The sequence below is a fragment of the Vanellus vanellus genome (assembly GCF_965231255.1).
Source record: "Vanellus vanellus genome assembly, chromosome: 9".
Taxonomy (NCBI): Eukaryota; Metazoa; Chordata; class Aves; order Charadriiformes; family Charadriidae; genus Vanellus; species Vanellus vanellus.
Genome location: NC_138914.1, coordinates 20624542 through 20746437, shown reverse-complemented (window position 1 = coordinate 20746437; position 121896 = coordinate 20624542). Strand labels below are relative to the sequence as shown.

Sequence of the window (121896 nt, the reverse complement as noted above, 5' to 3'; positions counted from 1 at the left end):
CTGACCCACAGCAGCAACCCGCGCCGTCGGTAAAACAGCGCTGGCCCAAGGAAATAACACCGTGGAAAAAAGCTTCCCGAGAGCAATGGGCAGCCGAGAGGTCACACACCTTCCACACCGACCTCCAGCGCTCACGTCCTGCCGTGTGTGCTCAAGGTCCTGCTGCTGCAGCTCCAGGCCACCCTGGGCGTGACGTTGTGCACCAACTCGTGGTTGTTCCCTGCCTGGCGCCTGCTTCCCTCCTCCCTTGGGGACCCACACGCGCTGCTGGAAGGAGAGTAAGTTGTGCCGGTTACTCCCCGCAGAGGAAAGAAGGCAGAAGCAGTTGGTAGGACAAGGGGTGATGGCTTCAAACTAAAAGAGGGAAGATTTACGTTAGATAGAGGGAAGAAATTTTTTACCCTGAGGGTGGTGAGACCCTGGCTCAGGTTGCCCAGGGAGGTGGGAGATGCCCCATCCCTGGAAACATTCAAGGTCAGGTTGGACGGGGCTCTGAGCAACCTGATCTAGTTGAAGATGTCCATCCTCATTGCAGGGGGGGTTGGACTACATGACTGTTATGGTTTGAGGAACCCACGACAGCTTATTGTCAGTTAGACAGTTATTCTCTCACCCGATGACCCCTCCCCACCCGGGAAGGGGAATTGGGAATAAACAAGGAAATCTGAGGGTTTGAAATATAAATAGATTTAATAGAATAAGACTAGATAATTAACATTAATAACACTAAAGAAACAATATTGATCCTGATATAGAATATACAACGATTATACTCAGCCTATTCCACCCGTAGGAAGCTGTGCACTCCCAGCAGGGGACAGCAAATACGGGACACTGCGAGCGCTGCGGCTTCGGGGTGAAGGGAAGGGCTCAGGGCTCCGGCAACGGGGCAAGGAGTTCTCAGGCTGGGAGCCATCACGGGAGAGAGAGAGAACTCCTCAGCAAACTTTCTAATTTATATTGAAGGTGACATTCATGGTCTGAAATAATCCTGTTGGGCAGCTTGGGTCAAGTGCTCAGGTCTCGCTCCTCCTCATCCCCACACCTGGTGAGATCAGAAACACTGAGACCTTGAAACCAACACACCGTAGCTGGCTACAAAGTAAATATAGTCTCACAAATTCAGACACTAGAGTCTTCTAAAAGCACAGTTTTCCCAAGCACTAGAAGATATTTAACTGAAAAGTAGGATTGAAAAGTAAAATTACTGACAGAGAAATCAATCCTGTGTCGCTCCAACCAGCACAATGACCTTTAAAGGTCCCTTCCAACCCAAACTATTCCATGATTCTATAGCATTTCCAGTCACGGAGGGGGGATCCGCGGCTTGCCGCGGTTGTGCTGGCACATATCCAATGTCTGCTTCTTGCCCTGGGGCACGGAGGGCTGCTGCGTCCCTAAGAAACAGAAGTGGATGGGCAGCACAAAGGACATCCCAGCGGCACGCAGTGCTGTCGCAAACGCTTCTCAGCACCTCCAGGAGCACGGTTCTGCTCCGTGCATGTGTTGCTCAGCCAATTTGTGGCCTGGAGGAGGCCAGCCCACCTCCCTTCCCTGTGGAGCGCTGGGTGTGCTGCAAGGAGAGTGTTACCCCCCCAGGGGACAGCCCCAGTCCCACACAATGGAAGGATGGGCTGGTCCAGAGATGGTGGAGAGCGGGCTAACAGCTCACAGCTCACCCCCTGGAGCCACCTCCAGTCGTCACCTTACAAACACCGCTGTTATGGACGACCCCGGTGAGCAGCTCCTGTGCTGTCTTCGTACCCCACGACTTCACATTGCATCACGCTGGGCTTGATCTGGAGGGAAGGAGAGGGTGAGCCTGAAGAGTTGGGGTGGTTTGGGTTCCCATCCAGCAGGAGCAGCAAGAGCAGGGTGACCCCGGCACAGGCAGTGCCCTTGCCCACTGGGGTGCAGTCCCACTGCACAGGGCCAACATGGTGACAGTGACAGGTCCCACCAGGACGCTGGTGACAAAGCTGCCTGTAACGTTGGTCCGAGATCCATCTGGGAAATGAAGCTGCCTACTTCAGGCTGAAGTCCACACAGGAGAGCAGGCTGGACCCAGCATGGACCTACCTGCTGTACAATTTGGGAGGGGGCTTATGGCCCACAGCTCGAATGGAACCCTCAGCCCAGCGGGTAGCGGGTGGGGGTCCAGGTGAGGCCAGTTAGTGTCCCCAGGGCCCCAACACCGTCCCTGGTCCCACTGGGATCCCAGGCAGCTCCCTTGGGCCCTTCCTATTGCTGGGGGCAGAAGAAGGACCGAGCAGCTCTCCGGTTGGAGAGCGGTTAGGCAGCAACGTCCCTTTTCTCTGAAGCCCTGATGGGGTGTGCCTGCTCCAGCACGTTAACTGGGCTCAGGGGTGCACTTCTGAAACCGATCTCCTGCCTTTCCCCACTTTACTGCGCTTTGGACGTTGTCCTGGAGCAGTTCTGGAGAGCTCAGCCTTGGGAGAGCGTCAGCTGGATTCCTTTCAGACGAAACCAAATCTAATGTGCTCCAGGAACACACCTCACGCTCCCCAGCCGCTGATGGGCGTTCAGAGCAGACCAGAGCTCATCTGGAGTGAAAAAACCCTTGTAAATGTATAGTACATACATTGGATCCTCGGCTGTACTGGTCCACTCCTGTGTTCCCACGTTAGCGCGCAGCCCCTGGAGCCCAAATCCTCCCAGATTTTTCTCTCTGTAACGTTTTGCTCGAGTCACTTGTGGACCAGAGCTTTCCTTTTGAATTTCCCCCCTGCCAAGCAGCAGTGGGATGGTGCCCGTGCGCCTCTGGTCCCTACCCACCCCGCTGCGGGCTGGTGTCCCAATTCACAAGAAGAAGAAAAAAAAAAAAAAATAAAAATTTTTAAAAATAGGAGCGATGCGCCCGATGGGCTGCTTCCCTATCCCTATCCCACCCCCCCTCACACACACTTAGGTGTGCCCTGAGCTGCAGGAACGAAATATTCCGGGGTAAAAAAGCCCTTCTTCCCTATGATTTCATGCAAACCTGGCAGCCCCGTGGCCCGCTAGGTGGCAACTGCGGCCCGCGGATCGCTGGTCCAGCGCACCGGGAGCGGCGGGTTCGCCGGCAGCCCGGGCCGTTTGATGAATGAAGGGGCTGCCCCCGGCTGCCTCCCCCCGCTTTTTTCCCCCCTCCCTTCCTCCCTCCCTCCCGGCTCCTCCCCGCAGCCTCCAGGTGCCCGGGGCTCGGCGGGGCTGCGGGGCCGGCAGCAGGACGGGCGCCTCGCCGCTGGGATCCCGCGGGCTGGTGAGTAGCCGAGAGGTGGTTTCTAATTGTTCATCAGCTCGGTAGCCTCTGGGCTGGGCTCCTCTGCCTTGGTCCTCCTCGCCCCGGGAGAGCCGGGCTGGGTCAGCGTTCCCACCGGGAGCAGCTCGGCCCCGGCAGTGGAACCGGCTCTGACCCGCTCTCAGTTTGGGTGTTTTTGCCGTCCGTTTCGCCGCGTTTTAGATCGATGTGCAGAACCCCCCGTGGGTGACTTGGGCTTTTCCCGGCCTCCACAGAGAGAGCGGAACTTGTGCTGCCGCTCAGTTTGCCGGAGTACGCGATGAAAAGTTTGCGGTAATAATCTTTTTACGGTTATATCTATTAATGCCTTAACTTGGATTCCGGGAGGGATTATTATTTTATTACTATGGTAAAACTCTCCGTCTCCAAAGCTGCTTTTTCTGGGGCTTCTCAACGTTGATGCTTTGCTTTAGTGCTAAGGTTTAACAGCCCGAAATCCCATATTGGACAGATCGTCACTAAATGCCTAGCCTATCCTGGGGACTTTTCCACCGCTCAAAGACAGCTTTGTCGGGTTTCCCTCACTCCCCCAAATGAAAATCGATCATTTCCCTCCAAGCAGTTGTGACAGCCTTGGTCCAAGGAGAAAAAAATAGCCTCCCCGGTCCCTGGGGGGAATCGTGCCCTGCTCGGGCTTCATAAAATCTGCCGGGACAGGACAATTGTGCTTCTTCAACCTCCCTCTCTGCAATGCCTCAGCTCTTGGAGACCTTGGGACATACAATATAGCAGGCAGAAAAGAAACAGAGCCTGAGAAATGCCGGGTGCTCTCCTAGCGTCCTTTAACTAATGATCCTTCTGCCTGGAAGCATTGTAGAGCCCGGGGACGGATGGCCAGGAGTCGGGAGCCTTCCACGCCTCCAGCATCTTGGAAGTGATGGGTGGATGTTTCAGTGCGACGGGGTTGCGATACTCAGGGTGAGGGTGGGAAGGAGAAGGCTGAATGTCTGTTTATGTCTAGAAACAAACAACAAAGCAGTAGACGAACTTCAATGAAGACAAAGAGGGTTATTTCTTCCTATCCTTGAAGTAGGACCGCCTCTGGTGTGAATTATGGCCCCTGAAAGCGTGCGGCAGCCTGGCCGAGGGATGCGCTCCCGGCTGGAGATCCTCAGGAGGCACCTAACAAGCGGGGGGTAGCTGGGCTGCCGTAAGCCCCGAGCCTCAGCCTGCTGCCGCGGCTGTGTTTAATTAAGCAGTGCGTTGCCCATAAGGAACCGCTGCATTAATCCGGCCGCTGAGCACCGGCATGAAATTTTTAAGTTGGAAACCAGCGTTTTTCAATGCAGCCTCGCGCCCGGGGGCAGAGGGGAAGTGCTGTAGGAGAACTGCTCACAGAATTGCTGCTATCCCGCACACATGGCAGCCACGCGACCCGCACGCAAGCTGCGGGGAGCTGTCTCTTTGCCAAGCGGAGCGTGTCCCAGCTTTCCGCTGGCCGGGCCTCGCTCAGCCTTCAAAGGGAGGGGGGTCTGGCAGCCCCGATGGGTCACTGACTCGACACGACGGGTTGCTGTCACGTATAGATTTCTCCTGCAGAGTTAATGGTATCGAAAACGACAGAGGCACTGTGATTTATGAGCCGGGGATGGGGAAGTCAATCGGAAAGCCAGGGCAGAGATATCAGCTCTATAAGAAATATGGGAAGAATTCATCTCTAATCTAATCTCGCCGAATTCCACAAGGATGCAAGACAGGCATCGCTTGCTCCGGTTCCTTAGATTGAGATTTAAACAGGAAACCCCCAAGGGTGTTGAGTTGCTCTCCCGAATACCAATGCGCTCATGTGCGGAGGCCGGAGAGGGGGTGCCATGGTCGGAGCCATCTCGCCTGGCTGGATGAGAGGCGATGCCAGGCTGCGGGGCTGCCGAGCAGCCGCATCCAGCAGCACCGAGCTCAAGCAGAGGGAGCGGGAGCCGAGCCCAGGGTCCTCGGCAGGACTCGCTGCTAATGATGCTCTTTGCCAAAGCAAGCCCTCGAGCCAGCAGGGCTGGCAGATGTTATCGCCGGCGAGGGTTTCTGGCTGCCTCACTCCCCGCTGTGCTCCGTGACACCCTCTCAGGGGCTGTTTATGGCAAGGATGAAGATTTATTGTAAACCTTGGCTCCTGGACTCTTGGAGCTGCCTCTTCCTCCAAGTTTGGTCTATCCCCGCTCCAGCTGGAATCCCAGCGAGAGGCAGCTTCGAGAGCGCGGGGTAATTAGGGCTTTACAGGCACTCTCTCGTGCAGTTACAAACCTGGTGTTGAAAGCAAAGACGCAGAGATCAGTCAGCTGAGTAACCTCCCGGCCCTGGGGGCAGCTGGGAACGATTTTTGGATGGGGAATGGGGGGACACTGCTGGCCTCACCTGCCCTCTTCGAGGAGCCCTCCTCTGCTCGGGGTGGCAAGGAGCTCCTGCAGAGGACTAGCTGCAACGGGAAAGAGGGTGGAAACAGCACTACTTGTTCTGGACCGGGTTTCCAGCTTTGGTTCTCTCTGGTCGCTGCGAGCCACCCATCGCCTCCCCACCTGCTTCCCGCTTCTGTCCCGCTCGCAGGAGCCGGCTGTTCCGTCTCTGGCTCTTTTTGCCCGGGGAAACACAGAGTGGCAAAATGACCAGTGTAGGGCTGCAGAGCTGGGCTCCTGGAGCAGGGGACCGAGTCATTCTGCCTCCCTAGAGACTAGATTATCCCAAATCACAGCTGTAAAAGCCTACCTACATATACAGCTGGATGCCAAGGAGTGACAGTGATTTTGTGGTACCCAAGAGGGAGCACCCCATAATCCCGGCAGAGATAAGCCTTTATTATCCCCTAATGTGGGCGCTGTGGGATATTCGGGCTTTGCCATCTCCACACTCAGTGACCCCATATACCCTTCCCTCCGCCCCGATCCACCCATAGCTCCTCTGTGCCCGCAGACACGCCACGCGCCTGCTCCGGGCCGGCACAACCCGGCTCTGCCAGCAGGATGGCACGGCACGGAGCGCAATTGTTGGCAACGTCGCCCCTAGTTGACTTGGGAGCCTGCCCAGGATATGATTTTTCCCCCAAAACAATGCCGTTCACAAGCCATGTGGGGTTATTGTTCTTGTCTCGTGCACTGGCGAGCTGCCATTTATTGTGCGCAGGAACCACTCTGCTTCTCCCACCGCCGAGTCCAGGTTTATTTCCCCGTTTTCCAGGAGGAGAGCACTGATGTCAGCTAATTTAGCCAGAGCATTTTGTAGCATGTTAAAAAAAAAAAAAGGCTTTCGGTTTCAATCTGTGCATTGTCCACTGAGAGAAGAGTTGGTCTTCCCACGGTGTGTGCTCCCAGGCAGGCGGCTGGTGACAGCTCTGCCACCGCGTGCTACTACGTGCTTGCTTGTGCGTGGGCAGTGGCGGAGGCAGGCTCAGCGCCGAGCTTTCTCAGAGCTCCGGTCTGTGCTGTGGGAGGATGACCTGCTGTTTGGAGGAAGGTGGGAGGCTCAGGGTCAATCCCTGCCCTGCTGCGGTTCCTGTTTGGCCATGGGCAGGTCACTCGGTCCATCTGCGCCTCAGCTCCACAGTGGAATAATGACAGCCATGGTGGCCTTCCACAGTGAGACGTGGTACAGATGAGTACATGGAGGACTGAGAGGTCTTCACATGAACTAGAGGTTGGACAGGAAGGGTTTGTCCTGGGAGTAGCGCCTTGGGCATGGTATGCGGTGGTGGTTGCTGGCCAGGGAGCAGTGCTGTGAGGAGGTATCTCCACTTGTGACCATCCACTGGGTTGGGTTGTCTCTGTTTTGAGCAGCCGGTTAAATGCTTGCAATGAGGAGAGCTGACTGCCTTAAAGCACGCTGCTGCCAGTGGTCCCCCTGGTTCCCCTTGCACAATAGCTGCGGCAGCCGACCAGGGCCTGACCTGCCCCAACCCCTGGCAGATGTGCCTTCATCCTCAGCTCGGTCTGGAGCTGACCCGGTGTCTCTGGGGGAAGAATGAATGAGCAGGCAGCTGGGGTGAACAGCCCGGCATCCATCCCCAGCGTCTCTGCTGGTCACTGATCCCAGGAAATACCCGGCTGCAGCCGGGCCAGGTCCGGCGCCCCTCGATCCTGACAACTCCCTTCGCCGCAGCAGAGCTGCTGGGGTGGGGGCTGCAAGGCCGCTCAGCCGCTCGGGACCTCACCGCCAGGCGAAGACACATCCCCCTGGCTTCCCGAGCAGCGTGCCGGAGCCAAGGGCAGCCCATTGAGGAGGCTGCCGGAGCGTGGTGCTCCGCGGGGGTCCAAGGCTCGCAAGCCAGAGAGCTTAGCCGGCAATCCAGGCTGTAATTACCGAGGAGCCCGGCCAAGAGGCTCTGAGAAGAAGCAGATAACAGTACAGGCACCCTCCAGCCTCATTAAAATACTTTCTCCGGCAAAGCCCCCCACGCCTGCCCAGCCTGTTCCAATTAGCGCAGCGGGTCAGGGAGAGCAGAGAGCAGGGCTCCCGTTGATGAAAAGAAAACACTGCAGAGCTTTCAAGTGTCGGGGGAGGCGGGCAGCCCCGGCTGGGACAGCCAGAGGCCCTGGGAGCGCGACTGGCCGCCGCGTCGCTGGCTGGCAATGGTCAAGCAGATGAGCCGGGTCACTGAGCAGCCGAGCAGGTGCTTCACGGCCAGCTCCTGCCTGGAATGGCCCTGGGATTATAGCTGGGGAAATGCAGCGGGGCCAACAGCTCTCTGAGCATCCCTGCCCAGTTGGTCTGGAGGTGGGTTTCTTCTGTGAATGAAGAAAATCCACGTTACAAATTGCTCAGGTTTGCTGCAGAACGTCTTAGAAGCTTGAGGTGGCAACCGTCTCTGGCTTGGGAGCACTGGAGAAGACCGCAGCCTGCCTGTCCAAGGAGCAGGGATGCTCCTCTGCTCCCAGGGCTGGTTATCTCATGAGACACCCGCAGGGACGGAGCTGTCTCCAGCCCTTGGCTCTCTGCTGGGGCACTTCAGGAAGGCCTCCTAGGATGTTGGCATGTGCCCACCAGGACCCTGACCAAGCCCACCACCTCTTTTCCAGGCTGCCACCAAAGGACCAGCAGCCCATGACACTAGGTGATGGCTGAGTCTGCCCAGGTTCGAGCTGGTGACCCAGAGCTGGCAAGCTCTGTAGGAAAACCCTGGGTACCACCTGATTCCTCTTCCAGCAGAGGCTTTTCAGGCAGCCCAGGGCAAGAAGCACGAGCAGACCTGTCCCTGGCTAGAGTCCATGCTGACTCCTGGCCCTGGACCCCCCACCAGGTTTTAGCACGTGTGTGATTCAGCCAGACCCAGCCTGGAATGCCTGAAGATCAGAAAATGGCTCCTGGTGGAGGGGGGGCAGAGCCCCCCGAGCCTGCCGAAAGCTGTATTGAATGTCAGGCCATGTGGTGGACAGGTGACAAGGGTGGGTTTCAGCCAGCGGGCAGCATCGTGGTATAAATGGCTCTGAGGAATGCGGCGCTGCCTCTGGGGACTCCCGGGGCTTTGGGGCACTGGGCTGGCAGCACAGAGCCTCTTCACTACCTTATTTGGGGACTTTTTCTCGAACACAACACCAGAGGGTGGCAAGCCCCTTCCCAAACGTGAAAGAATTTTAAACTTCTCAAGAAGTTTAAGAGGCAGGTTGGGAGTTTAATATGTGAAACCAGTCTGGCGTACGATACCCCCAAGTCAGTCCCGGCTGGGCTGAGATGCGCTGTATGGCTGCTGCCCAGCCTGAGACACACTTGCTGCACACTCGTCCCACCTCCCTGACCCTCCACTTTGTCTGGGGAGGAGCCCAACCGTCTTCCTGGGAATTTGCCTCTGCGCCGTCCCGCTGTGGTTTGCCCTCCCCAGGACCCCTGGCCTGGGCAGCATCCCGCAGCCGCTGGGCTGGGGCTTGGCAGCAGGACCGCATCTCCGCCCTGTGCCGGGGATGGGGGCACGGGAGCCATGAACGGAGGTGGGGAAATGCGGTGCTGGTATGGTGAGGAAAGAGACGAATGGGTGCACAGAGTCCCAAGAAGTCCCTGCCTGCCTGGCTTTTCCCCGAGGTGTATTTGCCCAGACTCAGCACTCCGGCGGCACTGGAAGCCGCCTGCACTCCGGCAGCGTTTTAGGTGAGAGGAGACCTGCAAGGTGCAACTGCACTGCGTCTCTTTCTGGCTTTTTCTGCACATCAGACTTGCTACCTCTCTTATGCTGGATGCCCTTGAGGTGAATTAGAAGGATGAACAGTGGAGGTTACTCCTCTGGCACCGCCTGGCTCAAGCAGCGCATTCAGGAACACCAAAAAGCCCGGCAGAAATCACTTGCGGAAAGCACGGGCTGATCCGGCCCGTCACCGTGCCCATGGCCATGCTCATGGCCATGCAGTGAGACCAGCCCGGCTGCTGGGCCACCGTCCCAGCCTGACAGCCGAGAGCCAAGCCAGGGCAGGCTTCACCTCTTGGTAGCAAGGGAAAGGTAGGGGCTGAGCCAGCGGCCTCCTGAGAAAGGGATTAACAGGATGTTAAGTGAAGCCAGCTCCTTATCCCTTCGTAAACAGTTATTCATACCCTGGCCAGCCTTGGGCCATGTAATTCCCCATTCGCTTTTGGAGGATGTGGTCCCAACCGGAGCGTGCCTTAAGCTACCAATACTTCAGGGAGATGAACACCGCTAGAGGAGATGCTGTGTTTGCCCTTCCAAACATCAAAGTTGACTCCCCTAAAGATAAGGAGCTGAGCTCAGCTCCCACCTACTAATGTCCCAGGCAGACAGAAGTGCTCCTGTCGGCACAGAAGGGCAGCCGGGCTCTGCCGGGCTCTGCTGGGGTCCGGGGCAGCACTGATAGATGGGTTCACAGCCCGGGATGGCCACCGCTTTGTCCGTGCAGCAGGGGAGGGAGAAATCCAGCTGTAGAGCCTAAGGTCTTGCGTTCATGTGGCGGTTCAGCTGGTGTGCGTTTAATGCGACATGAAAGGTCTCAGGGACCAGGAAAGTTTGCCCATCAGCATGTGTAAGAAGTTAAAAAAAAAGGGGGGAAACTTCAGGCTCACACCCTGAAGTGTCACCACAGGCAGCGGAGTCCTCCTGACACCACCCAGACCACAGAGCTCTCCCTTCCCCGTAGCCATTATCACCAGGTCCCCATCAGTGAGGAGCCCTGCTGCCTGGCACAGGCGATGTCCCGACGGGCCGTGGTGTGCCAGCAGCAGCTGGAACTCATTCCTCCTCCCTCTAGCAGCCCTTGGCATGCTTCGGCAGCGGTGGTTGGCAAGAAAGAGTGGTCTGGGGCTAATTGTGATCGTGGGCTTTAATCTCACGAGGCGGGAGTGTAGGAGGCTGTCAGGAGATGTCCCGGCTGGAAGGCAGCCTGCTGGCCAGCCTTGCCCTGCGGTGGCGGAGAAACGCCAATGAAGCTTGAGCAACCTCAGCCGCCTTCTGCTGTTGAACAAGTCCTCCATTCAAACCCTCCGAAATCTGTTCCCCCCCACCTTTGGGGCTCTATGTGGGCCGATCACTGTTGGGTACATGTGACCGAGGGATTCCTTGAACCCTGCCACTTCGTGGGGCACACTGTGGCATCCTGATGCCACCTGAGCTCTGGCGCTGGCTTTTGTGGTCCCGACTCCCGTGTTATGCTGCAGGAGCATGATGTACCTCTGTCCCCGTCCCACAGCTCAGCATCGCAGTCTTCCCCAGCATTGGTCCTGCCCTGGCCGGGCAGCTCTGGGGGCAGGCAGGCAAGGAGCCGAGGGCCCACCTCGGTGGCTTTGTCCTCCCAGTTGGAGAAGGACGACAGCTGCCTCTCCCCACAGCTGCTGGGACATCCATCATCCTGCACGGGATGGAGGGGAACAACCGGCTCCCGGGGCTGAGCAGGGGGGGGTTCTGTGCCTGCGTGGGCAGGAAGGGGGGGACAGCCATTGCCAGGGGCGCACACCACCAACAGCTCCAGCTGTGCACGCTCCCCGCACATCTGGTCCCGCATTCGCGCAGCACAGACCAACGTGCACACAACTGACGTGCGGATGTGCATGCAGGGACGGGGGCACGGGCTGAGCCACGGGATGGGAGGAGGAGACTTCCTGATGGCTGGGCACGGCCGTCCTCTCTACCGGACCTCCTGGTGGGGCTCGGGTCCGGGAGCCAGGGCTCGGCTCCTTGGGAGCCCCGGGCAGCGCCAGCCCCATGGCGGGGCTCCGGTACTGCATTCCCTTCCCTCTGCGGAGGGGGTCACTGCGGCTGAATGCTGACAGCGGGGTGCAGCCCCTCTCCTCCTCCCCCGGCTCCTCTCCCTTGAGGTCCCCCAGCTGCTGGGGGCCAGCGCTTCATCCCCTGCCCATGGCCCGGCCAGCCCCGCCGTGTAACTGAAGAAGGCACCGGCCTGCAAATGGCGTGTGGGGATTAGCCAGGACACAATTGGGGCCTGTGGAAGTGGTGGAGCACATGGTGGGCTGTGCTGGGGCCCGGGTGGGGTGGGGGCTGCTGTTAGTGCCGCCGGATTGCTGGAGAGCTCGAGTTCGGCACGCTCTTCCCGCTCTGTAGACAATGCATAGCCTGATAAATCCACCGCCAGGGCCCTTCCCCCTCTGAAATTTGGGCCGTTTTACACTATTTGTGGCATCGCAGCAAATAGGAGTTGTCAGGAGGAAATTGGTGCTTTCACGGATAAACAATTCCCTCCCATACCCGCATGCCTCAAACAGGAGGGATTTGTCTTTTCCCTGTGCTGCTCAGTCTCCAGCAAGACCTTCCAGGGGACTTTGTCTCCAAAGGAAAAAAATTCCGTGCTGTGCCATGAAACGGTGACTCTAGACGACAGCCCAGAGCCTTAGACCTGTTGGATTTCTGCAGGTCACCAGTGGAACAGGAGGGCATGGGCTGATGGCTGCCACTAGGGCATCGCTGGATCACGGCTGGCACAAAGCCAGCCCAGCCCCGCGGTGCCACCACCGGTGCCACCTACACCGAGGTGACGGCCAGCCCTCCCTCCCGCCCCCCCCCATTCCCCCCGAAACAGCACTGCCATCACCCATGTCCTCCCCCCTCAGGCCCCACCGTGCCTGGGGTATGAAATCTTAACCCCCCAGTCGTCCCCTCGCCCAGCAGCCTGCCCTCATCAGCACTCCCCTCTCCAAACCGAGATAGAAATAGTTGCAGCTCCGGACAGTTGATTATTTAAAGCTGTCGAGAGTGTTTAATTTAACCCTGGATTCATCATCCGCAGCTTGTTTCCATCCACCAGACACCCGCGCTCCCCCTCTCAGTGTAAACTCTGCCTCTGCCCAGCTCTTCACCTCCAGGCAGATTTGGGCAGAGGTTTACAGGCGGGGGCCATGGTCCCGCTGCGTGTTTCCCCCTGGTGTCCCCACTCTGGCTGGCACAGCGAGGGATGCCCCCGGTGCCAGGGGCTGCGGGCACAGCCGGGTCATGGAGCTGCTGCTGGGATTTTAGCTGCGCGTCAGGAGATTGACATGCCGGGTTCCTCGCCGCTGCCCGGGCACGATGGCGGGGAGCGCCCAAGGCTTGGTGAAGGCATGATACATAGGGGAAGCCCTCCTTATTGGAAGTTATCCTCTGGCAATTTTTATTTTCCTTGCCCACTTTGAGCCTCTCCAGCACGATGTCCGCTTTTTCTGACCCTGCACCCAGCTCTGCCGGGGCTCTGGCTTCCTCGTGCGTGGCTGCGGCTCAAACTAGCCTTTCGCATCCCCAGGGCGAGGAGACGGAGCACGGGTACAGCCGAGCCATAGACAGGAGCATGTACGCCTGCCCCACTGCCCCGGCCCCCGCTGCAGACATGCAAAGCATCCCTATGTCTCGCCCCGCGGCCGTGAGGGAGCGTGTCCCGGCAGCAGGAGCGGTGCCCTGCCTGCCATCCGCAGAATCCCGACCCACCCCGGCATCCCCTGGAGCTCTGGGTCAGGAAAGGTTCCTCCCAGGGCCGACTTTGCCCAAACCTAAGCCTAGCACAGGCCCTGCTCCATTAATAGAAAGCTGCAATTAGAGGCCGGCGTTTTCCCGAGCCCTCCAGCAACCCAACGCACGTTGGCAGAGAAAAAAAAAATTCCCTGTCAAATCCCGGGCACGTCCTTGCGATGACCCCCGGGACAGCAGCGCTCGCTCAGGGCACAGCTGCGAGTCGGCAGCGGGACGGCTCTGGGAGACTCCGCGGCGGATGGCTGAGCATGGGGAAGAGCTAAAATTGCTGGAGCATCCCTGGCAGAGGAAAGCCGCTCGTCATCTCTGCCTGCCGGGAAGGTGGTGTAGGGGAAAGCGAGGGCAGCGCCGCCTGTTAGCAGGTCCCCAGCGTAGCTGGTGGGGAACCCTCTCCACAATCAATGTGTCAAGCAATAAGCAATTTGAATTTAACCAAACCCATCGTGTCTGTGGGTTGGTTTTTTTAGGCAGTGGTTGGCCTGTTGAAAAGTCTGCCCGGGAAAGGGGTCACTGGGTTGAGAAAGCAGAAAAGCCTCCACTCCGAGGTCGCATCCTGGTCCCAGGATGGTGGGATGTCTCCTGGGATGGGAGATGGCTCCGCAGCACAGCTGGTTGTGCTGGCCAGAGCGGGATCAAGGCAGCAGTGAGGGCAGGGAAAGAGCAGGAGAGGAGCTGTGCCCAGGGGCTGCACCCCAGCCTGGCCACGGGCAGCTGCCTGCTCCCTGCCTACTGGGAGGGAGAGGAACCCCAGCTCCGCAACCCTGAAACCTCCTACCCAGAGTCGAGTACTCCTTCTTGTGGAAGGCAGAGACCAAGGCGGTAGGAAAGGCCCGGCCGCACCGTCCCTCCTACGCAGCCCTTCACTGGGGCGGCAGAAATCCCCTGCGCCTCGCGCCAAGAGCCTCTGGCCAGGAACGAGCCAAAAAGCTCATTTTACGTCTTCCAGCCATAGGACTGGAAGAACTCAATACGCAGCAAGAGGGGGAGTTAGTCAGAGCTGCCATTTAGGGACTGGGACATTTATAAGCAGGAAAAAAGCATCTAAATTGCCTGAATTAATTGCTGGGAGCTGCCGGGCCAGCCTCGCTGCCCGCCGGAGGTGTGGGAACTGGCGGATGCGGCTGTGGAACCCTCTGAGGGGGATGTAAATGTAAGAGAGTCCTTCCAGCCCACGGCATCCTGGACCCAACAGATGCTGGTGGCCTCGGAAAGGTCTGCGGTGATCAGTCAATTTGCAGAGCTACCGGCCAGAGTGATGTGTCATGTACACGTGCAGCTGCAGCTGATGCTGAAGGGACCACAAAAGTGGCACTTAGGGACAACACTCCAAAACAGTAATTATCCCTTGAGTAAGAGGGACAAGATTTAACCCCAAGCTGAGATGAGATGAATATTAGGGAGCAGCTATTTAGCAGGGGATGCCCAAGCTCTGGGAGCCTGTTGGAGAGCGTACGACTCCCCGAGCACTCCTCGCCTCTTTCCTCACGTCACCTCCAGGATGCTCAGATCTCGGTGCTCCTGGGTACCACATGCCATGGGCACACACACCGTCATCATGCTGCACACCTCCCCTGGGCAGGCTGTAGTAGCTGGTCTTTTGAAGTCCCTGCTGCTCCGAGGTGGCAGCTGGTGAGCGGGTCTCCTGGTCACAGCTGCCTTTCCCAGTACCCAAACTGGCCCTGTGAGCACCAGCTGCTCCACCAGCTCCGGGAGATGGAGGGTGCAGGGTGTCCCAGCTGGGACCAGTGTGGCTCATGGCAATGGAGATGCTCAGGAAATCCTCCTCACCCTACCAGAGCCATCAATGGCTGCTGAGGTTGTGAGGACAGCCCAGCCAGAGAGACGTCCCCCACTTTCCCTCCCAGCTCGGCTGGTTCCGTCTGCGTGAGCTCAAGACAAGACTTGTCTCCTGCCGAGGGAGGGGTGAGCCACAGCCCCCAGCTCCTGGCAGGTGCTCAGCTCAGATAAAAGTTGCTGTGGTGCTGGTGGCGGGTGCTGCAGTGTCCCCAGCCCCGGCCCGGCATGCCGCGCTCGCTGTGGCTCTGACCTTCCCCCGCCCCGGCAGCAGGCTGCATGGTGGCCCCGGATCATTTTGCAGTGCCGTGAGTGTGTGGGGGGCTGGCCACTTGCTCTTGGTGGCTCCTCTCTGCCAGGCAGCTGGCCTGACGTCTTCCGAGGGGGGGGATGAGCTGCCTACAGACCTGCCAAGCCATCACTCGTGGTCCCTCGTGCACCCTCCCCATCCGGGGGCTGGTGGGACGGGGGTCTGGACCCGCACACAGCCCGCAGCAGTGCAACCTTCCCCCTTCTCTGCTTGCAGCTGGCGGTGGAGGTGACGTCTCGGTGCTGGACCATGGTGCTGTGAGGGTGAGCTGCCCCCTCCCCAGCTGCTGAGCGCCAGGATGCGACCTGCCCCCAGCCACCGGCTGCCCCTCGCTGCGCTCCTCCTCTGCCTCCTCCTGCAGCAGCTGGGCAGCAGCAAGGCATGGAAGCAGCACGCCCCGCGCCTTCGCCTCTCCTACAAAGGTAACGGGGCTGCACAGGTGGATTTCCTTGGGGTCTCCACCTTGCTTGGGAGGGCTGGGAGAGCATCTTGCAGCCAGGGAGCAAAGGGGGAGGCCAGGGCTCGGGGGAGGCAGGCAATAGCCCTCCATCACCTCTGAGAAGCTGCTCTTCGGGCAACGGCCACCAGCGATGTGGAAGATGCCCCCAGCTTGTGCCTGGATCTCCCAGGGATGCAGGATATCCCTGCGGGGGGATGGTCCCTGCTGATAGCCCAGCTCAGAAACACCATGCAGGGTCTGCCTTTCCTTGGATCTGGCGGAGGCAGAGCAGGGCTGCTGGGGCAGCAGGGGCGCAGAGGGACTGCTGACTTCAAAGCCCCACAGTGTGCTGGGGCCAGACATGTCAAAAGCCCTCAAGTCTCGGGCAGAGGCAGAAGAGGAAGCTCCCAACATCAGGAGGGCTCAAGGACAATGCGAACAATGGCAGGGGATGTGACTCACAGACAGCACAGGGCAGGTTCAAGGACACAATGCCTTGAGAAGTTTAGGTTTAAAACCCCCTAAAAAAATATATATATAAAAGGAGGCCTTTGAGTGTCCGTCCGCTCCAGGATCAGCCTTGCCCTCAGATCCCAGCATGGGGGAGGCAGGCAGAGCCCTTGGGGAGAGGGGGGCCGGGGAGGAGAAGATGCAAGAGGGCTTGTGAGAAGGAAATGACAGCACCGAAGGCTGGGAGGGCAAAGGAAGGATGGGGCACGGGGCGCGGGGCCAGGAACAACAGCAGTGGCTCCCACCCAGCCGAGGAGGCGAGGAGGAGGTTTATAATAGCAGGCCCGGCAATGGCGGCCGCTCGAAATGCAGCCGCCGGGTCAGGCTGGGTCAGCCCCGCCGCTGCCCGGGGCTGCGCCTCTCCCTTTTCCGAGGCCGTACAGCAGTGCAGCTATGTGGTGCAACCACAGCACGCCTCCCAGCTCCTCTTACTGCAATAATCCGGGGCAGGCACGGCTAGGAGTTGGCGAACGGGTCTTCTGCCAGCCTTTGATGCACAGCCAGCCCAGTCGGGCACGACCCAGAGGCCGTCACTGTGCAACAAGTGCTCAGGAGCTCAGGAGGCTGGTGGGTCTCCGGTTATCGGCACCAAAAGCTGCGCTGGCATGTTCCTTATCAGCTGATGGCAGTGAGGGCCTGGAGCCCCCCCAGTTTAGCACCAAGCTTCCCCTGGGCTTCAGGGATGTCCTCCGTGGTCTGCTCTGCCTGCTGGCTGGGGGAAGGGGAGAGGAGAGTCCCCCAGCACAGCCGGGCTGTGACCCCAGGAAGCCCAGGGTCGCCCTGCACTGAGGATGCTGCGGCTAAGGGGCAGGCGGAGATGATGGATGGGACAAGGCAGTTACAGTGGCCCCGACAATAAAGAAAAACACCGTGGCCTTGGGAGATAATGAACACAAAGGAGAGGATGTTTCTCCGGGCTCAGCCATCGGTTTAGCCACCCCGCAGCTGCAGCGGAGGCCGCCCGGTTCCCTGCCTCGAGGGTCGGGGCTTGCATCAAATGCCTTGTGCATGTAGCTGGGTTTGGGGCAAGAAGAGGCTGGTTTGTGTGCAGCAGTTTCTGCATATGCGGTCTGGATCCACAGCATGCGACATCCCCTTGGTGAGGGAGCAGAACTGTGCTGCAGAGTCAGGCTGAGACCCCCATGGTCATTAACGCTACCAGAGGTCTCATGGTGCAAGTGCAGGGCAGTGAGTCCTTCCTGGGTCCTCCCACACACTATCACAGCACCAGGGAGGGCTCCTCCATCATCCTGCCTCACCTTGTCCTCGGACGGGGACACGGCAGGTCAGAGAGTGACCAGCAGGAGACATTCCCTGGGACCAGTCTTGCCCCACTCCGCTTAATTACAGCCATGTATTGCATGAAACTTTGACCTTCCCTCGCACCCCAACCCGACTCCCCAGCACCCTACCCGACATTTCCCCCCAGATCTGGCCGGTCCCGGGAGCATTGGCAGATGTGGGAGGGTGGGCAATGCACAGCAGCCCACTGGGGACCCAGCGGTGACAATGGCCCGCAGTCAGGGACAGGAATTCAGCTGTTAATCCCATTTAGCTGGTGGGAAATGGCTTGGAAAGCTGCCCCCCCTCCCCCCCGCCCCATCATCCATGGCACCCCTTGGGAAACTCGAGGGACAGCGGGGAGTGAAGTGGGGCTGTGCACAACTTTTGTGGGAGCAGGAGGAGAGCCAGGAGCTCCCCGACACAGCTGGGAGAGGGGGATTTGTGTCCCGCCGTAACAGGAGCTCTGACCCTGGAGGAAGGGGAGAAGGAAACGCTAGCTGGGAGCGGGACTGGCTGCGGCGGCATGGATCCGGGCAGGGACCCCTGCCTGCAGCCCAGCAGGTCCTTCCCCACCGGGACGAGCAGACGTCAGTGGCATTTCCAGCTCACAGGCACTGGCCCCGCTTCCCCTCTGCCCTGGAAACGGGGTGGAAGGAAGAGAGACGCAACCTCCCGGGGCAGCTGGTCCCCTTTGAGCGGAGCCGTGCCCGTCCCCACGTACGCCCCACCTGCGCCCAGGGCCGCACGGCCGCCCACGCTCCCATCCGCCCGGCCGGCACCCGCTCCTCTTGACAGCTTCCCTCCCTCCGTTCCTGGCACACTGCTTCACTTTTGGGTAATTGCTCTACCTGGGTTTCACAGACCACCCCGGGTTTCCAGCCGCACTCCACCTCTCTCCAGTCCCCATCCAGCAGCCCATCTCCATCTCCCCTTCCCGTGGCCCTATTTTTGCACCGTTCCCCACACAACACCAGAGCAAAGAGCGGCCTTGACAGCGCAGCCAGCCTTCACCCTCTCCCTGGCCAGATCCTGCCACTTTTGAAGAGGAAAGTGATGTGTTATGACTTCTGGAAGCTCTAAGGCCCACCTCAGTGCCAGTCTCCCATGCCTTGATCCCTGGGAGCAGGCGTTTGCCGGGGAGGCAGCTGCGGTGATCCTGTGTCCGGTGCAGCGGCCACCCCTGCCATGCTGGGGGATGCTTGTCCTGGCAGCCGGCCCCAAAACCTGGCGCTGCGCGTCACAGACCGACGCAGGCCCCGGGGATGTTGTTTCAGGAGTGGTGAACCAAGAGCCAAGAGCTTATTGTCTCTCTCTCTCACACCCACGTGCCCGCAACTGTGCCGGAGGGGCTCTGCTAATGGCCCCTGGGCTTCTGCACATGGTGGGGTCCATGGCACATTTTCCCCCTTGGTGAGGTGGCTTTTCCCTCCAGCAGTGCCAAAGGGGTGCTCTGAAAAGCCCTTTTCCTGAGCTAGTCTAACGCCGGGTTTAGGCTGTCTCTCAGGATGAGGGAGGTCCAAAATGTGGGGTGGCAGCAGCAGGGTCAGAGCACCACTGGAGACAGCTGGGGACTTCCCTTGCAAGATCCTTGGGCCAGGGACTGGACATCCATCTGTCTGTCTGTCCTCACGCCTGGGGTAAAGCCCAGCAGCCAAGAGACACTTCACAGACGAAAAGGCTCAGGGGTGGACGGAGGAGAGAAGTGCCCAGCCTGGGCTGTGGTGGCCGTGTTTCCACACAGCCTTTACTTGGAGGGATGCTTTGCCCCAGAAAATAGCCAAAATCTTTTTTATATCAACTGAAGCCCAGGGAAAACATTCTGGGAGCCATGGTAAGCGAGTGTCCTGTGCTGTCAGCCTTCTCCCCACAGTGCCAGGCTTTGAGGCTCCAAGAGGTCCCCTGAAAGGCAGGCTGGAAGCTGAGCAACCTTTGCTCCTCAGGCTGGACCGCTGTCCTGCCCCGCACCTCCAAACCAGCCCAGGGCAAGGTCAGGGTAGTTTTCTTCTTTGTAGGAGTGACTTGCTGTTTCCACCAGGTAGGCGGCTTCATGATGAGCCTTGGGGCACCATGGGTGGTGTTTTTCTGTGAAGGCAGTGGCAGGAAAGTTGTGTTGCCTTGGGGCAGGGGTGGGTAGCCAGCACTGTCCCGGAGAAGGGGAGCATGGGGCCTCTGGCTGCTTGTTGTGTTGTTCACAGATGGGTTTCTCTTTCTCTCACCTTGTGCTCCTCAGATCTGCTGAAATCCAACAGCTCTCGCCTGTTGCTGGCCTCAGGGGACGGGCTGGATTTCCAAGCCCTTTTGGTGGATGAAGACAGGGCCTGGCTGATGGTGGGAGCAAAAAACCACATCTTCCTGCTCCACCTGGACCATCCCAGCAGAGAGCCCGAGAAGGTCAGTGCTGGGAGGAGGGTGTGAGTGTGACCCTGGCCAGGCTGGTCCCTTCCTCCCCGGGAGCCGCTCCTCGTTCCCATGCCGGGGCGTGGAGATGGATGTTCTCCCGGCTGGGCTGGTGCAACATCACCAGGGACACATTTACACCAGGATGTCTCAATCAGTGGGGTCAACCCATCCCTGGCGGTGTTGAGCCCTGCGGGGACAGGGCGACGCCAGGGGAGGGACAGGGCGGCTTGGCGAGGAGAGGAGACCTGGGTGGACCCTGGGCGAGGTGGAAGGGCACTGCCCGGAGCCCTGCCATCACACCTAGTCCCTGCTGCTGCTGCAGGAGCTAAAACAACTCCAAGCAGCGGGTCGGCTAATGGCATCCCAAGACATCCTGCTGGCAGGGCGCGCAGCTCTAGCCCGACAAAAGGAAAGCCCATTAAGGCGCCGCCGCCTGGTGTTCCCATGGGCCTGGATCCAGCAGAGCCTGCCCACCGCCGGGGCGTGCCGCGGCCCACCCAGGCTCTGTCCCCGCGCCAGGTTCGCGCTGAGCTTATTTGGCAGGCTGCCCACCAGGCTCGGACAGGCCCTGGGAACCCAAAGGGGGTGTCGGACCCCGTCGCAGAGCAGCCCCGTGTCCTCACGGTGCGCCTGAGCCTGGCGGCAGCTTTTGGCCGAGCCCGTTCCCACCGGTGGCGGGGGGAGCCAGGCAGGGGAAGGAAAGCAGGGGCTGCATCGGTGGGGGTCTCTGTGTTGCAGATTTTCTGGCCAGCCCCCAGGGAGCAGGTTGAGCACTGCCAGCTGGCGGGGAAGAACGTGGAGGTAAGCAGGGCTGGCAGCCCCCCGGCTCACAGCCTTTTGCGGTTTGCCACGGGTATTTTAAACACCCACATCACCCCGAAAGGGAGCATGGGGGTCTGCCTATGAGAAGGGTGTCGAGCCAGCCAGAGTTAAGCTCAGCTTGCCAACTGCTGGGGCAGGATCTGGCCAGGCTCTGGCATCCCGAGCAGCCACGCCATGGGGCTGGGCACAGGCGCCCGGACCTGGGCTCAGCCCACTAACAAACATCTCCCCTCGAGCAGACAGAGTGTGCCAACTTCATCCGCCTCCTCCAGCCCTTCAACAGGACCCACGTGTTCGCCTGCGGGACTGGCTCCTACCAACCTGTTTGTGCCTTCATCCAGCTGGGAGCCAGAGGGAAGGTGAGGGACACCCTGGCCAGCCATGTCCCCACTGCAGAAGGTGGCAAGAGAGACCCATGCAGCAAGTCGGGGGGAGAGGGAACCCCAGAGCCTGGGGAGGGTGTCCAGCCAGCCTGGCGCAGTCCCTGCCACCTGCATGGTTTTGCTGTGTGTGGCGAGTAGTAGCCTCAGCTTGGCAGTGCCAGGGTGCCCCACAGGGACAGGACCAGGCCCTGGTAACCCCCTTGAGCAACCTGCTCACTGCAGAGCCAGGCACACCGGCCTCCGTCCCACTCTTCTCCGCATACCCAGCTTGTTTCCCTGGGCTGACATCTCCCCTTTGGCTCTGGCAGGGTCCTGGGGCTCCCCCTATGCGGTTGGTGACCCACTCCTTGGAATCGGGGCGAGGACGGTGCCCGTACAGCCCCCACGAACCCTTCACAGGGCTCCTCATCGGTAAGAGGGAGCGGGGAGCAGAGGGAACGCTGGAAGGTGGGAGCATTGGGAACGGTCTGTGCTGGCAGCAGTGCCTGCGCCCTGCTGTGCTGTGCGCAGTCGCAGTCCTGGGGTGCTGCCTGAGTGGGTACGTGTGAGAGGAGCCATCCCGCAGACCCCAGTCCTGCCCTGGCTCACCCCGACCTTGTGGTTCCTGCCCAGAATAGCGAATGTGGGGTGTAGATTGAACGGCACACTCGTGGGGGTGTGGGGTGTCACCAGCCTGCTCGCTTCGTATCAGCGCTGTGGAAGTGTGGGTGGGTGTGGGGCCAGAAGCCATGCTTCTGGTCACAGGTCTGGAGGAGGCTCCCAGCCAGGCTGTGCCACCTCCAGCCTTCCCGGGCCTCCGAGGACACAGGGGCATCCTGCCAGGGTACCTCCAGCTGTGACACCCCAACCCACCCACTCTCCGTCTGACCCCGCAGATGGGGAGCTGTATTCGGGCACCTCCAGTGACTTCATGGGCAGCAGTGCTGCCTTCTTCCGCACCTGGGTCCATGGGGCCGAGCAGAGCTACATCCGGACGGAGCAGAACCAGGACCACTGGCTCCACGGTAGGAGCAGGGGGACCCATGGGGTATGAGGGGCTCTCCTGCCTGCTGCGAAGCGGCTGGGGCCAGAGCTCAGTGGTCTGGGCCCCTTCTCCTCTCCAGGGGGAAGCACTGATGAAACCTCTGGTGGGACCCATGATCCACCATGCACTCTGCAGCCTGAGCACCAGTCATGGGGCTCTGCCTTCTGGGTAGCAGGGTCCCCATGGGGCACTCTGCCTACCCTCAGTGTCTCACACTGCTGCTGAGGGCTTCCAAGGGCAGTACGTCAGGGTCAGATCAGGGCACAGGGCCATGTTGTGCTGCTCCTTCCCCCTGCAGAGCCCGCGTTCGTTGGTGCCTACGCCATCCCTGATACCTACAACCCACACGATGACAAGGTCTACATCTTCTTCCGCGAGACGGCCATGGAAGCTGGGCAGTGGGAGAGGCGGCACATCCACGCCAGGGTGGCCCGGGTCTGCAAGGTCAGTCACCAAAGGTCAGCATGCCGTGGCCGGGTGTCCCGCCACGTGGGCTTTCACTTCTTCTGGGCCATGGGGCATCCCAAACAGAGTCCAACACAAGGCATGGGGTTGTCACCACACCCCCACCACAGGTCAGCAGGCTCAGGGCTGGGGGTGTCCCGCTGTGGCTTGGGGGAGGCTTGGAGAGGCTGGGCTGAGCCTGGCTCTTGGTGCCCGGCAGAACGACGTCGGAGGGAAGCGCAGCCTCATCAACCGCTGGAGCACGTTCCTCAAGGCCCGCCTGGTGTGCTCCATCCCCGGGCCCCAGGGCACCGAGACCCACTTCGACCAGCTCGGTGAGTGCACAGCCCAGTCTGCAGCTGGGAGCAACACTGCTCCACCACGCCTGATCCTTCCTGTACGCCCAGGGAGGTGGGCATGGCGTCGAGGATGCCCGCCTGCACCCCCTGGACCTGCGCTCCAGCTCCCCGGTGCCTCACCTCCACCCCTCTCTTTGCAGAGGATGTTTTCCTCCTGCGCACCAGGGACCCCCAGAACCCCCTCGTCTTCGGCCTCTTCACAGTCTCCAGGTGAGTGGGGCTCTGGCCGGTCCCTGCCTGGGGCAGTCCCCCCGCAGCTCCTCACTGCTGCCCCCCAGGGAGCCCTGGGGGGGAGAAGGGCAGGACCAGCACCCAGCTGGGAGAGGAAGGGCCACCGGCCGTGTCACTGCTCTCCCTGCTGCTGGTTCACCAGGTTTGGCATCGGCACAGCCAGCGGTCCCCCAGGCTGGACTGGCTGTGCCAAAGGGATTACTGTCACCTCCTGGGTGCCGTGCATGACTCCTGGGCTGGCAGGGGACAGCGTGGGCTCGGGGGCATGGGTGCGCGTGCGCCTGGTCCCCATGGAGCAGCAGGGACACTGACAGCTTTGCGCTCCCCTCACAGCGGTGTCTTCAGTGGCTCTGCTGTCTGCGTCTACTCCATGGCTGCCGTGAGAGCTGCCTTCAGCGGCCCCTTTGCACACAAGGAGGGATTTGACTACCGCTGGGTAGAATACAAGGGCCGTGTCCCCTATCCCCGTCCCGGCACGGTAAGGGGCTGGGGAGCAGGGTCGGGGGAGAGGGATGGCATGGCCTGGCCTGGCCCTCACACGGTCCCCCGGTGTTGCCACTCAGTGCCCCAGTGAGACGTACGACCCCCTCCTGCGGTCCACTAAGGACTTCCCCGACGAGGTGATCAGCTTCATGCGTGCCCACCAGCTGATGTGGGAGCCCGTGTACCCGCAGGGCCGCCAGCCCGTCCTGGTGAGGGTCAACGTACCTTACCGGCTGCGGCGGCTGCTGGTGCACCGGCTGGAGATGGAGAGCCGGCACTATGATGTGCTCTTCCTCGGCACAGGTGGGAACTCGCCCCAGCTTTGGGAACGCTGTCACCACAGGGCAGCTTGTGTGGCACACCAGTCCTGCCGGCTCAGGTGGCTCCCAGCCCTGACAGCTCCTTGTCCTGCTGTGTTCACAGATGACGGTAAAGTCCTGAAGGTGGGGCTGGCCGGCGGGGTGAGCCGTGGCACTGAGGTGATCAGCCTGGAGGAGATCAGTGTCACTAAGGTATGGGACTCCAGGCAGGGCTGGACAACTCAGTCTCCTATCACCCTGTGGCTCCCTCCTTGCAGGCTCCTGCAGCAAGTCCCTGTCCTCTATCGGGGAGGTCCCTCACCTCACTGCTGGTGGCTTCCACCTGCCCTGACCCACAGGCAATGACATTAGCATGGAGGGGGAGCCAAGGGGATGGCAGCCAAGTCATGTCCCAGCTCCCCATCCAGTCCCTAGGGGGGATGGAGGTGGCACACCACAGCCTGAACTAAAACGGGAGGGCTGAGCCCAGGTGTGACAGCATAGCTGCCGGCCAGGGCTGCCCCGGCTGCTTGCATGGAGCAGGTGGAGCTGGGACCAGGGAGCCGGGCCAGGGCCCTGCTACCCCGCCACCCCGGGGTCCCAGCCCCACGGGCAGGATAGGGCACCCAAGAGGGACGGACACGGCTGCCTTCTCCCCTCCAGGTGCCTTCTCCCGTCCTGGACATGAAGTTATCACCGAAGCGGGTGAGTCCTCCCTCCTGCTTCTTCCCAGAGCAGCTGAGGGACAGGGCACAGAGGGCGGCTGGCCCCAGTCTCTCTGCCTGGGTCCCCAGGGCTTGCTCATTTAGGGAACGGGCTCCTGCCAGGGGGTACTGACTGCCGCCCTTCTGCTTGCCCGAGCAGCAGGAGCTGTTTGTGAGCAGTGCCCACGGGCTGCTCCAGCTCTCCCTGTACCGCTGCGAGCTCTACGGCAAAACCTGCACCGACTGCTGCCTGGCCAGGGACCCCTACTGCACCTGGGACAGCAGGACCTGCGCCCCACACCTACTCACCGAGAAGAGGTGAGCGTCCGCCCGGGCCAGCCCTGCTGTCCCCCTGCAAAGGGATGGCGTTCAGAGCAGGGAAGGGCAAACCGCCAGTCCTGGAGCTTCATCCGTCAGCCCAGACGTACCGGCCGGTCCCCCAGCCCTCCCTTGTCCCCCCAGCCCTCCCCTTCTCCCTGGGTCCTGTGCTGTGGAGGGGTCCCACAGCCCACAGCAAGTGCCACCCCACAGCCCTGTCTGCTGTCCCACAGGCGTGCCCGCTGCCAGGATGTGCTGAAGTCTGACCCGCTCAGCCAGTGCCAGGACACTGCAGAGGGTGAGCACCAGCCCCAGCCCCTCCGAGGAGCCCCAGGGTGGGCAGCCAGCTCAGCCCGGGGGACAGCAATGCCCGGGAGGATGGGTGACATAGCACTGGGACACCAGTGTCCACCAGCACCATCCACCATAGACCCTGTGCTGGATGCGCCATGCTGCCCTCCCTCCCTGCGTGTCACACAGCTCCCACACGGGGTACTCACCCCTTCCCCTGTCCCATCCCCTGCACAGGGACCGCTGCCGTGGAGAAGCTGGTTTTTGGGGTGGAGAAGAACTCAACCTTCCTTGAGTGCCTGGCGCGCTCCCCGCAGACGACCGTCCGGTGGCTGGTGCGGCATGGCGAGGAGACAGGCCTGAGCGAGGTACAGGGGACAGGGGACAGTGGGGATGAGGTGCAGGGGGGGCTCAGTCCTGCGGGACTGACCCACGGTGCTCCGCGCTTTGCCCTAGGTGAGGAACAACGGCCACTTCTCGGTGCTGGAGCAAGGGCTGCTGATCCGCCAGCTGGCGAGGGAGGACGCGGGCACCTACGAGTGCCAGGCAGTGGAGCGCTCCTTCTCCCGTCCCCTCACCCGGTACAGCCTCCGCGTCATCAGGCAGGAGGCCATGGAGGTGCCACCTTACAAAGGGAGCAAGGGGGCTGAGCTGGGAGGGACCCACCAGAGCCCCAGGCCCCGGATTGACCTGCACCCGGGCTACAAGGGCTTCCCACGTGCCCTGGGGGCACCGGGCACCAGCCTGGATGTCTACTGCAACGCCCTGCGGCACCAGGAAAGGCAGCGGCAGAAAGCCTGGCACCAGAAATGGCAGCACCCGTCGCCGGACAGCAAGAGTGGCCGGGTGCGGAGGCACCCCCAGCCCCTGTGAAGGGGCAGAGGGAGTCGGGGCCGCCCGCAGCTCCCTTCTCAGTCTCTCCCAGGGCCCTTCTGGCATGCCGGCAGCAGCTCCGAGACACCTCTCAGCTTCCCATGCAGAAACGCCTCGCTGTTACTACCTCAAACCCCGCCAGTCCTAGCTGCATCTCCATGCGCCCCACGGCGCACGCCGGGGCGAGGGCGCGCAGCCCACACCGGCTCTCCGAGACTTAAAGCTATTGACACCCTGCAGAATATTTATTCTCCTCGTTTTCCCCCGGCCCTTAATGACAATTGTCATCAGCAGGATTAATAAGCAGAGAGAAGGGAAACGGCCAGCTCTCACAAATGGTTCTCTGACACCCAGCAGTGTCCATGGACCTCCGTGCAGCCAGCCTCCCTCCCCTCTGGAGGCGGCAGGCTCCCCACTGCAGCCCCAGCACCATGGTGCCCCGGTGCGGTGCACACCCCGGGCGGCTGCGGAGGTGCCAGTGGCAACCCAAGTGCCGCTGGAGGCAGCGGGACACAGCCGCTTGCTGAGCCCAGGCTCCGGCGATGGGACACCTGGGGTCCGCAGAGATGCCCGTGCCCAGCCCAGCTCCCATCCCCTTCAAACCACACTGCAATTTTAAAATTTTGACCTTCATTTCACAAAAAAAAAAAAAAAAAAGAAAAAAAAGAGAGAGAAAAACAACAGGCAGTTATACCAACTTACAATTTATTATTTTTTTAAAAAATGACATGAAACACAAGTAAAAATAAATACATCATATAAACAACAAATTGTTCAAAGTCTCTGTTCTGGGAGATCAGGCGAGCACATCCCGTTCGACAGAGAGAAGAGGGAAGCACATGATCATGCGTGGGGCCAACCGACCGACCCACCCTGCTAGTGATACTCCTCTTTCCAACCACAAAAAGACAGGCCACAAACTAAGGCGGTAGTAAAAAAGAAAAGAAAAGAAAAAAAAAAAGAAGAAACAAAAACAACAAAAAAAAAGAACCCCAAAACAACAGAAAGGCCCAAATGAGACTCAACGATGGGTTTCTTCAGGCTCCTGCGGATCTGCCAGAGACGCCAGCTCCGAGCCGGGTGCCATGGAGCAGCAGCGCGGCCGCGGGCAGTGGTCAGGAGGCGGCAGAGGTTGCTCTCCCTCACTCGCCCCATCGTCCCTTGGAAGGGAGCGCTTGCTCCGAGTTGCCAGGAGCCATCATCTCACTGGAACCTAGCTGGACTACGATCCCCTTTTAACTTCTGCCCCCCACCCCAACCCTCCCCCCCCCATCCCAGACCTTCCCAGACTGGATTAACAAAATTCATCCCAGAGTGGTGGGAAACACCAGTGGTGAAGGTATTTTGCTGTACTTGTCCCTTTTGGCCTGGAAGCCATCCGCAAACCAACAGCAATTCTCGCGTTCCGCCATTTGCTGACATCATTAAGCCCAAAAATATACATCATTTCTAGCGAAGCCCCGTGGAAATGCTGGAATATTTGCTTTCTGTGAGTACCTGCATCCACCCCATCACCCTCCCAGGTGTCCTGGGGAGGGGTAAACGTGCAGCAGATCCTCCATGAGCCAAGGCTGGGCTGTGTTGCCCCCACCCCACAGCTCCCCCCAAGACCATCGAGACCTGGGCACGCAGCAGCCACGGCCATCCCCGTGCCACCACGTCCCACAGCGGTACCCAGCCTTCGCCTGACTGTCCCCGGGAGCAGAATCCCCCCACCCCCGGGAAGGGGCGAGGGCTGGGTGCCGAGGTGCAGGGCAGCGGGCTCTGCCCCGGCCTCAGGGCTGTGCTCCAAATTATCTTCCTTAGTGTCCAAAAACCTCAGCAGAGAGTCCCGCACTGCTGTCCTCAGTGTCACCCACAGCCCCACCGGCCACCAACTGGCAGCTGCTTCCATCCAGTCATTCGGAGACAGAAATTCAGCAGCAAAATTAAAAAATTAACCCACGCAGGGAAAGCCCCTGTTCCAGGCTCGGAGAACCGAGATGGGACCCTCTGCAGCAGAACCACGTGCTGAAAAGAAGCCTGGGGAGGGCAGATGAGGGGGAGGGGGAGTCCCACGGGAGAGTTTTAGGGCTCTGAGAGGTCCCCTGACTCAGAAAGCCCCCTGGCTAACCCGCATACCCTCGTGGCTTCTGTGGGGTGGAGGAAATCCTTCCCACAGCGCTGTGGAAGAGCAGGTCCTTCCACTCGCCTCAGAGCAGCCCCCGCCGCTGCCAGCCCTCATGGCTGCCGTGTCACGGCACTCTCTGCCCACCACCTCTTAGCTGCGGCTCTGACGGGAACCAGGGGACCCGGTCCCTCGCTAAGGGGGTGCTCAGGGCTGGTACGTGGGGCAGAGAGGTGCCGCACCGCCCCGTGGTGCCCGGGGATGATGGCTGGGGCTCTGCTGAGGTACCTCCTGAGCAGGGACACCGTGCTGTGGTTGCCCCGATCCACAGATGGTTTGCTAGCAAGAGGAAGCCCCTTGCAGTGGGTCGCATCCGGAGGCAGCTGCACCACAGGAGGGCAGCGAGGGGTCTCCAAGCCACTGTGGCCATGCAGGAGCCGGGAGAGCCCTCGCACCTCGCCCTGCTGAGGGGAGGTTAATAGATGGCCCATGTGCCCTGCGGCAGCAGACCACCAGCCACCTCCAGCTCCTACGGCCACAGGGCTTGGGCTACGTCCCGGAGACCCCTGCGAGGACATCAGATGGAAGCCCCAGGTGCTCTCCTGGCAAGGCAAGGCAAGGAGCAGAGAAAACGGTGTGCAGTCACAGGTACTGCATCAGAGCCACAGTGCCAACTGCCCCCAGCCCACTCTTCATGCCTCATCCCAGCACAGAGCCAAAGAAAAACCCTGTTCAGAGAGGACTCGGGAGGCTCCCTGGGATGAGTCCCAGCACCCTGACCACCACCAGCGAGGACAGGGGCTGTGGCAGGGCTCCAGCAAGGGTCTGCTCCCGCTCCGGCCTCCCCCACGCGCCCCCAAGGTCTCAACACTTGCTACTCTCGACAAGGAAAGCCCTTGCCTAGGTCCATTCCCCAAATCCACCGGAAAACTGACAGCCTCACAGGGATGCAACGGACATCTGGGCAAGCTCGTCATACAATCAGTGTCACAGGGTTGTGCATGAGGCAGACACACAGAGCACAGGAGGGCATGACTCACAGACGCAGCACTGTCAAGTCTTTGGAGAAACTTGCATGAACACCATCAGTTAATTTGCTTTGTTACTTTTGTGGGGGGGTTTGATTTTTATTTCCATGGTGCATCCAAAGACAAGTTGTCCAGCAGTTTGCTCAGAACCCCTCGGTTTTCAACTCCTAGGATATGTTAAAGAAGAAAGCACTATTTTAATGTTTGTTTTTTTAAAAAAATAATTAAAATAATTTGCATAGCTAAACTGTTGATCTAAGGCTTCTATGAATGGTGTGGTTATGTTTGACAGACAATGTCCATTAAACAGAGAAAGACACTAGGAAAGCCCCATAACATTTTTTATTATGTTTTTGTAACACACGTGTGCATACACACCCCTCTCTCTCTCTCAGGAAGGGAGGTCCCCATCTTCCAGCACCCCTTTGATGGAGGATGTTAGGACATCCTGCCCTTTCCTACACGCAGTTGGTCCCAGCAAACACCAGCAACTGCAGCTTCCCTGGCCAAGGAAGACCCCTACAGGCTACCACTGCTCCACGGTCCTGGCCACGCTCCAGGGACATCCCACACAGGCGAGCGCACCTCCTGCCTGGTGATACCCAGATGTGACACAGAGGTTGCTGGATTTCAAGTCTCCATCCTAACGCGTTCACACACACACACAGAGTCACACACACCAAGTCCAGCTGCGTTTGGGTAGCCCAGCCTGCCCTTAGGGGCCCTGGCGCCGAGGCGAGCAGCCAGCGCGGTCGCTGTCAGGGCTAGGGCTAGCCCCTGCCAATGCATGGGGCACAGCAGGGCTGGGCTGAGTGCCGCTTCTTGCGTGGGGAAAGGCAATTCCTGGGCAGGAGCTCAGCCTTCCCAGCTCCACACACCTCTAAGCCCTCCTCCTCACTGGGAGTGAGCACAGGAGGCTTCCACACGTGCTCCTCCACCTGCCCCAACATGACAAGAGGACTCCATCCTCCCTCCGGCTGCTGCAGAACACCCGGAGCAGCTCCTCCCTGCTCTGGCACGATCCCCTGATGGGGCACATCCAGCCAACGCGACACAGATCAGCTACAGGCAACCTCCGCAGCTGGCCCTGCTTCTAGGCTATGCTTTTGTCAACCGGCTGCTTCTCCCCACACAGACAACCCAACAAGCGACCACTGCATGATGGAGGCCAGCATTTTATTTTTTTTTTAATATGGAAATTAATTTAAAGGTAGAAAGAAAGAGTCCCCCAAACAATAAATATTACGCCTTCATGAAATAAATTAATGTAGAGATTCTGTGCAGGGGGATGTTGCTCCAATCACAGATACAACAGCAACCGGCACTGGGTCCAGCGTCCCCTCCCAACCTTCTCCACTGCCTGGCGCTGTTCAGAAGGAGCAGCGAGCCCACCTACCCCCAGATCTGGTGGGCCACAGCAGGGTGAGATGTGGCCTTCACACAGCCTGGCAGGGCCATGGAGCCAGGGAAGTCACCATGAATCCCCTCCAATGGCCAACTGAGATGTCTGGGATTGCTCCACTCATCTGGCACACATCAGAACCACAAGACCAACCTACCTTGGACAGGACTCTCCAGAAGTGCCCAGGGGAGCCCCCTGCCAGCACCCTGCCCTCCTCCCCAGGGCAGGAGCCTGCCTGGAGCCCTCACACTAGTTTCATGTGAATTTGAAGAGGATGACAAATTGTTTGTGGGGTGTTTTGTTTCTTTTTTTTCTTTTTTTCTTTTTTTTTTTTTTTTACATCAATTACCCCCCGCCCCCCCAATACACGACGTAGAAGCCCCCCCCACTCCCTCCCCAGTAAAAACGCTTTGTTCCCCAACCCTCTGCTGGAGTCGCTCCCCCGGCCCACACCTCCCGGAGTGAGAGAAGTTCACAGATAAGGCAGTTCATGTGAGAGGGAGCTCGGCCCTGCCAGCGGTCAAGCCCATGCCTCCAGGCCTGAGAAGGGCAGTCACTCGCAGCACCAAGCCTCCCCCTTCCAGACAAGACAGAGAACAGAGACAGACAGACAGACAGAGCATGGGAGGGAGGCACTCCTACGGTTTGCATTGCTGCTTCCCTCTTCCCCTGGGCTCTTGCTCTCCCTGCCCTCACAGGTCCAACTCTATCCCATCTCCCAGCCCCTAATACAATTCAGATCCTTGACAGCTAAAAAACAACAAAAGAAAAAACGAAAAGAACAAAACAACCCCCACGCCACACCCTTTGCATCCTTCTCCACCCGCTGCTGTGGCCCAGAGGGGAAATCCTGACTCCCAAAAAAGGTCCTGCAACTTTTGCCTCCTGGCAGAGCTGAGACCCAGCAGGAGCTGGGCCCATTATTTCCCTGTGATCTCTATAACATCGTCGTCTTTGTCCTCGTCATTAGAGCTGCATCCCACCTCTGGGACCTCCTGGGGTTCAAACTGAGGCACCTGGGACCGAAGGAGGCCCCCGGCCGGGTAGCCCGAGTGAGGGGACATGTAGCCAGGGTAGGCAGATGCCATGCTCCTGGGAAGGCTGCTAGGCAAGACAGGGGCTGGGAAAGGAGCAAACATCCTGGGCTCGGGCAGGAGTGACTGCGTGAAGGGAAGCGAGTAATTGGGCAGCACCCCCGTCAGAGAAGGGTTCAGCATGAATGAGGGGACGCTGGCGGTGGCTGAGGTAGCAGCAGAAGAGCTGGCGGTGCCGGCTGTCAGCAGAGGGTCAGTAGTCACAGGGAACACCAGATGAGGGTCTGGGAGTAAATTGGGCAGCTGGTAATAAGAGGAGCCAGTGCCCATGTACAAGGAGTTTCCTGGTTGGGAGGCAAATGGATGGGTTAGGTTGTGGTTTAAAGAGACAGGAGGCATGGCGAACCCACCAGAGACGGGGTACCCGTGTTCGTACGGCTGCACAGACGATGGCAACTGGCGTTTCTTCTGCTGCCTGCGGGCTTGCTCCTCCGGAGCCGACGGTGAGGTCGACTTGCGCTTGTTACCCCGTAAGTCCAACACCGAGTGGGCATCGACGTGCTGGCTGGTGGCCGGCAGGGCTGAAGACACGGAGGGAGCCATGCAGTGAATCCCCACACGCTGCTCAGCTCCTCGGGCTGCTAAGCCGGGTGCGTTGTCCATGCGAGCAGGGTGGCCTTGTGCTGCGTTGGTGCTGGGAGAGCTGTGCCGGGACTCCCGGGCAGCCGCTGCCTCCGCGTACTGCTGCAGCTCACTGATGATCTCGGGGCTGTCAGGGGATATGGGCCGAGTGAGCTCCTCCGCGCTAGGGAGCTGTGGTGATGAGGCACTGTGTCTGCCATTGCTTGTGGACTCCAGCGAAGAGCTCTGGGAGCCTGGAAACAAGGAGATGGAGCAGGTGAGAAAGACAACCTTGGAGAAAAACCTGGGGACCAAGAAGCAACACTGGAAAGGAAGGTGAGGATATCATGGGAAGATTGTGGGGTCAGCTCTGAACACAGGCGTGATGGAAGGCAGACAGAGAACACCGTCCCAGACACCTGGGTAGGAACCATATGAACAAGCCTCACACAGCACTCACAAGCCCCTACCTGAGGCAGCTGTCCGACGGTCTTCATTGCCCTTTGGCTTCCCAGTGGTCCGGATAGCAAAAATCCGCCCGTCGCTGGTCCGGATATATGTCCCTGGAACGGAGGTAGAACAACTTCATTCATGGCTTCCGTGAGCCTTGAGGCTGCCCAGGCAGGAATAGGACAGCAGTGCTGCATAAGAGCAGCCCACAGATCATGCAGGGAGATCAGTGGGGGGCTTATGCACCCTTCCTCGCTCCTCATTTCAACCCTTTCAGCTTTCCCGGTTTGCTGCTCACCCCCTCCCAATGTGCTGCCAGTGGGAAATGTGGAACTTTGCGCTCGGGACTAAGTTTGCTCTTGGAGCAGCGGGAAATGTTTGGCTGCCCTAGTACGTGCAGTGGGCATTGTGAGAATGAGACACCCAGCCACAAAGTTCAACAGCTCCTCTCAGAGGCAGAGCAGCCACAGCTGCGATGGCCCTAATGCGTCAGCTACAACAGCACACCCAAAGCATGGGCTGCACCAGAGCCACTGCAGAGTCCAGATCTCTTCCCTTTCTTGTTTCTTTTCCTCTCAAGGGACTGATTCATGCTTTTACATCCTTTTCTTTCCTAATTAGCATTGGCCAGGATCCTATCCACAGTCTTATCAAGACAGAGAGACTTACCTTTTGTCCCTCGAATGATGTGGATGCTCTCGCCAGCACTGATTCTCGCCTGTACATCTGTGGATGTGTTTGTACCCGGAATCACAATATCTGGCAGTAGGAGAAGAAACAGAACAGTGTCCATGAAACTACATGCCAGTCACAGTCAGGAGCAGGGAGGTGCACCACCAAACCCCTTTGCTTGCAGTGCAGTTGTCTCTCCTATGCGCTGTGCTAGAAGTAAGCCCTGTGTTTATTTCTGAGCAGCACAGGAAGGCAGCAGAGGCTCCAAGGAAGCAAAAGCCACACAGCTCTGGCACAGCATCTCCCCAGTCTCAAAAAGGACAACTGGCGAGAGTACCGCAGGCCCTCTCGACAGGGATTTCAATCCCAGCAACTCACCAGGCCCATGCCCCTTGCACACCTGCAAGGAAAGTCCTCCAGGTACAAGGGACCCACTCAAATGCAGAGAGGCAGTATCGGTGGCTCTGATGCCCATCTGCCCACAGCCCACGTGGGCATCAACAACTTGTCCTGCTTTCTCAATTCACCATGGGCACCACAGCTCAACTCTGTCAGCATCAGCAACTCACCTGTGGTGGTGACAATCTTCTGCACAAAGACACCGGCTCGCTGTAGATAGTTGATGGGGAAGTTGACAGCAGGGTTGGAACTTGAGGTTGATCCTGCACTACCCATAGGGACATGCCGGGGCATCATAGGAATGGGGGTGGATTGAACTGGGCGGACGCTTGCCACTGGCTTGTCCTCACCCTTGAGGGCTGGTCGCCTAGTGAGAGAGGAGGAAGGAAAGTGCAGTGCCGCCCCGACAGGGCTAAGCATCCTCTGCCCCCTCATTTCATGTCTGCAGCACGGGAAGAAGGGGTGGAGGCAGGTACCCACCAGTTTCTCTGGCTAAAAGCAGGGATGCTTGTCAGACTCTGGTCACTGGCTGGGTAATACTGTGCGTAGGACGGCCGGGTGTAGGGGACGGATGCTCGCTTTTCCTCCTCATAACTCTTCTTGGCTGCTTTCTTCTCTGCCTTGGTCAGCTTGTGCTCCTTCCGGTCGATCAGCAGTGACTCATGCTGAAAAGGCTCCTGCAACCCCACAGCACTGAGGTTTTGACACCGACACACCACAAGAGGGAACCAACATGCCCCAAATGGCAACCACCTGGTCCCTGCATCAGCACCATCTCCATCCCATGCTGGGGCAGGGAAGAGGGAAGTTGGGAGGCAGAGCTGGTCATGGCAAAGCACGTGTGGCCCAACGCTGTGGATGTGACCAAGACTCAGCTTGAAGAGTGAGAGAGTCAGCTAAGCTATTGCTCACCATCGCTAAGCCTGCCTGGCCAAGGCCATTGCTTACCACGAGCACACAGCAAAACCCAGCCTAAGAGTGCAAGCACAGAGCCTGCCAAGATGTCCTACAGCCACCCCATGGTACCCGGCCACAGGCCCACCCTGCAGCACCACCCTACCAGTGAAACTCTTCACAACATGGGCAAGTGCTGGCTATCGCAGCTTTGTTTCAAAGCCACCCAGGAAGGCAGCTGGCAGCAAGCTGGAATATGCCACTGCCACCTTCCCGCGCAGCTCCAAGTTGAAGAAAGGGGTGCCCTACAACCTGCTCCCAAACCTGCCCAGGGCAGACAGGGCTCTAAATGTGTAGAACATACGGCAGGGAAGGGCAGCGTTCTTAGGGCCCTTTCTAGATGATTTTTAACCTGTTTCCACACACAGATGCATCCTTCTTGCCACCATGTCCCCGTCACACAGACTCCTCCAGGCCTCCTGCCTCACAGTGTTGTGCCAGCAAGGAAGCAGGTTGGTCTTACCTTGGTGATGAGGTGAGGATACTTGAGACAGGCTAATTGTAACACAGACTCCTTCATCTTGCTTGGATTGAGGGAGAGCTGAGCAGGGTCGGACTCTTCTTCCACAAAATGCAGCAGATTCTCCACCTCCCGTCGGGTGAAGTTCAGCACTGGGTTCAGATCATCCACCACTCGATCTGAAAAAGAGAAGGAACAGTGTGAGTAGAGAAGGGAAGAGATTGGAACTGCTGCCTGCTGCCCTTCCTACGCTTCTGTCCTAATACAGCTCCCTCCTTGCAATCTGCACGATCCCCAGAAGCCTTCTGTAAATGTCAGGGCAGGGAGAAAAATCACCAGCTATGTTCAGAGATGAACCTGTTTGACCAAGTCAGGCTGACAAGTGCCTCGTGCTCCAGACTGCACAGCAATGCAGTGCAGGTCACTGAGCTCCTGATATACAAAAGCATGAAGCTAATTACAGATGGTGTCCCATCTCACATCACAAAGCAGAAAACATACAGATCCTGGGGGACAGAACTGCAGCCACATCTGCACGTGCCTTCCCACAAATCCCACCAAAAAGGCTCAAGTAAATAACCAGGTGCTGAAATTTACAGAACTCCGTTGAGTCAAAAAGATCAGAAAAGCTGCCACGGTCCCTCTCTCAAGAGCCTGAAAGTTTTCCTTTCCTGCACACAGGGCAAATGGGAGCATATGGAGAAAACATCTATATCCAGGACTCTCCTGGGAGCCAGGCCAGATGCCAGGGGACTCCACCTCAGGTGCAAGACAGCATACTGAGCCGATCACGCTGGGCTGCTGCCTCTGGAGTTGGGTTTTGAGACACAGAAGGAGACAGGCAGCAGAATGCTTTCTGGGTCACCACAACCCTCAGCTGCATGCTCTACAAGAGCAGCTTGACAGCTGGCACAAGCCAGCACAAAAGATACCTTTGGTACAAGGGCAGGTCAGAACTGGATGCATTCATTATTTTTGGCTCTTAAGTAAGCACTGTAAGTCAAAGGTATCAACTTATTTTTTTAATTTGGTTATTTTCCCTCTCTTGCTGCTGAAGAAATTGAGGTAGAGAGCTATTTAAAAAATAATGCCCGGTTTAAGACAAGTAACCCCCAGGCACAGGGGAAAACAGGATGACCGCCCCCGAAGCCCCCGGTCTTCCATAATAACCAGGAGAGTAGCAAGGAAGATAAATGGCTATGCCCTGGTCTGGTAGAACAACCCTGCTGCAGGATTCTAGCTCTACAACCCCTACTGTTCTGCCTTGCATTTCTTACAGGGTCTTATGGCACCATCAATTCATAAATATCAAACATAGCCCTAAGATAACATGTCTGTCACTTCTTCGGCTGTTTGATTTTCAACCTTAAAAGAAAAAAAAGTTACAAAACCCACAGAAATGGGACTTGAAAGAGCCAAAAGAAGCACAAGCCAAGAGCAGAGCACCATATCCACACTTACCTGACATGCCTTGCTTGGAGATCTGACGGTCATAGATCTTCTTCTCAAGGGTGTAATCAGAAACCAGTCGGTAAATGTGGCACGGCTTCTTCTGCCCGTAGCGGTACACTCGGCACACGGCCTGGGCATCATGGCACGGGTTCCAAGAAGCATCAAACACCACCACTCTGTTTGCTCCAATGAGGTTGACACCCAAACACCCAGCACTGGAAATTAAAGGCAAATTTCAAATTGCTGCCTTGGCCAATTTACAAAGTTTCTAGGCAGGGACAGCAACCACAGCTAAGAGTCCATGAGGTGCCTATGGAAAGTTCCCTCCAGCCATACAGGCAACTTCAAACCCATGTTTGGTTTCTAAGACTGTTGTTAAGCTATTGCACAGGACTAAGGCTAAAATCCTACACCCCTGGGGAATTCTGAAGGAGATGGCACTATCATTCCATAGAGTCTTGAGAGCACACTACGAATGAATTTAAGAACTGAAAACCCATATGCATACAGAGCATCAGCCTGAGTCCTCCACTGCAGCCTTCTGCTCCAGCTAACTTACCGTGTGGACAAAAGGAAGAGCCAAACAGAGGTGTTGCTGGGGTCATTGAACTGGTTAATCAGTCGTTCCCTTTCTGAGGCAGAGGTGCTGCCATCCAGTCCTGAGAAGGAAATTAAGGACACATTTTAAAGCTCTATATGTTTGGAGTAATCCCATCAGAACAAAACCACTTCCCAAACACTGAGCTTAGGTGCTGGTTCCCAACCAATTTTATGTTGGGAACCAGCGCCAAGTCACACACTCCAGGACCTCAACTGGACCACTCTGTACCTCTAATTTGCCTAGCCAGGCAGGTGCAATGCAGCTAGCCAGGTTGGGATTTGTTCAACTGAAAGATCAAGCAAAATGTTACACAAGCTTGGCAAGGCCAAGACTGGGAGTGCTAACACATACCTAGCCCATAAGGCCCCAAAATTAGGTAAGACGGATAGCAAGCAAGGGCAGCAGGCCCAAAGGCCTCATGTATGCTTGAGGAACCAAGAGAAAGCAAAACTGTGAAAGCCTTTGGCAAAAACCCATAGACTGGATCTAAGCACAGGGAGTACTGGTGTAAAAGGAGCACAGGGGCGTATCATGTCTCTGTTCCTGGGCAACAGCTTGCTTCTGGCAGCTCTGCAAAAATCAGGAACACCATATCCACCATTCCTCTCAGTCCTGGCCTGTAAAGTAGCCACACAAAGCAACAACCCAAGCCAGAACAAGATTTAAAGCTGGGGAAGAGGGGAGGAGGGATTCACAGCCCCGAGCTAGTGAAAGCATTCCACAGTGATTCTGGTTTGGGAAGCAAGATCTAGAAAATAGCCAAACAGGAAGCAAAAAGTATCTTTTACAACCTAAAAAAAGCACTAGTGTCTAAGTTAAAGACATCTAACATGATGTAATATGAGTAATATGTCAAAAAGAGGATTTAGAAATTATTAGTTAGTTGCTATCAAATTGGCACTGTCTTCCCAAGCAACTGAAGTAAGAACAATCTGAACGAGATGTCATCAGAAGAATGCTTCAGAAGAGCATTTTCACACCCAGAAACAACTACAAGAAGATGACGGGTGACTTTCAGGAACTGGTCCGTCACAGAGGATCAAACACTGTCACACCAAAAGAGAAGAGGATTGGCTGTACTCACTGTAATAGTTGATGTTTCGGACCCAGTTGTGAACTCCTCCATCTGAGCCTGGAGGACTCGGCATTGGTCTCTTTGCCAAAAACTCTTCAATGACAGATAATGTGGACAAGCTCTGGCTGCAAAACCGAGATCTCTGTTCAGGAGAAAGCCCCCATAGCAGCAAAAGTGGAGTATCAGAACTCTTCCCCAACCGTGACAGCGCTGACAGTTGTCAAACCCTGATTTTGGCAGCACACCTCTCACTAGTAAACTTGATAGTGGCAGAAGTATAAAATCTATGGAGGAAAACCAGGATCTAATACAACAAAGGAGAAAAGGGGAACTGCCACACCACTCACCCCATGTAACAACCTCCTAGAACCAGGAGGGGTTCAACTACTCCAGCGTTTTGTGACTATAGGATCAGCTGTTGGATACTTGCTTACCTGAAGACCAAGATCTTGTCTCCAAGCTTCACACTTTCCTCAATTAGGTGGAACAGTAACACCATCTTGGGTGAGTTCTCCAAGACTCCCGTCTGGTAATCACACAAGATGTCTTTGGCCTACCGAGAAACGGGAGACATTACAGGTGGAGTTGCTCATTCCCTGTTTAGTTCAATAATCCTGTCTCAAGGTGAGAGAAATAAGTCATTGCAGAGAGGTTATATACATCCATAGCCAGGTCCAGGTGACAATGTTACTCTCAACTACTGCTGCTACCTCCCAATCCAGAAGCTCCAACTGACAGACTTCTTGTAGTATGCATGAATGAGCATCCCTCTTAACCTTTCATGACTTTCTACTCTATCTCAAGACCTCTCCTCCAGCCCACTAGATTTACCACCATCTTATCTAGATTAAACTTCACCCTAACACCTTTTTTTAGAATAACAAAGTCCACAGCCTTTTTGGTCAGATGAAAACAATGGTGTAAAAGAGAGTTGCCTGCACTCCAGCCTCATGAGTGTCCCAAAATCCCCACCCAGTGCCATGCAGACATGCTTGTCAAGATGCTATGTGGCAGAGAAAATGGATGACAAATCCCCAACACTTAAACAGAAGAGTCTTTTCTTTGCCATAGTTCAGAAAAAATGCCCTAACAAAAAGAGGTACAGTCTTTCAGAGTAAGTATCTAGTCTATGTTTATCACAACTCTCCAAATGAAGAGTTTTCCAGCAGTGGTACTCACCCACTCATAAGTAACGACCTGATTTGCTCTCTCCTGAAAGGGGTTGAAGCCAACACTCTGGAGGAACTTGCTATTGGTAGCTTCTCCAACTGGTGATGCCAAAGCATTACTCTCTGTTTTGACTTTAATTCCCTGAGGCTGGCAGCGGGAATTAGTACTTGCTGTGCCAAGGTCATCCACATCCAGATCCTGCTCGTTTGCCAGATTCTCCTTTTGCAGAGCTTCATACAACACATCTGGATGGTTCCAGATCTGAAGGAGTAAGAAATGAAAGTGGTTAGGCCTGCACTGGCCTGCTGCCCGCCAGTGATTGTGGACTGAAAGCCCCCACAGCTATTCAAAGGAAAGAACTAATGCTTTGATCACCTCATCACCATCCCCACATAGAACTAAAGGCACTGCAGAGAAAGCCAGTCTGACTGCATTAAGGTAGTGAAAACAGAAAACACGACCCTGCCATGACACAAGACACAAACCATCTCCTGACTTTAAAACTGCCAAATTCTTTCCTTGAGAACGAAATAAAGGCCACTATGCACCCTACACAGCACACACAGAGAAAGCTGCTTGTTTGCACTGCAGCAGGTAAATGGTTAAGGTATCAGCCCCGTACCCGTTCAGCCGATGGCTGCAGGTTTCTTGTACAAATTTGAACAAGACATTTAACATCGCTGCACCCCAGTTCTGGAAGCAGGGATAACAATTCTGCTGGGTCACTGCAGGGCACTCCAGGGAGAGAAGATGCGCCTGGCCAACCACACTTTTATCTCCTGTTTTCACTCATATTCCTGCCTTTCCCTTACATACTAGAGTATTTCTTTGCAGCTCCTCCACAACCTACCTTACAGCAGACACAGAAAGCCTTGAGTGGGTTCAGTCCCAGCCAGCCACTGTTGCCTGCATCGCGGAACCGGTTCATGAACTCCGTATAAAGAGCCCGCTGGATCTTTGAAAGACGTACCAAAATGACGTGTTCTTCCTTAGATGGCAGCTGAACCTTCAGCACGTTGTGGCCTCGCCTGTGGAGGAAATAAAGACAGAGAGATAAACAGAGGGAAGGGAATTTCCCAATCTGATCTCTCTGTCACTGCCTGTAGGATAAGATTTTGACTTCTTGCCCACCTGGCTGCAGGGACAAAGACCTCTAGCTGCATGCTTCTCTAATGCATGACACTTCCGAGATACTCTCCCTGCAGCCAAATACCAACTGTAAGCAGAATTACAGAGATCTCAAATGTTACAATCTTCTAGCACAGGTCACAGTGTTAAAAGGGTGATGAAAGTCCTGTTTTCCGTGGCAGCTGGAAAACAGAAATAAGAGCCAAGGTCTCTATTTAGCTCTGCCAATGACTAAGACACTCCATCCAAATCACTGGTCCAGCATCTTGGAACCCTCATCTAAGAAACAAAGCTGATTTGTTTCCAGAGTGGTAGAGACACTGTCACTTTTCATAACTGAGGGTTTGTGAAACACTTTCAGATCCTTGGGTAGAGAATGTCAGAAAGTGCACATCCAAATTAACTATTAAGGCATCAAAATAAACATGAAGTCACTCTGGCGCAGCTAGAGGCAGTGTTCTTCATTATCAGAGTTTGTGGTACCAAAGCAAACCAACTTTAGTTCTACACCCAAGGCAAAACAGAGCCATAAGGACCACTTTGCAGTTGACAGATTGAACAAACAGAGATTCTGAGAGAAATATGGAGCTGCTAACCTAAGGATCTTCTCTATGGTTTTCTCTGTATACTCAAGAAAGATAGATAAGGCACCTGTTTAAAACTCAAGCCTAAGAAGCTGGATTGACGGACCAAGGCCAGTTGTATGAGGTTCAACAAGGCCAAGTGCTGGGTCCTGCACTTGGGTCACAACAACCCCATGCAGCACTACAGGCTTGGGGAAGAGTGGCTGGAAAGCTGCCTGGTGGAAAAGGACCTGGGGGTGTTGGTCGACAGCCAGCTGAATACGAGTTGGCAGTGTGTCCAGGTGGCCAAGAAGGCCAACGGCATCCTAGCCTGTATCAGGAATAGTGTGGCCAGCAGGACCAGGGAAGTGATCGTCCCCCTGTATGTTGTAGCATAGGAAGTTGTAGCGAGGTGGGTGTCAGTCTCTTTTTCCAAGTAACAACTGATAGGATGAGAGGAAATGGTCTCAAGTTGCACCAGGGGAGGTTTAGATAGGATATTAGGAAAAATTTCTTCACCAAAAGGGTTGTCAAGCATTGGAGCAGGCTGCCCAGGGAAGCAGTTGAGTCACTGTCCCTGGAGATATTTAGAAGACGTGTAGATGGGGTGCTTAGGGACATGGTTTAGCGGTGGACTTGGTAGTGTTAGGTTAAGGGTTGGGCTCTATGATCTTAAGGGTCTTTTCCAACCTAAATGATTGTATGATTCTATAAGGCAGCATGATTAGCTGCACTCAGCAGACAAGCAGGCTAATTTGGGATGAAGAAGCTGTTTGCATGGACTACATTATTAAGAACTCCTTGTGGACTCACCGCTGCACAAAGCCTTCCAGCAGGCTATGCAGGACATGACTGCGATACCTCATGAGACGGACGTCTTGAGGGGTGCTGTCAATACACTGCCCATTCAGGATAGGGCGTTCAAACATGTTGCTGAATTCCTGCCGTGAGCCTAGAAAGTCAGGTCGGACAAAGTCTACCATGCACCAATACTCAATGAGGTTGTTCTGGAGTGGGTAGCCAGTCAGCACCACCCGCCGGCGGGAGCGGATGTTCTTCAGGGCCTGCGAAGTGCTGGCATGGCAGTTCTTTATCCGGTGTCCCTCATCACAAATAACCACATCTGGGCCAGGGCGAGACAAAGCTTTCTCAATCCCTGAGGACAAGGAACATTAAGTGTTAGTTAGAGATGAATAAGACAAAGTTCTGGTTTTATATGGGCACCAATGTCACCAAAAAAAAAAAAAAAAAAAAAGAGGGGTTGTTCTGAAAGACAAATAAAGCAGTATTCATGGGTGGCAGAGAGCAAGGTTGATTCAGGAAATAAAATGTAACTAGACACTAGCTCCGATTTAGCATAATGTGGTAATGATCAGACATGACTGTCCCTTGATTTCTGCTCAATGACCTGCATTGCATCAAGTTGGGTGTTTTGCATCAGATCACACCAGCAAGTGTCACACAGACAAATCCCCATGTTTGGTGTACTGCCTTCAATGCTTAGTTGCAGCTATTGCAAGACAAAGCTCAACAAGTTTCAGTCTCCGAAGACACAATCCTGCCCAGCAAAGTTTGAGCATATCAGGGATGCTAAAAGCAAGTTATAGGTTGTGTCCCTGTGCTGCCAGATCTGATAGCCAGCTGGACAACAGGATCACACTATCTCTCTCGAGGACTGGCCTCCCACCTTTCAGAAGCTCTTGCTGCCGGTCTTCCTCATCCAAGTCAATAATGACAGGTCCAGCTTGTTTCTTTGTTTTCTTCTTCCTGCCGGTGGCAAAGGACTTCTTCAGTGAGAGGAGACGGTACATCTCGTACCCCATCAGCAGCACACCACCTTCTATCACCCAGTCATTCACCACCTTCGCACGTGCAGCTGTTGTCCTGCAAAACAGACAAATCAACCAAATAAACTGTAAGCCTTATCTCCAGTGTCAGTTTGAACAACTGGAGTGGAGTGTGCTGAGAAAAAAAGAGACATTCAATTAAAGCACTTTCTCACATCAAACCAGAGAGAGGAATACAATGACATTTCTTTAGGAGACAATCTGGTACAGAGGAAAAGAAAAAAGCCTTTTATGTGCCATGGGTAGCAGGACTGAGAATGACAAATCCTTACAGGAACTGAGCTGTAGAAGTTTGTCATGTACAAAAGCACGCCAAACTTGAGAGCATCCTTTTTTAAAGAGATGTGGAGGAGACTGCCTCTGCAAAAACCATTTTCAGAATGAGCTGCTAACGTACGTGGTTGTAATCGTCTAGTCGCTTATCTCTTGTTGTCTTCTAATGCTAGTGTGCCTCAATTATTCCTTCCCTGCTAGCCTGCTCAGAATTGGTTCAGACCAAGACACTGTCCTCACTCAATCCTCCCAGAGCATGCCAGATCCCATCCAACAGTAAGCACGTGGCTGGAGTAGCATCAGCAGATTCAAAGTACATTCCACCCAGAAGGTAAAGACCTCAACGGACAAGTGTATGAACATAGCCGATGAACTGAGAGTTCCCTAGGATCACTACACTGTCCTGATCCATGCATGAAAAATGACCCAGAAAGCAGCAGAGATCCACAAGCCAAGAATACACTCCACACCAGGCTGTAACTGCAATCACTGATCTCTGCTTTCTGGACAAGGAAGCTTTGTACAACTTGTCAGAATCCCTCAAGGACAACACAATTCACAGAACATTACAGTGTTGGGTAGAGGAATCCCCAAGTGTGTGAAAATTCTGGGGGAAAAAAAACAACGCACATTTAAAATAAAGAGACACATGGTATGGGGGGCACATGCCTCAGGAATCCCAGGACTCTAACAGGACTAGCAGTGTACCACCAGAAACAAAACATAGCACTTCTGCTCCTCTCTGCAGAAGCAGCTCTGTCTCTGGAACCAGGTTCTTGATCTCACCATACACGGAAGAACAGAAAGGCGTGTCAGTAGTGTGAGAAGGAAGTGTAAGATATAAATATTGAATGAAAGAGACAGTAAACCTCTCACAGGTACCAAAATCCTCCCCGCAAGATGGCATCCACAACAAATGCACAGTGGGAAAGATCTGTGAGTTGAGGGCACAGAATTAGCCCAAATTAAACAGTCTGCAACAGCAGTTCTGGTAACAGTTCAATAAGATGCAGTCCAAGAGCTCAAAAGGGCTTTTACTGGCACCTACTTGTGTTCATCATTCAGGATATGAACTTTGAAGGTGCGGGGCTGGACCTCTTTGGAGTTATAATCAGCAGGAAGGTTTTCAGGTGCTGGGAGCCACATGTTGAATTCTGCTAGCCAGTTTTGGAGCGTATTCACCTGAAAAAGTTAGCCATGGAAGGATTAAAAACCCAATTGAGTCACTCCAGATTTTAAGAGCAAAAATGAGAATAGGGAATGACACTCAGCTGTGCCAAGACAGAAGGAGCAGACCACAGCATGCAAATTCAGGGATACAGGGAAGGAAAGAGGGAGAAGAGCAAGGGTATGATACAGCGTGACATGAAATGGGACTCTATTCAATCTTCTCTATGCAAGGAAGTAGTGCAAGGAAGCCCCTCAGCCAGCATTTCACATGGCTACTTACAGGTACAATGGCAAGAACAGTCTTTGCCTCCGTGTGCCGAAAAAGTACATCCAAGAAAGAGATGACCTGTATGGTCTTCCCCAGGCCCATGCTATGGGCTAAAATACACCCAAACCCACTGCTGGTTTTAAATCTCTCCAAGGACTCGACCAAGTTGTCATACAGGAATCGGATACCACCAATCTAGACAGAAAAGTAGAAAAGGTATTAGAATGGTGGAAGAAAAAACCCCAAGATAGATATGTATTTACAGAGTGGCAAGCCCATTAGGATTGCCTAAACCATGAAAATACAAGGGGAGGTTTCAAGCTCACTACAGTAATCTAATCTAGGGAAGGCTCAGAAAGTTTTAGATACTCACAAAACTTCCTGAGAATATAACAATAAATCAAAATTCATTTGTAGCCAGAGAATCTGAATTGGGGTTGATTAGTTTGTTTATAAATATAATTTTATTTTTAAAATGTTCATCTAAATATACAAAGGTCTGATGATAACAGTAGCCAAACTTATAGACAGACCTGGCCTTCCTTTAATTTGTCCTTATGACTTGAGTGTCCACAACAGCCACCACCACAACCAGACTGGTCACAGAGGTCACCAAAGAAGTTCTGCTGAGATTACAAAAATTCATTGCATTTTCAAGGCTAATAAACCTTACCTGATGAGGTTTTACTGCATGTGCAAGCTGGGGAGCCAGGAAAATGTCCTCCTCATTTGGTGGATGATTGATGTTGACAATGACTTGCCCCAGAGCATCTGACTGATTTAAGGCATCATTCACATGAGAGCCACTGCTCTCTTCACTGCCATCCTCCTCCCCTTCATTGCCAGAGTCACTGCTGTCCACAATTTGGAGGGAATCGTCCTCTCCTGAACTCAGCTCAATCACTTCTGTAAAGTAACCAAAACACAAAAGAATAAGGGCAAAGGTTAATTTGACATCTGAGGGGTTTATCATGCGGGGGGGGGGGGGGAATCTTATCAGTAAAATAGTGCTACCACCTTTTGCAATTCCGCACCGGCCTAATGACCTATTCTGAACAAGCAGGCACAATACAGGCACACGTCAGGCCCCTGAGATGAGCATATACAAGTGTGAGTTTCCCCAAGTTCCTCCATGTTTCAGAGAACATTAATGTGGGCTGGCCCAAACAAAAGAGACAGTTTCTGTATAAGTGTTTTACGTTCTCCTCCACACGTTCTCTTAATTGCCATACCCAGACAAGCATTTTATTTGTTGATATAGTCTCTAAGGACCACCAAGGAAATCAGGCAGAAGTACTGTACTGAAGTGGTATAAAGGAGTCGGGTTAGACCCATATGGGACAAGAGACACTAACCCCACTTTCAGATCTGAATACTTAGATGCTCCTTTTATGCACAGCAGATGATGCCACATTTCACGTAAGTATTCTTCAGCAGAGCACTGAGCAAAATTAAGTGTATTTATAAAGCAGAAATAAACACAAAAAGTGTGCCTGACAGGCCAAGTTATAAATGTCGGTTTAGGACTCAAAGGTGAGAACTGACCACATATTTGGAAACCAATAGGCCTAGAAAAATCGGAAGTTACTCACTACTGGAGCATCTGACTAGATGAAAACAGGAGGCTTGTGGCTAAATAAACAGTATATTGTGAGATGACCAGGCTGAGCTAATTGGTCACTTACCATCTTTAATGCTATTTTTTCCTTTAGCATCGTCCTCACTGCCACTGCTGGTACTATCTAGGCAGATCACTTCCTCAGCCAGGACCTGAGGGGGGAGCTGGGTAGCCTCTGCTGTTCTGAAAACGATGTCCTCTACAAACATAAATTACAAACAATAAGTAATTCATAATAATGGGGAAGGAGACAAAATTGTTCAGAAACCAGACAGTATTTCCTTCCACTTTTGCTCCAGTAACTTAGCCCTGGAATTTTCCATAACAGACTCTCACTGTCTAGCATACTGCTATGACTCAGCTTCCTGGGTCACAATCTCCTCCTTTCTCAATATGCCGAAACAATAGCCCATTGCTGATGGCACCCTCTCTATTGCATGCCCTGACTGGGGCACAGTGACCATGCAACATGCTAAAGCCCCCGGGTTTTTTTTCCTTCTTTTTTGGGGAGGTCTCAGAAGTAAAAGCTGTTTTTCATCCAGCAGAGAAAGTATCAACTGCTGAAGGGATGATAACTGCCCTTTGTTAGTAGTGACACTGTAATAATTATATCCCACATATCATAAACAACTTTTGCTGATCCAGACGGTTTGTTTTATGTATTGCCATGTGGGGAGAGGGGTTTGCTCAACAGGGCCAAATAAGTACCGCTGCAGTGACTCAGTGAGCAACGGTGTTCTGGGGCTCCAACCTACTCTGCAACAGTTAAAGTGTTTTAAATTGCTCTTATTCCTTCCCCCCCATGTAAAAATGTTTTGAACACTTGCACTTAAGGGAGAACATACATTTTTCTCAAGAGGGAAAGTCAACTCAAGAACTCCTTACCCCCGATACAACTTCCAACTGCACTTCTCTGCCATTTACACCAGTCTGAGAGGCTGTGCTATAAACTAGACCACTGAAATGATCCAGATTAGAAGAGAATGCAAGATGACATATTCACCGGAAGACATAACCATTTATACTGCCTGCTATTTCACTGCTTGCTGAAACATGCAAGAAAGGACAAGGTTACATCATGAATATATGTACACCCAGTCTATTGTTCCACTATCCCTAGTACCAGACCCATGCATTACCAGACCATTCACAGTACATATAAGATCCAGACCAAGGACATGGCATTTCTGTCAAGTCCGTTTGTTTAACCTTCCGTATCAGTTGGAAAGACAAGAGAGACCTGTTCCAGCATCCCGCTTGCACACAATTAACTTGTCCAAATATCTGCAATGAAAGTTACCTGGTACCTTTCACCATGCAGCCACAGCATCTTGATTTAGAACTAGTTCAGGAGTGGAACTGACTACACTGAACCAGTAAGCGGTTTGGAACTGTTGTTTCAAGAGTTTACACTTGAAAGTCCAAGCGTAGCATAGGCTCATAGAATAGTTTGGGTTGGAAAGGACCTTTAAAGGTCATCTAATCCAAACCCCCTGCAATGAGCGGGGACATCTTCAACTAGATCAGGTTGCTCAGAGCCCCGTCCAGCCTGACTTTGAATGTTTCCAGGGAGGGGGCGTCTACAGCCTCTCTGGGCAACCTGGGCCAGTGTTTCACCACCCTCGGCATAAAAAATTTCTTCTTTATATTCAGCCTGAATCTACCCTCTTTTAGTTTAAAACCATGTCCCCCTGTCCTATCACTGACAAGCATGGCACTACCTTCTTCTTCATTCAGCCTCTATCCTTAAAAATTTTGCTTTGGCTGGCATCTCCCTCTGCTTACCAGGAAGAAACTCTAGGGGTACGGTTGGGATAGTGGCTGGATAATCCTTCCGCTGCTGCTCTAACCGCTTCCTTCTCTCCAATTCTTCCTGCTGGGCTGCTTTTGTCACAGCTTCCAGTTGGTCCTCACGCAACAGCTTTCTGAACACAGGAGCAAACAGAGAAACATGATTTGGTTACACTCAAACAATTTCTTGCAAAAACCTGAATGGCTTTACAGCTGGCTCAAAAGGTGGCTGACAAGCTCCAGGTAGTCTGTCAGCTACACAGAGTAGGAACATCATCGCCAAAAGCTATAGTCAAATTCTAGACCCCATTTCAAGACTGTGCTTCCCAACTACAGGTAATACTACTATTACTTAAGGAAAAGACTAAAGTTTGACAGAATCAAAACAATGAAAGGAGGAAAAATGCGAGTGGGTAAGTATATACTTAAGCTAAGTTATCATAGACTAGTTCTTCTATCTGAAAGGATGTTATTTATTGCTATGCAGCTTATAAACAGAAAATATATGAAGTCATGCAAGGAAGATATATGGGAAGAAAAGGCATCAATTGCCCCACAAAAAGTCATCACCCTGATTCTCCTCTGATATAGTATTTTCAGGAACCAGGATTTCTAATGGCTTTAACAATTGTTTCAAAGGATGCTCTTAAAGCACCTTACTTCTACAGGTAATTTTCATTACTTTCAAAAGTTGTGTTTCCCCCACTTCAGTTTCACACGTGCAGCCCTGGAAATGAAAGCTCTTTTGCCAGAGGAGAGCGGCAGTACAAGCAGTGGTAAAATCCAGCTCCCTCAAACTAGCCTTTAAATCCACTCAACCCCACACTGCAGGGACGCCTCCTCCATCCTAATGAAGTCTCAGTTTCTAAGGCCTACTCAATGTTTATTCCTTCAGCGTTAAGAAAATCAATCTGCACAAGCTTAAATATGAACCAAAGACCACCAGCATGCTACATACAGGGCAAAAGAGCCACTTGCCACCACAGGAATTCCTGCTCCATTATGACTCCTCTGAGCACTTTAGAACCCCTTAAACAAAATTTCATAGTGAATTACCACCTCACAACCTGTCACAGAATATACGCGGTGACTTACACAATCAAACAATTACTGCTTTATAAAATTCAGAAGAAATTGATTTCCAGCATTTCAGCCACCAGTCACAGCATCAGCATTCCTGCCATCAAGTACCCAGGATAGTAGAGGGAAGGACTATATTTTAGGCTGTTTGCAATAGGATCCTCATCAGCAGATATCTGAAACTGGGCATTTACTTAATGGTGGTGCTGTTTTTCAATTACGTGTCTTAAAAGCCAGCAGCAAGTACACAGTTTTTGCAATATATTCCAAAACCAAATATTCACTCTTCTGAAATACCAAACAAGTCTGCACCCACATGCAGCACTCCAGTCTGAGATCATACTACTCCCACTGGTGAAATCCTAAGGTTTTGGAAAAGAAAAGCCATCTGGTTTGCCAGCAGTGGCAAAACATAGCTTAGGAGCAAAGTCCAGCGACTCCATTTTTACCCAAAAGGCTATATAGGACCCTGACCCTTTCTGTCCTGCTGCTCCTTACCTTATGTTCCTCCGCATGTGAGACGGTTTCTGAGCCCTCTTCTTTTTGGTGTCCTCAGAGGCCAGGCTCTTGTGCTGGTTCTGCAAGAGTCGCTCTGCCCGCTCACTCTGAGATGAGGTAGTTGAAGTAGAGCGCTGCCATTCTCCATCCTCCGCATGTTCAACATGGTCACCGCTGAACACGGCTTCCTGGGGTTGGTCTGAAAAGACAAGGAGGTAATGACATGAGACCAACTGTGCCAGGCTGGCAGCTGGCTTTTCATCAGGATTTGGGCTGAATGGGAACCAACAATCCCTATTCTCACTCGTTTGCAAGCATGTTTCTCTGAGGGTCAAAACTGGGGTTGTTTCCGACAGTGCCACTCTCAAAGTGTGTTAAGAAGTTTTATGGTGAAGGGTCTGTTCCCAGTGAAAGCCAAGACTAACACCACTCAACACAGCCCAAAAGTGTCCTGACAAGAAAACAAGGCAAAATTACTTCATTCCACACCGAGCACTTGCTGCCCCTAAGGGCCTGTTTTCCTACAGGAGCCCAACGAGCTCCAGTTAAAACAAGGAACTCAAAATCTATTTTTCTTTGTTTCACAACATTAAGTAGGGCAGAAATTTCCATTTATATGACACCTGTGTAACCATCTTCCAAGTTACCAGAACATACAATGCAAGAGGTTATCTGGTTCAAACACTGGGTCACGGCTTAGCAGGCAGCTCAGTGGTTTTATCACCAGGTTCCACTTTCATGATTTAAATGGTAACTTCTGGCAAGCTTTTTTGAAAACAAAAAGTAAGTGACAATACTCTTTCCACATTATAAACCACACACACTCCTTTTTCTCTACATTCTCCTATTTTCAGACTTGCATTAATGGGTGATTTCAGTCTTAAAGCACTACGTGAAATGACACCTTGTTCTATGTGACATTTTGCTCTTCAACAGGCTGCCAGTGACCAAGCTAATGCTTGTAGAACACAGAAAGGAAATGTTTCTGTTCAAAAGCTTCCCTTGAAGTAAACTGTTTCTGACAAGCCTTGTAATAGCTTCTTTGAAGCATCTTGTCCCCTTGTCTCAGGCTAAGAGATACCCTGAACCTCATCTCATAATCAGCTTTCTTGCCTATACTGTGTATCTGAGCTAATGACTGAACTGAAATGACACCTCGACAGAATGTTGAAGGAAAGAAAACATCAGCACAGAAGAATGTGGCAGATGAAGTAATACAGAACCAACAAGCATCACATTGTAACTCTGTGGGATCTGGAGACAAAGAGCATCCCTTCTCAAAAAGCTGGGAGCTTAAATGAAGGATGCTTCAGTACAACGTTGCCTTTACAGGCACCTCTACAGCTGCCACGTTAATACGCCTATTAAATTAACCTTACCAGCAATGTCACCTCTTAAAACTTCAGATGACAAGAATGAGATTCACACCTTGGTCAAAAGCACCAGTTTTGCAAGCTTCCCCTCCAGACAACCCATCAGTCCTGCCCCAGCATTTGCTTGAAGTCTATGTCAGAACCCATTTAGGACCTCAGGGCTCGCCCCACCACAGACCAATACCAGCAGAGCAGCTCAAACATTTCTGTGAACATCAGTCCCAGCAAGTCCCACACATACTAGAAAAACAGGTATCCACAACTAATGTGATGAAACAGAGCTCATGATGAACACAGGAAAGCAAAACCATAATTGCAAAGGGGTTTGCTGTTATAATCACAGTAGTCCTACTGCAGCCAAGGTCTTGGAGCCCTGTCCTCCCACCATGCCTCCTCAAACTTACAAGCTCAGACATCATGCATCACATTCACTCACAGAGAACTGTGCTGGGAATAAACCCAGTTTCCCAGGCTTCCCAGACAACAGCTCCGCTATTTGAGCTACAGACACATTTTGGTCACATCACCTGCAATTTTCCTGCACTGTTTCCTTCCCCCTACCCCTCTCGCCTCCTGGTTATACAACTAGATCAAAAGATTGGATGAAATAGGGCAAAGGGACACAGGGAGGCTGCACACGTGATCACATTCTCTGGGATGAGTCATTAAACCAGTGACTATCCCAGAGACAAACACTGCCATGGTTACACTGCTGCCATCTCACCCTGGGCCCAGGGGACCTTGACAAGGCATCAGAGAGCACGGTCATGCTTGTTTGGAAGAGGAAGCACTTTTCTCCCCACACCCCAGCAATTACCCACATCATCTCCTTCGGCAGCGACTCTGCCACCCGCACCGTGCCGGGAAAGGGTGGCTTCATGACGAGGGTGATGCTGACAAAATCCAAAGGCTCAGCAGCCCAAAGGTGAAGTCATTACGTGTCTCCTCTGTATGTTTTCATATTTGTTGTACAATCCCTACGTATACTCATTCCACCTCTGCATTCTACTTTTCTTTCCTCTTCCTCAGGTGTAATACAAGTTCTGGCGAGACATACACACAGCTGGATCAGACAGGTTTTTTTAAAAAGATAATTCTCATCTGAGCAGGAGCCTGAAGCCTAAAAATCTCATGATAAATTTGGCTCTGTACTGAGCACAGGCCCTCATCCACCACAGCCATGTCTGCTCAGGCTGGTGTTTGTCCTATCAATACAAGTTCTGAGGTGAGGAACACAATCTGTGCTTCAGCCCACGTTCCTGACACATATGCATCTAGATACTGAGATCTCTTCTACACTAGGGACATTACCAAACACGACACTGATTCAGCTGCAGTGGAATTCAGAGGACAGCCAGCTTCCCGAGGCTGGTCCCATCCTTGCCACTACGGTGAATAAAGCTGCTTCTCAAAAGCTTAACTAACACAATGATAAAATCACAACTCGCTTCCATCTAACCGTGCAATAGCTCTCACCACACCTGTGACACAAGCTGGCAGTTACTACCAGGAATTGTTTTGTTGCTGTTTTGTATTAAGACTCCTGATTGTGTACACTGCCTGAATCTTACCGCATATGAAAAGTGAGACTCCCCGCTGCAGCCATGTGGCTGCACTCCAGTGTGGTGAGCTCCATGCTGTGTAACTGGGACCCACACTGGGACGGAAATGCATTAAGAAACAATAACTACACACACAAAAACCTACTTTGTACAAGAACAGGTTCGGTCTTTGGGTTGAAGGGAGTGTGAGAACAGCCTCGCTGAACAGGTCCCATCAGGTAATCGATGGAATAATTCCTGCCCCAATTCTGCCAAGCCTACAACTACAACAGAAACGCAATTAGGGTTTTGTAACAGGAGCTCAACATGCTACTCTGACATGGCTATACAAGTAGCTTTTTACACAACACAAAAATTCGCCAGCCATGTTTGCATGTTGACAATTGCCTGATCATGCCTATGCTGTTAGCGCACTCTAGGAAGACCTGAGCAGTTATGCACCCTGCCTCAATGAGAAAAGCATTGCCACCAGCCCATGGGTAACAACCACGGGCATTGAGAATCAGCTGGAACACCAACTGCTGGGTTCACACCAGCTCTGTTGCACGGTTTGCACTGTTCTCACCAGAATAGGTACCAGATCTACAAAGACGGCCTCCTGAGGGTAGTGGTGACAGCATCAATGCAGACAGTGAGCTCTTCACGCAGCTGCTCCTTCAGGTGAGTTACAGCTGTCCCTTCGCCTGAGAGGTCCCCAAGCAGTTCCCACTGGTCCTCAGTTACGGACACCTGCACGCACCCAGGCACTCTGTCCTGCAAGGTACTCCGAATGCCGAGAGGGGCACAACTATCCTTTCTCATGCGCTTCACGGAGGTTTAAAATGTGCCCGCACTATCATAACCCAGTAGACTTGATTACAGCATGGCTCTGGTCCGCGCAGCAGACCAGCGGTTGCCAGTTTTCTTTGCTCGCTAAGCAGCAGCAACCACCGCCCCCAGCTGTACATATAAGCAGGGGGAGGTGTTTGGCTTCTTGACCGACACAGTTTAGAAGTCTCTGTAAGGAAAAGTCATGACTGCTCTGTATAACTGCTTCAGATGCTCCCTGTGGTGCGACTGCCAGAGCTGCCCCTAAATACCACACACAGGTGTGACTCATGATGCGCAACCGAGCAGAAGATGTGTCCCACAGTGGGGCCCTTCCTATTGCACCAAGCTTACAAAACTCACCTCATCACCTCCTCTTGAAAATACTCTCAAACTTCCCATAAAACAGCACGGGATACAGCCTGGAGAATATTCTCTAGCATCCTGGATTCAGCAGTGAATTGCTCTCGACACATCCAATCAGCTCTGCAAGGGGGCTCGGGTTGCTGTGAAGTGTCATGAAGCAGCAGGTACATTTCTTGGGGTGTGAGATTTCTGTAACTAACACAGACTTCTCCTGATACTGAGGTGTGTGGGAAACAGGGATATAGCTGCATCCAACCTCCAAGGTAGACCTCAGTAAGTCCAAGTGTCTGTGCACACACAAATGAACATCCACGGCTCTAGCAACAAGTCCAAAACTCCTAGGAGCATAGAAATTGCCATTCAGGATAAGACCCAAGGGTTCCCTACGTGAGGCTGTTGAACAAGAAGGTGCAAGAGACCCTCCCAGTACACAAAACACTGCGTCAGATGATTACTTCCTTGCCTCCTCAGTTACTAGCTGGCTAATGTGGCTAGCTAGAGGTTCATCCTCTCCTGGGAGGCCAACTTCTCTCTGCCAGGATAACTGAAATGACTCCAGGGAGGACATACCACCAAAAAACAGACACTTGTTTATTTCTAAAAAGATTTCACTATGGAAACTCAGGATACCGAACAGAAGTATCTTTCTGAGTCTTTTGGCATTATTTCCTACCTTAAAGACAGGGATGTGCACGCATGGTGAGGAAGGCAGCTGCATGCAGAGCAGCAAGGAGTTAATTCTTGCTTTGGGAGCTCTCTTTTGTCTTGCACAAAGAGCAAGGAGCAGTTAAATATTATTGCAGGCGTTCTGGGACCTTCCATGCAGTTTGTGGGCAACAGCTTGTCAGGGACTAGCTAGTACTAGCTAGTCCTACTACAGCCGGCACTGAGCTGTCAAAGCAAGAATGGGAGGAGCACTAAGGGATGGCACAAGAAAGACTAATTGCACAGCTCCAGCTGCAACACTCGCAGTCACTGACACACTGAACTACAACTCTGCCAAAGGCTAGAGAACTGACTCTGCAGAGCAAGCTTGACTGCAAAGGCACTGACAGTCTTGAAGATGTTCTCTGGGGTTATGCGATGTTTCCCAGTGCGCTGGGCACTGGAGAGGTTTGTAGGTGATGTCAAGAGTTCAGCTGTTGCATGAATGCCATGCAAGAAGGGAGGAGAGGTGTCTGCACAGAGCATCCTCTCACAGAGACGGCATTACAAAAACACTTGAGCACCCCAAGGCTGGAGGCAGGAAATTCCTTGTGAAACCCCTCAAGGACGGTGTAGGGGAAAGCACGGGTGCAGCTCAGGCTCCCTTCCTCCAGGCCCTACCTGCTGCAACACCCAGGAGAGCCAGAAAGCCCCCTTTGGGGGCTTGACATACATCGACCCCAGGAAAGGGGGGACAGAGGGGCACGCAGCCCTTCCGAGGACTCAAGGCTGTGGCTACTCCCTGCAGCTGCTATCAGGGCAGCTAATTAGCAGCAAGACTTTGCTCTCCTTGGAAAATAATCGAGCTCAGTCTTGGGAGGGAGGACGCTCCTCCCAGCCACAACTGCTTAACAAAGCCCTAATTATGTAAGGATTATATAAACCGGCACACCTACCCCCCCGTGCCCCAGCACCCGCTCGCCGGGGCCAGCATGCCGGGCGCCTCTGGGCCCTCTCCAGCCACCCACTTGCCGACAACATGAGAGATGCCGCCAAGCCAGGATCAGCCTTTTGTCTACACTAGTGTTTTCTGGCATGCACAGGGTACTCCCGTGCTCGTCTGGGTGCCCCTCCTGGATGTCCTCTTCTCGTCAGGGCCACGGCTGTGGGGAGCTCCCAAGAGGGTAGCCATGCCATGTGCCTCAGGCAGCAGGACCCACAGCTCCCAGCCCCTCTCTGCATGCCATCCCCGCTTGACTCCAACGGCTGCAATGGTTGGTGTCCTGCTGAGTCAGAGCCACCGTACTGCGAGACACACAGGCATCTTTCTGGCTGAGCCTGCCTGGCCCCAAAGCTTGCCTGCTCCCAGGGGAGGGCTCCCTCGCCTGTCAAACGGCACGTACATCACCTCCAACATCTTCATTCCCACTACTGATTTATCTAGGAGATAACCACCTCAGGTCTGTTGTTCATGCTTGTCACTGTAACCAGACACAGAGACTGTCATATTGGTATAACAAATAACTGCTTGAAGTCTGAGCAACACGTTTTTCATTTCTCTAGGTGTAAAGCGATCAGTCGCTGCGGGTTCAAGACGATACCTTGTGTGAAATCCGCAGACTGCTGGTGAGAGATGGCAGGCTGCCTCCGTCCTCAGCCCAGGACCAGAGGATGGAGGAGAGAGACGTGAAATGAGGTCTGAAAAAAACACCACCAGCACAGGCTCTGCGGGACAGAGTATGGGGAGGGAGCCAAACCAGGAACACACAAAATCCAAACCCATCTCCAGACTACTTCTGGGGCAGGAAATAAGCCCAAATAGATGGAAAACTTTAAAAGATAAATTGTAAGGCAGCACTGCCCTTCTTTTTTCCTTCAGAGGTCTTTCAGCGTATCACTTACTGATGAGGTTAAGCTGCAGAATAAAACCCCTTTCCTGGCCTGAAAGAATCCTTCAGGAGCAAAAGTGAAGGGCAGGAGAAAGGAAGGTACCACCCAAAAACCAAAGGGAAAAAGGAGGCCGCCAAGAAGCGCCGAGAGGCAAACTGGAACATCAAACAGCCAACTTCAGTGACAGACAATATATCTTCTAGCCCTGGGATTATGCAAGCAGAACCAGGCCCCAAATACCCAAGAGCTCTTGTTCTGGCCAGGCCTCAACGCTGCGGACGCCGAGACCCGGGTTACATAAACATCAAAGAGCACTTATACAACCCCTGTATGGCACGGGCTGGCAGCCACCGGCACCCGGCGCCAACGGTAGCTGCTCCGGCAGCCCCGTGCACGGGCAGCTGCACCCAGCCCCTCCGGGACCTCTCACAATCCCCCAAAACGCAGCCTGGGTGGGGTGTCCCTCGGGTCGTCCTGCCTCTCGCAGGAACCAGGGAGGAACAGCTGACGGTTACACGGGAGCACCGGGCTGTCTCGTGTCCATTTCCAGCTCTGATACGCTGAAAGGAGGGTTGTGAAATTTCAAATCAAACATTTTTTTAGTGCTCTGAGATGGCAAGAACCGGAGAAATGCGTAACGCTGCTACCTGGCATCCCTCTTCTAGATATAGAATCAAAATTGCTTTTCCCAATAAAAGCTCTCAAACCTAAAACGTAAACTGCCTCCTCCTCACGAGCTGCCCCCCCCCGCGCAGACACTGTGGGCACTAGCCAAGAGAGGGAAACAAAGCCAGGAAACGCACCCGCGAAGGTGGCGAACACGGCAGGGATGGGTTATGTTTGTCCTTTAGCCGGGGGTGTGCGAGAGCAACCGAGTTACATAAAACCACTGCACCAGAGTCAGGAAGCATTTCAGGCTCAAGTGCTGGGAAGTTTTCAACAAGCTGCAGGCAGGAGGGAACCGAAACCTCCCCTTTCTGATTATCCCAGTTAACTAGTAATCCAGAGTTTTGTCAGACAGATTACAAAAATCACCAGAGGGATCTAAACCACAAGGATTTAACCATCAGACCTTATTTATCTTCACAATAGTTCAAAAACGTGACCAAAAAAAAAACCAATCTGCTGTAATTTATAAAGGTGGATAAATACTGATTTAGGTAACAAAGATAAATTTCACCTCCCAACTTCAGAAAATAGATGCATATTGGGGGCTTGACATGTTCCCAGCACAGCGAATCCAGCTGGCTGCTCCAGTGGCTCTTCTAGGGATAAATATCAGGGACTAAGAAAGGAGGACGAGCAGGGGAGCCGCGTCGTGCATTATGCAATGATTACATAAGCACCAGTTTACACTAGGTAGCTGGGAGCTGTGGTATGAGCTTTATACCAGGATACCCTCAGAGCAACGAGAAACAACAAAGAAGGGATTATTGCTGCCACACGCTTCCAAGGCCACCAAAATGGCAAACAAACAACAAGCACAAACCGAACTTTAATCTCTGCCTCAAGCCCTCACCAGAGTTTCGTTCAGGACCTGTTAACAGGGAGGGGGGGAGAAGACAGCTGATACTCCTAATTTAAAAGAGCAGCATGGGAAATAATCCCAGCGTAAAGCATCCTGCGGTATCTGAGTGCTCCTTTGCTGCTGCTTATGATGGCAATGGTGTACAAGAGGAGAGATTTCAAAATTATACCTGGCATTTGCACACTAGTTCAGTGTCAAAGGGCTTCACAAGCATGACACGGTCCTCACAATAACCTGTGAAACACCTTCCTGTCCATCTTGCAGAGGAGGAAACTAAGGCAAAGAAATCAGGTAGGCATCAGTGCTGAGTAACTCACAAGTTTTTGGCTCCCTGTCCTATGCTCCGATCAACAGGCTCTCTTTCCTCTCCCTAAATATAATTTCCCACTTGGAAAAACAAAACATAGCTGTGGATTTTTTTAGAACTGTAACAAAGCACAGAACTTCAGCTGCATTCCCTTTCTCTGCTTCAGTCTCTAAAGTAATTTCAGAGGAATTTTCAAGGACTCCGTTTAATGAGGGAGGCATCGCTTGGGAGAAAAATGCAAATTGTTGAGTTTGAGCCTGTGTGCCACCACATTCCACTGGCACTTCTCCCATCAAGTGCAGCCAGAAAAGTGACCGAGAGCACTGGAGAAAGCTAGTAAGATCAGGATGAAACACCATCACTCCAAGAACAATCTGTTTCTATTCTTCCTTTTCAAAATATTGGTGCTGCTTTGTGCGCTGCTAAAGGAGTTTGACAAAGTGCTGCAAAGTTGTTCATGGCAATCAGACTCTCACAAATTGAAGCCACGATGTCACAAGGACACCCCCATCCAAAATACATAACACCCCAAAAGCTAAGCACGTTACAGACTGGAAAAAACCCAAGCACCAGTTCTTTCATAAGGTTGCTAAAATTACAATTACCTCTACGGTCAAAAAAGATGCATATGTGCATATGGTGAGGAGATATTTAAATAAGAGGCTCTTTAAATAAGAGATATTTTTCTTGCAGAGCAATGGGGGGATAGGTAGTGTACTGCAACAAACCGTGATTTACTAGCTGGTAGGTGTTATCACAAAAATAATGAAAATCCTCTCTAACTTTCCAGAAACATTTATAAAACACTAAACAGATAGCACAGCACTGCATATACAAGCGCTTGCTGCTCTGAAGACCTCAAAGAAGTGTCCAGGCACCTGGAATGAGAAAAAAAGCACATAAACCAGAGAGGAAAGGAAACACTGACGAGTGGTTGAAGCACAAAGGCAGGGAAGAACACCATGTGTCAGTTCTGCCCTAGACTCACACTGTGACCTTGTGCAGTTTTATCATCCTCTCTGGGGACAAGAAGTCTATGGAGAAGCGGGATGGACATGCTTTTGGATCTACCAGCCACAGCACAACACATCAGATCAGTTACAAATGCTTCCTCAAAGAGAGATAATTTTCCCATTGGTAGAGCAGACTGTGATAAACCTTGCAACAGACTTTATAACTTGATGATCAATGCTGTACGAGGAGGAGTTCATTTGCACTCTTGCTCTCTTACGTTTGTACCAATGACCCCAAAATATCTTTCCACCCAAATTTTTTGGAAGGCCTCTAACCTTGCATTCTTCCTCCACCTATGACCTACAGTCTCCTTTCCAAAAGTGTCTTCCCCTCCCTGTCTTCTCTTTTTATACCTATTATCTAGACTGAGTTACATAAGCCACTTGTATCACCCAGATTCCTCATTTATCCAAACTCATTTTGTATCATAATTCCTTTCCCTTCTCAGTTCACAGTCTCCCAGAATTAGCTTCTTTGTCCTGCCATCACAACCAGAGAAATAAGAAAGCAAGAAAAGATGGATTTTTTCTTTTTCCACTAGAGTTCACCCCTCCCACTAATGGACAACAAAAACTCCTCATGAAGACCACACTGCACTGGACTCCTATAATGAACCAGGAACCCAGAGCTGGAACCCCTGGGGACCATTTTTGACCGGCTATTAAGCTCATAGCATGAACTTTAGAGGTATTTGCCACGTGAACAAGGTGGAAGAAGTTTCACATCCCCGAGTACCTGATCTCAAAGTAACAAGTTAAATTCTTCAAATCTGAACAAAATCTGAACAAAGTTTTTTCTCCACCACAAAACGGCCTCCCACCAGCAAGCAAACTAAGTGGCAGACATCCCAAAATTGTAAACTCATGTTAGGGTTTCACCAGCATCTCCCACATCTTCCATTTGATTGGGGGCGGGGGGAGCCAAGTAGCTCTTAGTCTATTAGGCACTAATTAGGGGATCTGGAGCAAACACCAACAGCTCTGCCTGCTGCCCGGTCAGCAAGTCACCAAATATTTCAAAAGAAGCTCTAAAAACTCTTATTGAATAGGATGTTGGGGGAAAGTATACACAAAAAGTTCAAGGGGGTGGGGGAGAGGACATTGGATATAAAATCGCACTGATATTAACAACTGCCTCCTCTCTTGCTAAAAATTACTTTTGCAGCATTACAGTATGACAGCAGCAGAAACAATAACAGCCAGACCCAGAACATTGCATCACCAAAGTCTTCAGAACTAAAGGCACAAAGAAAGAAAGAGCCTCCTTCTTATATTCCCTCCATCAAACAAACAGGCACTGCAAGATTCTGAAAATTCAACCATTGCCATTCCTGCCCAGTAGGTAGCAAATTAAAACCTGAGCCCCACAGAAGAGTCTCAGTTCCTGATGCACTTTGCTAGCCACTGAGTAGGGTGCTCCAGCACAGGGGTGGCAGAATGAATGGTCCGTAACAGGAAAGCAAGAGGGAAAAGAAAATGCAGGGGAGGGTGGAAAAATCAACCCACAAAAAAACCAACCTGTGTCCTACCTGGAAACTGCTGAGACTCATCCAAGAGTAACATGCTGCTCAGTGCACTGAGGCAAGACCTCTGCCCCCACACTTGGTTCAATGTGGCCACACGCTCTCAGCCCTTCTGCTATTCTTGTCTCAGTCTTCAGGACAAAAGTTTCCAGTCACTCCCGACAACTCCTTATCTCTGCCCGCAGCCCAGCGAGCACTAAATCCACTCTCACTGGCTGTTCAGTTTGCAAGCGGGAAATGCCTCCTGATAAAACAGTCCAGAGTACAGCAGGGAAACCTGCCCTTAAGGTTTCTGAAAATAACTTTGGTAAATAGCTCCTAGTGCTTGAATCCACCCAGCCAGTGTGACGGGAATCAGAACGCATATATCCTCCCTGCACCCAGCCGAGACGGACCAGGGTCACTCTTATATAACGAGTTAAATATGCCTCGTGTTCAGCCTAAATAAAAATTGTCACTATCTCCTCCCCTGCTCGGAGAGTCACACAACACAGCCCTGCCTGAGGTAGCTGCTACTCCACTGGGGACCGATGCCTGGAGCTGCGCTGCCCAACCGGTTTGGCTTCGGTACGTGTTCCCGATCAGCGGGAGCAACCTCAGTTACGCCCGGGAAAAGGGAGTTTTAAAAGAGAGAAGAGCAGGGAGGCTGAGTGGGTGTGTATGGGGGAGGTCTCTCTCCTCTCTCTCGAGCGGCAGAGCTGCATGCCGTTCGGATCAGATCCCATTCACGCAGCCCGTGATCCAGTTCAACTAGTGGCAGAGACCAAGACTGAGAATAAAATAAAAATCCTTACATAACCATTCCGGCTCCGGCGGGGCCCCGCGCAAGGGGAATCCCAACAGACAACAGGACGATCAAAGCAGGGGACATGCAGGACCATAACCCCTCTTCCAAGTTTCACAGCACAAAAGGAAAAGAGGGGGGGGAAATCAGTTGCAAAAAGAAGTACAGCCTTTTTGGCTTTGAAAATAATCTTGGTATCTGTGATTTTATGACCTATTTGCATGATGCCTGCTAATTTCCAAGAAATCCTGACAACTGAGACTGAAATCTGAGCAATTCCTGGGAACCTAGTAACCTGTTTGCACAGTAATAGGTGAAAGAGCATCCCGTAGTTCACTTCGTTAAATCAGCAGCTGGTACAGCACCTCTAGTCTGCAGAAGGCTTTCAGCGTAGCAAAGAGACTATGAATGAGACTTCCCAGTTTTTAGGAAGCAATCTTTCAGAATTTGTGGAGTGCAAGCTTATTCGAAGCGAGCCTTCCTCCCCATCATCCATCTGCACCAGAAGGACAGGTATGGGCGAGCATAAGTAAGTATAGGAGAGAATAAGTACTTTAAAGCTGCGGTTGAACCCCTAAAGGCTAACCATCATGCCTGGTCTCCTATGGTGCTACAGAGACTTTTTCCATGCCTGGTTCCCTTCACAGGCATACCCAATGCCAGTAACAAACAGCAAACCCGGGCTGATAGACACGTAACGAAATCAGCTTGCTCCTAGCAAGCATTTGTCCACGTAATGAAGTCAGCTCTTTGCTTGAAACAACGGGCAAGCGAGAGTTGGGAAAACCAGGACGGGCACAAGAAGCCCGAAGCAGGCTGTGTCTGAACAGCTCTGGCACAGATCTGCAGGGCTCCAGAACCGAACAGCACAATGTGCTGCACTCGTAGCAGTAAAGGTTGATCTGGAGGGCTGCAAACACAGCCAGGGCAGCGCCTCATTACCCTTTGTGTGACTCCAGACATTTTTATGAGACCTTTCATTCGAGGGGGTGGCAAAGCACGGCGAATGCTTGCTACCATCAAAATATTCTCATTCCTTCAGGGTACATCACAACTTCGAAACAAACCCAAGGTGCTATTTTCATAGTTAGAGCCATATAAATTTTACCAAAGAAAAGATGAACTCTATTAAAATGAAGAGGCTCGGTAACAAGACAGCCTTTCACCTATGTCACAGATTCACATAGCCTGGCTGGTATACAAGAACATACAGTGTTTATCAAGGGGGAAAAGAGGGACAAATATATTAAGAAAAGTACATAGCTGAGGATCTTGCAGCAGGCCTTATAAGGACTTTGTAGGGTTGGAATAAATAACCAAACATGACCTCAGCATCTGACCTAACGGATTTAGGAAACTGGGAAGCAAGATTTAAAGACAAGTATTTGTGTAAATACAACTGGGTGCTCTCCAAGACATGCTTATTACAGCAGTCGAGCACCGGGAAAATGGAAGTTCAATACGCTAGGGGAAACAGGCGACCTACACCTGTCCTTCTGCACAGAGCAATAAAAAGAGAATTTCCTTCTTCACCTTAGTGTGCAAAACAGAAAGGAATTTTTCCAGCTTTTCTACTCACAACAGCCTACTGGTGAGGCCATCACTGTTAGCCATGACAAATACGTATTCACACAGCCAAGAATTAGATCTGCCAGAAACAGTCAGTTTATAAAATGATCTCCTCATGGAAGGTAATCTTGTTATAGATAAGCCCATTTACTGAATAGCTTTTCTGTGAGGCCGGCCTTGCCAGTAAGGAAGAATGTTCTCCCTCCCCTACAGGGTCTGAAATCTTACCTAGCTGTCAGACCTCACCTACCCCATGATCAGGCCACAACCTCTTTGCAGTTATATGACTGTGCTGTACATCAGATGAGGCTTCTCGAGAAACTCTTGTCACTTGGAAGGTTCCCTTGCAAACAACATAGAAGATTACCCTGTTTAAAAAAATGACTCTAAAATTTGTATTTTCATAGAATACCAAGATAAAGGCCCTTCAGAACATGTCTTTTCAGCAGCAATGTCATCATCCCTGAGCACTGCAAATTCTTAAGGATGAAAACTCACACCTAAATCTCCCTGCACATATAAGAAGCTTGATCATAAAGTTTTTCAGGACATTAGCTCCTCTGTATAGCAGTGAACACTGGAGATGGGGGGGGAGGAAATCAACCTAAATTCTGTTCAACTAAAAAGTTTCAACAAATTATCCCAAAATATATCACAAGTGACTCTCCTTCCCCATCCCCTCAAGCTGGAGTAGCCCCCACCCCATCCCCATCCCTTTTCTCCACCTCGAACCGGGTTCCCTCAACCCACCGCTCCCCTTGCTGAGCTCTGCAGGCCAAGCAGCTCTGGGACTGCTCAACATTGACCTGATCCAAGCCCACCAAGTGCAGTGTGGGTGAGAAGCACTAAGTCCATACTGTGCCACCGCGCTCTTGGTCCCTGCAAGCTGGGGTGGGTCCCTGCAAGCTGGGGTGGTTCCCTGCTCTCCAATGACTGTCCCATGTGCTGTTCACCCTCATGGCTGCCCTGCAGAACAGGCCTTCCTTGCCCATCCTCAACTGCTCCACACCGGCTGTGCAGTCCCTTCCCCATCCCACAGCTTTCTCACAGGCACGCTCCACATCCACCAGCTGCTTCTATACACCCCACTGATCACCAGCAGGTAGAGAGACTGCCTACAAATCTGAATTGTTTGTAAGTTATTAAACACAAACTAGGCTTGACAGCCAAATTTCACTCTTGATTATCAGCTGCTAGTAGCACACAAATATCATTAAGGCTACATTCCCTGTCCTGCTTTCCACGTTGTTTTAGCAAGTGTGGGGTTTGCATTGGTTGTGGTATAGGTGGTATTTATCAACCTAAAACTGTTCAGACACAAGTGCACTCTACAACACTATTTGTTGGCAACTGAGTATTGTTGGGCTTTGAGAATCATTTGCTTTTTAAACAAACACTGTAACAGAAACTCTTTTTGAGTAAGATCTAAACCAACCATGGAAAATCAGGGGAGTCTTTTCATTGATTTCAGTGAGTTTTGGACTGAACTGTAAGGCATAAAATTTGATCAATCTGTTTTTTCTCATTTTATTTGTGTTCGTATAAATCTTGGTTTATTTTCTTTCCCACATTTAGATAAATCATAACTGGGGGAGGTTGTACATGATGTAACAAAAATCTAATTACACAAAATACAGGTAGTGATGAAACACTGCCTTCTGCAGATGCTTTTCAGACTATCGCTGGCAAAACATATACTGCTTCAGACTTCAGTCCCATGCTTTCAAAGGTTGTTTATATCTATTGAAGAAAACAAGCTGTTATTCGACAAGATACAATGTTTTTAAGTCAATGGATTTAGATCATCATCACTTAGATCACAGATATTTATCATTATCTTAATCAAAGCTAAGTCCATAGAGTTACAATCCCAGTTATATTCAAGAAACTGATTCTCATCTCATCCTGTAACTTGCTACATTTCTGCTGCCGAAGATGACACAATTTGCACCACAGAAGAGTGATTTTGTACAACTTTAATTTCATTCCAGTTTTCATCTAAGTGCAAAATTGACATAAATCACAAGCTAACAGTACACAAAAGCACCATTTTAAAATTGCTTCTAACAGTTCAAGTATTTAAATATTTTACCCAGATGAAGATTACCTACAGATGTTTTAATTGCAAAATTTGTTTTAACAGAGATTTAAACTAGAAGTTTCTGTTCACCTAGCCCCCAAAGATCTTATCTTGTAGCTTTCTCCTGTCTCATTCCTATTTGCACATTTGCAAATGAAAATAATGTCTTCTGACTCCTATTTAGATTTTTTTTGAGACTGAGTCAGTGAACTGCTTGTTGAAAAAAATGTGAACAAGACATTTTCAACATCTGTAGTACAAACTACTGTTATTAAAATAAAAAATGGGTATTGTATCAAAAAACTTTCATCCAAACAATGAGCCAGACAGTTCTGAAAGTTCAGTGTTGCAATTTTCTATAAAGCCTAAGCAGGAAATTAAAATGACAAATAAAGCAAATAACTGTGATGTGATACTGTGTTTTAAAATCTGAAGAATACTTCTAATTTAATTAAAACAGTTTTCTCTCCTTCCAAACTTGCTGCTGCTTCTTGGCTAAAAATATTGTACTCGTACAACATATAGCTACATGCACATTTTATTTAACCAGTCATTAAAAACAGCGCAATACCACATAAATTAAGGAAAAATGAAAATAAGGACCCCTTGCATAGCTTAAACTCAAAAGCAAAACAGAGAAGTGCTTCCCCCAGTACATTTGAAAATAAGAGAGGTGCTGCCTAAAATGTAAAGCAGAGGATTTTGACTTTGGCTTCATCACACTCATCAGGTAACCTTGGCAAAGTCACTTTGCCACTCCTTACCTGTGCAAGAGGGAAAATACCACGTTACAAATTTGCTAATTAGTTTCCTTGTGATTTCATCATGGTTTCAGAAGTTGCAGATGACAGAGTACAGTATCTATTAGCAATGACTCAGTGTGGTACAAAGCTGACTATTGGAAACGTACATGGGGAAAATGGTACCAAACGTGACAGAGAAGTGTGACTGTCCTTCATTTGAGACTCTTTGGCTGCTTCGTGAAATGAGAAAAGCAAGTTTTTGACCAATAAAGCACAACCCCCATATCCTACAAAGCCTATCAGAAAAGCAGGAAGAAACAAGATACTTCTCTCTGTGGAAGACTCAGAGCAATTCTTTGTTTGGCTAATAACCGCTCGTTCACTGACCCTGCTCCTTGTGGCAGCTTTAAGAAAAGAGAGCATGTAGCTACAGGTAAAAAAAAAAAAAAATTGAAAAAAATCCATGTACATATATATAGCAAAGGCAGAGCCATGGATGTGGGCTGTTCTTAACCGCATAGAAGGGTTTCTATTTTGTATTCCATCATACGCAATAGATCAAAGGGAAGGAGGAAGAAAAGAGGAAAAAAACCCCAACCTCATAGCTAGTTATAATACCACATCATTTCCCGAGATCAGCCAGTCCCTGTGCCCAATCAGCAGGTCTGAAGGAAGCAGAGCTCTGGCGTCATCACCTCCTTTTAAAGAAGTAAAGCAAGTCATTACTCCAGGTTATATAACACTCGGGCTGTGCCAGACTTTGTGCCACCCTCTCAAAAAGGAAGCTGCTGTCGGAGAGCCCAGGACAGGGGCAGAGGAGCCACAAACGTTTTCATTTGGAGCTTCCCCCTGCTTAGGATAAGCAGAGGAGATGGGGAACGAGTCCGCGCTTTCAGATGGAGCGGGCGGACAGGGAAAGGCTCAGAGACTGACCTGCAACATCGTCAGTCTGCAATCCCCTGCGAAGGGGGCTGGGGGACAGCTCTCCTCAGGATCTCATCCTTCCTTCCCACAGCAGCCGTCAAGCCACACCTCACCCCGCTGAGAATAACCTAGTTCACAGGGTTAGTTAAAATGCTGGAATCAGTCAATAAAACCCCCACAAACCCCAGGCGCCACTCCTCCCACTCTCCTCTCCATTCCTGTTACCTTCCCCCATTTCCTCCCAGATTTACGGGCAAAGAGCCCACAGACAAGGGGGTTCCACCTGCCTCTACCACCCTCCGACAACCGAAACTGCCCCAACACAAACAAAATGCCTAGCGAGGTGATCTGCAGCTCGGCAGACAGGGAACTAACAAAGCGCATGGGACTGGCTGTTCCCAGCAAAGCACTCAAGAGGAGTTTTGTTTTGTTTGTTTTTTTTTTTTTTTTTTAATGTCACCATTTAGTGAGTCCAGTAAAGCCACTTCAAGGGAGCTGGGTGGCTGCCACGGGGTCTGCACGGGCATTAGCAGCGCCCATACAACGTGCTGGGTACACAGACGCTTGCTAGCCAGGCAGGTCCAAACCCCTCAGACTGCACACAGAAACACCATTTGTTCTGAAAGACAGACTGTACTACAAGGAAACTGCCAGAATAAAAATAACGGGTAAAATATGCAGCCGTCTGTAACGAAGCAAAGTTCCCAGAGAAAATCAGTGGGGCTTTTACCTAAGTGAGAGGCAAACCTTCTTCCCTGCAATTTCAATGTAACCTCTCTGTACAACTCAGTAACCAGGATGGCTAAAATGGCAAATGCTAGTATCCAGTCTCTTTTCACCTTTGACAGTAACTATATCTTTTGTATTTTATTCAGCTGGATTGTGGAGACACAGAAGACAGTTCCTAACTTTCTGGGTCTTAGGAAACCAACACAACTCTCAAATATAAGATTTGTGGGGGCGGAGAGCATATGCTTGACAGACACAAAGCAACTTTGGAGATGCTCTTATCCCTCTCGGGAACTGAGAAATCAATAAACCCCCCTCAATTTCTTAGTTATAGCAAGTCACCTGAGAACTGTACCCAGTATCTGCAGTTAGATGTAGGTTGGCTGAGTTATACACAACCAGCTGACCTGAGCTCGAGCCCCACAGCCTGCACCTGTACAATAAAACACATATAAACACTCTGATCCATAAGGATCGTTTTCTAAGATAATGCAGTTTCCCATCAAAATCTGATAAGGTTTAAACACGTACCAATACGCAGGATATTAATTCCCAAGCATATTCTTTCACACGCGGTGATTATTTTTGTACCTCTATGATACCACACGTGCCATCCTCTTTGCATGCAATTATTGGCTTGGAAGACAGTCTACGAAAAGTCACTCCAAGCATTAAAATCTAGCTGGTTGTTTAAGAACAGCAAAGTTCCCTGTGGTACACAGAAGTTCAGGTTTGGCTTCCCAGGCTTACAAAGATCAGGGCCATTGAGGAGGCAACAAACTTACTGTTGAGAAGAGGTTGCTTCCTCAGGACATGCCCTTCTAGGTTCTTTAGAAACAGCACCGGTGGACTCTAGAGGGAGCTGCATCCAGCCACAAGCAACCAAAATAAAAGTATCAAGATAGGAAAGTCCACCAAGAAGGAAAAAAAACAGAAAGATGTCAGTCACCGCTCTTCCCCCCAAGAAATCCACCTTGCACTGTGCAAACAGTAAATTGCAGATTAAATTATAGGATTATTACTTATTGGCACCCACTACCCTAGCATACGTACACACAGAACACAGCAGAGCTTCAAATGAAAGGAACCCTCCTGATCATCTTCCAGCGCTTTTCTAGATTTTACTAAGTCCTGACTTCTGTTTCTTTCTCCCTCTTTTTCATCCATTTTCAACCAACAAAGAGCCTCCTCTTCACTCCAAGCTTACCCTGACAGGTCTGCGCTTTTCCTTAGCCCCTGCCACCAGCTAAACAACACAGACAAGAGATCAAAGCACATCTATCACCAGTCTGAGGCAGAAAGCAAGAAGCAATCAAGTCCACTGTGCCCATGTACTGCAGCAGATGGAAGTGTCTCATTAAATGGCTCCTCAAAGAGCAGCTACAGTCCCTGAGGCTGCCTTGACCTTGGGATGCCCATCTACCCTCGATGCCACCCAAACACACAGCTGTGAAAAGCTGCTTTCTAGAAGGAGTTGAGAAGTATGTATTTGTATGTATGTATTTGCTCCTCCTCTTCTTAAGGAATGCATTTCATTTTCTTGTAGATAGGGAGGACAACTTCAAACACCAGTGTTTCCTAAGAGAAAATGGTGTACAGTCTTGTCAAAATGTTGTGGTTTAGGCTGAACTGGCCATTGGGTGAGCAACAGATACCCCCCCACCCCTCTTCAAAGAGAGAGGAGGCAAACACACACTTATGAGTTTAGAAGGAACTAAACTACTTTAATGAAATATTAATAACAAAATAAAAAGAAAATAATGAAATATATACCAAACCGTATCAAGTTCACCGGCTGGCACTGGGGAAGTCCCAGACCAGACTCAGTGATGGATGGGAACTGGATTCCGGATCTGGACTCAGGATCGGGATCAGAGGCAGATGAACAGAGTCCTCCTCAGACATCAGCCATTGAAGAAAGAGGGCTGACCCTTTGATCCCTCAGCTTTTATACTGAGCATGAGGCTGATGGATGGAATACCCTGTTGGTCAGTTTTGGGTCACCTGTCCTGTCCGCTCCACCCCGCAGGTGGGACTCCTCTATGCTTTTCCGCTTCCGACTCTCCAACAGGGCAGATAACAAAGCTGGTTGGCCTTGGGTGATACAGCAATAAGTATAAGCAAGAGCCTCGCTGCATACCATCTCTGGGCATCAACTATAAACATAGGTCTTACCACTCTGAAAGACAACAGTGTCTGCACAATATGCTGTTTATTTCAGTAGTTAGAAGAGGCCCAGCTAAGAAGTAGTTACTGAACACAATTGGTCCCGTTTTACCTCAAACCAGGACACAAAAGTAGAAGACAAAAAGATTTCATGTTGCTGGGACTAATCTCCATTTACCAATACAAGCAGGACCATCCAAATCAAGTAAAACATGCAGGCAAATTGCTTTCTAACAGCAGCTCCCCCCTGCCTTTTTTTTTTTTTCCTCCCTTCAGCAGTATGGGCCTTTCTAAATCTGGGTATAAAATGATACAAAATAGGATATCATTTAGCAGGGTGTTATTCAGGAGACTGCCTCCACACTCTTCCTCTGCCTCTCAGTTTCATACAGGTGAGTATAACATGACCTAATTTATAAGAATAACTTCAGATGAAAAGCAAAAACTCATGTACGCAAGCAGGAGGAGCCTGCTAAATGAACAGATTTATTCCAAACACTTTCCTCTCTTCCCCTCTAAGGACAGATATTTTCTCTGTTCCCAACCCCACACATCCAGCTGAGGACTCCCACACACACCACAGTTTTGTTTTGTTCCAGCACTTTGCTGGGGAGAAGAAAAGACTGAACGACTTTGGGGTGGGAACCACATGAATAACACGATCTCCCAAAATGAGCAGCAGCTCCCTGCACCTCAAGGATGCATTCATGTATCATTCAAAAAAAGTATTAACCCACGCTTCCACATGACTTTAAAAACAAATTTCCAAAATAATTTCAGCTTTAATAACGCTGGGTACTAATGAACTTTCTAGTAAGTATGGTGTTAACTACTGATATTCCCCCCCAGGTTAGACAAGGAAATTATCCAGGCAGCTACAAATCAATTTCACTTTCAATGTAATTGCACCCCTTGCTGCATGCACCATGATGATGAACCACAAAGAACCACAAAGGAACACGACATTAAAGAAAATCCATTCTTGCTATAATTTCATGCCAACCACCAAGTGAAAATTGTAGGCAAAGCTTATCTAGCAGCACCCCTTTAACTAAACAGGCTTTCCTCTAGCAAGCGTTGAAGGAAAGCAAAGAGCTTTTCAAACCTGAATCAGCAGTGGCTGTCATCTGAAGTGAAGTACTCCTGCCTTGGTATCTTGGGAAACTCAAAACTATGAGTACCAAGTGGCACACTCAAGTTCAAACAAAAAGCCGCCATTGAAACACATTCTGGATCATATTCCAGAAACAAGAGGTAACTCTTTGAATCTGTCATGATACAATCAAATGTCACAGTCGGGGATGAGCAGAGTTTTAAGAGGATAGGGTGAGGAAAAGGGTCTCTCCTTCCCCTCACTAACCTCCTCTGCCAATCTTTCAGAGGTTCTAAGACTTGGCCCTGGTGCCTTCACCCTACTAAGAAGCTGCAGTGCAAAAGAGCACAGGCACCTGTGTGTCCTCCACTCTCCTGGGACTTGCGACTCTACCACCAACATGACTGTGCTCCTTAGTCACCCCTCTCTTAGGGTCCACATGCCCACAGAAGGCCCACACAACAGTTTGATTTTGCTCCAGCACTTTGTCAGGGAGGAGGAAGAACACTATGAGTCCAAGGTGGGAAGAGGGAGCGCAGACTGCCTCTGTCTTCTCCTGTTCTCCACTAGTCAAACAGAGATGCCATGGAGCTAGCAAGCCCTCAGCCCTGGGGAAAGAAAGAGGGGATGGGACAGGAGAAAACAGGCAAAGTGGATGATGCAGGGCAGAAGACAAGGCTAATTGCATGGAGATCATCATAGCAGAATAGTAGCATCTAATACACTGTTATTTGGTGTTTCCTGGTACATCTGTACCTTAAGAAATGCAGTACTGCCATGGTATTGGAAAACTGTCCACTGCTGTACCCCAGAAATACAGAGTCCAATCCCTGTCTGTTGTACCACACACCTCGTAATGCAAACACAACTAGCAGCCTTTGAGAACAGTGTCTGAATGCCTGTGCTCACTCAGGCATCTTTCAGAAAACTGAAACAAACAGCTCTTTACACTTCTACCCCTGAACTACACTTAAAAAAAACTGTTTAACCCATATACTCAGAGGTAAGAAAACAAGAACTTGCCATCACTATTAATAGCAGAATTACAGCAATATGTTTGAGTAGGAGACAATGAATTCCAGAGACTTCAATCAGAATAATCCAAAGACATTCAGAAAGTGAAAAAACCCCAGAGCACTACAATGGGATTCATTCAAACATTCCTCAACAGCTTTCCTTGGGAAAGCTCAGAGGTATGAACAGTCATTGCATTTGAAGTGATGTGTAAAATCCATATTGGAGGTTTGTTTCCTCTTTGCTCAAATTAGCTTTTATTCCTATGGAGCGCTATACAGCCCTGAGCAACCACCAGGATCAGAGAAAAAGTGCAGGACTTGAAACAGCCCTTTATCTCTACAGTTATTAGTACATCACACTTCTAGTGAAAAGTCACGCACTGATCACAAAATCGAACATGATAAAATAAGTGCTGCTACCCACAAGTGATGAGAAAACAGATGCAGTGGGCAGGGATGACAAGGCTGGAAAAGCAGTGGAAGCCTCCAGCTAGGATTGAAGCTGCTAGGATGGGTGTGCAGTCTGGCAGCCACTGGGAAGGGGTTGTAGGTGTCAGGGCAGGTATGCCCTGGAAGAAGCGCTCTCGAGAAAAAGACTAAAGCTATATGAGCCCCTACACACAATGCTAAGATTCATTAACTGACCAGCACTGAAGAAATGTACAAAGGATGTAAGCTGTGTGGTCATTAACTCCCACTTATTCCAAAATATTCAGAAAACTACCCTTCTGTGCTCTTTTTCTTCCTTAGGGGCAGGGGGAGAAGGTTTAAGAACTGCTTTCATCAAGACAAAGTTTGTACCATAAACATCCAAACTAAAGTAAACTCTAGACCATCTATGGGACAGTCTACACTAAATGCAAACAAAACTTCAGTTTCTCAAAGCAGAAATGGGAAAAACTGCACCAAAACTGAAGATAGCACTCTTAATTATCAGAATGTAAAAGAACCCAAAGAAAATTCTGAAACCAAAACCACCACAAGTATTAATTCCACACACAACATATATCAAAAACACAAAAACAGGTTAAACGTGCAAAACACAAGTCACCGCTAAGTCTGAGACCACTATCCACCGTCAACAGGTGTGGATAATATTACATTAACCCTGAAAGGTTCATAAGTAATCTGAGTCACCATCAAAACATGGAAAACGTATGTTCTCAAAACAAAGCCACTGTTTTGCAAGCAAGCAGTAAAAATGTTAGTTTTGTAATTGTTATAATCACTATTACTTAAAACAAGTAATCAGTTTCAGTTTGGAGAAAATGTATATACAGCTTGTCACCCTTCCAAGGAAATAACTGTGAAAGATTAATAATCTTGTAAATCTTGTAGTGCTAGAAATATGCAAGAGCCCATCCACAAGGGAAGGATCCCCCCAGGATCCCTAATGGAACATCTACAGAACAACCACAACACCAAGAGGGGAAGAGAACAGCACAGCTGGGAACAGGGAGAATAAACTTTTAACAGAAATTATTAAAATTAAGCTTTTAAACGCTTCATAGTATAAACATTACAGCACTTCCTTCCTTCTTGTGAATAAAAGTAACTGCCTGATCCTAAGAAGATTTTTATGAACGAGGGTCATCTACAAAGAGACGGGACTATAAACATCAGACAGGCCAAATAAAATGATCCTCTTAACTCTGAAGTTAGCTATATTTCATAGGCCAAATAGGAGACTGGTTTTATATTAGATCTAAGGTAATATAGATGTCAAATGACATTTCTGAGGCAGTATGCAGCTGTGAAGAGACATCAAGAAAAGCAGAGTGGACACCTCCACAGAAAACAATACTTACACAGCTAAGCACACGGAAAGCATCCTGATATTCTGGCAGACAGAATTTAAGCTGAAATGATCTGAAACATCAGAAGCTATCTAGCTTTGCTCAGATTGTGTAAAAGAGGGTTTTTCCTGTACCTAATGAACAACTGTAAAAACATTTTATGTTAATTATATGTAAATTGTCTTTTAACTCTTCCTCATTATTTCCTACATTTGTTAAAATTTATTTTTAACTAGTAAATAAAGAAATATAAAGCATGGACATGGTTCTAGTGTTTTAAGATGAAAATAAACAGCTGTCATTAATAGTTAGCTATGTTCTGATACACGTACATTAATTTGGTTTGCTTTGGAAAGAATAATCCTGGCAAATGATTACAAGCATTCAGCCACAATAATATAGATATAGATAATAAAATACATAGGCCTATGATAAAACAACCATGGAGAATGACCCACTCGGGCATGACATACAGCCTCTCTCTGTTAATAAAAGTTTGTCTACAACGTCACGCTTCCTATTGCTCCACTGGGTGAAGGTTCCAGTGAACGAAGTGACAAGGTCACCACCAGTCTCTTTGAGGCAAAGTAATCTCCTCTTTTTCTATCTCCTGGGAATTCCTTTGTTTCTTACCTGAACTAACACTTCGATCTCTGTTACCTTCTTATTAGACAAAGCCATCACATGACAAAACCAGAGGAATAAAATTAATTTGTATAAACATTTTATAAGCATTTAAAATCAGAACAGCATCTTTGAGTAGCACGAGGTTGAAAGAATATTAAAAAAAAACCCAAACCAACACTCAAGGACAACAATGTACTTTGAAACCAAAAATACTTTAATACCTAGAAGAAGAGAGAAGTATGTGTCTTTAACACATTCTACGCTAAGAAAAGGAAGACTGTTCTCAGATGGTTGAAGTAGGTGCATTCAAAAATCCGCACACCCTTTGAAATTAGTAACAATTTTAAAGGAAGAAAATAGAGCATCCCCTGAGGCTCAGGCTGTAGTTTATGATAAAAGGAGTCTGGTGGCAAACACAGCAGGGGGAATTCCCACCTGAGCCATGCATTCCTGTCCACATGCCCTAGACCATCGCCCCTTCTGCTGGACCAACAAACATATTTCTAGGATCATGCCATGAACCAGAACAGTTACCTGATCTTGCTTAGATGCAACCCGCACAGCACAGGTCCACAAACAGCTATATTGGTTCTAACTGAAGAGGAAACTGGGGAAGTTTCAAATAGGTGAGGATAGAAGGTGACAACTTACTTAGTCAGCACTACTACCTTTCATACTGTAAAACAAATAAACAAACCCCAACCTGCATGCTGTCAGAAAAGAACATTTTCCAGTTATTAAAGATTATTATCATAAGTGACTGATAATTGCCCATAGCATCCATTGAATTGTTTACCTATGGGCAAGACAGTGATGTAAATATATTTAATTTCACCAGATCCTTTTAATAATAGAAGTAATTGTATATTGATTTATTTACTTCTTCATATAATTGTTTCCCCAGAAACTGTAGCTGTGTTAAAAACTCTACCCTCCTTACAATTTACGCTTGTGGCTTGTTTTCATGATGGAAATTTTTTTTGGCCAGGAGTCCAAATTTAGTTTAAACAGGGATTTAATGTAGGTTAAACACCCACATAAGCACTTCTCCCTACCAAGCGCTGGACAAATCCTAACCCTTATGCAACCTACCAAGGTGTCACTCACCAAAATTAGTAATGCCAGTTTTGTATAACAAATATATGCAGAGATTCACAACGCCATTCACTTACCACTCTCATCAAGTAAGTCCTCTTCGTCATCCCCATCATTGTCCTCCTCCATCGCCTCCTCCTCATCTTCCTCCTCCTCCTCTTCCATATCCTCCTGCTCCAAGTCCGGGTCCAGGTCCGGATCACTCCCTGAGATTGACTCGTCTGACATGATTCCCAGTGGTGCTCCTTGTGCATTACCTGCTCATGTTCTACCGTGAGGCAGCCCTGCAAGAAAAGAAAACAGGTACATAATGAGCCCAGGAAATCCCAGCCTTTGAGCCTCAAGGCTCAAAATCATAGCAGAATTACTGCATATAAAAAACACAAATCTGCCATCAGTCTTTTAAATAACTTTTATAGCAGACTGTGCACAAAATCCTGTATAGAAAATGGATGCCATAAACAATGTATCATAATGATATAGGCCTGGCATCGTAGAATCAATACCAGAACCAATATATTAACTAATCACTCAAAAAAACACCTCTTTCTTGGTATCCTTGACATGTATACAGCAGAAAGACCCCAAGCATCAATACCTGTTACACTGATCCCTGAGCACTGCAAATGTCATCACAGTATACAGACCGTGGGTTGCAGACAAAAACCACCCTCCTGACTTAGCTGTACCTGCCGCGAAGGACACCCAGCTACTCATCACAGACCATCTGAAGTCTCTGTTCCAACCAACGGAGCAGAGACAGCATTACCTCAAGAATGGTACGGACAGAAGACAACAAAGATCCAGTTTTTAAACGCTGTATGTCCCTTTGTAAAGCAGGGTAAGAAGAAAAGCAAAACACGAAGGATGGATCAGAGAGAATTTGCCTTTCCTTCCTCTAAAGGACAAGACCAGAGCTGGCTGTGCATAACTCCTCTGTTACACTACTCCAGTGCATCACAGCAGAAATTGTGGTACAAACAACAACAAGGCCTAAAGACGGTGCCAGGGCAATCATGAAGTCACAAGTTTATCTCTTCAGATTATGCACTGCCACTTCTGGGCAGTGATGCCTATCTGGGCTCTCCTCTTCCACGTGCAAAGAATTATCATTAGGGAGCTGTGTAAGATGGCTGGAAAAAAAATAAAGAAACACAACAAGAAAGGAACATAAAGAAGGCACCCTGATCTCGAGGAACATAAAGCAAAGGATGTATTAAAAAAAAAATAATAAAAAAAAAATCAAGCCTCAGAATTACTACCCACACATTCCCCAGAAAGCTCTAAAGACAGAAGAGGGAAACATTTCCTCATTATTCACTTTCCACTGCCCCCTACTTATGCCACAATTCCAGTGTAAACTATAAAATGTTGAAAACTAGTCAGCCATTAAAAAAAAAAACAAAAGACAACATTTCTATGCAGATAAAGCAGCATATATATCTACAAACACTTCAGGAAACAGAAAAAAAATTCATTTTCAGCTATGTTTTTCAGCAGTAACTAGATGAGCTCAGAAACCTGAAGGTTAAAGATACAACTCAATGCCTCTGTAGCAGGGCTGAAAATCTAACTGTCAAGTATGCTGAGTTATTCCAGCTGAAGTCATCAGTTCCCGCTTTGCCCCTCTCAGCTCCTCAGTAACATTGAAGAGTGTCTGAAAGAAAATAAAGACAAGGGAAAAACAGGCTTTGCAGAGATTGGTATTGGAATAGGAAGCCTTTCACCGCTAGGTCCCAGGAGCACTCTACCACCAGGCAGAGACAACTGAAGTCCCTACACTATTACACGTGTCACACGAAATAAGTTGGCTTAGTCAAGCAGATGGTAGAAAAGGACAAAATCTAAATTAGCTCAAGTGGAACTGTGCCAGTTTACACAAGCCAGAGATTCATTCAGCTTCTGTGTTCTGCTGGTAGGCAGGTACCGAGCCCTGTTGCTGTCAGCCTGCTGCAAGACGGTGACCCCCGGCACGGCGAGGTCCGACACCCCTTGCTTTGACATCCGGTGACTTCAGGCAAGCACTGCAGACACAAAGCAATCTATTAGCACAAGTTCTTCCTGACAAACACTGTGCTAAAGCCTATGTGTATTTCAAATCAGCAGCTTATTTTTACTTTTAAATAGCAACAATGTTCCCTTCCAGCTGATATTCAGCCTTAAGGAACACATTGTTTTCCTCTTTACAGGTTGTACTGAAACCTGTAACTGTAAAGCTGCCTGTGTTTCCTTACATTTCAGAAGAAGCTGGTCAACAGTGTTACCTTTGTGGGTCTCTGCTGGTCAGCTGGGATTTCAAGGGGATTTATTTATTCCCATGTTTCCATACTGTGCTATAAAGCAACTTGCTCGCTATCTGTTGGAAACCATATCAACTACCGCAGCAAACAAAGCACCAACCAAAAAACCCCAAAGGGAAAAAAAAAAGAAAGAAAAAAAAAAAAAGAAGAAATACAAACACTACTAAAATGGCAGGAATTAATTCTCATCTACAAATGGGGAAAAGCAGAAGTGCTGTAATGCCACTAAACGCTCCAGGTCAAAGAATGACACATGATATAGTTTCTCCCATCAGTATCCTCCTGTGTATCACCTCTCATGTTTCATTGTTGCAGAACCTCAAAAAAAAAAAAAAAACCACACCCCACCACAAAACACTTACTGAAAATTGTTTGAAGAAAAGGATATGGGTCCTTGTACTTCTATAAATAAAATCAAGCCCAGTGGAGAGCAGCTATCTCACAGACTGGAGTACAAAGGGGGTCTAATCTAAGCTTTATTTTTGTTTAGCAGTAAGTACATGTTTTTATAAGGTAACTCTCGACACCCATTCACAGCCCCAGCCATATGCAGGAGAGTTAAACAGAAGCTTTCGAAAAGACTTTAATCAAATCTTGCAGAAGATGGGTGAAACAAGACAGTTAACTCCTCTGCGCCTATTGTCATGCTGCTGCCTGTCTTCCTTCCTCCCTCCTCCTCCTCCTGGCAGCTCAGCAGCCGCTCTCCCCTGCGCTGGGTCTCGGGAGGGCTCCCACCCTGGGAGGTGGCACTGGGAGCGCGCAGCGGGGACACGGCACGACAGGCAGGTAGGCATTACACAGCCGCGAGACTGCCCTCGTTTCTCACACCAATCTGACCCAGTTCAGAGCCTTCCACCAAGGGGAATTACACAACAGGGCCAGATAGTAGCTGCAGCTACTGTTTTATGGCTGAGTTATTCCAACCTGCCCCATCTCCTGCCTTTGCACTCACAGGGGCACCGCGCTCAACATGTAATCACTGTAGGAAGGGCACTTTGCAAGAGATAAACAGATTACCTTCAACTAATCAAAGTTACTGTTTGTCCGGACTTTCCGGCTGTCCTACATTCGATGAAGCGGTGAGCCTCCTGCCCTGCCACAGAGAGGGCAGCCTCACCCCGAGCCGTATGCCGTAAGGAGGGTTACCGGCACCAAGAAATACATACCAAACCCGCTGCACCATGGTTTACAACAGAAAGGCAGAAGTCCATAGAGTAGTGCCCAGTTCAACACCTGGTGAGGCCACGGAGACAACGGGTCGGGGTATGAGGTGAAAACACTTTGAAAAATTCTCAAGGAGGAGAAAAGGGTTGTCGTGTTTATCCTACCCAGGTAGTTAAACCCTGCAATCAACTGCACATCAAATTAACATCCAAGACAGCCTCTCTCATGTATTATGTCCTGTCTTTCAAGAAAGATAAAAATAGCTCTGAAGATTTTTGGGCTTTGCTTTTTTAAGGTAGAACATTTCTGATAGTAAGTAAATGCCATGTGGTGAGGACTGCCACCTCCTCAGCCCGCACAGAAAGGAGGCCCAGGGCTGAACTTCAAGGGCTTGCAAATTTGGATGCATTTCTGTTGTCCTCATGTTTTTCTCTCACTCTGCAAAGGTTTAAAAATCACCATTTCTCCTTATGTATGAAGTTGAGAGAAAAATGTGAAAGAGAGCTTTTTTCCTTCTAAGGGATAGTTTTTCACTACAGGGTCAGGCACATCATGAACCAAACTATTAAGTGAAACAGCAAACATCATGTGATTTGGTGACTTTCCCCATTTCTGTGTAATATCACCACTCTCATCAGAGGACTCACCAGCACTATAAAAACTACACTATTATTTATTTAGCTACTACAAATACAAACAAGTAAAAAAGAAGGATGCAGGAAAGGGCAGACTGGACTCCCCCACCTGAGCAAGGAGAAGCAGGATTCCCCTGTACCTCCAGGAAGCCACAGAAGCCAAAGTGGCTTTACAGAAGCTCTTTGCCTGCTACAACACAAGTGATTTGGGCACAGGACACGCTCATTCCTGAGTACACACCCATCCCATGCAAATCCCTTCAGAAAGGGCAGGTTTAACACTAATGCTACTACAGTGCTGAATAGTAAAGAGGATTCCATCACCTCCCCAACCTCCAGCCAAGCCCAATATCTGGGACTCATCAAGATTTGTCCCTTAAAGCCTGTTTTGTAACCAAGACTCCACATTGGTCATTGTGGTGCCTGGCCATAGAAACAGGATCAAGCATGCTGGCAAATCACAAGAGGATTTGCACAGACGGTTTCATTAAACCAGGTATTTCAAAGTCAGTGCTGCATAACGGTCTTCAGTTTCTGCTACACAGTCACGTTTCACAGTAATAATAATTTCCTTTTTCTTTTTTCTTTTTTGTTTGGCAGCAAAACAGCAAAACGGTTGGTTGGTTGGTTGGGGCCATAAGATTCCCCTTACACACTCAGCTCACACACCAACACTTCAAGCTGCATGCACATGAAGGTAACTGCTGGCTCCTCAGGAGAAATCTCATCTTTTCGCTAGATCACTGCTAGCACAGTTTTGGTACCTTATAGGTAGTCTTCAATAACTCGTGGAAAATTATTATAAAGCATATGGATGGGTCACTAAAGAAGTCATGAGCTTAAACTTCTCTGCAAGATAAAAAATCTTGTAACAGTTTGCAAGTAATGGCTTGCAATGTTACTGCAAAATAACAACAAATACTTTTCTGTTCAATTTAAAAATCTAGTAAGAAATAAACCTAAGATCACTGGGTTTGGACAGTTTGATTCTAACAAACATTAGAACTTCTCAAATTTATGTTACGTAACATATTAACATCTCTATTTTATGTGATCACGTAAAAAATGGCGGGGCAGGAGTCAGTCACTTAAAAGGATAAAAAGAGCCTACACTGTAACTGACCAATACTAGTCTAGTCGATCCCCTATATGTTTTTAACAAAGCAAACTTAAGCGTTTACTGAAAAATCAAGAGGAACTTCTTTCCCCCAGCAATAACCCCCACAAATTGCATTTAAAGCCATCCTTAATTGATTACTTTGCGATTTAAATCCCTTCTTCCTTTGCAGTCTGAGACTGTTAAGACTCGAGCAATACAGTTTTTCAGCTGTGACTCACGGATAACTGTTGACCACATGCTGCTAGCTGGGAAGGAAGAAAACAACTCTCCTCCTTCGTTTCCCCTTGTTCAAATCGCAACAAAACTAAGTGGCATTGATCCCCTCTCTAACTAATGTGTTTTCTACAGGAATATTAGACTGAACAAAGGGAAAAGAAGCAGCCTGTAAAATCATAAGTTGAAAGGATCTGCTTGCCCAGGACCACCCTTCTAAGGAAGGAAAGTGTGCTTCCCCCACGCAAACACAGGCACAACGCATCTAGTCTTTGGCCACATTTGATGCATGTATTAAGGAGCCCACTGTGGTTTGTGGGGAGCAGGAATTGAGAGAAAGAATAAAAGAGTGCTTTAAAAAATGCTTCCATATATCAGTTTTGGGAGAGTTGCAGGACCTGCTCTTTTATTCTCTCTAGGTTAACAATCTCTTTCCTAAAAGGCACCACAATACTAAAACCAGCCTGAAACTGGTTGTTCCCTGACAACAAAACCAACAAAAGCTGCTGCAAGAAAGGGCGGGAGAAAGCAAAAAAAAAAAAAAAAAACAACCCACCCTAAAACCAACCCATAAAGAAAGGAAAGGGAGAGTTAATCCTTCCCCTCTGCTGACATGACAGTGCTGGAACGGAGAATGTGACAATGAACATTACATAAGGCCTGGCTCCCACTGCGCTCCCGAACAAAAAGAGCTCGCGCCAGTCAATGGCAGCATCTGCAGATCATTACACAACCCGGACCGGTGGCAGCAGCACACACCGGCGTCATCCATCAACTGCCGCGGGAACCTCCTGCCACAGGGTCCTTTCTCTCCTGTGTTTCAGAAGGGATGCGGGTACACCCTACTGCCCATAGTGTCAACATTTTGTAACCTTTACAGAAAAAAGCTGAATACTCTTCATAAGACATCAGCGCTCACTTCCACAGACTTCATAAGGCAATGACAAGCTCTTTACCTCTGCACAGAGCCAGAGGTAAACTATGTTTGTGTTTGTATATATGTAGGTATATAATTATTTGCCTATACAATGTTGCATTGGTTTTAAAAGCAATTTTATTAGATCACATTAAAGTAAAAATTACCTTCCTATAAATCACCTTTCCTTTGAAATACTTGAAATGTCCTCACCAGTGAACTGCCCTATCTAGAAAAGCGGTTTGTTTTGCACTGCATAAAATTTCAGGCTATCTGAGGTAAGAAGCATGTGATTGGTTTTGCTTCCAGTAACTACTGATACTCATCTGGATTAACACCATCACAAATGAACAGAAATTTTGTCTCTCACTTCACAGAATCCCCATTTATGTTTTTCGCTCTGGCAACTACTGTCTAAATGGCACTTGCATTCCCTGCGAAAGACAACGTTAAGGAAAGGAAACTTTCCTTCCCTGATCACTATTTCTGCTTTCAAAGCAAACAGTATTTTGACATAAAAGCCATTTTCAAGTGTGTTTTTGCAGGTTTTGCGCATGGTGCTATCGCTATAGAAAAACAACCAGTACTTGCGAGGAGTAAAATCCCGAGAAAAAGATTTCAAATGATAGGGAAGATTCAACAGTAGGGCATGGCACGTCAGTATTCCAAATTATATCCGATACATTTTATATAGCAGATTAATTTGGGGCAAATTTGCCTACCCTGCATTAATGATAATCATTCTCAAATTCCAAAAGACAGATTTTAAAAGTCAGCTTGTGGGAGAGGTATGCCAAGCTTTCTCTTTGCGAGTACCCAAACTATGTCAAAACGTGAGCCAATTCCCACAAGTAAGGAAAATCCAGATAACTGAAAGGTCTCTCTAGGAGTTTAAGCTCTTGTTATACATAGATGGCAGAGAAGTAGTTATGTAATAAATCAAGAATAAATTACATAAACAGGAGCAGTGGAACAGAGAGGAGTGAAAAGGCAAAGAGCTAATCCCCTCTCAAGTAAAGATCAGTCACGGTCACTCTATGAAGACAAGCTATGGATTTGGCCACTGAGATATGCTAACATTATGGTTACCTCCTTGAAGAGTATCCCACAGAAACAGACTGATACAGCTCACAAACAATATTTTCATCTTTCAGAATGAGGAAAATTGCATGTTTTCCCAATGCTGAAAGGCCTAGATGATCTATCCTGTGTTCTCAGTCTCACCCCATCCATACATTCTTCTTTCTTTGCCTCCCAGAGAAGCACATTTCATTAGAGGGGAATGATTCATCGCCTTTGACTGTGTCTCTGCTCAGGAAACAAGCTTTCCCATCAGCAGCGGTCCAGGGCAATCCACCATCCCCTATGAGACAGACGCCAGTCACATTGCACATGTCATCAACAGATCACAAAGTAAACACAACTTAACTCTTCCTTTGGTCAAATGTCTGCATTTCATTACAAAGAGTTGCAGAGGACTGGGAGTTTGTTTTTGATGCCTCATCTTTCCTCCTCTTCAGAACTGGACTTAAAACCTGGGGTTTTGATTTATGCAGTTTTAAGGAAAAAGGAAGAATTCAACATGGTTTTGCTCCTCTTTATTCCCTACCCCACCTCCAGCAAAGATAATTACACTAGCGATGAGAAAGCATTACTTATGCCACCTACAGTTTACCAAAGAAACTTGAACACAAGCAAAAAAAGAAAGAAAACCAAAAAATCCTGAAGTAGGAGGAAATGGAAATAAACAGTTTTGAACTCGCATGATATGAAGATGACAATTAGCATATGTTGGACCCAAGTTGCTCTAGTCTGTCAAGCAACCAGACATTAAACTATTTTTTATTGGATTCCACTGTAGATTAAAAACCCATTAAAGGATTAAAATCTGTCAGAAACATAGGTTTCTTTCAGAGTCACTCCCTCCAACAGAACATTCTGCTTGCACAGCGCTGGAAAAATTTACAGAAAGTGCCACTTATAAAGGTCACTTTTCTGCTGGTTTTGAGAACAAAGTCACCAAAACCTGTTGATCTTTGCCTTTCCCACTAAATAGGTCAAAATAAAACAGTCGCACTGATCCTTATCTATCCTGCACAAATGCACGTTTTGATAGCATTTAGGATTAACACTATAGGCAGCTCACATGGAAAGTAACTGGGCAAAATAGTCTCCTGTGGTTTTGTCCTTAGTAATAGAAGCACCACTTCGGTCACATTTTGCTGGCTCAAAACCTCCCAATGGTTTGGACAGACCTGCAAGGGAAAAGAATGCAGCTTACTGCCTCTCACCATACAGGACAAACAATCCCACACACTGTTCAGGGGATCATTTGCACACACACACACACAAACCCCACCAAATTAGAGATAATAAGTATTATTTCACAAAAGAAACTGAGCTATGGGTCTTGTGATATACATATTACTTTTTTGGCTTATAAAATTGTGAGTATATGACTCTACATACTTGACCTTACTTTCAAAAGAGCTTTAAAAGCAGCACAAAAAAAGCTTGGCTAAGGAGATACGCAAATTTTAACATAAAGATAATATTCCCTGCAGGTCACCATACCGTTTTGGTAAACATATCCAACTGTCCAGTCCCAACGTATGTTAAACAGAAATGAACGAGCACAAGCATATCCAATGCTAAGACAGGAGGGTGCTAGTATGAAAAGGGACATACTAGCAAATTATCAAAAAACACTGTACGGTGAATAAGCACCACAACAGTCATCTACAGAAGTAGTTGCTGGCTACTACACACAGCTCTCTTAGAGTAAAAATGTCACTATCTCCCAAATTTATAAATTCACTTAACTTTCATAAATGCTAGGAATGTCTTTTGGAGTACTTGTTCTACCTGAACAGACAATACTGTATAGATATTCATACCCATGCAGAATCCAAATGTTATGTTTCCAAGTTTCAGAAACAGAATGATAAAGAGCATTCAGCTGTGATCTTGAAAAAACCATAACCTTTTGGGTATTCTTTCTCTATGCAAGTTAAATGCAAGTTTCAGTCAACTGCTTTCCCCAAGTGACCACTTTTTCTATCAAAGCTCATTTAGCGTTTGCAAATGCTGCTTGACTGGCAGCCATACCCAGCGAGCAAGTACAGAAGGAACTGCAGGCAAGCCAGTTCTTCTAGCGTCCTGTTGACATGTTACCATCCCAAGCGAAGGGGACCATATGTTGCAAGAAGTCAACATCCCTACATTCAGCTGCTGATGTCTCCCAAAATATAACAGGAATGGAATTTCTCGTCCCATCTCTATTTTTCCTCCTCTCCTCTTGAATTATTAGTTGGATTATTGAATTATCAAGTCTTGAATCAAGGTTGGCAAGTCATTTTGTACAAACTACACATTTCTCTAATGGTAGGAATTCTGCATCATAATTGATTAGGGCTGAACTCAGAAATTTGAAGAGTATAACTCTTCTTTTGATGGGAGTTCTTGGATACAATTAATAGCATTCTTTAACAGAGAAAACTAGTTACATGGCACTTCCAGAGCAGATTTACTGGCAATGCTGTAAAACCTCACTCAATTTCATTCATAGTTCTATCTCTGTTAGGAATGGAGGAGGCAAATGATAAAAGTTAAAGGCTTTCTAGAGAATGCACCTTCTCATCCCAATAAAAGCATATATATATTCTCAAAAAGGTTCCACACTAGCAGCAGACGCTAACAGCTCTGTATCTCATTCTGTTAAAATAAGCTTTTCACTGACCAGAAGTATTGATTTAGTTGAAATACAAGATCTCCTCTCTCATTTTGCACGAGTGCTGTGATAAGTACAGGAGGAAGAAAAAGGCACCTCTAAACAATTTTTTTTTAAGGGAGACAGAAAAAAAACCAACAATTTCTTACGGAGTCTGCATGACTAAGCAGATCACCCATTTCCTCAGTGTTCTCTACTCATTATCTGGGTCTTATTTCTCTCAAGTAGTTAACTATTGTCATTATAGAATAAACAAATTCAGATCACATAATAAAGGCCTTAGCTACTCACATTCCTTGGAGAACAGGATGTGAAGTTACAGTGGACACAAACTTAAAAATGCTGGCTAGGGCAAATCTTGCTATACATTGTCCAGACCTAAGAGCTTCCCCCTAAAAAAAAAAAAAAAAAAAAAAAGCTTCCCCAGGAAATTTTCCCCAGGAAATTCTCCTCCAGAGATAACAGGACCATATCCCAGAATTGAGGGAAAATCAGAATCAGAAAAAAATCTCTTCTGAGACAACAGCTTTTCCCCAAATATCTCATCTCAAAGGCAGCTAGCTTCTTCAACCCCAAATCTTCTCAACTCTATGCAATCGCCATCTTGCCATCCAGTTTTCAAGGCAATTGCTTTACCCTGTTCAGAGTCACTTCATACACTAAATGTCAAAAGGCACTGATTTTGTAAGGTTTATTTTTTGGTCCTGTTCCCTTAATCTGTTGACACCTATGGACAAGGCAAGTCAAAACCCAACCCATGACACCACTCATAGAACAACTTCTTGATTTAAGAAAATATTCTTTGCTCCTGCTATGTTCCACACCCCAACATCCCCTGCAAAAACAATCTGACTTTTTTTTTTTTTTTTTTTTTTTACTTCCTATGCCCAGAACCTTGTGTTTGAGGTTGCTGAGGTGCATTCCAAAACCATGGCACTTTTTATTAAGGAAGGAATATACAACTCTTGCGCTACTTCTAGAAATGAGAAGCCACAGCCAGCCACCTCTTCACACAAGCACTAAGTAGCAATGCTGCAACAGTAATCTAAATGTCTGGACAGTTACATTACACTACCAACACTGTTTCTTTCGCTTTCATCCACAAGTGATGCAAATAATAAATGCAGAGACTAAATAAAAGTGAGTGATAAACAGAAGATGGCCAACAAAACCTGATGCTAATCCCACCAATTAGAGAGACAGTGACACGCCCTGACATTGACAGACAGTTTTCAGAGTTCACAGGCACCAGAAGGGTAATAAACATTTGGCCTTGATTAAATTACCCATTTCCCCTCCTGCTGATTGCAGTTTCTTGGGCCTCGGACACACTCTCTGCAGCAGCTGCTCTTTCCCACTAGCACACCACCCCCATACTGTGCCAGCACAACTATCTGCGTGGCTGGACAGCAAACTGATTCAGCTGAAAAACAACCTGGAAGCAAAACTCAGTTCCCAAATATAATTTACTACCAAGTTGCATGAACAGCTGTGCAGGCACAAAGTTAAAACAACAGTCAGAGGGTGAGAACAAGCAGCCCTGGGTATGGCCAGATCAAGCTGGCATCACTGTCCACAGGGCCACGGTCTTAGCAGCCAGGATGCTGCTCCAGTATGGGGGGTGGACAGCGTTTTGATTTGAGAAAGTGAGATGGTCCTTGTGACAAAACTTCCCTACGTTCGTTACAACACCAGTCAAAAGGATGGTGGCACGTAACCGAGCTGAGACATGAACATTTTCGCATTTAATCCTCTCATTTGTCCCCTCCTTTAAATAGTCATGGCATCATTATGTGGTTTGTGCGGAGCGGTATCTATTTCTGAAGTTCGTTTTGTTGGCTTTTTTTTTTAATTGAAAAATCAATGCAATTGCCACTCAAAGGGCAAAAGTACCATAAATTATATCACGCAGTTAGAGACCCTTGCTGTGCACTGTTAATATTTCTCTCCTCATAGCAAATACTTTTAAACTGCCCAGAGCTCAAAGCAAAATCTGACAGACCTACTCATATATGTCCTTAATGTTTAACATAGTTAATTATAGCCTCTAGGAACAGGTCCTTGCAGTACCTGTGGGTACTAGCATTAAAGGGGCAAACGAAGGAGAAGGCTTTGTTCTGGGGAGCAGGAAGATAAGCTGCCCTGACCTAGAGAAACTGGTAACTAGCACTGACAGAAATTTCTCCTGGTCAGGGCAGGTCCTCTCTGAAACGCACTCAAGCAGGACTCATGAAAGGAACACCTCTATGTGGTGACAAAGGGAAGTGATGCAATCCACACCATGAGAACAAATGGGTAATTTCTTTAACCTCATGAAGAAGAATTCGCTTTGGCCATGATACCCTTGCCTGAGATCAAGGGCTAATTTTTAGCATCCAAATAAAAGAAAATCACTTGCTTCAGCCCTCTACTTTTCTTGGTTTTCATGTTGTGTCTTCTTATGTCTGGGATAAGTAGATACACCTGGGCTGTCCTAGAACATAGACCTTTCCCCAAGATCTTCTTCAGGGAATCACTACTTTATTTTATTCTTGATCTCAGAAACCTTTGCTTTGCCTCCAGTCTACACTAGACTTTGCTGCCTGCTTAAAGAGCACAGCTCCTGGCACGCACTGCTTTTTCCACTTGAGGACTAAACTTCCCATAAGAGCAGGGAGCCACCGATCCATCCTATGCAAGCAAGGGCCACTGTGGAGTTCTGGCCATAAATACACACTGGTGTACGTAGCCTCTCACACACATTCCCTGCTTGCTTTGTGCTTGTTTCACTCAACGCTTGAACTTCACCCAAACTGCTCAAGGAAGCATAACCACCTTTGTCACGAAGGCCTAAGAGCCTTCTCTCATCCTTTCTCCTGATAGGAATGAAGTTTCCACTCCAGAAACTGCTGCTCTTGGTCTTCATTTTCTGACCCAGGCCACAGGTAACCCCTTCCACATTCTACAATCCAATACTAAATAGTGTTACGGAAAAGCAAAGATATAGGTGAGGAGAGAAGAGATAGGTCTGCGCAGCAGCCATGAGAAAGGCACCTGTCGAGTATAGGATGTAGGAGGAGTTCCAGCACAGTAAGACTAAACAAAGTAGAAAAAACTAAAATCTTTATCTCCTGAGTTCTACAATCCTTCCCTCATCCCCAAAATCGCATCCAGACTCCTGGACAACTAACTCTGTTTCCCCTCAATCTTCCCTGCCATAAATAATGAGAGAGGTGGAGTTAGCTGATAATACTCACCGGGAGCAGCAGCATGAAATTGATGAGACTTCACAGAGGAACAGCCAAAAATTGTTTGCTTCCCCTCTGCCCCATCCTTTTTTATTTTTTAAGACAGTAAACACAAATCAAAAAGCCACCCATGAAGAAAACAAAAACTAGAATCAGTAAGAGTTCAAAAAGCCCACTAAAGGGTAGGCCTGAGTTTCTTTTGGCTAGCATATAACAAATACAACCCAGCTAACCTGAAACCTAAAGACAGTAAAAAGTGAAGGTGAGATAGCAAGATTATTTTTATTCAGGGAAAAGACATCAGAAATTTCAACTTTCAAATCCATTTTCTGTAAGGTAAAGATGAGGGGGGTTTTATTAAGTTGAAAAAAATACAAGTTGAAGTTTAAAAGAAAGATTCATTATTTCTGGAAATCTAGAAAGAGCATCAGTATTCCAAGTTGAGGGGTTTTTATACCAGTTTGGAGTTTCCTTAAAGAAATGAAGAAAAAATGTTAGCTAAATTGCAGCTTCTTCATTTTCATCTCTCACTCTACTCCAGTTCTTGTGGTGCAATTTTTCCACAATAATAACAACAGTTGTAGTTAAAGCTAGAGAAATCCATTAAAAGTACATGATGGTATATTTTAAGGAAAAGTATATTGCAAAATACTTAAAAACTGAAAGAAACAAACAACAGATTTAGACATAGAAGGATCACTACTTTCAGAACCATTCAAGTTCACAATGACTACCTTTAAGAGAAAAAAGAGAAAGAAGCCTCGAGTTTAAGCTTTGTGTCCTCCCAAGTCTGGTCTGCTGTGGAGGCTGACAGCCCTCCAGAATGGCATACAGAGCTCAAGAACGTTGTGTAGACTATGATTGTAACTCATCATTGCTGCCTTGCTCTTGCCAATCAACAAAATCTCAGGGCTACGCAACAAATGGTATTAACTCTCCAAAGCTTGCATTGAGGCATGCGACCCCGGTGCAAGACGCAAGACTCCACCAGCCCTTCAGTCATGCAACTGCCTACAACAGCCACAGGCAAGGAGAAAAATGTACAAGTGGGGAAGAACTTTCTCACTTAAAACACTCCTAGAGCAGAAGCAACTGTAAAGAGAAGCCAGAAGAACACTTTTTTTTAAAAAAAAAGAAGTCATTGTAAGACTGCAAGTAAAGAAACTGTTCACTTATAACAACTGCTGTCTCTCTCTACTGCCTTCTCTTTGTCAGCAAAATGGGTCAGACAAGATAACAGTAAGGAGAGGGAGAGATACAAAAGGAGAGACACACCCCCTCCAAGAGGCAAGGAAATTCAAAGATTAAAATATAAACAGCTTCCCTCAACAAAAGGATTTTATCTCTAAGTCTTCCTGCACAGGACAGCCCAAGAGTGCAAAGAAAAGAATACAAGACCTTGCCTGTCTTGATGAAATAATAATATAAGTAACAGAGGGGGAAAGGTAGCACTTGGCTGGAAAACGCTGTGAGGAGGTGACTTCTTCCAGCAGGGCAGGCTCTTTCAGTGATAAGAAAGTCCTTTGCTATGGCACCCACCCTTCCCCAAAACCAGAGCTACTGAACATACATCTTATGTCTGATGCTTGCTGGAAACATCTTTTGTGCACAACAGCTGTGCGGTGTACGCACCCATTTCCTACCAAAGTCAAGGGAGCACCTGGGAAACAGGCTATCGAGCAGCAATCTGCCACAAGCAAAGCATCCAGCTCCCACAAGGCTCTATTTCCCACGGCCCTTCCTCCATTCATATGGCTGGCATGCACTCGTCCTGCGATAGGGGAAAAGATCAAGATGTCTGGAAAGCTGGCTACCAGGAGTAAGCTGCTGTCACTACTGGCCTAGTTCCCATCACACTCCCAGAAGGGTTTAGGAAAACATCCCAAACCAATCGTCCTGATGGGCCACCGAGAATCCACAGGCAACCAGTCATCTCCATAATGACCATGGCAGGAGAGGGCTTATAGCCTTTTTTCCTCTCTACATCCTTCACCACTTTGGCAGATAGGACACAATAGAAACCATTCCTTTTGGTGGACAAGAAACATGCTGATTTCATACTGGCAGAGAAACACAAGACACTGCATCCTTATGCATTCACACTCAAAACTACCTCTGCCACCATGAGCACGTGCAATTTCTTCCCCCAATTAAAAAGTAATTTTCACGGGACATAATGACTTAGCCCCCAACATTGACAATATAAAGTTTATCTCTCGCCACTGGTGAGTAGACTTCTTAAGAGCACATTATCAGATTTTTGAGGAAAAAGACTAGGGCAGATATTCCAGTTTGTTCAGGAAATGAAAGAGACATCCTTGTCCTTCCCCATACAGCCCCTTCCTTTCCCCATCATCAAAAAATGACAGTGTTTCCAAACAAAGAGATCACAAACATTTGATTTAAGTAAATGTGCTTGTATGAACCATGTAATTCCTTGACAGGAAATGTACACTTAATAGATTTAAAAGAATAAGTGAACAACTATCATAATCAGATCATTTGACTAACTCTAGCTTGGGCAAGAAGAGAGACCAAGTCTGAACACTATGGGGCGAGATCTGTTTGGCATGTGCAAATACTCCTGTACTTGTGTGGTGGCATATACACTCATACATTTACATGTACAATGTACATGTGCAAATACTCCTCATATCTTTCATGCATACCTTTCTTACATCTTACATGCATATCTTTCAAATGAAATTTCATCCTGACTTGATGACTTCGAGAGATGGAGCCACTCTAATTTGCCTTAATAGTCACAAGCATCTTCCTAATGCCTTCAGTGGTTAATCACATTCATTGTTAACAATCTGTGCCTTTTTCCTAATTTGAAATAATCTTTTTAACTTCCAGGCAGCGGCTGCTATCATATCTTTTTCCACTAAATTAAAGAGCCCTTTTGTACACAGCCTATTTTGCCCACAGAAAATTGAGAAACTTTTAAATACCTCATGATAAGCTAAACCAATTGAGCACTTCAAAAAAAAGTTTTACAAGTGACTTAATCACTCAAGCAACATTGAATGCTCCATCTTTGTTGCTTTTGAACATCTCTGTAAAAAGACTAACATTAAACCTGGTCAAAATATTCCCCAACTGATTTCACCTCTCTGTCCTTATTAAGTATTTCCTGTTATTATGGATGTACATTAGTATTAAAAAAAATATTATTTTAGTAGCCCTCATATCTACAGTGTTACTCAGAGGACTCACATACTGCCATATATCTGCTCCACTTCTGCCAGCCTTTCCAAGGTCACTGGTTTCTGGAAGCACAGTTCTTTATTCTAGATGTACAGCCTCAAGTCTTTCCCAAAAATGCATAACTCTGGGCTCCAGCTCTATGAAAACATATTTGGCCATACTAGATCCAGCTACCAATCAATTCAGAGAACACTGTAGACGAGCCATTCTTTCTTCATGCTTCACCACTCAGTGCAACCTTTATATAATCCACAAATTTGATCAGCTCTAATTTCATGTTTTCTTCCAGGTCACTGATCAAAATACTACAAAGCACTGAACTACTATAAATCCCTGAAAAATCCTCCATTCATATTCTGTTTTCCTCATCTACTATTTTTAATCTAGGTTTTGACTTGCTGACCATACCCAAAACTGTATCTGTTGAACAAGATTCACTTTTCAACAATACCCTCATTGATTAGTATTAGAGGAGGAATGGGAATATAATTATCACACAAACCACATATGTGAGTATATGTTTGATACAAGACCTTTAATTACAATTTTTTTTAATCTTCCAGAGCACTGACACTCACCAGCCATGTAGAAGTTTCCTTTTCTTCACTAATTTTGAGTAAATCCTACCACCAGCCCTCCATGATCAATTCCTTATTGAGTAACATCCCGTCTTCCAAGTTGACTCAGTAGGCTGTATGAGCGCCTCCACCCCACAACCCCTTTCCGGGCTATTTCAGGTTCAAAGATTTTGTTTGGTTTGGGGTTTGGCTGGTTGTTGTTGTATTACCCTTTGGGTGGCATACACAGCTAGAGCAATTCACATTAAATCAATGTACTTTAACAATTCCAGATTCAACAACCCCAAATATATTAACCCACACTTAATCGATGCTGATATCCTGGATAAGACTTGAGCTACTCAGACTGAAGAGAATCTTTGATATCTCTAAAACATTACTTCCACAGTTCTGATGGGCTAGAAAAGCTTTCTTCGCAAGCAAAAATTTTAGGTAAAAATTTTCATTGTCAAGGTAAGAAAGTACAAGTCAAGGTTATGGAACAGGTTACCCAGAGAGGCGGCAGATGCCCCATCCCTGGAAACATTCCAGGTCAGGTTGGACAGGGCTCTGAGCAACCTGATCTAGTTGAAGACGTCCCTGCTTGTTGCAGGTGGGTTGGACTAGATGATCTCTGGAGGTACCTTCCAACCCAGACTATTCTATGATTCTCTATTATGTCCACCATGTTTCAATTATTTCCCATATGGTGGTTGCCCTAAAAACATTTTGTACCTGATCAGCCATATTGGACAGGTTCTGTAGTTTCTGTTAATCAATTCTGCCCTTGTATAGCTCCAGTTCTTTGTTAATTAAATCAAGCTAGCTTTCCACAGAGAATGCCAGAGTAAAGTTATCTGCCTGTAATCTGCCAAATCACTACAAAACCTCTTTATTTGCTTTTATAAGTTTAGTGCCTCTCTTAAGACTCTCTTGTTATGTAAAGCGCACTGTTTTGCATGTTAGGCCTCAATCAAAGTCCTCCTCATGTTCAGCATAAGTTTCGATGTATTTGTAACACAAGCAAGCAAGTGGGTATATTGAGCTTTTCCAACTTTATTTTTTTACTTAACCGCCAGCAAAAGTCTACTAGCATAGAAACAATTGCAGTGGCAGAAGAGAACTTCTGTTAATGTGCTTAACCCGCAGCTAGAATTATCAGTTATAGCAGCAGAAAGTCTTTTGTGCCAGTGTATTGCATCTACTAAAGCTTCAACCAGTGCCACTGCATGTGCACATGTAGAGGAGAAGGACAGTCACACAAAATCATATCAGCAAGAAGCTGGTTCACCTCATCAACTCTCCTCCTTTTCAAAGAGGTGTTCAAGAAGCTAATGGCAACTGCACTTCACAGCTCAAAAACTCCTCCTAGGATTCAGGACAGCAGTAGCAGGCACTGTTTATAAGGTTTAAATGCTGTACTCCGTGTTTATACTACAAGCCACGCCGATAGCATCTAACATTTCTTCAGCCTCGCCTTGAAGCAACTGGCTAAAAGTCTTGCCCTTAAGATTTCTGCATCTTGAATGGTATCTTCAGTCATGAAGTTATTCAGCACTTTTCTGGAGCACGGAATCAATACTTCCTCCAGACAGGTGCCTGCCAGCCTTTACGTCTTTTCTGATGACTGAATAATCCCCTCTCACTAATACCTAAGTTGATTCATTCTTCCTTTCTTTATTTCTGCATTCACACTTACAGACAGACCTGCAGAACACCAGCTTTAGGACAAGCTGACAGGCTACCACAGAGTGCTTCAAATCAGTGCTCCTACTTACATATTTTAGAGCATGCCGAAAATGCTGTTATTAAATTTAAGTGATGTAATACTTTCCCCCCCTTTAAGTCAGTTCTAGTTACCTTCAAAATGCCACAAGATTTTTGGAAGTGTCAGACTGACCCCAACTCCAGTATTATCACTGAACAAGAACAAGATTTAAATTATCACAGCTGCTCTGAGAATACAATAGCACTGAATAAGTCTCCCTTGCAGGACTAAACTGACATTCTGCTATTTCATTTCAGACATAAAATTGAGTCAATGGTATGTCTGACCTTCAAGAATTTCTAAAAACCTATTTTCTATACTTTGAGATATTTTTCAAAGCAACAGTTCTTGATAAGTTTTGTATCTGCATGGCTGAAAGCAATATATACTTTTTCACCCCCTTTTTTCCCCCAAAAATAATTTGTTTCAACTTCAGATATACTAATTCTGTTGGCAAATACGTGCAAATAGCATATGCTGGTTACCACATACAAAATATCGATTAGTAACTTTCTTAGTATTACTTAGAATGAGACATCACCAGTTAGCTAGTTTAAAAGAATGATAACTTTAAAAAAGAAATCACTGAGCAAAACACCTCCACCATATTCTCAGGAGTCCAATCAGCTTCTAAAGGTGCCTGGTTCAACAGTTTTTCCCCTCTTATGGCTACCTGTAATTACACCTTCTTCCTTCTCAGAATATGTAATGACACTTGATGCCCCTTTTTCAAACAACAAATGGTGTTACTTTATCATTCACCTTCATCTTTAAGATTACGTTTCTTAATAAGCATAAAACTCTAGAAACTAAACTTAAGGATTCTAAAAGTTAACAAGAAATGAAATTTTCATTCATTGTTTCAAATTACCTAAATATCAGATTCCACACGTGCTATTCTACAAGTCCAAACCCAAATACTGATTTCTACTTCTTCTGTGTTGGTCCAAGTACTTAATAAACACCAATTTAGGGGACAGGGGGAAACCACAGCTCTCTATAAATTATTTTATTTTTATATAGCTAAAAATGTTGCTTAAACACAACAAATTCCTGCCTTGCAATGAGCGTTCTCTGAAGCAAACCCAGCTGTAATTAACTCAACATACTTGACAATCAGGAAAATATTATGTAGAAATTATTTTGTGTAAACAGAAAACACACGTCTCAAAATTATATCTGTACCAAGTACCTAGGAATATCAAATGGTACTTAACCTCCACAGGAACTAAGATTGCCAGAACTAAGTTTAAAATAAGAAACTTTGTTAGCAGAGAATATTTATCCTACAGGGTACTACCTCCCAAAAACTTCTAAACACCGGAAGTAAACAAGTTCAAAGAAATTACACAAACATAACTGCATTGCAACTAACTGCATTCTTAAAAATACTGCATCTAAATGTTCCATTTAGTTCACACGTATAAAAAACACTATTTGAAAACACACTTCCTACGTTATTACAGTTTGGGTTTGAATTTGATCAAATGGCATTCAACTCAATCCTCACGAGAAAAGTGTCACTCCACTGCCACTCCCTTACTAGCCCAGTAACCTGATACATCTCAAAAAGGTATTCGAAACAATGCAATTTTGAGAAATAAAATCAAGGCAACGCAACAGGCAGACCTGCTGGCTGCGAGGCACCACCAGTCAGGGTACGTGTGATGGCAGATGAGTTAGGAAAGGCCAGGCAGTCAACAGCCACCACTAGCGACAACTGGAATGTGTGGGAAAGGATGGAAAAAATAGTGCTCAGTCCTGCAGAAGGCGTAATTTGACGCATGAGTGTATACATACACACATATATGTATACACACATACATATTAACAAGGCTCTTTTCAGAGATGTATGGCAGGAGGACGAGAGACAACAGTTGTGTGTGTATGTATACAAATACATACGTGCACACACATGTACAGACAAACACAAAACATAACACATGGTGGACAGCAGGCTAAACATGAGTCAGCAGTGTGCCCTGGCAGTGATGCATGCAAGCCAACAGCACACTGGGCTGTATCAGCAGGAGCACAGCTTGCCTGATCAAGGGAAGCAGTCACTCCCTCTCACTTGGCGCTGTTCAGACCCACCTGAAACACCATGTGCAGTTTTGGATACCCCCAGGACAAGAAAGACACAGATAAACCAGAGTGAGTTCAGTGGAGGGCTACCAAGATGCTCAGGAGGATAGAGCACTTGGAGCATGAAGAGAGGCTGTGAGGGCTGGGGTTCTCCAGACACAGAGGTTATCAAGAAGACAGAAGGCTGTGCACAGGCTCTGCACAGAGGCATGCGGCAGAAGGACATGAGACAAACTGCAACAACAGAGGCTGTAACCTAACAGAAAGAAAAGTTTTTTCCCCTCTGAGGACACTCAAGCACTGGAACAGGGACAGAGAGACTGATGAATCTTTGTCTTTGGAGGGTTTAAGACCTGAATGAACAAAGCCCTGGTCTGAGCTTGGTGTTGATCCGACTTTGAGCAGCAGGTTGGACTAGACACCTCCTGAGTCCCCTTCCAAGGTGAATTATTCTATAACATTAATTTGGACCCTGGAGAACACTATAATGGCCTGTTACAATTTTCTGTGCCGGATTATACCTTTCAAATCTCCACTAAAAGGCAACCACTATTGAGATGAGACAGAAAACATGTTTGGTTCTTCTCCTCAAAAAAGCACATGATGTTCCAGTCCAGGATCTGCAATACTTTCAAATATCAAAACTGGAATTTCAAGAGATTTTAGGGATGCAGAAGTTACCAGTTACCCGAGTGCAGTACAAGTGGAACACAGTGGCTAAACATTCAGCTATTTGGGGATGGAGAAGGTGGTATTCAGTCTGAGGCAGTGTTAACTCATAAAACATCACACATCAACAACAGCTCTTCCTTAAAGCAGCAACTGCATTTTTCTTGGAAATTTCACTTTCAGCACCTACCGTTAATGAACGACCCCTGTATGTTGATAAGGTCACAGGATAAGAAGCTACGCTGTTTGCTCTGTATATTCGGGATGTATAGCTTCACACCTGGGGAAAGAAGCCTCACTTAGCAAACCAAGGCCAGGTCAAAGCTCCCACCAGAAGCACCTGCAGTGGTCTAAGCAACCTGTTTTGTTTTCATCCCTCTGCTGGGTGCTACTGCCCCTAGAACGTAACTACCAAAACAAAGGCTGCTTATTCTAAACTAATTGATTTTTCATTGAAGCAGACAGAGAGTGCTTACAAGGTCCATTACTCTAAGTCAGGGAGGGGAGGGGAGTTACCACCTTCGACCAGGCAGCAGGAACATCTTAAACCAATACAGAAGTTCCTGCAGTGATTTCTTTTAGGCTTAGTGATTATTTACTAGGCATGGCACTTGGATAACCATACAAAGAATATCCAACAAAGAATACCCAACGTTAAGAAAGTTAAAAAGACAAGCAGATGTGATCATTAGCATCATATTAGCATAAAAATGGGGGAAAAAAAGAGTTCCATTATTTCCTTTAATATTATTTTTTTTTTCAATAAAAATTCCCCACCTGCACATGGACTAAAGCAATGTACTAAGAACTTTTTAAAGCACCAGTTGTGTACAAATCAATGGAAGGGGCAGGAGGGAAATCAATGCAGTTTATGAGTATCTTACAAACGTGAGCACCGAAACATCCAGTGACCAACGTAACCACCAGCAAAAGGAACCCGTAAACTATTCCACGGAGGCAGCAAGTTCAAAAGCAGCCAGACAGGATCAAGCGAGAAGAGGTAAGAGCCTTCTCCCTCCAAAGCTCGCCAACAAGCCTCACACAGGCACCAAATTATTACTTTGCGTGTCCGTTTGCCGGTCCTACAGATCGCGGCTGTTCAGTCACAGCAGGAGGGTGCCAACCACGGTACCCCAGCGCAGCTGGACCCCGCCGGGCCCCTCTGGCTCCGCACCCCCCTTCCATCACGGGCCGACACCCAAAGGGCCACGACACCCCACGAGGCAGGTGCAGCCCCCGCAGCCGGCCCGCCCACGCCCCCCCACCACTCCCCCCCCCCAAAAAAACCCAGAAACTCGTTTAGGCCCCGAAACTCGGCGCGATGCTGCTGAGGGAATCGAGCCCCGCTGCCCTGCCGCCCCCGAAACCCGGGCTCGGCGGTCCCCCGGGTGCAGCCCCAGCCCGACCCTCGCTCCCAGGCTCAGCCCCGGGCCCGGCCCGGCGGCTGCGCAGCCCCCGGCTCCCTCACACCGCCCTCCCGCCCCCTCAGACCGGGTGGCCATTTCCCCGCCCCCCCCCGGACCCGGCAGCCGTTGTCCCGGCACTCCCCCCAGCCCGGGTGCCCGCTCGCCCACCCACCGCCATAGCTCCCCCCCCTCCCACACATACACCGGCCCGGGCGACCGTGGCCCCACGCCGCTGCCCACACACCCCCGGCGGGGCGGGGCGGGCGGCCGCGGGCCTCCACCGGCGCGCCCACTTCCCGGCCCGCTGCCATTGTGGCGGCGGAGGCGCCCCCGCCGAGCCGAGCCGCGCCGCGCCGCACCGCCCAGCTCTCACCTCGGCGGGAGGCGGGGGGCTGCGGGCCGCGGCGGGCCCCGGGAGCTGGCGGCCGCCCGCCCGCCTCCGTCCCAGCCTCAGCGCTCAGCCGCCGCTCGGGGGCCGCATCACCCAGCGTCCGGCTCCCCCCCGCCCGCCCCCCGCCGGAGCAGCCGCAGGATCCCCCGGGCAGCAACAGGCGCCTCCGCCGCAAAGGTTCCGCAGGGCGGAGAAAGGTTCCCCCTCGCCTCAGAGGGCGGGAAGGCGGCGGGAGCCGCGCGGCGCCGCGGGAACAGGGCGCCCCGGCCCTGAGGGGGAACCTGCCGCCCTCAGGGCCCGTTCGCCGCCGGACCGGGCCCCATCCGCCGCCCGGGCAGGACCGGGAGCGGGGCCGGCGGTCCCCGCAGCCCACCTAGGGGCTGGAGCGGGTAACGGCGGGTGCCGGGACCCGGGGATGAGGGGCCTCCCCGGCAGAGCCTCGGCTGCTTCTGGCGTGGTGTGGGCTGTGAGGAAAGTTACAGCATGGACGATGGGGATAACCCCCCCGAGAGGCTGTTAATTAGCCACAGGGTCCCATGGTAATTACGGGTGAGGGGCCTCAAGGGGTCTCCCCTCCAGCCTCCCCCTCAAGGCAGGGACAACACAGAGCCCGGTTCTGTGCCTTGTACTGTCACATCTTAAAGCCATGTATGGAATTCCCGCTCCAGCGCTGGACTTCTTCACAGGAGAGAACTTCTCCAGCATATCCAGTCTGATACAAGACCCATTTATGTCTACAAGCAGTTTCTCATCCTCCTGCCGTGAACCTGGCCCTGCCGCCTCCATATCCTCCCTACAGGTCCTGGACAACCATCATCAAGCCCTTCTCCAGCTCAACCTACCCCATTCCCTCAGCCTGGTATGCCCCAGCCCTTCCACGGCCTCCACAGGACTCGCTTAAATTCACCTCTTTCACATACTGGGGGCATCCAAAACTGCACAGAGCATTTCAGATGTGATACATAATGGGTGCTGGGTAAAAAGGGGAGCTCATCATTCACCTCCACCAGCTGGCCACGGTCCCACAGGCACAGCCTGGCATGTCGATAGCCTTCGTGGCTGCCAGGGCACACTGCTGACATGGCACTGGGAGCGTGCTGTTCATCCTGTACAACAGCAGGAGACTTGGTGTTTTCTTTCATTAAAGGGAAGGAAAAGAACAAGACCAGCAAAGAAAGTGCCTGTCTGGTCCCCAGGCTGGTACTGAAACATCCTGGGGGGAAAAAAAAAAACAACAAAACAACCCTGAAAATAGAGGTGGGAGACTGGTGTCTGACTCTGGATGTGTAATGGCAGCCTGGGCATGATCAGTGCAGCTCAACCCTTAATCCTTCAGGGGTCTCCTGGATTTCAGGGAAGCCAGAACTGATCCAGAATAAAAGGACCATAAGACCACAGAGCCATCTCGCAAACAGTGTGCCCTGGGGACTTTGCAAAAGCATGAGGTATCAGAGAAAGCCTTCGCCCTTTTCTCTACCCAGACACATCCAAATCCTCCGTAGGACCTTCTTCTGTTAAACCTGACATGAAATTCCAGGTTTTCCTTGGCTGCCCCAGCCTGTCACACAGAGGAGATGTCCAGAGAGAGGGACGACAGCAGAGGTCTCAGAGGCAGAGTGGAACAAGTGCAAGGTAAAGCAAGCAGAAGAGCCCCCAGCAGATCAGTGAGGAGTTCTCACTGGTTTTAATCCACATTACAACATTAAAAAATGTCACACTTCAGGCATTTGCTCCACAGTAGCATTGACAAGCACAGTCTAGCTAAGGATGGCTGTTCCTCAAGGAAACATAAGTACCGTCAAGTCATAGAATGATTGGGCTTGGAAGGGACCTCAAAGACCATCTAGTTCCAATCCCCCTGCCATGGGCAGGGACACCTTCCACTAGACCAGGTTGCTCAAAGCCCCATACAGCCTAGCCTTGAACACCTCCAGGGATGGGATATCCGCACGTGGCAGCTCTGGATCTTTAAACAGGTACCAGCTGACCGTTACCATCACTGTGGAAGATTAGATTGAAGGAGTGACCCCTCCCAGAGTAAGCAAATTAAGAAATGAAATCTTCCAGGTGGGATCAATGGTTCTTGCCCAACTTGAGTGGAGCAGCCATCCACACAACCCTCCAAGTCCCTTCACAACCTTTCACACATACCTTGACCATCACCAAAAGTGCTATACAGACAACAAGTTGACATGGGTCCTCAGGTTGATTGTTCACCACAGCAGTGTGCCCTCTGTCCCTCCCTCCCTCCCATCCTTTGTCTTGAGTGAATACTACCGGGCACCTGCAGCAGGCTTTGCTGTGAGCTGGGCAGAAGCCCAAGTATGGGGAAATTCCCTTAGCTAGGTGTTGGGAAACACCAAAGCAAAGGTATGTATGTGGAGCACTCCTCCCCCTTTGCCAGGCTCCTGCCCCAGCCTGCAGCAGTTATGTCAGTCTCAGGGCTGACACAGACTCCCTGGCTTTTGAAAATCCAGCCAGTGCACAGACCTGTAAGATCTGCAGAGCGGTTGATTTTGGCTTGGTCTTCTCATGGCACAGCTGCACACCAGTGTGAGGGGAACTTTGGCATACATGAGCAGCAACAGATCATTTCCCACCAGGGTCTAAGGATTCCTCCAACACCCCACTGCGCCACCTTTCCTTTAGAGATCCCTGCACATCCAAGGAACAGCAGAGCCTCATCTCTAGGGATAAATAGAGCTGACTGATATCCTACAACTACACCCCAAAAGAGCAAGGTGGACACTATCTTAATACAGGAAAGGCCATCAGATTTCAAAGCAATAGCTTCAGCTTCTATCTCTTTAAATGCTCATATCATTTACAGCCTGAATTGGGTGCCTGGGCAGTATCAGTTACTTGGGTTAGGAGATGTAGAGGACATTAGTACAATTCCTCTTCCTGAGGTTTTTTACAGCTTAATGGACAGGAAGTGTTGCTGGTGAGCCTCCAGCCTCTGACACTCTGACCAGAACCTCCCCCAAAGCTCCCCATCTTCCCTTTATGCTTTTTTTCTGTCCTAGAATCACTTTCAATTAACAGTACAAAAATAAAACCGATGTCATCCATCCCTCCTAAGCTGCACATGCATTATTCATCAACATGCCCTAATTGATTCTCTCATAACCATGAGCACTTCTGCACTTGGCTATGTCATTCTTGTCCAGCAGAACACAATTTATGAAGTTTAATGCTACCTGAAAAAGGCACTTTCAAAGTGTTACCTTTCACAGCTTTTTTGGTTAGGTCTCAATACATAGAGCCATCAGGCCTTGGTTTTGTGTCCAGACAAAAGTGTCCATCAAGTAATTCTGCTGCCCTGATGCTCAGTGTCCTGGCCGGGAGGTCAGTACTGCTCTAGGTACTCTGGGCCCTCTTCCCACAACAGGGTCTTTAAGAGAGGTGAAAGGCAGGATTTGGGAACATCTCCACACCTCTGAATAAATGCTCTGAAATGTGTAATACACAGAACACCTAGGGAGTCAAAATGCCCTTGCAAAAAACTTTCCTTGAAACTTATAGAAGCATCTCCTAAACCTACTCACCCTGCCACAGGGGACAAGGCTCTGTGAAGGCTGTCTCTAGAGCAGGAGGAAAATACATATCCCATCAGGAGGATAACTCAACTTTGCCTTCAGTGCCCTGACACGAGCATACCTCTGGATTCTCCCATCCTAAGTTCTGTCCAAGAGTTCAGAAAACTGAAAGCCTGTGATGGGACGCTTGGAAACAGAGTGGATACTATCAAGGTTTAGTCCACAGACATTCAAAGGAGCAGATCTGAATTTCACTCTACAACCCAAGTAGCTGGGAGTCAGCATATGACACCCCATCAAAGCAATTAATAAATCACTAACCTCATCGCTGGCACAAATGTGTTGAGTTTGATCAGACCACAAATCACAGTAATTATTTCTTAAGTATTCCAGTGACAGAATGACAACAGCTACAGCATAATTCCTACTGCTGGTGGCCATGCCCATTCCTCTTTCAAGTGTTGGGTCTGACCTGTGTTATTTTAACCTGACACGGAGGAGGCGTAATCATCGGTGCTCCATGGTGACACTCCTCGTGCTGCCTTCAGACCTTCCCTGGCCAGTGGTGCTACACAGCGCTCTGCATCACTCCACCATTCACCTGCTTAACCACATCTGGGTTGCCTCCTTTTCCACACGCCTCTGATTTTCCCCATTTCTTCATTTCGTGCTTGCTCTGGATGCTGTTTGCTCTTCCCTTTGCTTGCTGCTACACCGTCCCACTGCAGAAGAAAGGAACACAGCCCCTCACTTACAGCAGGCACATCCAAACTGCAGGATGGGAAACCTGCAGGCATTGTCAAGCTGTTTCCATCTTGAGAGAAGGACTCAAGCAGTCATGCAGAGGGAGGGAAAGTGAAAAAAATCAGAAACAGAAGTTCACCCTACTTTTAACATCGCACTTAATGTTACATTAAGCTTTGTGCTGAAGGACTTGGTCAAGGAGTTACTGGGGAGCCTCATCTCAGAGGAACCTGTTAAGTTTACGGTGATTCAGCTTTATGGACATTTAACCAGTATCATGATATCCAGCTTGGATTTCACGTGCACCTCAACACTTGGTCTGCAGCCTTCTCCTTTCCCTGCTGGACGGGGCTAAGGACCAGATAGCAGAGAACAGAAACAAGGGGGTTTCATTATTTACAAGTTAAAGCCAATCATCATTACATGAAATGACTTGAACGCTTCCTCTACATATTCAGCTCTGCACTAGCCCAATCCAGAAGAGATTCAGTGTTGTTACAGAGCAAGATCTCTCTGCTTGGAGACCAGGCATTTGTTTTGCTTTCATAACCTTATGGTGAGCTGCTTTGGGAAGGATTACAGTATTGAAATGCTGTAATGCCATTGCATAACTCAGCACAGCTCCCTTGAAACACTCTTCAGCCTTCGACACCCCATTCTGGGTGATGGAATTGGGTGCAGCTACCCAGAGAAGGCAGCAGGAAGGTAAGACAGGGCACCACCTCTTCTAGAGGAAGGTGGAAGGGTTTACAGTTTCAGGACAGGAAACGGAGTAGCAAAGATGTGATGATATACAGAGTAACAGGAGGGAGCCAGGGCAAGACAGGGTGCTTTGCTCATAGGGGAGGCAGTGGTCTATTTAAAGAAACAAAAGTAACAAATTTGAGAACTAATACAAGGCAACGGCTTATTAGTAAAGGTCACATAGCTGCTCCTGGCAATCCCCACAGCAAGGTACCTGGCTAAAGCAGGGCTCACTCTGCTTAGCCACCTACTACAGGGACAAGGGCAGTGAGGCCAGTAGTGAAGCCCACCTGCAGAGCCCACAGAGACCTGCTGTGCTCAGGCCTCCCCTGGAGGGGGACAAAGTTAAACCTACAGCTCCAGCACATGTAAGTGTATCATTGAATTACACGTGAGGGCCTGTTAGCAAATTTACAGCAAGATCAAAACCATTTTAAAGTTGTGTAGTTTGTTGGATTTTTCCTTCTTGCTATGCTTAGTCAGAACCACATACTGTGATGGAACTGAGAAGTAAGCAAGCAAGCAAGCAAAATACAAACTTACAATAAGATTTTACCTGATTCCTATTTCCTTCTAAGCCCACCCCAAGGAACCAAACACCTTCCTGCTCCCTCCTATGTTCAGGTCACTCCTTTTAAGCCCACCTTCCAAGCCAGTTGATTGCAGCAAGGTGAGCACAATGATATTCATCCCCAAAATGCACTGACACTTTCCTGGCCAGCCTGGGCTTTCTGCATCCCAGGACTTTTCACTCACCTAGGACAAGAGGAGGTCACAGGGTGAAAAATCACCTCCTCACCTTCCTTAGTGGAAAATAAACCCAGTGGTTAGTCAGGACTGTGCTGCTCCCAGCTGTGCTTTGGAAGCTACAAGGAGAAGGCACCAAGGGGTTATGTCTTTCCAGCAGACAGCTCTTGGCTTGTCCTTATTGGAGGCACAACCAACTTTTATGCCACTCCAAAGAGACAAGACAACCTCCTTCTCCCAAGAGAGCAGCTAGGTCACTGAACTGGGAGAGGCTGATGTTCACTTTGGGTTTGCCCATAGCCAGCTCTACCTTTCTGTCATTAGCTGTGGGGCTAATGATGATGTGACCCGTGACCAAAGTGAAGAGGTTTTCACTGCTGCTCCTCTGCCAAGACCTCCTTTCCAATGCTACGGTAAGCTTTCTCCTGGGGAATTAGCTTTGGTAACACTCCATACAAGGGTTTTTTCCCCTGTGTGATAGCACTGTCCCTGTGTTGGGCTGCAGATGTCAGGACCCTAATGGGCCTTAATGGCCCTGACCAGCCTCACCTGGGGCTTCCACTCACACCCCCATGCCCATGGGCACAGGGGCTCTATTTAAACTCAGCCCTGGGTGCTTAGTCTTGGGCTAGGTTTGGGTTGGTGATACTGAATACGGTCTGTAGATTTGTTTCTTAGCCTGCCTCTGCCTCTGCCTCTGCCTCTGCCTCTGCCTCTGCCTCTGCCTCTGCCTCTGCCTCTGCCTCTGCCTCTGCCTCTGCCTCTGCCTCTGCCTCTGCCTCTGCCTCTGCCTCTGCCTCTGCCTCTGCCTCTGCCTCTGCCTCTGCCTCTGCCTCTGCCTCTGCCTCTGCCTCTGCCTCTGCCTCTGCCTCTGCCTCTGCCTCTGCCTCTGCCTCTGCCTCTGCCTCGATTTGGGTTCTTGGTTGATGCTGACGGCTCTCCCTCAGCCTGCCTGACTTGGATGTTACAGTATGAGCTCTGACTGGTGAGACCCCTGCCCTGCTGGTCCTGGAATCCCATTGGCTTCTAGTTTCTTGTGCCCTTAAAGCAGCAGATATTTGCTATTGATAAAGAAGTGAGGGACTACTTCTCAGTCCCTGCTCTTCTCCCTGTGGTTGAAGCTGTTGGCCTTTACCCTCAGATTGTCTGTTGATGAAGACTCTGGGGCTTTACTGTGACTATGGACAGTGTATGAATGATGCTGATAGGTAGGACGGCTATAGAGCAGCTAGAAATAAGGTTTTTCAGTTTTGTTTAGTTCACAACTGTGCTTTTAATTGTTTATCCTGAAAGTTATCATCACAGATGAGGATGGCAAAGAAAGGAGTTTGTTTTGGGAGGGGGAAGGATATGTGCCATTAAGTGACTAATAATAAAATACTTTTTGGTTTTGAGCAGATATACAAAGGGCAGAAAGACTATGGGTGGATTGTCAACGTTTGGGAAGAGACTTTAGTGCATTTTTTCATACTAATGCTGATAAGACCTACATTTGCTTCTTCATCCCATAGTCTGATCCAGGGTTTACTATTAATCTGGAGCCACAAAACAAGATCGCTAGCTTTTTCTCTTTGCTTTTCAGTATGCTTTTGCTCTCTTCGTTCTTCATACGGGAACTAATCTTTTGTTCTTTAGAACACCTGTAATCACTGCGAGTTCTTTGATTTAAGCAGCCCATATGTGGGGATTAGTGTTGATTTCACTTCTGCTTTATTAGGAGTAGTTCTTCCTTCTAGTATTGTAATCCTGAGGCAATGCACCATGTGACACTCCCTGGTTGTACAGGTCACTGCTTGTTCAGGCAATGAACTGTTAGAGTCACCAGGACCTGCTCCTTTTCTGACACTCCACTGGTATCCATAGTTGCATTCACCATGTACAACCTGTTGTACTGGAGGGGTTTCCCCAACACCCTGTGCACTGCAGTTAGCACTTTAATATTTAAAGTGCCAGACACCAAAATGCAAGCCATAGCATCTCCTGATTTGTACCTACATTTTCTTTGTTGCTACTCTGTCCTCCCCTGTTGTACTACCAGTAGATATGTCACATTTCTTGTGATGCCAAAACATTGTTCTGAAATATTTGTGGAGCTGAAGATGAACATAATAATTTTAATGGCAGAAATTGATGTGCTTAAAATCCACAAGTCTTTATGCTCTACCATCCCAGCATGCCCTGTCTTTGGGAAGGAATCTTCACAGCAGTTATTCTTGCTTCTTCATTCAGTGGGAATAGACTGGTGTAATTCAGTGCTCTTTGCAGTCTCTGTCCTCCCGCAGTGGGTGGTATCTGAATTTTTAATGTCATTGTAGTCTGCTTTCCCCCTCCCCCAATAGGTGGTTTCACTCGTTTGAAAATCAACCCCTAAACAACAATAATTTAAACTACATTATCAACAGTTGTCCCTTTCATTGACTCCTCTGAATTTACAGTTGTTTCTGAGGTTCAGAAGCTTGAGGAAACATCTCTTTTTCCAGAGTGCATTTTCATTCCTGCAAGGCTCTCAGTCTCTGGGGCATGACTTAACAAAATAGTTTTGATGGTAGATGTATTTAAGTAGGGAAATTAAGGTGGTGTTATGTGTAGGAAGGAAGTAATCTTGGGGCTGCTTGTATGCATAAAATGGGAAGCAACATGAATGTGTTATTCCTTGCCCTGTATGGCTGGAGCTGGGGCAGGTGAATGACCTCTGCTGCTTAAATGCAGCATGACCTCCCCAGCCAGGCCATTGGCAGGAAGGAGGGGAGGACAATGCAAGCAAGAGGTTGGACAATTATTTTTGGAAACTCACTGTTTACAGATCAGAAGAGCAGTTAAGGTGACAACATACCTGTACAGTTCCCAAAGCTCTTCCAACCACACTCACTTTCAGGCACTACCAAAGGGTTATGAAGCAGCAAATGGTTGCCTTTTAATAGTAGAAGAGTGGCACGTGTTCAGCATGTGGGGGAACAGGACTCGGATCTCACCCTTTCTCCAGATTCTGGCAGAGGAAGCAGCCTCTGGGATTCCCATCATCACCCTATGTGATGACCCAGAACAGGACTCGCATAGATGTCCAAATGTACCCTTTCTGGCTTGCAGCTGTACTGTGCCATTTCCTTGCTCCCCTCCACCCACCTTCCTCACCTGCGTGGCACTGGTGAGAACAAAAGAGGAAAGCAGATGGAGCCATACAGTTTACATTACTGTCTGCTCTCTCGTCTAGACCACACAAAGGATGATGTTGAAAAAGATTAATTTGCTGAAGTTAATTGGCACTGGGAAGAGGAAGGTATTAGTAACAGTTTTATTTTCAGTTTATTTCCAAGCATCCAAAATAGCTATGAAAAAAGGCAAATTAATCAGCAAAGCATCCGTGCTGCAGCCAAGCTGCACACGCCCGTGGTGGGGGACTGTTACAGATGGCTGAGCCTGGAAACACTGCATAGCAACCAGAACTACGTGAATTATTAGGGGGAAATTAAAGAAAAACCACAAAAGAAGAGACAGAAGAACCTGGAGAATGATTTGAACTGTAGCTGCAGTGGGTTAGAAATCAGTCAAGTAGTAGGAGTGAAGTTTACCCAGACCAATTTGCATATACCTGCCAACAGTTTCCACGGACACAGCAACTCTGGTGTGTTTTGACATGGAGCCATAAATGGACAGGACACAGGGCAGAGGGCTGCAGCAGGAGGTGATTGCCCTGGTGACTCCTTTGCACAGCTGCTTGCTTCACAGGAGTGAAAAGCAGTGGGCAGAAAAGGTTTTCCACTGATACAGACTACTGGAAGACCACCAGGTAGAGGAGGTGTTTCTGACCATGGGTGCTATGCTATCAGGTCTGCTGGGAGATGAGCTGGAGGCAGGGACTCTGGCTTTTGGGGTGCTTTGATGTTATCAAGGGATCTGTGTGCCTCTCGGGGCTTTGCAGGAGAATTGCAGAGCTCTCCGGCTGTTTCATGCTGGAGATATATTCCACAGCACACAAACTTGTTTTTCTTAGTCATCTTTCATTTTCTTAGTCATATTCAACTAGTCTACGCCCCAGGTTTAAAATTGTTTGCACGCAGTCTGGGTGCAGAGCTGAGCAGGAGGGAATTGCTCCCAGCTGGTGCCTGCATGGGAAGGAGACTGCTGGATTTCCAAGAGAGATTGGGGACATAAGTGCTCCCAGCAGTTCCCCACCAGCAAACAATAGGAGATGGGATGAGAGGCCCTGAGCAGAACTTGCAGACCTGGATGCTGTGACTGTGGCAGAAGCACAAGGTGAAGTCAGAATACTTCCAGAAAACGCAGCTTGGGGATGAGGATGCTGCCCCTGACACAGCCCTCCCTCTAGCAATGCCCCCCGTCAGCCAGCTGCGAATCCCTCCTGGGAGACTATTCCTAACTGAGCAAATTTCCACCATCAGGTACTGTTTCCTGAGGAAGGGAGATACAAGCTGTGGCATATAATAGTGTCTGCAGGGTGACAAGTTCTCCTACCTGCACAGGGTAAGGGGTATAACCCCACTGACTACAAAATCCATGTGCTACCTAAGTCTTGGTAAAGGTTCAGCCAGGGAAGGCCCAGAAAGAAAAGCAGCATTGGGAAAAGAAGCAAAAACTTTTCTCTAAAAGTGTGGGAAGTCTCTGTAGCCAGTCCAGCAAGCCAAACAGTTTTGTGAACTTGCCTGGCTGCAAGGAAGCTAGTTTCTTCTTCCTCCTCCTCCTCTCCCATTTTGCATGGCTCTTGGGATCTTGGATGCTGATCAACGCCAGGCAAGAAGGGAACTAGTGCAGAAGAGCTGGAGCTGTGACACCTCAGCGCTCCCTTTCTAGCTGGTTGCCCTTTGTGAAAGGGAGATATGGGGCATTGCATGGTTCAATCTGGAGATGCTGCTCTAAAGCAGATGTTAAATATTCATTTCCTGGATGGTGGGTAACCGCAGCTGGATTGTAAAACTTTCCACAGCAGGCAATGTTGTTCCCTGCAGCTCTCCCTTGGGGATCCATCTTCCAGGAGATTCTCCCATCGCTGTCGGGCAGTTTTCCATAGCCCAAGAGAACATAATGCTAGTTAACAGTAACTAGTGGGAGAAGGTTGTGTATCATAAAGAGCTCATCAGGCAGGCAGCAGACAGGTGCATCAGGCCATGCTACAAAACTGGCTGGGAAGGATCCCAGCCAGCATGCTGGGAGAGGCTGGGATGGAGATGATTCAAAATGTCTATGGTGAAATCTTGCCTTTGTTATCTTAGTCACTAACATCCCACATGTTTCAAGGAGACCAGCATTTTACTCCCACGAACCAAAGACAAAGCAAAACAAACCTTGGTACTCACAGCCACAATGCGAAACTGCTTTATGGGAAATAGCATCCTAGTCTCAAAAAGTGGCTAAACACGCCTCCCTCTTCCTTCCTGGTGCAAAGCTTTGTATCTGTTGCTAAAATCTCCTGTGAGTTCTGCTGTCCAAACAGGCTGTAAAAGCCATAAACATCTCTCATTGCTTCCTCCCATCTTTTAAACTTCTCTCTGGGCTAAAGCATTGTTTTCCTTCCAGATTACACAGAAGATTACTGCCCAGACGCTACATTAAGTGTAATGTTGCATTCTGATAAGCATACAAACATTATGTTAAACACAAAACATAGACTGTCAAATAAGGTAATACAGGGAAAATTCTTCTCAGTCCTGGCTGTACTGGTGATTTAGTAGGTCTAACAGCTCAGAAGGATCTTTTTCTCTGAAGACCTGAAGCTGCAAGAATCAAGAGAAAAACTCTCTCTCTCTCTCAAAAAAAGATATATTACTTCTCAGTGGAGAATTCCAAAATCACCCCTCCAAAATGTCCCTTTTTCATAATTAGTTGCGTTTTTATCACAATTTAACCATCATATTGCAGCAGGTAGATACATACACCTAAGAGATGGCAATGAGGCCTGGAGTAATGTACCACTTTTTTGGCATTGATATCATTTGCCAACTTTGAGTTTTGCCATGCGAATGAAACTTGACCAATATCGTTGCAAGTCAAGTGTACTAAGAGTCTCTGGATGATATGTGCTTACATGTAAATGCTCAGTACTAAAACTGGTCTCCTTATATTTCGTTGTTCCTTTGTGTCCAGAAGTGGCAAAAATGTGTCTTTCTCAGGAACCTCTTCTGTTAGGGAGTGAGGTGGGTGTGTGTTACAGGGAACATGCTGGGCTTTCAGCTTGAGTGAAGAGCTTCAGACCCCATCATCACCCATTTATTATCATTTGCAGTCATTACTGGACATCCAAACTGCTCCTTACTCCAGCTCCAGCAGCAGACAGGATGTTTAGATATTTTTCTGGTTATCATTTGCCAGTGCTGGTTTTAGAATAAGGATCTGCAGCCCAAAAGGAATAGACTGCTATATAAAATACCCTGCACTCCTGTAAGTGCAACTAAATGTTCACAAACAAAGCTCCTTGGAGAGCAAAGCCCAGGAGTGTGTCTCCACAGTTGCTAGCACAGTGCACCATGCCCCAGGAGGCAGTGGGATTTTTCTCCTTTGTGGGTTGGCACCAGATTGAGTTACTGAAAATTCAGCACTTTTCCCCTTCCCCTTCTGCCTTGTCTTCAAGTGCTTCTGTTTTGTTCATGCAAAGGAATTTATGAAACTGCATTCTTGCTATATTCCCTCCCCACTGACTAGGGCTACGAAGCACCTGGAAGAAGCAAGAGATGCTGTTGCCTGCATGAGGGGGCAAGCGGAAGAGGGAGGGGAAGAGCCCTCAAGCCGGTGCTGCTGTCTTGATCTGCCATTTTGAATTCAGCAGCAGAACTAGCACTTTATGAAGTCACCCATGACAGCGGGGATCTGGGTCTGCACCATTAACACCATGCGTTGAGGCCCACCTGCATTCCCAAGGTACATGGGCTTGGCCGTGCTCCATGTTTCATCAAGCTGCCCTGAAACGTCCCTCACCCAGAGCGTTTTTGGGGCTGTGGAGGCTGTTCAGGGTCAAAGCAGCACAAAGAGAGGTGTTGCCAGAGGAAGTCATTCCTTTTGGGTGAAAAAACATGAACTGTTTCATGAGAGAGGGAAACTTGGGGCAAATGTGTTGAGTAAATCCCAGCACAAGCTCCTGCAGCCTGTCCCTCTTTGCAGCTTTACATTACCTCACTTCAGCTGATGATTTTTCCCATGTCAACAGCTGTTGAGAACCCTAGGGCAGCTTCAGGGCTTCTTCCTAGGTGGGGCTGAATTTAAGTGAGAGTAAAGTGATCTGTGTTCAGATGCTACAGTGGTCCAGGTCCAAATGCCTTGGTGATTGCAGTGGTACCATGCACGCGTGTCTCCTTGGAGCTGATATCTGCAGAGCTTTGAGAATTGTAACCGCTACCACTGTCAAACTAGATATTAGGATTACCAAATACTGCAGAAGCTACATGTGACAAACATCACATAGCTGTTACTAAGACCTTTGATGGAATCCCTCAGTGATAAAACAACTCATGAATCCAAAATTAACATATTTACAGACATCTACAGTGCCTGCAATCATTATATCCCACCTTCACCAACTTGCTTATTGTTTCCCCATGCATCAAAGCAGTCACATACAGACACTTGACCCAATTAACCACCTCTAGAGAGGTGTCATGAAACAAACAGATATATAACCCAGACTTCAGGCCTGATAATCTCTCTTAAAAAAAAAAAAAGAGAAAAAAGAAAACAACCCCCTCCCTCCTCTTAAAAGGGTAGTTGTCTTAAAATGTACTTTTTCCTGCTTTTGTTTAGTCTTTGTTTTTTAAAGCTGCTGTTATTGTGAGTAATCCCTAAGACTGTAGTTGCTGGAAAACATTAGGAGGAACTTTTCATATTCCCAGTGTGTGTTTTGCAGGCATTTCACAGCATGCTGTGTATAATCTTTTCTTGTGTCCTCCTGTATGAAGAGTTTTCTTTGCTGGTTGAGTGGCTGTTTCCTATAGTAACAAAACAGATAAAAAAAAGAAAACACTCCTTAAACCATGAAAACTAGCAAGGGATTTTTAGTAGTGCCTGAAATGAACTTTTAACTCATTCCAAGTTAGAGAAATGTGTTTAGTCAGAAAATCACAAATGTCATTGCCATAATTCTGCATACATACTATCATCCCCTACTTTTTTCATGTTCTCCCTTGTTTATTCTGTGTATGTGATTTATCTTTGCACTTCCACTCTCCCAAAGGCTCTTTCCCACTTGCTGGATCACAGCTGCATCCCCCTCAGTAATACACAGCCCATACAACACAGGACGCATCAATAACCCAACTTTACAGTGATTTGGGAGAAAGGAGAGGTATTAATATCCGCTTGAAGCTGCTAGAGGACTGGGAGAAACTGAACATAAAGCTCTGAGCAACACTCTGCCCAGTACTAGGTACCATGCAGCATTCCTGCAGTGCAGTCAGCATTCAGGTGTTGTGCTACTGGAAGCAAGAGGTTTATGCCAATGAGTGAACCTCTACTTCACACAACAGTGACCACCTTGCATTATTTAACTTTGCTGTTGACTTTTAGCTTGCAAACACAGATGTGCTGTCGTTCAGATGCTCCACTAGGCAGAGTTATGTGCTCTTGGCATCAGACTGAGTGTCTGAATGGAGAGTTTTGGCACTCGCCTGTTTGGAAGAAAGCTGTTTGCCTGCTCATGTTCTCATTAGTATCTGAGCTGATGTACTACATTCTTCTGCATTTCTCTGTTCCTAGATATAGATCTGTCTTCTCTCACCAGTCTGGGCTAAATTCTCAGCCAAGCCATTGCTTGGGGGGAGCTGGCTGGTGAGCCTGTGGCTGCACCCCTGAATTTGTGCAAATGCTTGGAGAGCCTGATGGCAAGTCCTGCAGACCTTGTGAAGAGTCCAGAAGAGTTAGTGTAGTTGGCCATGATACAGTCCTTGATGCTTTCAAGAGTGAATGGCTTCTGCTGATCTACAGTAGCAGAACAATGCACAATGGCATCTGTGCCTCTGCCAAAACGCAGGTCTCCCCCTAGCCCCTCCTCATAAATACCTTCACTGGTTTTAGCTTGTGTTGCTGTATTAGCTCCAGCCCAGAGAAAAATCAGCCCCAGAAACCATGCTATCATTCTTTTCTCTCCTCGCAAATAGCCACCCTTGGACTCCTTTTGCAGTAGTAATGTCAGCCTGCTGCCACTGTCCCTCATTCTGTCTCCATCTGGGAAGCATAGAAGTTTTATCTGCTGCAAGAAACTTCTCTTTGCACTTTGTTTGGCCTTTTCTGCTGGAAGGAAAACCCAAATGCTCTCTCCACATATAGGAGCAGGCTTAGCTCTCAGAAGAGGTGGTAACTGCGTTCCCTGGGGATACGTCCACCTCTGCTGACCTCTGTGCATTGCCTCTTCACACTCCATTCGTGAGTGGGTCTCCTGTGCCTTACCCATGGTCACTCAGAAATAGCAAAGCAGAACAGACTGAATTTGTTTGAATGTACACATTTTGCACTTTTACATTTTATTTCTTCACCTAGTTGTTGCATGTTTTTGCTCTACGTGTGTGCACACAAATGGCTCTTTCTAACCACATCACCCCCAGATGATTGCATATTAACTTGCACTTTGGGCTATTTTGCCCTCTTTCCTCTGCTCCCAAGGGGATGCCGGTCTGGTGTGATGATCCTGGTGTGCCACCTAGTGATTGGACTATTCCCTTGTCACGCATCATTTATTGTGAGCACTGAGTGCACATATTTTGGCCCTGTTTGCCCACAGTCACCCGGATTGCAGGTAACCCGTGGCAATGCCTGCAACCTGTGCACTGTGCTCTATGTCCATGCAGGGAGGATCCCGCTGCACTGTTTTCCCCTGTTTACTCCCACTTTCTATCTCTTTTCTCTCCTCTTTCAACTGTAGTATCTGCCTTCTCACAGAGGTAGGAAAGAAACTGGAGGAGGCCAGTTGTGTGCTGGCTGCAGGCTTGCTTGTCACCCATGGCCATAATCTAATCCATCAAGCAATATTTTTGCACTGCATGTGAAAATTTGGCATTATACACATGGCAAGCAAGTGCTGTTGGGAAGTCGAGACAGCGTTTAAAGCCCCTGCAGCACGAGGGATATTGCAAATATTAGCTGACACCATACTGCATTGCAGCTCATAAAACAACTTCTGAACTATCTGGGCGGATCAAGGCTAGAAGAGCAATAGATGGTACCAGGGCTGGAGCTGAGGCCTTCCTGGGAGAGCTTTGTGTCTGCTGCTCACTCCCCAGATATGCCTGGGAACTGGAGGTGATGGGCAGGATGGCAATGGGGAAAGCATTCCACAGAGGAGTGTGTCACAGCTGAACTGGTGTGCAGGCAGCCTGACCTCAACTGCACCCCTGGAAAATGTCCTCTGTTCCCGGGTGCAGCTCCCCAGACGTCTGACCTCCCGCCCGGTTTCTGCAGTCCCCTGGGGCATGGGAGTTGTAAAGAAACACCCATCAGTTTACAAGCATCTTAGCAGGGCAGGTTCAGACCCTCCCAAAAGTTCGGTTCCTGGCATTGTACCCTTCCTTAGGTGCTGCCAGGGAATCCAACTGGGTGCTGCGTGCAGTTGCAGCAGCAGTATGATACACACAAGTGCTGAGAAGGGACTGAACTCTATTACTGGACTTACTACTCACCTGCTATGAGTCATGCAGTAAAATTATGCTGCAGAGGTTGGCAGCTGCTAAGTCAGTAGTTACTGTCTCAGCTACCCTACAACATGGTAGAAACAAGTAGAAACATGGTGATGAGCAAACTGACTCCCACAAGCAGATGGGGCAATTAATAAAAGGTGAAGTGTAGGAAGTCAATAAACTTTGTCAGTGTAGATCTGTGTTGGAGGTCAAGGTAAGCAATTAACTCTCCTGAAAGCCTAAAGGGTTCTTCTTCTGCTTGTAGGCCAGCCACTTGTGAGGAGTCTGTCTGAACATTGGGAGCTTCCTGATCACAAACATTTTTTTCTCATTCTCAGAGCAAAGGTCCGTTCAGGCAGAAGGTGAAGCTGCTGCCTGAAGGCTGGGGCTGGGGCGCTCTGCCTTTGTCAGCAGCTGTGAGCAGGTGAGGCATCCCAGCCACATACTTCCACTCTTAGCTGTACTCCAGGCATCCTCTGGAACACAGCTTGTATCTCCCTGGGTCCTCTTACCAGTGCTGTTCCTCCTTCAATTCTACAATTAATTGTCCTTAAGTCTAGAAGCTTTATTAGAGTCTGGTGAAGTGGTTTTATCTTCTCCTTATAAATTGCCGATCTTATCACAATATTGAGAGGTGATTTGGGATATGGCAGCAATGGAGAGAACAGAAGTGGTTATTTTGTTCAAGGGAGTTCAAACTTCGATTTAGCCTTAAGTCATCATTACTATCAGTTGACCATCTCATGCAAGTATGTTGTCTTTCTGGCTCCACCACCTGCGGAGGTGAACACGCAGAGGTGAACCTTTCTCTCCTTGCACACCACAGGCTTCTCTCTCTGCCACAAGATCCCACAGGACAAGAGGTGCGAGCGTACTGTTGGCCTCTTGTTTTTATTGCTCTGCAATCCACAGCGATGTTTTGGGTTTTTTTCTTCAATTGCACTATTGAAACACAGCGTTGGGGTGGGGTGGGGGCTCACTTGCTACATCCAGTGCTCAGGGGGATTTCTGCTGCAGGATTCTCACCGCTGCAGTCATTATCCTATAGTTAATCAAGACTTCAGTTTGTCCTGGTTTCAACTGGGATAGAACTAATTTTTTTTCCTAGTGGTTGCTGTGTTTCAGACTTGGTATGAAAGGAATGACAATAATTAATTGTTTTAGTTGTTGACAGGTGATGTTTATATTTTTCAAGGATTTTTTTCATCTTCCCCTAGATGCTGATAAGGAGTATAGACAGAATGATGGAATGGCCAACGGAATGTTCCATACCATAGACGTCACACTCAGTATACAAATGGGGTTAACCGGGGTGGAGGGTACTCACAATCACTGCTCAGGATGGTGCCAATTCACCAGTTTACTGGGTGGTCAGAGTGACTTGTGTCTTGTATATTCTTTTATCATTATTAATATTTCTCCTTTTCTGTTATTGTTCTATTACACTGTCTTTATCTCAACCCATGAGGTTTTTTTTTCCCTTTTCCTTTCCCCTCCTTTTCTCCTCACCCTTCTGGAGAAAGGGGAGAACTGTGCGAGCGATTGCCTGGTCCTAGCTGCCGGCTGGGGTTAAACCATGACACAGTCCAATATTGTAAGTGTGGTAGCAGAATCCGTACCCATCCAAACACTGCCTGGGGCAGGGGTTTATACAGTTGCAGTGTAAGAAAGGGGGTTAGTGTGGACACTGAGGGGCAGGAAGCATCTCAGCTGGGAACAGTACCAGTGCTTAGGAAGCCTTTCCCTGAGAGGGAGGACCCTGTTTGCTCTTATTTACTCTTATTCATTCTTTTAAGAGAAGAGCTTCTGCCAATACCTGGGCAATTACTGGAAGACTGCAGCACAAGCTGAGGTTTCTCTGCTTTTAGAGAGAAGCCAAATTAAAGGAGAGCTCATGCTGTCTTGTTCCGGCAAAGTAAGCCGGTAGGACTCTCACCTGCCCTGTGGGGAACCAGGGTGTTAGACTGAGTCCTTCCCAGACATCTCTTGAGGCCTGGAAATGCAGGAGCTGGAGGCCTGAGCACTTCAGGCATCTTGTATAGGAAGCTGTGGCAGAGCTCCAGGCGGCAGCTGCACGATGTCCTATTCTGACACCGTACCAGACTCTCGCAACGAAGCAGCAGGCTCCAAGCCTCCTTACCTGCTCAGGTGAGCCTGGGGACTGGACCCCACTTTCTCTGAGAAGTGACCCCAACTCCAGTGCACCATAGATATGGCAAGAACTGGAAACTAATTTTGCTCTTAGCCCTTTGAACTTAGGTGATGAGGATATGGGAGTGCTAACCTCTGCAACCCCCTCCTGAGTGGCTCTGTGGCTGGCCTACAGGCTGCCAGGTGCCTTGCAGGGGGAGAAGGTGGTGCAGCTGTGGATGTGCTGCTCTTCCTTGGATAATAATGCTGCAGGCAGGTCTAATACCTTTGATTCCCTAACCAGCCGTGGGGGCATGAGGGAGAAGTGTACTCTTCTAGGTCTTCCTTCCCCCTAGAAGCCACAACCTTGCTGAGAGTGCGTAGATCTTCTCCATAGGTAGCTTAATATGCCACGGGCAAGGTACAGTGCAGAATAATAACTTATTACCATTTATTAAGTACACAGTGCCCCCAAAGAGCTGGGCTACTCCCACTGCAGAGCCCACAGACAAGGAAAAAAATCCCAGAGGAATGGAAGACTTTGCATGCGCAAAGTAAACAGGGATGGGGTGACGCAATGCTGAATGGTTTCTGTGCACACAGACTCTCTCTCCCTGCATGCATGCGTGTATTTTCTCCTGCGGGATGTCAGAGGACAGGACTGGGGAGGGGACGAACGCTGGCAGCCGGGAGGAGGGGTGGGGGTGTGGGAAGAGGAGCTTGCCCTAAAGGCTCAGCACAGCCTGACAAATCCTTCAGTCCAGTCTCCAGTTCCTGCTGGTGGGCATGGCCCAGAGCAGAGGTGGAGGCGGGTGTTCCCCACCGGTGTGGTGTTCGGCTTCCACTGCCAAAAACGGTCCCCGTTTAACTGCGGAGAAGTAGGACGATATTCCTGTCTTGCATATGAGAAGAAACCGCTCTGCAGAGGGGGCGAAGGCAGGCACGCTCATCATCTGAGCTCGTCTTCAAGCCTCCCTGTCACTAAAACGCCCTGTGAATGTGCAAGTGAACACTCAACCGGGACGTGAGAAAGAAAGAAAAAGACAGGGCTGGTATTGGTCCCTGCCGGGGCAGGAGGATGGGATGGCGTCCTGCCCAGCGTTATACCGCTATCGAGGCAGACACCTGGGTATCAGGGCCGGCAGCCGCTGCTCGGTGGCTCCTCTGTGGCAGCCTGGAAGAAGCAGAGTAAATAGCCTCGCCTCCCGTCCAGGAGAGCACCCCTTCGCCTACGAGCCGCCGCAGCCGCGCTGCTCTGGACTGCGCTGAGGGGGCGCAATGACGGCGCTCGCCGGGAAATACAACTCCCAGGATCCCCTGCGGCACAGCCAACCAGCCGGCGCATGCGCAGAGCGCTCACCTCGCGCGAACTCCGTTTCCCGGGAGGCTGAGCGCCAGGCTCCGGCCGCCTCCTCCTCCCCCCTCCCTCGCCGCGGCTCGCGACACCGCCTCGCGCGCCGTGACGCGCCCCCCCCCCCCTCCCCCCCGCTTCCAAGCGTGGTGACGCGCAAAGTGTGTGCCCGCCATAGCAATCGCGGCCGCCGCGGGGTGTGCGGGGCCGAGCGCAGGGGCCGGGGGGGCAGTGGCGGCGACCCAGCGGGGCATCGGGCAGGTACGGGGCGCCGGGCCGGGAAAGGGGGGGAGGGCCGCGCCGCGCCGCCACCGCGCTTCCCCCCGGACCGGGCCGGTTGGCGGCCGCGGCCTCCTCGCCGGGCAGGGGGAGGAAGGGGAGGGGGTCGCCTCAGGCCCTGAGGGAGCCGCCGGGGGAGGGCGGGTTGGCGGGAGAGCCCCGCCCCCGCGCTAGGGGGCGCTCTCTGGGGCGAGGGGCAGCGGGGCGCTGCGCCTCGTTCCCCCCGCGGCCTGTCAGCCTGCCGGCGGGGGGAGGAGGGGCGGGCCTGCGCCGCGCCGGCCCCGCCCGCCCCGGTCCTCCGGCGGCCGGCCCGCTCCCGCCTCCGGGGCTCTTCTTCCTCCTGCGGCGGGGCTCCGCCGGGCCTGCTCGGGAAGGGAGGGTCTCCGGCTTAGCCGGGGTCCCCCCCCCCGCCTTAGGTAACCTTTAAACCTTCGGTTGGAACGGGCAGCGCCAGCCGTTCCTCCCGTTGGGCCCCGGCGGCTGGTCCCTGCAGGCGGGGGGCGTGCTGCCCTGTGAGACCCCGCCAGAGCTGTCATGAGCAGCGCTCGCTGGAGCCAGTCTCCGTGCTCCTCTGGGGAGGGAGGGCTCTCCGTTTTCTTTCCAGCCGTGTAAAGAGGAATGGATGTTGAAACGGAGCGTTGTTTTTGTACTGTCCTTTGTAAACAGCAGCAGAAGTTTGTTCCTTTTTTTTTTTTTTTTTTTTCTTTTTAGTGCTTGTCCTGGCAGATCAGCACGTAGTTCCAGGTTTGTTGTGTAAAAGCAGAAATTCCAGGAAACTCAATAGATTCCTGGTTTTCCCTGGCCTTAAAAATATTCTGACTGTAAAAAATGATTATTTTTTTTAAACAAATGTCTAAAACAACATTAGGAATACGTTCTGTAGTAACCACCAAATTGGGGTTCTGCTAGGGGTCAAAGTGGGAAGTCGAACAAACGAGGACTTCCCTTGTGTATGGTACCAAAACGTGATTTTATCCCACATAGATTGCAGAGATTTTGTTAGTTTGTGGCATGCTTTCTTCCACAAGTGAACTTCAGTGTTGACAGTTCATTATGTTTCAGCATTAACTTTGGCATGGTTGTTTCAGACTCAACAGGTGTAGGCAAATAGTTGTCTGGTATCTCATCCATTTAAAGAATAACGGTGATAAGAGGGATGCTTTTATTTTTTATTTTTAAGTAAATAATTCTTTGAGTTAAGACATAAATATGGAAGAACATACAGATTTGCTGATTTGCTTGCTGTGTGTTTAACTAGATTCCAACTCATGAGTTCTTAATTTTCCCTTATGGGGTTATACTATTATGTTAGACTTCTCATCTATGTTATGTCCTCAGCCATACTTAGAGTCATGTATAGGAACAATATGAAACATTATTATTTAAGCTTGGTCAAAGTGTAGTTATTAGAATTTGAGTTGGCTCTATACATGTGGATGTACAAATCTTCTTGTAATTTTTGTCCATATATGAATTTAAACGTGCAGTCTTCCTACAAAGTTGATTAAAATTGATTGTTTTTTTCCTAAAGGTATGATTTTTGGTTTTGTTATATGGCTCTTTAATTTTCCATTGAAATTGTTAAGGTACAGATTATGCACTTGTTTCCTAAATAACCAAATTGTTGGATTTCAGATATTACAAATAGATATTTTTTTTTTTTTTCACCTAAGAGGTTTCATACTTTAAAATGCATATCCGTATTGGAGTCAGTGTGTTCAGAACCTCGTAATCCTTTTCATGAACACAACACAAAATCAATACACGAATGACCTGTAGTAGTGTTGCAGTCGGTGTGATGCTCAAATATGTCGAGGAAGGAAAGGGTGAAGCTGAATTGCTTGAACTGTACCATGTGCTTATCAAGGTTTGCAGTTAGAGGTCAGTGGGACTTGTATTTCCTCCTTGTTCAGAGGTGTCTAAGTGATGCAAGCAGTAAGGTGTCTGAGATTTCAAGAACACGTGGGGACTTCTAGGTATCTGTGTCTGAATACTTCCCTTTTCTGTCAAATTTTTACATCTAAGTTCAGAAGAGTAAAATGCTCATGGAACCTTTGCTATGGTATTGCAATACTAAGTAGTGTTTAATATTAAAGCACTACTGCATATACCACTGTGTGCTGACACACGCGTATGTGGATTTTCAGTGGGAATGTTCATAGTGAGTGATAGTTAAGGTTGTAAATATTTGTCTTTCAAAGTCAATTCCTTTGAGTAAATCCTTTATGTTTTGTTTATACAAGTTCTGTTGATTCTAAATATGATATTTTGGTAATGTTTGGAAAAAAATATTTAATTCCTTAGCTTATAAGATATTATAATTGAAATCTGTTGTAGGCCATGATAAGTTCAAAACTTATTTAAAAAAAAAATTACCCCCTTCCCGGATTAAATCCACTATGAGATAGCTGCTCCCTGTTCTGCTAGTTCCTGCAGAGCAATTTAAGATTGAATTTGTTCACCAGCTTGTCCAAGGGAAATAGTGAAAGTCAGAGTTGCTCTCACAGGCCTGCCTCTCCAACAGGCTGGGTACGTTTCTGACAGTTACAGTTCAGTTCATACCATTGATGATCTTGTCCTTTCTGCAGAGTTATTAACTTTGATTTAAGATGGAATCCTTGAAAAAAGTGAGCGCAGTAGGAATTGCTTTGGTTGTTGTATTTAAAAAGTCACTCACCTGCCATGATATTCCATGCATATATATTTTACTGCTAACATGCATTAGCATGAGAACTGTGGAAGTAGATGCTTTGAGGTAATTTTTGTTGTTGCTGCTCTTTGCAGTGCCAGGTAGAGTAGTCAAATTTATTTGAATAGGTTGGGGGAGGGATAAGTGTTCGGAATAGATGAGATGCCTTGGAGAGACATTTAATTTCATTGTGTACCTATAGAAAGGGTGGTGGGTTTATGTTTTAACTTTATTT

The 121896-nt window shown here is 49.2% G+C and overlaps 3 protein-coding genes across 3 annotated transcripts in view; 2 read left to right on the top strand and 1 right to left on the bottom strand.

Moving 5' to 3' along the window:
• The first annotated feature begins 3156 nt into the window (after positions 1-3156).
• On the top strand, positions 3157-29522 carry LOC309675259 (semaphorin-3D-like). The gene is made up of 18 exons (XM_082487507.1): positions 3157-3262; positions 15493-15698; positions 19740-19900; positions 20648-20710; positions 20971-21090; positions 21423-21525; positions 21990-22118; positions 22437-22582; positions 22803-22917; positions 23082-23151; positions 23506-23650; positions 23736-23958; positions 24079-24167; positions 24618-24659; positions 24819-24976; positions 25210-25274; positions 25505-25635; positions 25724-29522. Exons 2-18 carry the CDS (start codon positions 15575-15577, stop codon positions 26138-26140), a joined length of 2301 nt encoding a protein of 766 aa, XP_082343633.1. The 5' UTR covers positions 3157-3262; positions 15493-15574; the 3' UTR covers positions 26141-29522.
• A 1987-nt stretch (positions 29523-31509) lies between these two features.
• Positions 31510-75665, bottom strand: RAD54L2 (RAD54 like 2; the record flags this gene model as incomplete). The annotated part of the gene is made up of 21 exons (XM_082487931.1): positions 31510-32586; positions 32803-32895; positions 33452-33541; positions 34024-34220; positions 34334-34530; positions 35271-35446; positions 36729-36934; positions 37279-37378; positions 38405-38520; positions 38830-38948; positions 39575-39826; positions 40416-40593; positions 42070-42412; positions 42944-43140; positions 44425-44558; positions 44827-45009; positions 45488-45720; positions 46500-46631; positions 48218-48357; positions 49802-50000; positions 75515-75665. The coding sequence occupies 21 exons, from the start codon at positions 75663-75665 to the stop codon at positions 31598-31600; spliced, it is 4425 nt and encodes a 1474-aa protein (XP_082344057.1). The 3' UTR covers positions 31510-31597.
• Positions 75666-118871: 43206 nt separating this feature from the next.
• The window catches only part of DCAF1 (DDB1 and CUL4 associated factor 1), a 54178-nt gene continuing 51153 nt past the window's right edge, over positions 118872-121896 (top strand). The window contains exon 1 of the mRNA XM_082487955.1: positions 118872-118954. The gene's annotated coding sequence lies outside the window, so the exon portion shown is untranslated. The remainder of the gene's footprint in view (positions 118955-121896) is intronic.

Coding starts and splice junctions, on each gene's coding strand:
- LOC309675259 (XM_082487507.1), top strand. CDS start 15,575: ATGCGACCTGCCCCCAGCCACCGGCTGCCCCTCGCTGCGCTCCTCCTC. Junction 15,699..19,739: donor CCTTCGCCTCTCCTACAAAG/GTAACGGGGCTG, acceptor TGTGCTCCTCAG/ATCTGCTGAAATCCAACAGC. Junction 23,152..23,505: donor GGCCTCTTCACAGTCTCCAG/GTGAGTGGGGCT, acceptor CTCCCCTCACAG/CGGTGTCTTCAGTGGCTCTG.